Source organism: Thermobia domestica, chromosome 16 (assembly GCF_964235325.1).
Source record: "Thermobia domestica chromosome 16, izTheDome1.hap1.1, whole genome shotgun sequence".
Taxonomy (NCBI): Eukaryota; Metazoa; Arthropoda; class Insecta; order Zygentoma; family Lepismatidae; genus Thermobia; species Thermobia domestica.
Window position 1 is genome coordinate 71359128 of NC_137469.1, and position 144179 is coordinate 71503306.

The 144179-nt window shown below is 36.0% G+C and overlaps 2 protein-coding genes across 3 annotated transcripts; one reads left to right on the forward strand and one right to left on the reverse strand.

Annotated features, from left to right (window-relative positions):
• The first annotated feature begins 24732 nt into the window (after window positions 1–24732).
• Window positions 24733–28927, forward strand: LOC145672502 (glutamate receptor ionotropic, delta-1-like). Its single transcript, XM_081741664.1, has 2 exons — window positions 24733–25803; window positions 28733–28927. Exons 1-2 carry the CDS (start codon window positions 24733–24735, stop codon window positions 28925–28927), a joined length of 1266 nt encoding a protein of 421 aa, XP_081597790.1.
• An 11275-nt stretch (window positions 28928–40202) lies between these two features.
• On the reverse strand, window positions 40203–118584 carry LOC145673147 (aldehyde dehydrogenase, dimeric NADP-preferring-like). 2 transcript variants are annotated; one of them, XM_081742570.1, is made up of 12 exons: window positions 118443–118584; window positions 112543–112589; window positions 100071–100214; window positions 96508–96603; window positions 94384–94605; window positions 89032–89195; window positions 84540–84770; window positions 80237–80434; window positions 75049–75164; window positions 61317–61452; window positions 51847–52000; window positions 40203–48091 (listed from the first exon to the last, which is right to left on the reverse strand). In XM_081742570.1, the coding sequence occupies exons 2-12, from the start codon at window positions 112558–112560 to the stop codon at window positions 48050–48052; spliced, it is 1521 nt and encodes a 506-aa protein (XP_081598696.1). In that variant the 5' UTR covers window positions 112561–112589; window positions 118443–118584; the 3' UTR covers window positions 40203–48049. The 2 variants fall into 2 exon arrangements, with proteins under 2 accessions (XP_081598696.1, XP_081598697.1); XM_081742571.1 differs by lacking the exon at window positions 118443–118584 and adding an exon at window positions 118327–118406.
• Window positions 118585–144179: the final 25595 nt, after the last annotated feature.

The window sequence follows — 144179 nt, forward strand, 5'->3', positions numbered from 1 at the left end:
TTCAAGACTATTTGATGAAAATGAAGTCAGCATTGACGTCATTTTTGTCTTGAATTCAATAGTTTCGTTCAAGATATTTCGTTTCGGTTCTGTTCTAAACAACCCAATTCAAGAGCATCAGTAGTCAATCAGCGCCCGAGTTGACTGCACGAAAATACAAAATAACTACGTCGTGGGACAAAGTGGCAGTTTGGAATTAATATGTTCTTTATTAATCTTTTCCATGTTTTATGATATTCAAAGTGTGCATTATCAAAATAAACAAAATCAAATATCCATGCTGGAAGTTATTGGGACTAATATTCCTGATAATATACACGATATATGTACTTCTTATAATATATGCAATTATTTCATCGTAGTGTCTTAGAAGTTGTTTCTTAGGGTAAGGAATTTGTGTTCATGAGTGCACATTACCTTTACGAGAACTTTCCTGTACGGGTATACACGTCCAGACGTATACCGTAAAAAAAAACTTGTTACTAAAAGCGATAATGCTGATCTAATAGTCAGGACAGGAACATAGCAGTGGGTCCCGTGCGAGGGTGCGTCCATACGGAGTAGGCGCATCATCGATGAAAGGTATGTACATAAACGAGAATAGTTCAACACATTTGATATAACATTCAGATTTAACATTAATATTAACATTAACTCTACTATAGCCCTTGCAATGGGACACTAGTAACATTAAACTTACAGACGAAAATTATTAGTTTCCTATGTTGTGCAGAAATGCTACGACAGCGGAAATTAATATCTAACACAATCCTCTTTTATACGACTCACGCATTTTAATTGTAAAATTACGATTTTTTATGACCGATTAATCTTAACCAGTACTAAATATCGGCCAGGTTTGTGAAGAAAGTTTGATGCAGATACGGGCGGTAATCCAGCAACTAGAAAAACAATGTCATTGCTTTGTTTGGTTTTCTGTGTTTTCGGTGTGCCATAGTATAAATAACACCAAAGGGCACTCATTGCATTGTGTTGATTTACAATCTTTAAAAATTATTCGAGAAATTTTCTGGGGTGTGATTCTGTTATCCATACGCCATATGAAGAATAAAATTTTAAAAAGAACTTAGTACAGGGAACGATTTTATGCCTAAGCATCACTGTGCTATTTTAACATAAGCTAACCAAACCTACAATTGATGTAAAAGGGCCAAAATACTTAGTGAAAAATTGGTAGCTATGTTCAATTTCACCTGTCAAAGTTTTGAAAAAATTCCCAGCGAATGCCAGTCAACCATTTTTAGTAAGTACTAAATATTAACACGTACAAAAAAGAAGTAGTAGTATAGTTTGTTTATATTTGTCTGTCACTTGAAGGTCAAATGATCATGACATTGTGACAATTACGCTCAGACACTCAATTAATTGTTCATATATTCAAATTAAAAACATATTTATATAAAAATTCAACTTATTTTAAAAGTCAAGGAAAATTTTATTTTGTTTCATTTAGCAGCCAAGCGAACCTCTTTCATTTGTCCCAGGTAAAGAAGTTTCTCTGCTTTTCAGAAAAAAAAACATAAGACGGTAACCGCACTAATTGACCACCCACTTTTCTACCTCGCCAGTAAACGGTAATGGAATTTGCTATTGTTACTCCAGCCATACTGTCGCACTACCTAAGTACCTCGATATCGCAAATATCACGTCACAGACACACAGGAACCAAAATTTTTTATCTACAATCTTCGCAAGTGCTTATGAAACTCTTTAACATCACGTACTAGCCCAGAAGAGACGCTAGAAACCCAAGCCAAATTATCAACCGATTTTTGGGAAATGGTGTCACGAACTTAAAGCGGCGAATCAGAATCCGAAATTCAAAATTCACAAAGAGAAGAATGAAGCGTCTATTTTTTTTAAAAAAATAAGGAAAGCTGGGAGAACGCCTACACGGAAGAGAGGTTACTCTAAGTCGACACTTCATCGTGAAAACATCACCAACACACGATTCATAAGCATACGTCAACTCATATATACATATATATATATATATTTAAGTGTTTAAATTTCAGAAAAATGGCTAGCTAAAGACCCGTTAGCAGCCAGCTACTTAAACCACGCGTTATCCACAGCAACTTCGTCGTTACAAGATTATTTATACAAATATTTAAAACATCGACAGATAGACATAATTCTTATCATCTTACGGTAACGCTACATAATTGGTGATTTTGAAGTGAGTCTGTGATTCTATATACGTTGATTTCCCGCATAAAGTGCAGACAGGAAAAGTAGTGCGATGTATGGCGGATATATATATAAACTGTGCGAGTGAAATTTAAGTGCAGATGGATTTGATAAGTGGCGCATCGTTGCATTTCAACGACATGGAGATGAAGGACGGAGACACGGGTTCGATCCCCGATACTCGAGACAGATGCCTTGCCACAGGAAGACCCAGACGCTTCAGACAAACGAGGACCTCTTCTTCGGGAGTTGAATCCAGAGGACAGCGGGGTCTGAGAAGGGACATTAGGAAGCATTGTGACGGTCCGTTAAGTACAGTGCAGTTTTCTTCTGAAGTGTGGAAATATAAGCGGAAAGACTTATAAAGGTAGGACAAAATATTCTGTTATTTTCTTTATTGAAGAAGGACTATGGCCAATATTTCCGTGATTCGTGATCTCCATACTCACCTTTTCCTAGAAACTTCGGGACATTGTTTATTCATACGGAACTGTCCGTAAACATTTAGAGCATTTTTTTTTTGAAGAAGTAAACAAATAGCCTAATGCCTTGGTTGCATTTCCAAAATTAATTCACTGATATAGGAACTGTTAATTTCATTCTTGAATAAGTACCATAAAATTTTTGATTATTTTACTAGTGAAATTTGTATACATTGATTTGATCTTCAATCATGCATTTATTTGTAATCGTAATGTGTCAATATTTAGATCCTTGAAGCCGTCATTATAATCATTTATATGCAATCCAGTATTTATTTATATCAAGTATGGATTATTTCTCTTTTAAACATAAATCGCGTTTAAGATGTGTGAATGTAATGTAATTTCTGTTTTGAGTAAACTATGATTTAGCGTCAAAGTCTAGTTTTTCAAATTTTAACATTTGTATAGGTTGTGTTAGGGAAATATGTGTCAGAGCGGTAAACAGGCTTAATATGATTTTATTGTAACTTGTCAATTTTTATTATACTCATTCTTAAAAGAAACAATCAATATAAAGCTTCCAAAGACGTGCTATGTTGAGTAAGTTTCAGACAAATAAGTGTAAATACTCTTATCTCGTAATATCGTTAGAGTCTCATAAATAAGGTAAACAACTTAAGATACTCGAGTAAATCCCTTCGGAGGTACCTATCTGAGCAACGAACGCAGATAGGGTCCATAGCTATGGAGAAACGTGTATTCGCAAAATAAGGAATCAGTAAGAAAATCAGAAAGCGTCGACAATGTAATTATTTTGATCAATTGGCCAAATTATAATAATAGTAGTACTATATATATATATATATATATATATATATATATATATATATATATATATATATATATATATATATATATATATATATATATATATTTCTGTGTAGTGCATTTGAATATGAAATATTTGTGTAGTTAGTGTTGTGTAACGATTTTTATTGTGAATGGTATTATTTTCCAACTGATATAGTATGTGTACAAAGCTATGTTTTGTTTATGCAAATCTTTTAATATTGAAAATTCATTAGAGTTTATTAGAAACAGTGCACTAAATTTTCTCAAAAGCATACTATCGCTTCTAAACTATCTCTCCAGTGAGTCTTGCAAGCAACCTAAACCATTAATTCTTTCATTCCGCAATCCGATTCTTAAACTTATTTCCATTTCTTTTATTAATAAAAAAAGGTAGTAACTGTGGGCGAATTACTTAATAGTCGGTTATGTCTAGGGGGAAAACAATCAATCACTTTGCTTATTAGTATTCAGTTTAATAGAAATTTTTGTTTGTATAACTACGTCATGGTAATTAAAAAGAAACGAATATTGTCAGTTTAGTTGAGTAGAAATAGATTGTTGCTAAATTTTACAGTCAAGATTGAATAATTTGAATATTACGTTGTACAGTGAAGAATGTGTTAAGAGAAATCATATTATTTGGTCAAAACAGTCAAAAGTCTGATTCATTTTCAGTAAAGTCAATTAATTCATTTTTTTTTTTTTTTTTTTTTGTAAATCCAAATTAACTTTCTTGTTGATTTTTGTAGATATCACCTTATTTCTCGTTAAATTTATTAAAAGTCTATTTGACGTTAGAACCAAAGCATTTATGTGGTTATCATTTCAAAGATATGCCTATTTCTTTAACCGGTATTAGCATACCTAGAAGAACTGAAAAAGTTGAAATACGGTTACATTGACCATCAGAAATTTTTATCTAAATTAACTCATTTTTTTTAAACTTTAAATTAAACTTTCCTTGTTTGTTGCTTTTTAACTATTTTTGCTATCTCCACACACTTCGGTGACAGAGTGATAGTCAGTGTAGCCAACTGAACAAGCCATTAGCGAAAAATCTTTCTTTCAGCTTTGCAGCTTGTGAGATTTTTGCTCCGCATGTTTAAATCACTTAACTATTAACTACGCACCTGTTTTCCTAGCGCCTTGGAGACACCGTTATGGGGAAAACAGGATCGATTAGACATTAGGTCATCTTTCGTTGTATATATATCATTTTTTTTTAAATTCCAAACCATCTTAGCAAAACTGTATTTTTTTATCTTGGAGAACTGAAGTTCGAGCCCCGTGGAGTCAACTTCAATTCTCCAAACTCTCATTCATTTTTTTAATGTTATTTGTGTAATAGGCAGATAAGTTGCCACTCATCAATACCCTCATGACCTTTTCAAGTACAAGGTCAGGTATTCATTTTTCTGATGCATATTAGGCTCATCCGTGAGTGCCTTAATTATTCATTCTAGTTCAGATTAAATATGCAAATTAGAGATAAGGAATCGAATTCCGAAAACAATACGTTTCATATTCTTCGTCGCCCAAATACGTAAGATCTGCTTATTCGTAATATCACGCAGTAATTCTATTTGGCAGCCCGAGCAGAAATTTTCCTTTAATTATTAGTTATTTTCAATCGTTGCAAAACTTAGCGCCCGAGACAATAACATTATCATTACAAAACTTGGCTTCCAATACAGGAACCACAGTGTTACAAGAAATGGCTTCCCGAACAGGGACCCGAATGCGTAGTTAATCTTATTTGAGGGACCCGAATGCGTAGTTAATCTTATTTGAGGGGCCCGAATGCGTAGTTAATCTTATTTGAGGGACCCGAATGCGTAGTTAATCTTATTTGAGGGACCCGAATGCGTAGTTAATCTTATTTGAGGGACCCGAATGCGTAGTTAATCTTATTTGAAGGACCAACATGCGTAGTTAATTTTATTTCAGGACCGAAAAGCGTAGTAAGCTTTTTTTTTTAAAAAAAGTAGGAAATCTAGTTTGGAGAAGCATACATAGTAAATTTCGAACAGCGAACGAAAACAGTAATCAAGTCTATTCCGTAATACTAAAATTAAGAATGGGAAGCGTGATATGAAATTAGGTAACTTTGTATTCAAAGAATCATTATTTCGAGATTACCCGTAGGGAACGATTAAGCGTTCTACTCCCCCTCGCATCCAATTTTATTTCATTTCAGCACATGCGTAATAATAATAATAATAATAATAATAATAATAATAATAATAATAATAATAATAATAATAATAATAATAATAATAATAATTGTTCTTACCTCATGTTTGTTTGTTGGTTTGTTTGATTGGAAGAGAAAGGAGATACACCATTTTGTTTGTTTAAAGAAAAGAGAAGAAAAGAAGGAAAGAAGAAAACAAAAAGGTAATGCACCAGGTAAGCGACTAATATAAGTGAACATGCAAATTCTTGGCATATTGATGCATAAATTTAGCTAAGTGTGTTTCTAGTGAATAACATTAGTATTAACATAATTATATATTCATATATAGATATAGGTTTAGAATAGGTCAGATTTAATACTTTTATTTACACATGCATTTTATTACTTACATATTATTGTGTTTTAGACATGTTATCTGTTAATTAATACACTATTTGTATATACACATAAATATCCATATGAATATAGTAAAAAAAAGAAAAAAAACAAGAATGAACTAAGTTGTTGTGGAAAACGTGTGGTGATAAAGTAGCTTGGCATGCTACATTGATGAAATAGTAATATTTTTGCGTATTAAGGTGAACTTAGAGTACGAAATTTAGAGTGATTGACAGCATAGGTCAGACAATTAGAATTCATTTTAGACAAATTTTAATAAGAATTATTCTGACAATCTAGTTATTTAAGTCTACTTGCAGATGCCACAGTTGAGGCCATCTACCTTGAGGCAACGACCAAGAAACAGGATGTCTGCAATGGAAGAAGCACAACGTTGTCGCACGTGTGGACGTGACCTATGGGAACAGGATTTGGATCCCACGGATGAGGCTCGAAATTGTCCTGAATGTGGTGACCAGAGGAATACAAGTCCAGTTATGGAAAATGATGTCACTCAAGGAAGTAGAGACAACATTCAACAGCATCACAGGCCGAACAGCACTAATGGCGATTTTCAGGAATCTCTTCTATCAGCGTTACATGAGTTCATGAGACAACAAAAAGAAGAAAACAAGAAAAACGAAGAATTTAGAGAAGAACAGAAGAAGAAAAGTGAAGAACAAGATAGAAAACTTGACAAGCTCATGGAAAAACAAGACCATCTGGCACAAGACCGAGAAGAACAAGATAGAAAACTTGACCAGCTCATGGAAAAACAAGACCATTTGGCAGAAGACCTCTCGAGGAAACTACAGGAGCAAGCTAGGAGGCTGGACGAACACGAGAAGTCAAACACGGAAGCGCTGGAGGACTTCAAGCGCACAATCTCCCAAAGTCTGGAGGAACAGAGAGAGCGGCAGCACAGGCAGTTGCAGGAGACAGAAGAACGTCTCACGGCACAAGCTGGCCAAATGGAAGAGAGGATGGTCAGGCAAATGGAGGAAAGGCAGGGACAGGTCCTAGAAGATATGCAGCGCATGCGGATGGACTTGGAGACGCAGACCCAAGCACAAAGGATAGAGCTGCAGACAAGGATGGAGAATATTGAACATTCCATGACTGTACGACAAGAGGAGCTAATAGAGAGCCTCACTAATCAGAGCACCAGGATTGAGGAACTCCGGCAAATCCAAGATGTCGAACGGGAGAAAGCAGGAGCTATTCAGCAGACGGTGGACCAACTGACAGCATCCCTAACGGAGAAGATGTCCGAGTTGGTAGAAAGGAGAGTTGGGGAAGCAGTAAGAAACATACCTCAACCCGCCTTCTCAGGAATGGAACCACCTCGAAGGACTCCGACGCCTCCGGTTTCAAATCCAATTTTAGAAGACCTCAGTCAAGGGAATCAGGAGAGTGGAAGATCTGTGGACTCTCACGCTAGCTGCAGAAGTTTTCTTCGAGCTCCTAAAATAGATGAATTGCCATCGTTTGACCCGGACACGGATGTGGGACTGCCATCAACCTTCCTTGAGCGGTTGTTGGATGACTGCAGGCTATACGGAATAGCGCAGGAAGAACTTCTCCACATAATTCCACGTATCCTACGTGGAGCAGCAAAGATGTGGATAGACAATCACATCCAACAGTTCAGAACTTTTGAAGACTTCCGTCGTGCCTTTCTGAGGAATTTCCAAAGCGAAGCCATTATTCAGCGAAAGCTCACTCGCCTCAGAAACACACGCTATAGGGCTGATTCACGTAAGTCCCTGCGTGAATTCTTTTGGGAGCAAGTCAAGGCGTTCCGGGAACTAAGTCCTTCTATGTCAGAAGCGGAAGTTCTCTCAAACGTGAAGAACATGTTACCGTTACGTATCCAAAGGCAGCTCATCGGAGTTCAGCTGGAGGACACGGAGCAACTGTCAATGATCCTCTGGGACAGCGAAGAGCTGGACAGGATAGAGAGTTTCCAGAGAGACCGAAATGCCCAAAGGAATAACAGTGGTACGACAGGCCAACGGAGAGTACAGCATGTGCGTAGGCAGTCAACGGAGGAAACCGTATATAGGGACTCCGGAAATAGGAGACAACGGCACCATCCTTATCGAAGAGAGGACAATCGATTGCGCAACACTCACCAGCCATCACAGCGGACTGATGAAGACAGTTCCGGCAGCGAGAGAAGTACAGGAGCACCGACAAGAGGTCACGCACAGCACCGTTTCCGCCGCGATCAAAGAAACAGAGGAGACAGGCCAAGAAATGAAGAGAGACAAGTCCGACAAGTGACCACACATCGAGGGAACAGCTCGGAGCGAAGAGGTCACACCAGAGGAAACAATCGTGGGTCACGAGGGAGAGGTAGCAGTACACCAGACAGCATCAATGCTACCAACCCACTGGTCCTGCAGGCAGAGCAGCAGCAGGAAAACTAAAAATTGACCTGCAACGGTCCAGGTTCGAGTCGAGGCTACGTGACAGCTTGCTGGAAAACAGACTAAGATACACAATGGCATGAAAACTAATGGAAGCACAGAAATACAATGATTGTAGGCAAGAAGTAAAGAAAAATTGCAAGAAGATACTGCAAGAAAAGTATAAATCAAGAATAAAGTACTAGCGCGAAGAAAGAAAACTTAGCAGGAAACTGATGAAAGAAATATAAGAGAAGTTTGTTTATGGCATAGCTCAGTTGAATGTACTGCATCTCTTATCCAAGCGGCTAACCCTAGAAGATAAATACAAATAATAAGAAGATGAACTATATGGAAGCATAATGCCCAGAAATGAATTTGTTTACCAGCATTTGTTTTAACTTTATTTCAGATATCGGATGTGAGGCAATCAAAGTTACAGAGGAAGATTGGAAAAAGATGTTCACCAATGTGCGCAACCCAGCATTGAAACCGGCCCAGGAGATATAATTTTTGTTATGCACGAAGAAGTGCCTGTATACGGAGCAATCGGTAGAGATGGATTCCCGATTTGAGCTCTCTGAAGTGGAGTTTTGCGTTTAGAGCAGAGACTCAACGCACTCCTTCCCCTTGGTGATGATACCTGCGAAAACGCGCCGAGCCTAAGAATAGTGAGCTACGAGCTGTGAGCAGATGACAAATCCACCAAGATGTTTGCAAGTTCCCACAAGTGGATGTTCGCGACTTGGAACTTTGCCTTAATCATTTTACTCTCCTTATATTTTAAAGTTATGGTACTGAAGATGAATCATGGCCGAAGAATAAAAGCAAAAGTGCGAGCAGTGGCTTTGCCCTCGCACATGGAGGAATTGAAGCTCCATGCCACCCTCTGTAACCAATGTTCTCTTTCCCGATGATACAAGACGCTGAAGATTATTTAATATTGTTGTTTTGTTGTTTTGTTACCTAGGGCAGCCAGAACTTTGGAAGAAATAGAAGAAGTTGTATCCCGCGCAGAGAAATTAAAGAAGAACTCCAAGAGACAATTAAGAATAAGGTCATATTATTTAAAACATGCCTCATAAGCTTGTGTCCAGCAGCTTGAACTGACCACCAACTCAATACCTGAGACCTCTCATCTAGATTGAGATTATCTCTCTCAGCTTGCACGAAATTTTAACATCAGGGTTCGGATTTTTGGTGAATTTATAAATTTTCTTCAACATAGATTAGGGTTAGGATTTTCATGTATTTGTACTTTTTGTTAGAATTTGAACTTTTATATTTAGCAAATGTTACTTCTCCTTAGATGCAGCCGTGCCTCACTCTGTTGCAGCACTTGCTACATCTTGGGAGGGGGGTATTGTAACAATTACGCTCAGACACTCAATTAATTGTTCATATATTCAAATTAAAAACATATTTATATAAAAATTCAACTTATTTTAAAAGTCAAGGAAAATTTTATTTTGTTTCATTTAGCAGCCAAGCGAACCTCTTTCATTTGTCCCAGGTAAAGAAGTTTCTCTGCTTTTCAGAAAAAAAAACATAAGACGGTAACCGCACTAATTGACCACCCACTTTTCTACCTCGCCAGTAAACGGTAATGGAATTTGCCATTGTTACTCCAGCCATACTGTCGCACTACCTAAGTACCTCGATATCGCAAATATCACGTCACAGACACACAGGAACCAAAATTTTTTATCTACAATCTTCGCAAGTGCTTATGAAACTCTTTAACATCACGTACTAGCCCAGAAGAGACGCTAGAAACCCAAGCCAAATTATCAACCGATTTTTGGGAAATGGTGTCACGAACTTAAAGCGGCAAATCAGAATCCGAAATTCAAAATTCACAAAGAGAAGAATGAAGCGTCTATTTTTTTTAAAAAAATAAGGAAAGCTGGGAGAACGCCTACACGGAAGAGAGGTTACTCTAAGTCGACACTTCATCGTGAAAACATCACCAACACGCGATTCATAAGCATACGTCAACTCATATATACATATATATATATATATATATATATATATATATATATATATATATATATATATATATATATATATATATATATATATATATATATTTAAGTGTTTAAATTTCAGAAAAATGGCTAGCTAAAGACCCGTTAGCAGCCAGCTACTTAAACCACGCGTTATCCACAGCAACTTCGTCGTTACAAGATTATTTATACAAATATTTAAAACATCGACAGATAGACATAATTCTTATCATCTTACGGTAACGCTACATAATTGGTGATTTTGAAGTGAGTCTGTGATTCTATATACGTTGATTTCCCGCATAAAGTGCAAAGACAGGAAAAGTAGTGCGATGTATGGCGGATATATATATAAACTGTGCGAGTGAAATTTAAGTGCAGATGGATTTGATAAGTGGCGCATCGTTGCATTTCAACGACATGGAGATGAAGGACGGAGACACGGGTTCGATCCCCGATACTCGAGACAGATGCCTTGCCACAGGAAGACCCAGACGCTTCAGACAAACGAGGACCTCTTCTCCGGGAGTTGAATCCAGAGGAAAGCGGGGTCTGAGAAGGGACATTAGGAAGCATTGTGACGGTCCGTTAAGTACAGTGCAGTTTTCTTCTGAAGTGTGGAAATATAAGCGGAAAGACTTATAAAGGTAGGACAAAGTATTCTGTTATTTTCTTTATTGAAGAAGGACTATGGCCAATATTTCCGTGATTCGTGATCTCCATACTCACCTTTTCCTTGAAACTTCGGGACATTGTTTATTCATACGGAACTGTCCGTAAACATTTAGAGCATTTTTTTTGAAGAAGTAAACAAATAGCCTAATGCCTTGGTTGCATTTCCAAAATTAATTCACTGATATAGGAACTGTTAATTTCATTCTTGAATAAGTACCATAAATTTTTTGATTATTTTACTAGTGAAATTTGTATACATTGATTTGATCTTCAATCATGCATTTATTTGTAATCGTAATGTGTCAATATTTAGATCCTTGAAGCCGTCATTATAATCATTTATATGCAATCCAGTATTTATTTATATCAAGTATGGATTATTTCTCTTTTAAACATAAATCGCGTTTAAGATGTGTGAATGTAATGTAATTTCTGTTTTGAGTAAACTATGATTTAGCGTCAAAGTCTAGTTTTTCAAATTTTAACATTTGTATAGGTTGTGTTAGGGAAATATGTGTCAGAGCGGTAAACAGGCTTAATATGATTTTACTGTAACTTGTCAATTTTTATTATACTCATTCTTAAAAGAAACAATCAATATAAAGCTTCCAAAGACGTGCTATGTTGAGTAAGTTTCAGACAAATAAGTGTAAATACTCTTATCTCGTAATATCGTTAGAGTCTCATAAATAAGGTAAACAACTTAAGATACTCGAGTAAATCCCTTCGGAGGTACCTATCTGAGCAACGAACGCAGATAGGGTCCATAGCTATGGAGAAACGTGTATTCGCAAAATAAGGAATCAGTGAGAAAATCAGAAAGCGTCGACAATGTAATTATTTTGATCAATTGGCCAAATTATAATAATAGTAGTACTATATATATATATATATTTCTGTGTAGTGCATTTGAATATGAAATATTTGTGTAGTTAGTGTTGTGAATGGTATTATTTTCCAACTGATATAGTATGTGTACAAAGCTATGTTTTGTTTATGCAAATCTTTTAATATTGAAAATTCATTAGAGTTTATTAGAAACAGTGCACTAAATTTTCTCAAAAGCATACTATCGCTTCTAAACTATCTCTCCAGTGAGTCTTGCAAGCAACCTAAACCATTAATTCTTTCATTCCGCAATCCGATTCTTAAACTTATTTCCATTTCTTTTATTAATAAAAAAAGGTAGTAACTGTGGGCGAATTACTTAATAGTCGGTTATGTCTAGGGGGAAAACAATCAATCACTTTGCTTATTAGTATTCAGTTTAATAGAAATTTTTGTTTGTATAACTACGTCATGGTAATTAAAAAGAAACGAATATTGTCAGTTTAGTTGAGTAGAAATAGATTGTTGCTAAATTTTACAGTCAAGATTGAATAATTTGAATATTACGTTGTACAGTGAAGAATGTGTTAAGAGAAATCATATTATTTGGTCAAAACAGTCAAAAGTCTGATTCATTTTCAGTAAAGTCAATTAATTCATTTAATTTTTTTTTTTTTTTTTTTGTAAATCCAAATTAACTTTCTTGTGGATTTTTGTAGATATCACCTTATTTCTCGTTAAATTTATTAAAAGTCTATTTGACGTTAGAACCAAAGCATTTATGTGGTTATCATTTCAAAGATATGCCTATTTCTTTAACCGGTAATAGCATACCTAGAAGAACTGAAAAAGTTGAAATACGGTTACATTGACCATCAGAAATTTTTATCTAAATTAACTCATTTTTTTTAAACTTTAAATTAAACTTTCCTTGTTTGTTGCTTTTTAACTATTTTTGCTATCTCCACACACTTCGGTGACAGAGTGATAGTCAGTGTAGCCAACTGAACAAGCCATTAGCGAAAAATCTTTCTTTCAGCTTTGCAGCTTGTGAGATTTTTGCTCCGCATGTTTAAATCACTTAACTATTAACTACGCACCTGTTTTCCTAGCGCCTTGGAGACACCGTTATGGGGAAAACAGGATCGATTAGACATTAGGTCATCTTTCGTTGTATATATATCATTTTTTTTAAATTCCAAACCATCTTAGCAAAACTGTATTTTTTTTATCTTGGAGAACTGAAGTTCGAGCCCCGTGGAGTCAACTTCAATTCTCCAAACTCTCATTCATTTTTTTTAATGTTATTTGTGTAATAGGCAGATAAGTTGCCACTCATCAGTACCCTTCACTTTTCAAGTACAAGGTCAGGTATTCATTTTTCTGATGCATATTAGGCTCATCCGTGAGTGCCTTAATTATTCATTCTAGTTCAGATTAAATATGCAAATTAGAGATAAGGAATCGAATTCCGAAAACAATACGTTTCATATTCTTCGTCGCCCAAATACGTAAGATCTGCTTATTCGTAATATCACGCAGTAATTCTATTTGGCAGCCCGAGCAGAAATTTTCCTTTAATTATTAGTTATTTTCAATCGTTGCAAAACTTAGCGCCCGAGACAATAACATTATCATTACAAAACTTGGCTTCCAATACAGGAACCACAGTGTTACAACATTTCCTCCAGATATGACAGATGGCAGGATAAAAGAAACTGAATAAAAGTAAGAATAAGAATGCATGTCGAAACTAATTAATTATTTTGAATATAAACGAACCAATTACATATGCATCAACATTGAAATAAAATACTAAAAGAAACACACAATTACTAAAAAATATGCAAATTGCCAATAGATATACAAGTTGATACTTTACCCATACAATGCAATTATACTTAAATATTATTTTTCTTGACTTTGTTATTAGTGTTCTGGTGACTACTATTCAGAGACTTATCCATTATAGTGTTGAAGCTCTGAACGGAACGAAGTGAATGGGAAATAGAATTGGAATGATGGTTTGGTTTAATTTTTTTTGTATGTGCACTATTGTTTTTGTTTTGTCTAGTGATGAGCAAATGCAAGACCAAGACCAAGACCGGGGTGGTCTTGGTCTTGGTCTTGGTCTTGCACATCGAGTCTTGGTCTTGGTCTTGCACTGGAACCCTTGGTCTTGGTCTTGGTCTTGGTCTTGCACACCCAGTCTTGGTCTTGGTCTTGGTCTTGCAAGTCTTGCATTTAAGAAATCTCAAGCTATTCATAGATAAATTTTACTATAGATATAAGGGATAATAAACTCTACAATGCACCAATAGTAACGGAAATACAATATATGTTGCTAAACGTAATATAATTTAACTCCTGTAAGTATGATGATAGTGTACAACATAGGTGATGACCTTTATTTTTTTTAATGGGTGCCCACGCTCCACTACTTATAAGATATAATACCTAAATCTGTTTCGTAATTTTTTAACAGATGCAACACTCCTCTGGTTCCCAAACTGGGGAGGCTACCCCTGAGACGTATGAAAGAAAATCAGACGGCACAGATTATTGAAATACCATGAATTGCAAAATAATTTTTACACTCTAAAGGCGTCAGATGTTTCTTTTTAACCACGATTAGCTAATCCTTGTATTAAACAAACTTCCAATTAGATATTGAAACTTTGTTTTACTGATTCCAATATGTACTCTATGGGGCAGAAACATTCACATTATGCAAAAGCAATGAAAAAATTGCAGGCTTTCGATACATGGGCATGGAGAAAAAGAAGAGAATTAGCTGTGTTGAATGGTAAACGAATGAGAAGGTGTTAGAAATATTAGCAGTAGGAGCAAAAAAGAATTTTAAATATTGATAAGAGGAGGAAGAGGAACTGGTTAGGATATTGGCTGAGGAGAACTGTATTATGAGGGACGTGCTAGAGAGTATTGTGGAAGGAAAGAGAGGGAGGGAGCAAAGCAGACTAATAGAAGAAAGGTATTATAACAGAAAATTGCTACGTCAAGACGAAGATACTAGCTGAGGACCACCGAACATCGAACCATGTTAGTTGCAGCAAATAACCTGCCAATAATGGCAGAATAGCTATGATAATGATGATGATATGTTTAGCAATATTGACCAAAAAAAAAGAGAGAAAAAATTAAAATAATAATTATTATAATCAAACCTCTTAATATTTTAGAATATTTTGAGTGAAAACTGAAAACGATTCAACCGTCTATGTCTTTTGTGTAAACTCAATTTATATAAATACTGTTGACCTGTATTAGAAATACAAAATAACGGCATCAAACTCGAAGTTATTTGAAGTCTCACTTGTGAATATGGATTACTAGCATCAAGTATGATACCTACTTCGTTAGGTTAAACAACAAGAACAACAACAACTACAACTACTACTACTACTACTCAGGCCCGTATCCAGGGGGTCAAGGGAGGCCGCCCCCCGAAATTTTTACTAGCTCCTCCTAAAATTTTCACGGTAGGCTTAAAAGTGAACTATAATATGGTGATGAACTATAATGTGATTGGATCGGGGCCCCCTAAATTTTTGGGCTGGCTACGGGCTGCTACTACTACTACTATTACTACTACTACTACTACTACTACTACTACTACTACTACTACTACTACTACTACTACTACTACTACTACTACTACTACTACTACTACTACTACTACTAATAATAATAATAATAATAATAATAATAATAATAATATACTTCGTTAGTCAGTCAGCTTTTACTATTAGTAAAGCACTCTCTAATAGCGGTCATTTTCGATTATTTTTGTTTCTCGCCCCCCCTCCTCCCAAAGTTGCTGGGCTGAATTTGGATTTAAATGGCATCACAAGTGTCACTGTTCGTCTCAGAGATCCCGAAAACTATGGATTCGGCACTAATATCAGTCATTTTCAATGAACTTACATATCTCCTCCTCCCCCATGTTGCGAGGCACAGCATCGGAAGTGTCATTGTTCATCTCAATGACCTCGAAAACCATGAGTTCGACATTGATAATGGTCATTTTCGATCATTTTTATATATTTCGTTCTTCCCCCAAGTTGCGGTGTTGAATTTGCATTAAACCGGATCAGAAGTATCACTGTTCACCTTAGCGACGCCGAAAACTATGGACTCGACACTAATATTTGGTCATTTTTGATCACTATTATGTATCTCTCTCTCCCCCAAGTTAGAGGCTGAATTTGGCCGTAAACGGTATAGGAAATCTCAGTATTCTACTCAGCGACCTCGAAAACTATAGATTCGACACTAATATTTGTCATTTTCGATCATTTTTATATATCTCCCCTCCCCTCCGCCAAGGGGCTGAATTTTGATTTAAACAGCATAGCAAGTATCATTGTTTATCTCTGGGACCCCCAAAACTATAGATTCCATTTTAATATCGGTCATTTTCGATCATTTTTATATATCTTTCCTCTCCCTCTCCCCTAAACTGCACCGTCAAAGTGATATGAAAAAAACATCTCAGGTCCGATCGTCAACTATGTTGAAAATAAGATCGAGTTCGGTCGGGTGGGTCAAGAGTTATTAAATTTTATTTATTTTTGTTCCTTTTTCATCCATCTTCCCTCAAGCTCTACCGTCAAAGTGATTTGATAAAACCACTCCAAGTCCGAACCTCATCCGTGTTGAAAATTTGATTGAGATCGATCGACTGGTTTAAGAGTGATGAAGTCACAAAGACAGTCACTTTTTTTTTTTTTTTTTACATATATCTCCCTACTTCCCTCCCCTACGTTGCACCGTCAAAGTAAAATGATAAAAATCGCTCCAGGCCTGAACTTCATCTATGTCGGCTGTTTCAAAAGTTATAAAGTTTATATATATATATATATATATATATATATATATATATATATCCCCTTCCCCTCCTACTTCCCTAGGTTCTACCATCTAAGTGAAACAAATTCTTAAAAAAAAACTCCAGGAAAGAACCTCATACATGTTAAAAATTTGATTGAGATCGGTTTAAGAGTTATTAAGTCATAAACTTAGTCACTTTTATTTTTATTTATATTGATTTTTGTACATCTCCCCCTCCCCCTACATTGCTCCGCCAAAGTGAACTAACATATAACATTCCAGGCTTGAACCTCATCTGTGTTAAAAATTTGATCGAGATTGGTCGTTTGGTTCAAGTTATTAAGTTTTATTTATTATTTTATAACTCCCCCTTCTCCCCTTCCCTAAGTTTTACCGTCTAAGTGAAATGATGAAAACACTCCTAGGCCCAAACTCCATCTATGTTGAAAATGTGATCGAGATCGGTCCGGTGGTTCAAGAGATTAGGAGTCACAAAAATAGTTACTTTCAATTTTATAATATAGATTCATTGTTCTAATATAATGTTATATCGCTCAATCCTCGATGTGCCGTATACCTAAGGAGGCTGGAAGTTATATTGATAAACATCAACGTATAAGCATCCGCCCATGAAATCAAACTTGCGGTCACATGTACTAAGTTTTAGTCAGTGTCATAAAAACGTTATTTCGATGTTAATTTTATGAGCATACATTAAAGATTTCCAACGGATGCTTGAGTCTCGGAGCCAAGGCCATATCCATGAGGTCGATGTTGAACGGTATTACCGATGTTCAATACTATATTTCTCTTCAGTTTTGGAAGAAAAACACCACTAATATGTTTTGAAACGAAAACGAAATATCTAGTTAACGATTATGAATCGAGGCTAAGAGAGACAGTAATCATGAGAAATGAATGAAATGGTGGAATGAAGAAAGTAGGAGGAAACAGAAAAACTCCGAGAAAACCCACGCACACGGTGTTTGCCCACCAAACAGTTCCCATGGTGCAAGCTAGGATCCAACCAGGGACCCATATAACCACATATGACTGGTCTACAACCGGGCCGGTACTTGTGCAAGACTCTTGCGCAAGAGTCTTGGTCTTGGTCTTGGTCTTGCAGGTATGGTCTTGGTCTTGCACCCCTTGGTCTTGGTCTTGGTCTTGCATCGGGATTCCTGGTCTTGGTCTTGGTCTTGGTCTTGCATGCAAGACTCTTGCAAAAACTGCAAGACCAAGACTCTTGCGTTCATCACTAGTTTTGTCCAACTATTTCTGCTTCTAGGAAAGTTTTTTGACATTATGTTTTTGAGTTCAGAAGTCCAAATAATAATTTCTGGAAAATATTGTTGTTACACTGAAAAATATGAAATGTTAATTGCTGCTATTTTATTTTTTCTGTCCAGTTTCGGAAAATCCATCTAATATATTTCTACAACATATCATCACCAGAAGTTTTTTTTTTTTTTTTTTTTTTTTTTAATGTTTTGCTCAAAGCAATGAATATACATAGAGGTTAACTGGAGGTTATGTTGTTTTTCCGATTCGTCGTTGTGGAAAAGTTTGTTTTCCATTTCACAGAACTTTGATCACAGGTTACTGTCACTTTTGGCTATTTTGATTTTTTTTCTCATCTTCCGCGTACAAAAATACTTGCACTGAAAAGTATGATTTTAACTTTCAAAAAAAAAAAAAAAAAAAAAAAAAGCATTTCAAGTGGTTCTTTTGTTTTGATATGATGAAGACATATACAACCTCGATGTCATCACTCTTAAATATTGAATAAAATTATAGAAATTGCCTTTACCCGTCTTAAAAGCAGAATTTCTAAAATCGTTTGAACACGTGCCCACTTGTTTTTAATAAGGATTTTATATACAAAGTTTCATCTCCCTAAGCTGAAATATTCTATTTTTGGCATACCTTTTTAACCCTCTCTCCTCTATTAGGAAATGCATTTTAATAATTCATTTCTCGTTATGATAGGCGCCCTTTTCATTTATACAATACAGATATAGATTAATAGTATTGATGCTGTCCTATATGCATAAGTTTTTCATTGATATAAAGAATGAGTTATGTTTAATGTGATGAACAATACGTAATATCATTTTCCATGTTATCAAGTCAAGCTGTGAATTTTGGCTTTAAGATTTATCTTAAGTTGAATATATGTCACACTAGTAGCAATTTAAGCTTGAATGCTGAAACATTGTTCAGTTTCATTTCTCGAGAGATTTTCTTCCCTCTCTAGCCATTGTTTTATGAATAGCTTACAAAACACTGGTACCAAACCTTTCACACGCATAGTTTTTAACTCTTTTTCCCATATCTTTTTCTCAACTTTCTCAGATTTAGTTGAATATTTTTCTCAACACCTTTTTAGTATTGAAATTGTTTAAGTAATCACTCACCATTAGCTAACTTGAAAAACGCTTCTGATGAAACGGAAATTTTAAACTAAATATACACAATGTCATGTTCAGATTGCTCATGTTGGGAAAGTGTTTTTGCTGTTGATATCGTACACTCTTTCCTTTTTTTTTCTTTTCTACATCACGTCAGGCTCGAGTGTAATAACCGCCTGTAACTGTGATTTCACTGTAGTTCAGAAAAATCTTTTTTAGCAAAAGTATTGGGAAAAATAGAAGTCCATGTTTGAATGTTACTTTTTCTTTTACAGTTTTCCCATGTTTTAGAGTAAATATCTGTGAATAAAGTCTAAAGTTGAAAAAATCCCAATGCATAGGGGAAGGCGTTGTACCTGTGAACATTTTTAGAGTCTTCGAAATTTTGGTGCTTAATATTCAGCACATTTTTCCCCAATTTTTGTCGTACATTTGAAGTGTCATCTCTTTGCTATCAGATAGGATGATTTTTAAACGTGTTACATAATTACAATAAATTTTATAAGATAAAATAAGAACAAATCCATTTTGTTCGCAGGTACATTATGGTCGTGTACCATTGAACAGACCCTCTTGTACCTTTAAACAGTGATAATTACAATGTTTCTGCGGCAATAATATAAAAAGAAGCCACAAATATTAACAGTTATAAATTGCAATAAAAGATTTAGCTATAAAAAGCTCCCCAGAATTAAAATTTTATCAATTAAATTAAAAATTGAAGAGAAGTTCTAACAAAAACTTGTGAACAATAAAGTTGAGCATATACAACTCTTAACATTATGTTATATAATAAGCGAATATATAGAAACTACTTAAAATTATAATTAATAACTTTATATCATAACCTAACCTATATAAAATATATCAATTGTTTTGACTACTTACATTGTGTAGCTTTAAACAGTATTATTTATCATTCAAAGGTACACGATGCATTAATGTTCATAGGTACAAGAGGGTCACCATTACGAAAAAAAGTTCTCCACTAGCTTAAATATGAACAGAAGTTAAAACTAAAAATATTACTGTATTCACCAATGATTCTACCCCAAGTTTGGACAAATAAATATCACAAGTTGCGAAAACCGAAGAGCACAAAACTCAAAAGGTAAGTACAAAAAATCTTCGTTTTGGGGGTGAAAAAATTAAAAGGAAATTACTCGACACAACACTCCGTAAACAACAGCCAAACGCGTTTGTAGTGCTTTTTTTCATTTAATCTTTCAAATGAATTTTAATCACTGCACCTAGATAGCTCTGAATTCGAGAAAAGCACAGGTGTTCAAAGGTACAACGCCTTCCCCTACTAATAAAATGAAACTAAAATTGGTAGAAATATAATTTAATTTATAAACTGATTTCTGATATTATAGATATTTTAATAATTCCTTGATAATTGTTCGATTATTTGTGGCAAGTATGTGATAAACACTGCATGACCCATATCGTAATTTTTTATGTATCTTTTCTGTTATAATGCCCTGTGAAAAGACTTCAATTAACTGTTGAAGACGATAAAGTTTCCCATAAATACTTTGGGTATTTTATTGTAAAACTAATAAATTTTTGTGTATTGTTCTCTCCATTTTTTAAACTCTAACGAGGGAACCTATCCAAGTGTAACTCTGACTTCGAGTCGAGACTATGGCCGTTGGATACCTTGTCCCAAAAGAACATAACACGAAAAGGGATACATCCTCGATCCCAACCGTTGCGGAGATATAAGCGTGAAAAGTTAGAAATTGAGCTCCATGCTATACATTACAAAGTCAGATTCCGGGTCAGATTTTTCGGAAACGGTCAGGTAAGGAAACTCAGTGAATACATATCAAATTAGTGTGGGGAGCACAGCACCTTTTGAATTAAAAATTTGTTCCCGGGACACTCGCAGAGTTCCAGGCGGGGTCCAACTCAAAATTTACAAATTGAACAGGGGTTATGTAGCATATTGTATGAAAGCTATTGTTAAATAAAATAAAAGTCTCTCACAGAGTCGCACAACGGACCTTATCCAAGTATAAGTGTGACTTCGAATGACCAATGGACTATAGAATAACCATGACCATTGGATTTCGTGTCCTAGAAGAGAAAAGATACATTCTCAATCGCAACCGCCGTGGTGAGTGGGAAGGTCAAAAGGCAACGGTATATGCTTCGCGCATCGGAACCACAAATTCTCAGATTGCACTGTGAAATTTCTGTCGGGGGATTTGCTGAACCAGAAACATGATGGTAAAGACGAAAAGGAGTAACCTTGAAACTGACTCAATTTCTAACTTTTCACGTTTATATCTCCGCAACGGTTGTGATCGAGGATGTATCCCTTTTCGTGTTATGTTCTTTTGGGACAAGGTATCCAACGGCCATAGTCTCGACTCGAAGTCAGAGTTACACTTGGATAGGTTCCCTCGCAAGACCGAATTGATCTAATCTAATAACGTTTCTAAATTACATTGAATATGTTGATCCGAGAACGCAAAAACATAAGTTGCAAAACATTTACTAATAATTTATTTAATTTTTGTCAAGATTGTGACTTATTATCCTTGGAATTATCAGAAGATATAGGGGATTTACAAAACACACTTTCATTATTTGGATCCTTTTCACATATTTTTCAAGAACTGGCTAACTTTCTTTGATCTCTACATTCCTCTTCTGTTACAATATTGTTCCGAGGAGTTTTCATTTTTGGAAGATATTGCATATCACCATTCCCAGAATTAGTATATTATCATGATGATGAATTTTGAGAGTGCGATAGACTATTTATTTTTAACTTATTACTATTATTGAATTTGACATTAATTGTATCGGCATTTACATCCAAATGATTATTTTGGAATTGCACATATTTCTACGTCTCTTCTCTGGAGGCGAATCAATAATTTCTGGCGTAACTAGTGAGACCATGTCTTCATATGATACAATCTTAGCAAATGAAAGGGGGAATTAATTATTTTCCTTGGAATTGTAGCTATTTGAATTATAAAAAGTATTTGGTATTTTACCCCTTTAAATTTAAATACTGATTGCACCTTAACTTGTTGTTGCTTAACCATATTATCTGCATCATTACAGAAAATCTTGTACAGAGCCATGTTCATTTTTTGTTTTTTGTCATGTCCTCTCGGGACATTTTTTATCAATACGTGTATGAGCCATTCCACAATTAATACAATCAGGTGGATTAGTACAAGTTGTACTAGTGTGCTTGGAGCCACAATTTTTACAGACTATTATTTTTACAATATTTTGGATGTGTCTATATTTTATTCATTTCATACACATTTCCTAGCCGTATGGGAGGAATGTCTATATGAACTTGCATTCGTAAATAATATAGTTTAACTTCTTTCGGGAGATATGGAGAGTCAAATGTTAAAATGACTATTTTTTGTAGGAATTAAGTTTTCAGTATTTTCTCTCCTAAAAATTCTTCTTGCTGATAAAACCTGAACTTCACAATTAATTTCGTTTAAGAGGTCTTATACTGTAATATCAGGGTCCACATCCATTCTAATTCCCATAGGATACAATTAGTGATTTGGTATAAGTGCTTCCCATTTATTTTTTTAAATGCCATTAATTAAAAATTACTGGCTTCCTTTTCTCACTTAAATTGTATCTTTATGCGATTTCTTCCTATATTTGGTATCGATTCAATTCCTTCTATATTAATTAAAACTAGCTTTCTACTAAGCGACATTATATGCTTTTCCCTTATTTCTTTCTCTGATTCAACATACACTAAATAGCGGCCTAGATGACGTTGTTGATATAATTTTTTAAAATTCTGGTTAGAAATTTCAGACTTGGCTTCAGTATTGTAAGCATGCTTTACTTGATTTACTACATTCATCTCTGTTGTGCATTGACTACTAATCATTTTCTTGTTAAGAGAAGATTGATTTTTCTATTACCATACTGTTCTGATTTACTAGTGAAGAATTAGGTATTATTAATTATGGTAATAGTATACATGAGAACCCCCTGTCTTCCGTGCGCGAGGATACTTCATATTATATATTTATACGTTACCAAATTAAATCACTGCGTTGTCTTCATTATATGTGCTTAACATTTTATTTTTACTTTCTAGAATGAATTTTGTTGATTTCGATTCGAAAAATGTTAAATATTTTTAAATTTATATCATGATGCAGACCAAAATCCTTGTTGCATATAATGTAATGTGCTATAGCATATAAAGTACAAGGGCAAATAGGTACGTTCTTTTTTATTTTCGTATCAGTGGATAAGTAAATGAAAGTGGGTTTGTTACCCCCTTTCTAAGTTCGTAGATACTCAATGAATAATCCCTAAAAGTATGAGCGTCAAGCTTCTTCTGGAACTCAGACGGTCTTACGTATACTATATCCTTAATTACAACTTACTGTCCCATCTTTAAGTGCGTCATCTTGTTTAGAGCACAACACTAACACGGTTATCACTTCCACTGCCATTGACGAACTCCAACAGTTTATTTACAGTCACTCTCGACTAGTTCGAACCACACAGACTATTCACTGTAACACACTATTCAGTATAACATGTACTTTTTGGGAAAATCGAGAGAAACGAATTTTCATGGCGCTAATGAATTATGTTGTTCGTTACCAACAAAAGTTGATAGCTTTTATAGTGGTGCGACATTTTTATATAGGGCTACTGTAATTGTAAAGAAAAAAAATGTTAACAAGTAGATTATGTCTCTTGTTGTGTCTGTTGTGAATACTATTCATAATATTCTTTAACTTAACTAATGTTTGTTTTTCTATTAACAGGTTTCTTCATGCTGCATAAAACATCATGAATCATGAGATATTTATTCGTAGAGTTTTGCTTCTGCTTCATGTCTTCGTACAAAATACAGACACAAGGGAAACTACTTCCTCGCTTTTACCAGACATCAAGCTGCAAGAAACAAAGAATCGTTTTCACAACATTGGACTGCAAATTGTTACCAAATATTTTACTGATGGCAACGCTATTCTAGTGTTTATAGACGAAACTAGTGTAATATACGAAAATTCCAACTTCTTCACGAAGATTTTTAACTATCCAATAATTCTTTGTAACAAAAGATTATCTTCAGTGTCTATTATTTTTCCTCATTCAGTAGCAATATATATATTCATTGTTAACAGTTTGGAGATACTTCTAGAAGCAATTGCCAAATTAAAGACATTACCGGAGTGGAATCCTCGTAGTCGATTTATGATACTTCTTTACGATATGTCTTTATCATCTAAAAAACTAAAAGAAACATTCGAACTATTATTTCAAGAGCTTGTCTTAAACGTGATTTTTTTATCACCACAAATTCACAGTCTAAATAGATTTGATAATGTACTTGTTATATATACATATCGCCCCTTCAGAAGCACAGCATACGGACAATCAATACAGAAATATATTCTAGAAGATGGAAACTATAAAATCGATCATGAAATATGTTTCCCTGATAAGACGAAGGATATGGAAGGACATCTCGTCAGAGCTTCAACATTTACTTTCCCACCGCATGTTGTTTTGATCCCACCCGAAGGAGGAGAAGGAAGCCAAATGGCTGGAATTGAAGGTAACGTTCTCAACAATATAGCTGCAAAGATGAACCTTACTCTTGTAGGAAAACCTCCTAAAGACGACCAGAAATGGGGACGGCGACTAGAAAATGGAACTTATATAGGTCTACTAGGTGATGTGGTGTACAATCGTGCCGATATTGCTTTTGCAAATTATTTTGCCATTCCCAAATATCTAACAGATTTAGATATTTCGTTTATTATTAGCGTGCAATATATGATTCTAGCTGTTCCGAAAGCTTTGCGTATACCCGCTTGGATGAACATAATTCTGCCCTTTGATTACCAATTATGGATATGCGTGGTACTAGTAATAATAATGGTTTCTATCCTCATAATGAAGTTACAAAATTATTCCATATGTCACACTGAAAATAAAGCGTTTTTTCGCAATGGTACTCATTGGCTCTTGATATGGTCATCAATGCTGGGAATTTCGGTGCACAGATATCCAACATCATTTGCTCAAAGAACAATTTATATATGCTTCCTGTTTTACTCGTTAGTGATTTGTTCAGCATATGTTGGATCTCTTACAAGTTTTCTTACTGTTCCATCGTACTACAAAGATATAAACAGTCTACAGGAATTAATTCATTCAGCACTCTCCTTTGGAGGCCCTCCCAATATTAAAGAATTCTTTGAGGGCTTGACTGATAAAACGGAAAAGATAATGTTTACAAAGTGGTACAACACACTAGACATTGTAGGATCGCTGGAGAGAGTTGCTGTTAAAAGAGAATTTGCTTTTAGTTTAGATAAATCATCTATGGAATTTTTAATCTACGTAACATTTCCAAAGTTTGGTGGTAAAATGCATATAATGGAAGAACCCATTCTGACATTCCATGCTATAGTGTACCTCCAAAAAGGTTCATATCTTGAACCAAGGCTCAGCACAAATGTTCGAAGATTATTGGAAGGTGGTATCATACAACTGTGGCAGGAGAATGCAGTGGCTAATGTTCGATCAAAAGAAACGAATTCTAGATTAGTGAAGTTTTCTCTATCTCATGTTTCAGGTATATTCATTGTTCTGATATTTTGTACATGTTTCTCTGTTTTAATATTTCTAGCAGAATGCGTATATTTTAAAGTTATGAAAAATAATTTTCTTTGTAAATTTAGAGTTAGTATGTTGGCCACCATCGGTTCCATTGAAAAGTGGCCAACATACAGAAAATAAGTGTGATTGGTGCATTTTTAGAATAGTATTTCTAGTATTACTTGATTGAAAATTTTTAATAAGCAATGACACGACAGCTACTTTTAAATAATCTATATAGAGTAATCATAACAGTATACAATACTAGAAAAAAATAATCCAGTATGTTTAATCTGACAACTAGTCTGGTACACTGAATTATTCAGATTGAAAACAACAACACAAACAACCATAAAATAGAAACATATCTATGCAGTTTATTGAAATTAATATTATAGCACACTGAGTTATTCAGATTGAAAACAAGAAAAGCAAAATTATAAATTGAACAATTTATATGTAGTTTAGGTGACTTGTTCGCATTCTTTCTTTCTTTCTTTCTTTTTTCTTTTCGTTTTTTTTTTTTTTTTTTTTGCTTTCTTTTCAAATCCAGTGTGCTTTAATTCTGTTGTACAGACAAAACATATCATCTGCAAACTCATTCTAGACGTATTTCTTTTATTCTTTTTGCCTTGTTAATGAGCTACAAGTGTTTCGCTCGGAGCAAAAGATGTTTTGAGAAAATCTTAAGGGAATTCATATCTTGAAACCAACACTACTTTTCGACAAGCCGTCATGTGCCAATAGTTGACAATTGAGATGGTTAGCTTTAACCTTGAGAATTTCAAGGAATTACTAAAGCTTTCCCCTGATGAAAGAAGCCGATATAGCTAATGGATTTACCAAAACAGATAGGGTAGACGAATATATACTTACAACCATTTCTTGAATTCCTGTATGTGCTTTTCTTTATTCACATCATCCTTCACCACCGCTTTTTCAGGGTAGTATTCTGGTCATTGACCTCCAAGAACAAATCGTGCAAATCCATGCTTCTCTGTCCCCAGTCACCAATACAGAACATCTGCCTCTCATATGAGAATACGAAACAGTTAAGAAAAATAACAAAACGGTATTTTGCGTAGCCAAGATACGCAGGTAAATTTATTATCATCATAAGGTAAACATTGCTTCAATGCGGCCACTTCCAAGATAGACAGGTGGCCAACTTACAGAGTAATAATAACAAATGTCTTATGGGAAAATGCAGGTTCAAGACGAACCAGGCCAAGATAAGAAGGTGGCCAAGTTGACAGGTTTTACTGTATTTATAAAGATCGGTTTTCTACTTAACATAGTTCATAAGGTACAATTAGTCGACGTAAAATCCTATTTGTTCAACGTTTTAAAGTAAAGCAAAAATGCGATAAATCAAGATGGAATGTTTTGTATTTTTCACATAAACAACTATTCCCAACACAAACAACTGAGTTAAAATGTCTTATTACGCATGTATATTTCTATTGGAAGAGCATGTATCTCATAACCCGTAAGAATACTTTTTTTTGTATCTAAATTTTGCACAAGTTCAGAACGCAATGTTATACCAATTTCTCGTACAACACGATGTTTCCTTTCGTTTCTGTGCAGTCAAGTTGACCAAGACGGCGTATCACGAGTTGCGATTGCTTCACAGTTCTCATGTGCGTACTATACACATATGTTCTAACGAATTTTATATACAGATAGTTATCAAAATAATGAAAAAAAACTAGTTTGAAACATGTAAGAAGTGTGAAGTGGTAACACTGAGGATGCGTATGCAGCACCTTCCCGTTGTTAGTGATGTGTTATAGTCTAGGCTCTGTCCATAAGAGCTGTAGAAAAGTCGGGGATGACAGCAGATCTCTTCAGAACTTGTTAGAGGGTGATCAATTAATGAAAAAAATCGAAGGTAACACTTCCGCAACCGGGGCCTTCATTGTGAAATTCAATATCCAAAATGGCGCCCGCGCGCAAGTAACAAATTATATTTGAACTTAAATATCTTCTCACAGAAACAAGTTAGAAACTTCGTTTTTGTACCAAATTAAAGATAATTGACAGTAGAAGTAAGAAACCGGGATATATTGTTTACATGTTGCCGCCATATTTAAAAATAACGGTTATTTGGGCCAAAAATTAGTTTTTCTCGTTTCTCTTTTTTCATTTCATGACAAATAACTATGAAGTTATTAAAAATATGAAAACGCAGTCCAAACTAATTAAAGGAGCATAATCTTAGCTTTCTATCGTTACCAATATCTTTAGTAGATCTTTAAAAATGACGGAGCTATTTAAATTTAAGTGGCGCAGGGTGTAGTGTTTTTTGGACTGTTTAATAAATTACCGGAAAAACATTCACTACGCGCAAAACTTTCAAAGCTATTACTTTTCAACAAATTAAAATAGTCCATTCATTTTATCGATAAATTAATAAGGTAATAGGTTGCTGTGTGGTAGGAAATGAAATAATAATGTTATTGCATTTGTCAGATATTATTATTAACATGTTCGTTTATATAATATGTAGCTAATGTTGCAGACTCTAATGTGGACAGTGGAATAATAAAATTCCATAGTTGGCAGTAATATCCTAGACAATGACTATATAAAACCTGTTTGGCATCTCCCTATCCCGAAACACTTCTTCCTCTGCATCCGTATTAGACGTAAATGCCTGAATCATTTGCCAGAATCGTGACAAATCTTCAGGTAAAACAATGTCATCTTTCCAAGGGAGGGAAGATGTTATAGCTGCGGCTGAAATTCGCAAGGATGGTGTTCTGAAAAGACTTAAGGATCTCAGCGAAGTGCAAAATTTGTGTATTATTGTAATGACGCATTCTATATGTTATATTCAAACAAGAATGGGTTGTTACGGAAGAAAAAGAAAAGAGAACGTAGTGAAACTGAGGAGCTGGATCAACGTTCAATAAAATCTCAATCTGAACCAATGGCAAAGAAAATTAGAGTAGATATTCCAGTTCGACAATCACCATCTTCAAACAAGAAAACAAGAAATGTTTTATGTGTAGTATGTGGGAAAGAGAAACACAACTGAATTAAACAAAAGTACAGAATATGTGAATCAAATCGTGCAACTACATTTTTCTTCGCAACCATGTTCTTTAAGGATGACGGATTTACGAGAACTTGTGACTTGGAGGATGAATTACCTGTATTTTTCGGTGCAGATGTCTATTATCATAAGGCCTGTCTTGAGTACTATCTTTTGAAGTTCAATAAATATTCTCAGAAATCAGATAGCACAACTACCGAGTCTAAGAAAACTAATGAAAGTGCAGTGCTTAATAAAGTGGCGCCAATTATCGAGAAACTATTGGATGAGGGTGTGGATTGATATTGTCCGAAATTCGAGACTTCATTAATGGAAAAAGTGAACTGACTTTTAATAACAAGAAGTTAAACTTTGGAGAAAAAGTAAGGCTTTCCAAGCCTTCGAAAATAAATAAACCGATTCTAGGTTTCAACTCATTATTTAGTACCGCATAAGTAGCTGACAAACTGAGATCGATTAACATACTTACGAGTGCAGAGAAAGAAGTACGAACGGTTCTCATTCACACAAATTTCTGTATTGAAGAAGAATTTGGGGACAGTCAGCAACTTCATAACTCCTGGCCAACAACTAGAATTCCTCAACCTCTTTTGGATTTCCTAGCAGAAGTACTACAAGTGGGCAAGCTGAACATCATATCTGGGGCCCAAGCGAAGATCTACATACCACTGACGAAGACAGCGAAAATGATCTTGATCTTGAAGAATTTTCCGACCAACAAAATCTAAATTTTCAGAATCTATTGAAGTCAATCTTCCAGATTTTATTCTACAATATATATCGTAGTAGGAAAGCAACCCTCATGCATTTGATGGTGGCACATTCAATTCATGAGAAATGAAAAATCAGACAACTGATCTCAACTATGAATAAATTAAGTGTGTCACTTGGCTACAAAGATATCATGCAAGCACGAAGCAACCTCGCACAATATACTCTAAAGACCTGTTCCTCCACCTTGTCTTTTTCGAACCACTCTCAGGGTGATAGTTTCACGGTAGGAGCTATGGACAATTTCGACCAGGAAGACGTTACTCTGTCAGGAATCCATGATAGCCACGATACCGTCATGGTGCTTTTCCGGGAAGTGTCAACAAAATTCCCATCGAAACCGAGATTGTCGAAATCGGTATTAGCAAGACCTCCAGTCCAAGATCTGCGATTCTTGCTTCCATCTCAGCAATTGAAGAAATAAGAAAGGAAGGTACAACCTATATCGATTCAAAACACGCTGACAATTTCTCCCGAACTGTATGATTTGGACATCGATAATCTGCGTCAGAAAGAGTTTACTCAATACATAATGCATGCTGCATACGAGCTAGAAACTAAATAATCCACTCTAACGCGGGGTACTATGAATGCGATAATAACGGATTCAGATTTTTCCAAGAAACAAGTTGGCTTTCTTCCAGTACTGCCGTGTCCAGTGACGGAATATAATAGTGTATATACAGCAATGAAAAAACTTCCAGATCCTAATTATACACTTAAACCAATCTTCAATGCCTGTAGTATGTGACGAACGGGTGTATTACATTGCTGCCGAAATTCAACTTAGGAGCAATGAATTTTCAAACATTGTACTCATGCTAGGATCATTCCACATGACCTTCTTGTCTGCACAGGAAAGTACATTTCTGGTAGTGGTTTGGAGTCTCTTTTCATAGAAAATGTTTGGGTCCAAAGTAACCAAAAGTATTCTAAAGGGAACTATCTACGTTAGGGGAGTGAGAGGTATGTTTATGAATGCATGCAGATGTGTTTATGCTAAAGGGAAGGCTTTCCTGGAAGAAGAAGGTGAATATTATATCTGTCATCCAGCAGTTCGTGAACACTATGACTATTATGAAAGAAAGACAAGCTTAGCGTGCACTTACCAGTTCATGGGCTTGGTCATTAATTCAGATGAAATATCGAAGCTTTGCAGAACTTTTCAGAGAAACTCAGCTCAATCTCGGAGCAGGGCCGCTGCCTTGAAAAGTTTTTACATCTTTTATTTCTGTTGAAAAGCCTTATAAGAGCTGACCAAGAAGGATACTGGCCGCTGCATCTGTATATTTTACAGCAGTTGCTCCCGGTAATCATAGCATTCAATCGAATCAATTTCCTGTGGTGCGCGTCCCTCTATCTTGAACAGATTAGAAATTTGGAGACCCAACACCCGGAAATAAATGCTGAGTTCATAAATGGCCACTTCGTAGTCAGAAGAACGAACAATGTATTTAACACAGTTGGTGCTGATATGATACTTGAACAGATTATAAATAGATCGAAGAAATCATCGGAAGGAATTATGGGTCAGACGCGCAGAAAGAATTATATTACAGAGTGGGAACTGTCGTACCACGAAGTTCTTTCGACATGCCAAATCTTCAGTCAGATTCTTGGTATATCACAAACACACCATGAGTTTCTTGGTAATGTACTTGATGAAGTTCGTAACTCTGTTAACAGAATGGTAGAATTTTATGGAGCGCAGGGAAATCCCGTACAAAGTTCACAGTCCTGTGAAGTTGTACCATTTCACGTCGCATGAAGTTACACCAGATTCTAATGCAGAAGAAATCCCGACACGTAGCCATGAAGCTTATGTCGCATACCGAAACGAGCGATTTTTGTACAAAACAACTCCGTTGTCGAAGACCATTCACAGACGAATACTTCCACTGTTTCGTCAAGCAAATAAAGTAGTCTACTTTGTCTACTTTGCAAAAGTTGTTGGGACTGTCTGAGTACGTTTTCGAAGGACATTCATCAATGAATACAGCAATTATTGCTGAAGTTATGATTCAACTTCGTAAAACTCGAGTGAAAGGTTTACAAACATTTGCTGATCTGTTCGATGTATTCTTCAGGAGCGGCAGCAATGTTTAAACTCGCACCCGCAGGGATTTTATGTGACTATCTAATCAGCTCTGTCAAAAATGTGGAAAGACAGCAAAGGGAAACCGCCTCAGCTATACTACTAACTAATCTGTCATGTACACATTCCTACCGGTGCAAATGGAGAGAGTTTGGGCTTTCCCGAAAAACAAAATTGAAATTCAACATGTCTTAAAAGACTACCTTTGCACAAAAGCAAAGTTTATCATCTTTGCAATGCATCTGAGTGAATTACTGCTTGAAAATGGTGCAACTCCTGCTACATCTCACTGCTTCTTCAATTGTTCCAAAAATTACATGAGTGTTTCATGTTGGGTGTCAGTAATTTTACATTATGCTCTGAAAAGAAATATGTAAATATTATCTAAAGCACAGCTAAATCATATATTCGTAAAAATTTTGAAACTGTAGAAAACCTTAGTTAAACATTATTAGCTCTCACAAGCACACATTATATTACCATCAAATTAAAGTAAATTCTCATGACATCAAAGTCTGCAAAATAAAACAATATAATAATTATATTAGCTACATATTATATGAACGAACATGTTTGGCAAATGCAATAACATTATTATTTCATTTCCTACCACACAGCAACCTATTACCTTTAATTTATCGATAAAATGAATGGACTATTTTAATTTGTTGAAAAGTAATAGCTTTGAAAGTTTTGCGCGTAGTGAATGTTTTTCCGGTAATTTATTAAACAGTCCAAAAAACTACACCCTGCGCCACTTAAATTTAAATAGCTCCGTCATTTTTTAAGATCTACTAAAGATATTGGTAACGATAGAAAGCTAAGATTATGCTCCTTTAATTAGATTGGACTGTGTTTTCATATTTTTAATAACTTCATAGTTATTTGTCATGAAATGAAAAAAGAGAAACGAGAAAAACTAATTTTTGGCCCAAATAACCGTTATTTTTAAATATGGCGGCAACATGTAAACAATATATCCCGGTTTCTTACTTCTACTGTCAATTATCTTTAATTTGGTACAAAAACGAAGTTTCTAACTTGTTTCTGTGAGAAGATATTTAAGTTCAAATATAATTTGTTACTTGCGCGCGGGCGCCATTTTGGATATTGAATTTCACAATGAAGGCCCCGGTTGCGGAAATGTTACCTTCGATTTTTTTCATTAATTGATCACCCTCTAACAAGTTCTGAAGAGATCTGCTGTCATCCCCGACTTTTCTACAGCTCTTATGGACAGAGCCTGGATTATTAGGTAATAGTTTGTAGTACATAAGGCGTAGACCAGAGATATATGTTGAAGTGAGTTAGAAGCGGTAGTGATACAAAATGGGAGGAAATGGAAACGGGGTGATATTACGTGTCATTATAGTGAGTACTTTATGTTTTTGAAGACACTGTAAAAGCAACTATGGATATCCTTCGGGCGTCTATTAAAGTCACTACTATCCTGTTCTTCAGTACGAATTTTGGATTAGATCCGTAAACTGTTACTATTTAGAATATGTTTCTTTCACTATAATTATCAAACTTCGATTTGTGAGAATTGCAAACCAAGAAGAAATGACGGAAATGCATCTAAACTCACAGGATATGCGTATGACGTACGAGGTATTCCAATTTTCGGCCTGTTGTACAGCCCTCTCGATTCGATTTCGAAGTAGTATCGCGAAAGGCCTTTTATGCAGCACTGCAGTTTACGCAACGAACGCGTAAACGCCGCACAGTGAATTCTACCACCGGAATGAACAGCTATAGTCTTTTAGTAGCTAAACGTCCACTCTATATAAAACAGACCTGTGTTTCATACTGACATCACTCGTTCATGAAAAAGCACCTGTCGAAAGTGAATGATTGGCCGTCCTTGTAAAAATGCTTTTCGTGCGTGTGGGATATCACAGAATTGTTACTCGCAAGTATGTTGGTAGTTATGAGATATTAAATATTGGTATTATTGATTAGAACAATCACAATCCGCTAAGTTCAATCGCAGGCCTCTGAGGCACTTCATATGCGCACTTGGAGCATTATTACAGCACTCCATTCAGAGTCAATGTTTTGTCATATATTTGCAGACTTAAAAATTTCCTAGCAAGTTCAAGATTTCTTTTTTGTTTTAATATTTTCTGTGGTCAATGAATTAATGAGTTTTGTTAGAATTAACTGCTCCTACCTGCTACCTGCAAACAAAGCAAGCTTCAATGAGTCTAGGCAGCTGCGCAATACGCACAGAAACTAAAAGTCCCATTATTTCCTGTGGTGTTTGTGGCTGTTAGCATGATCAATGGTATTGTGGAGATATCAACTATATCCGTAACTCCTTTCCCAATAGGGACACTAAGTGAGGAGGTTGAGGAGTCTTGAAACAGTCTTCAGCAGGTATCGTGAGAAATGGTACCGAAAATTTTAGGGAAGATACGAATTTAGATTTGTTACAAATATTTTGACAGTCTGACACGATAATTTCATCGCTTAGACCCAGTATGCCCAAAAAGCATAAGAATATGCCAAACAAAATGTTTCAATTTTTAAATAGCCATTGCCAATCTCATGTTTGGGTACCAACGAGTTTTGAAAGTGATTCATTTCACAATCGAATTTTGTTTTTGTGACTTTTTCTGTACTTGATTGGACAACTCTATTTTTTGTTTCCAAATATAAGTATTGCGTGATAAGTTTCGTTCTTGTAAACGTTTCTTACACGGACTGACTTCTGGTTAACTTCATCCTTCGTGTTTATATACAAGTTATTTTTTCGTTGCTTTCCAGAAATATGTTTATTTTATTTATAATGACATCTTTACTCTGCAATTTTAATGAGAATAACATTACCACAAGTTCTGAATTATTTATTCTTTTTCATAACGACCCACGATGATATTTGTAAACCTAATTTTGAAAGCCCACCTATTAAAATGCCACTTTCTCTGCCTACATAGGCAACCCGCATTACTGTCAATAAACGGTAGATTATTGCACACATTGCGGCATAACAATCGGCAATAGCCTAACGAGCCTTTAAACATACCATATGGACAAAAAAACACGCTTTAAATACGTCCGCAAATAGTTTCGCTGCGTTTTCTCGTCATTCTCATTACTGTGCGCCGTCACAAGCGTGCTCAGTGCAGACAACTGTGTTTGTTGTCAAGTCTTGCTTCACATAATGATGACCGCATATGCATTAAATGATATAGTTGTGAGGATAATCTATCAGTTTGCATTGTCGTATTCCCATAGTGGCCGAACGGTAGGTGTTGGACGCCATTGGATACAACACGCAATCTTAACTCGTACACATTGAGAATAACCTCAAGACTGAGTGAAACCTACATCAGAAAGTTCTAGAGATGAAGGCCACACTCTTCCGTTACACAACTTTGGACACCAGATTTAAGCAGAACCATGCCCGGCTACGTTTCCCGGACTATGCAAGCCTTCATCGATGAACGATAGGTATCGCTGATTGTACATTGCAGGAATATATATATGTGTCGAATATATACTCCAGTAAAGTGTGGATGTCTTGTTGACTCACATACACTGTGCAGTCTTATTATACATATATATAAGAGGTGGGTGGCAAGGGTTTTTGAACAGGATTTTACGATCCGCAGCAAAGAACCTGCAACATGAGCATGTAAGTTTATTGTGAAATGATGAAGTCTTTTGCTCCAAAATAAGTGTGCAAGGGAGGACGCCAAGGTTTCTCCTGGTGTGATTCGTGCCACTTAGACGTTATGTTGATTCCCTGGGCTGTTAGGCATAGTTTCACAATAAACTTACATGCTTAAGTTGCAGGTTTTTTGCTGCAGACTACCACAACCATAGAGACGATTTCTCAAAATACATCCAACACTTGTTTTATTTGGTGTCACAAGGCTCTGTGATTTGAAGTTTAGCCCTCCTTTTCAGTACCAATATAGGAGACGTTGACTTACAGTTGAAGGTGGAATCCGAACCACAGTGATGTGTTTATTTTTTTAACCGGGAATTTTTAGACAAGCTGGGAGGGCTGCCATGAGGCTCTGATTGCAGTACATGGAAACTTCATGCTATGATAATTTATCAAGTTTAGAGGTATTATACAGTTGTTAAATTGTAATAATTTATGTATAGTCAGTTGTATAATTTCATTCATACAATGTTATATATTATCAATAATAGAGCTACCATTCATCCATGACTGCCCAAGAATTTCCGGCTTCTGGGAGAAAATAATAATGCATATGGACTTTTGGTTTAGTGGCGAGAGGTCCTATAGGTTGTAAGCACTGAGACACAAATACATTCTTCTTGAAAACCGGTATAGAATAGCCTATAGCATAAAATATTAGTTTCTTAATCCCTTCACGACCAAGGGACAGCTTTAGTCCATTTCTTAAGCTGTCCTAAAATTGTACTGGATAATTTAAAAATGCTTCAATTTCCGTGTGTTGGGTGTTAAAGACACAGAGAATATATACATGTAGATTGAATGTAAATTGCTCTGTCTATAATAGTTTTGAAAATCAGCCTCTGGTTTTGTATAATTCTTACCAGCCACTTATGGATTTATTAAGACGGATAACTCATTTTCTTTGCATAACGTCATTTATTATATATATATTTTTAAATGTACTGAATGGATGTCATCAAGGAAGTAACTTCGGCATCGCCGCCATAGTTGTACGCTTAATATTTCAGTTTTCCAAAATCACTTGAGTAAAAAGTGACAACCTTAATGAACAATACTAATTTATAATTTAAAATATAACGATTTTGGTTTTCTATCTTGGGTTTCTTTTGCATAATTCTTGACGTTTCAAAACCTGCTCTACCGCTTTCATCATTGTTCAACTAATAAACTAACTAACTAACTCTATGGCCTATGGAACCCGGAGGTTCAATGCCGCGTTCACAAAAGCTCTCCACTGACTTCTATCCTTAGCTAACTGCATCCAGTTTCTACTTTGTATTCCAATCTCTGCGAGATCCATCTTAATATTGTCCTCCCATCTGCGCCTAGGTCTTCCTAATAGTCGTTTTCCGATTGGTCTTCCAGTCAAGACTTTGAAAGCGTTTCTACTTTCATCCATTCTAGCTACATGACCCGCCCACCTAAGCCTCCTAGACTTGACGACCCTAACAATGCTGGGTAAACCATATAAATTATGTACTTCCTCGTTATGAAGTTTCCGCCTTTCCCCATTTCCGTTTCTCTTAGGTCCGAATATTCGTCTCAGGATCTTGTTCTCAAATACTTTCAGTCTATGTTCTCCCCTCAGAGTAAGTGACCACGTTTCGCAGCCATACAGAACAACAGGCACGATTATCGTTTTGTATATTTTAAGCTTCAAATTCCTCGACAGAATTCGCGACGACAAGAGATTTTGAACCGAATAGTAACACGAATTCCCTGCTTTTAGTCGACATTTAATTTCTCCATGAATATGATTTTCCTCTGTTAATATTGATCCTAGATATTTGAAACTATCCACTTTATCAAAAGTATTATTTAATATTTTAACGCATCCATAATTTGCTGTAATCCGGCCCCGACGCACTTCCATGTATTTAGTTTTCTCTGCATTTACTTCTAAATCCATGTCCCTGCAAGCGTTTAATAAGATCTCTGCATTTCTTTCTATTGTTCCCCTATCATCCCCTATTAAATTTACATCATCAGCATATGCCATAACCTGGTGAATACCGTTCAACTGTAGTCCCTGGTTGCTATCTTTGTTCAACTAATATAAAATAAATTTAAAATTAGCAATTAGACTGCTCTCTCGTAAGAGAACAGTTAGGTAACGTATATTTATTCGCGAGCTCTTGAGTTTTGATTCCCGGTGGAGAAAGTTTCTTTCGGTTTCAACCAGGGTTGGCAGATTTTTCAGAGGAAAAAGCGAAGACTTTAGCGATGTTTGGTATTCATACATGGCTTCACAGTAAAATGTGCCAGAAAAACTTAAAACTAGGGGGAAAAAACGTAAGAGCTGTCAACCCTAGTATCGTCCCAGCATGAGGCAATTGGAGAGAATTATGAATTCGGGCTTCGAAGTACAAAGCCAGAAATAACGTGTCACTGGTAACAGATGCATTGACCACGCAGCACCGATCTGACTATGCACTATTTGAACTGCCATAGTTTTTCGTGTGCTGCAGCGACAGGAAACTTAAACTTTGGTTGATATTAACAATTAGAACATTTGGAAACGCTGGACAGAAAGCTAAAACCATAATTTCTTACATTATAAACAATTGTGCAAACACTGCATTAGAAACCAAAACAATAACTTATTTGATCATTTTATGATTAAATCGTAATTGTGTGTATTTTTCACACAATCAGGATCGATTTAGTGGTTTTAGCTTCAGAATCTTCCATAAGCTATAAACAGATACATGCAGCGACGACGTATATTTGGAATGGCAATACTACTGCTACATTTCAGTGAATTTGATAGCACACATCATTTTGATAATTGTAATATTAAGTTGAAGAACAAGAAAATCTAGTTCCAAAGACGTTGTGAACTACTTCTGCTGTAGAAGTTTAAATTATATATTTTGTGTTGAGGTTGTTACAAAGAAACACATTTATTTCGTGACATACTTTATCATCTTCCTTACCCATGAAGGCTGGTCTGAAAAACCTGTTACACCTTTCTAATCGAGTGTTCGCACCGGGAATCGAACTCGGGATCGCTTGCACCAAAGGCAAGAGCTGCAAGATAATCTTTGGTATGTTGATATCACATTGCTTTTCCTTCCAAACTGAGTTCGAATAGCACCATACGAAAAAAAACACTGCTGAATTTGAGAAGAATGTTGGAACTAAGACTAACATTGTTAGCAAATTGGATTTAACAAATTATTTATGAGCCATAGCACGCAAGAACAAATGAAGAGCGAAGGTTAACTGTTCTGCTACATAAAAATTGCTAAGGCAATGAAATGAAATATAAAGTACGGAGCTTGGGAAAAAGTCATATAACCTACAGTGTGGCATTTCATCCATGAAAAAATGTGTAGGTAATTCAACGAGTTCAACACACTGTTCAGCGCACAATATCACGTGAGCTCATTGCTTTCTTTCGGACTCTCGCTTTAGTAAAAGGAAACTTAAGCAGGAAAAATAAAGTGATCAAATACAATTTCTTGCAAAATAATATGTAACTTTATTGCATATGTTAGTATACGTTCATAATTATAAGAAAATATTTTTTTTTCTCAAAAATATTTCTGTATCACACCTTGACAATCTTAACAAGACGTAAATACTGATTATACAAATAAAGATTCGACATATAATTAACAATTAGTCTCTTTGCTTTATAAGAGAAGAACAAATACTAGATCTTTACACTTGTGTCGATAATAAGTGATACACATTAAACCAAAACTGAGCAATTTACATATACAGGTGTACAGAATCTAAAATACGGACAAAATATGTAGTCTGTGACGTATTTTTCTATTGTTATTATTTGTTTTTGTATAAGTATCGTGCATTGGTTTCATGCGTGCATAATCGAAAACTGTTACTAAAAACCAAAACAACCACTTTATCAGAACTGCACGCTCTTGAGATAAAAAGTAAGAACATTCTTGTTCAAGTTAACCAGTCTATAGCATTTATTAGCAAATATACGTCATCATTAATTTGCATTATGGGAATAAGATGAAAATTTGTTTCACGACTATATGTTGTAAGAACAAATACTTAAACAGAAAGGTTCTGACGGTACATCACGTTTCAAGTTTCACTAATAGCAATTGATATACAATGCAGTGCATTCGTAATGTAACTATACCATACTATACACATGATTATATGTTATGAGACTGTATTCTGTGCACAAGTATTTTTTTTTTTTCTTCAAATATTGATAATCCTGCGTTGTATGAAGTCTCCTTTTGCGAATCAGTCAGTGTGGTGACCTTGAGATGAGAGTATGTATCTAGGTAGTTTGTTATTCATTATGTTCATCTCCTTTGAATGACTGAGACCGTCTTTTCGTGTGCGTTCAGAATTGTGTCAATTTTAGAACAACGAGTATTTCTCGTTAAATACGTCTTCCGTGAGCCTGACGAGCACACACAAAGAATACAGATGATAAGTTTCCTGTTAGATTTCTGCGTATGCCAGTTCCTAATCGAGAAATTTAAGAGACTTGATGGGTAAAGGACTACGTGCAAAGTAATAGATATCAGTACTGGATGACGAAAAAAAAACATCTCAATATCAGCCACCACAATACAATGGTTCCAAGTAGAAGTTGATGTTATGTACTGATTACTTGTGCATGATGGATGTACAGTTATTTTTCGAACTACTGTATTTATGTATAATGCATGTGGTGCAAAAATCCATTATTTATTTTGTCCACTTAAATATACACAAATAAGTACAAAATCCATGTGAAACCAGGATTTACAGCTTATAAGAATGATATACCAAAGTAATACAAGACTAGAGAAAGGAGAAAAATTTGTCGAAGCATGAAACATCTGATTTGGTTTGAACATACCTACGAACATAAAATGTTGTTGTACATGTACTTCTTCTTACACCAAATAACATATGGTGCGGAATAGGGGCGTATCCACGCTAAGGTCCATCGGATCCGGACCTCCCTCCCCCTCAAAAAAAAAAAAAAAAAAAAAAAAGTAACTCGACATACATTTGGACACTTTCTTAATTAAACTATACTTCTTTAGCAGAGAAATAATTTATGTTGACTGAAGGTTTGGCTTTACTTACCATCTGTATTATTTTTTTTCTAATGAAAACAATCTAGTTTTTATGATTTTTCGTGAAAATATGGGTGGCAGTATTTAAAAGTTACTTATTGTTTTTCTTCGCTGTAGAATAACATTCGTTCGATACTACATAAAAATAGTGCCTTGTATTATTGGAACTTCCACCAAACCTCGGACCACTCCCAACAAAAATTTCTGTGCGCGCGCCTGGTCCGGAAACATGAATAACGGAGAGTTTGTTGTTGAAGTTATAGGCTTTATGAGACCTGGATTTATAGTTTAAGGTGCAATTCGAATCACTGTAATGCGTTTAAATACTGTCCCGCGAGAATCGAAACCAGGATCCGTGTATCAAACGCGCGCACGTGCGCTAACCACTAGAATAGTTGAGAGGTTTGGTAGGAGGATGAAGTTCCTAATAAAGACGTGAAAAAAAAGAAAGAAAGAAAGAAAGAAATAATATAGGAAAAGGTCACGAGTGAAAAATGATGGAGAAGCCTCGCCCACATCCAGATCACATAATTTATGATAATTATGGTTCTTGGCATCAAGAAAAGCTTCTGAATATTTTGATGCTAGCTCTGAACGTTATTATTATTATTGACTTATCAATATGATATCCTCTACCAAGAACCAAATAGATTACAGATGTGCAGACAATTATTTTATGCGTATTTGTACTACTATTTCAATAATTAAAGAAGTGGGAAAGTTCCGAACTTTGGCCCTTAACGTGGAATCCGAATATATATTCCCACTGGGAACTGAACCCGTACAAAGGCGCAAGCTTCATTTAGCCACAAGGAGATAGGAATGTAAATATGAATTACCTTTTTGAAAGGCAAAAAGCGCTCTACATATCAGCACCCTTAAATATTATTGTTGACCGAGCTATTATTGTTTTTTATTAATTTTGAATGCTCTTTTAGGCACATGAAATTCTGAAAACTCTGTTATTCATAGCTTACATAATTTGTGTAGACGGAATCTTCTGGATTGGTACATACTATACAAAACACATATATGAGTACCTTTGCAATCTATAACACACCACTGATATTATTATTATCATTTGAAGAAAAGATACAAGTTACAACTAAACTAAGCATAGAACTGAAGAAAAAAATCTTCACCACAATGCAACAATTGATACTAAAATATTACTTTTCCGTTTGACGGAACAAACAAAACACTACACTAAAATCAAATGACACGAAAATACTTCTAGTAACAAACGTATTTTAAAAATTATGCATACAAATGTGAAACAAAGATTTTTTCTTTCTTCTTTTTGTGATGTCATGTTAAAGTAACAACTATGTATAAACTTACGAAAGAATACTTTCTACTCACAATTATCGGTTCTCTGGTCAAGGATCCTCAAATACAAAGGAGTAGCAAAAAACATTGAAGATTGATATTACGGTACTATATTGTCCATTGTTCATTGCTATCAAGCAAATACGAGCCCTATTACTACTACTAAACTTTCTAATATTTAGCACACTTTTTCCTGAGAACAAAATAAACAACATTCATATACGTCACACAAAGTTCGTTTTTAATCCCAATTTAATTTCGCATTCATCTGTTTCTTCAATAAAAAAGTAAGTGTAAAAATTAAAAATAAAAAAAAAAAAAAAAAAATAGTGGCATATACAATCTCTTCGGTAAAACTAATCTTTGTACCTATAGGTGTATTCATTTCATTCTTTTTAATTCCGCATATAAATGAAAGTATTTTAGTATTATGAGTTCAGATATAACATTGTAACTAAAAGCTTCTTTCTTTTTGTAACACTTACAAAAGGTGTATTTATGTTATGGATATAAATCCATGTCGACAGTTAATGTTTTTATATTGTATCAAATTGTAGGTTAAAAAAAAAAAAAAAAAAAAGGCGCGAACGTAAGTTCCACAATGCCTGTATCAAAGTGATATGTTTAATATTTGAATTATTATGAAAAGGATCTTCAGACTAATGCCGAATTGTTTTACTTAAAATGCATTGCATTAAAATGCATATCACAACTCAAGAGATCTCAAATAAAAATGTTTTAGAGTAGAAAACTTGTATTAAAGGTGAGTAAAAAACTCTGGTTTCTAGTGGAAGGCAATCTTTCCAGAATGTTTCAACTACAAACTTAAGAGAAGAAAGAACATAAAATAGGTGACAACATGAAAAATCGAAAAATTATTGTTGTTTGTTGAAGTTTAACGTCCTTTTTGAGCACCGAGGCTATCTGAAACGTAGACTTGCAATTTAAAGTGGAATCTAAACCATCGTAATGCGTTCAAATTTTAATGTCTACTACAGACAATCGAAACCAGGACCCTATGTATCCAAGGGGCACACACTAGCCACTAGACCAGCGGAGACAAGAAGGGGAAAAGGGAAGAAAGAAAGAAAGGAAAAAAAGTGAAATATGGGTATTAGATATTCAGTAATTTTCTTGTATTATAATATTGTATTGTGAATACTTCTTCACTTCTGTTTGGACAACTTAATGATGTCACTAAGAAATTTTTATAAAATCTCTTCTCGAAAATATATATAGTTTTTTTCTTGTAATTTCCCTAAATGTGTCGTTTTAGTATGTTTCTCATCTTTTTCAGCACGTATTTAATAATACTGTCACTGCACAAAATACTACCGCACTTTGCAACAACATAAATTTACCCAAGGAAGGGAAAAAAAAAATCGTGACAGAACTGACACTTAACATTTGATTTCGAACTTATGAAGGACTAATTACCACGCATCTTCCGCCTTTTGTGGAATATTAAATTTGGTCCTTTGTGTCAAAACAAAACACTCACTTGTAGGTTTAGCTCTAGCAGCAAACCAGATCCGCATGGTTGCCAAAAACTACGGCGCAAAGAACAATATCATTGATGCTCCTAAACTGGAATGTTTCGTGGTGGATGGATGAAATTTCCCATATAAGTTGCCAGTTTTTGCGATTTCTTTTCCTGTTCTTGAAAAAATTATTTTAAATATCCTACGAAATGGAGTTTTTCTTACGGACTGACGATGCTGATATAACTCTATGCTGAACAGCTGCACGTTCTTCTTTTAATATATTTCAATATAAATACACTTTGTAAAAGTAAACCATGGGCGGAGCTATGGGGGCATTGCCCCCAACTTTCTACCAAAAAATAAAAATGCCACTTATAAGATGGCCGCCTACCAAGACCGACTACCGAGGTCCGAGACCGCCCAAAAGGTCTGTCCCCCCCCGCCCTGCAGACAATTCCTAACTCCACCCATAATGTTAACATATTCAAAATGAATACTTTGAGCGTACAGGAATGTTGTCTAATCCGGTAGCCAACTATATGCCTTGATTCTAGACTGTTTTTTGCATTCCACTTTTTACTGACAATCCTATCCTTCATAATTAAAGACGATTTTTTAAAGAAAACGTATCAGAGTTGTAACTAAACTTCATGGATTACCTGGAGTTTAGCGTTTAGTTTTAACAACAAGCGCATATAAAAACTACTGCTTAGGCTGGACGCACACTAACCAGAAGACAGGGCAGCCGAGCAAAGGTGAACAATGTATATAATGGCACTGTGAGCAATGGTACTGTGAGGTACTGTGAGCAATGGAACAAAGTTTCGTACAGCATATTCATTCCAACATGTGCTAGGCAAAGGCCTCTCCAACGTTGTCATTGAGACACAATAGTAAATGCGCTCAAGGCTCTTCTCTCCTCTCTCTCTCTCTCTCTTTCTCTCTCGATTTGATTGTCCTATCTCTAGTCAATATACGGCCGGCTTTATAGTGTGTCCCGAACTACTCCTTAGGGTTTGTATTCGAGCCAGGTATCCCTGCTGAAAATCGAACTTACAACGGAACGTTGTATGTTTCGTTCGTAACCAGGGTAGCAGTGCTCAAGCACTAGCCACAAAACAGAAGAAAAAAGAAATGATGTAATATCTGTAGATTGATCTATATATTTTTTGTTTGTACCTTGCTATGGTGATATTAGCCGTTGTCAAGGAAATTTTTATGATATATAATTGTGCGAGTCGCCATGACAGTAAAATGTATAATTTTGAATTGTGATGTAAAAGAAGCTATTCTCACCAATGGAGCATTCTGAGAATTTGAGACTGGTATATGTTTCTTCAAGCTATCGTTAATATACGTAATAGCTAAAATATATGAAAATATATTTACGAACTGAGGCATCGTGTGGTTATAAACGAGAGACCACGCACGCGAAAGCTGCGCCCGTTAGGTTAGTGCCATTACAGGCGTAGCTACGCAGGACAAAACGAGGAAGGAAATCACTTACATATCCTATTTCCTTCTAGACAAAGAAGATATTTCAACATGACATCTTCTGTAATCGAGAATACTGCTATCACACCTCTGACGTTGGCATTTGATATCCAGTTAGAACTCAGAAGTATTACAAATAATGGTGTTTCTGTGTGTACTAAAATTACCTAAAGAACAAATTAAGCACCTTAAATTCACTTTTGACATCTTTTAGTTCTTTCAGAACGCAAAAACTTCTTGTAAAGAATAATAATGATAATAAGAAAACACGTATTAAAGCATACAAAACAAGAAATAAAATATAATTTGTGATGAAAAACAAATAAACACTTGTCAGAAAATATATAATCCATATGTAAACTTAAGACGAAACTCATTTTACTTCTGACAGATAACAATTAAAGCATAACTCTTAATCAATTTTCAATAGTAATTCTAGCACCTGTAATAAATGCTACAACACTATATTTTACACTATTTATTAAATCTACTATATACATATCTCAGTCTGTTCTGTGATGTATTCATTAAAAAAAAAGTCAATACACTAGATCTTTCCAAACAAATTATACTAAATATATATTTTGAATGTTAACAACTCTGACAGAGGATTTTGTGTGTCAGAATTCTTACTACAACGTTTTGATGATGATTTCACTTCCGAAATTAAGCTTTAAAAAGTATTTGTACAGAAAAATCGAAATCAATTTGATAAATCTCTTGGAACATATGTAGACTGAATATAAAACCCGTGCTAAGTTCCAAAAATGGAAAAGTTCGGTTTAATGTAAAAATGTGGCCTATGTGCCTACTCACTACTCAGTGAAAAACTGACTATCTAGTATTTACTAATCCCCAGAAGAATGCGTGTGCCTATATGTCAGTAACATCTGGGCTGTTTACTCAATATTTTCATTCTGGCACTTACCACGGATTTTATATTCACTCTACATATAAGAGACTACACAATAATTACGAGGTAATATCAAAATGTTTCGAGACTAGCTCTGTAACTCGCCAACAAATATCATCACAAAGTTGCACGCATACTCACAGGGAGCGAATACCTTAATGCAGCAGTAGGCTAAGAGTCACTGTCCTATGTACACTGGAGCTCTGTGACTGATGCTACTCTGATCAAGTACGTTAAGACGTCTAAGATTTCATCTTGGATATTAAGTTAGAACATAGAGCAAACGCTAAACTCTGCGTTAAGCTGCGGAAACATCACGATGACCTTCAACGAGCTCAACCTACAAAAATATCATTCGGAAACTTGTGCATGAGGATTGTCGCAGAATAATCCACAGCATTGCTGTCAAAGTTAGTGTCATACAGAACAGTGCAGGCAATTCTCACTTGTGACCTGAACACGTAGCGTCACTGATATTTTGCCACTACCAGACACAACAGTCTGACTTCTGCACCCACCGTACTAGCCAGACTTGGCTCCTGAGATGAAAATCCAGCTCAAAGGTCGCTATTCTGACACCACTGTGGAGATCCAGCAGGAATCGTGAAAGGAGCTTTACATGATTCTAGAGGACTTTGAAGGCATATTCCATAAGTGGGAAGTATGTTGTATTGCTATGCAAGTAGATACATAAACATTTTTCTGTAAACAGAACTAATCTTGCAAATTTTTGATAACCCTCGTACTAATGGCTTTAGACGAATCAATATGGGATATTTAAAAGAAAATAATAGTGAAAATTTTGATCTTTCTGTACACAAATATTTTTGACCTATTTGATAAATATAATTACTTCTCGAATGTTGTGAAAAAAATATTGAAACAAGTCTACAATCGTTAAAGATTGTCTGTAGAACTATATCTTGGCCCACTATATATTACTATTGTATAATTACTTGTAAAAAAATCATGTTTGCCATCTCTAGATCAAACAACACTAATCAGAAAATGTCAATATCGTAAATACTAATTATTAGTGCAAAAGAGCTATGGAACTATATAGTATAAACATTCTTTTATAAACAATTCGGCTAATTTTTCTATCTAAATACAATTTGACGCAGATATGACACCTATTACTCCCTGAGGTATTCGAGGGAACATATATTGATGGCATACTCTTCATACTACAATTGCGACACGAAATGTCTTTTCACAGCTCATGGATTAAATACATGTATATTGCCCACATTCTTATCAGTGCAACTGCTTGAATAGTCATCGACAAAAGTAAATAGTATTTTTCATATGTAAATTGTATATATAATATAATTTCTAATTGTTAGTAACTGTATCAGAGTTAAATAAACTAAACTGCATAAAAGAAAAGAAAGTTTTTTTTGTATTCATATACAGTAAACCATTGATTTAACAGACTAATTAAGGCGAAAGAGTATTGAAGTCGATTAAATCATGTATGAACAATATTTAAAATAGAGTATTACATTTAAAATTGTGATGTATTATATATATATATATATATATATATATATATATATATATATATATATATATATGAACTCCTTACAAGTGCCCGTTAGAAAGGTGAAAAAAGCCTCAATCTCATTTGATTTCCCGTTCAAAGTTGTTTCTTAATGATCAAAGATCTAAACTGCCTGCAATGTTTATAATAAACCAATAATTCCGGATCAAATTCTGCCAATTAAATGCGAACTCCGTTAATTGAAAAATAGATCCGTTAAATCAAGGGTTTACTGTAAACTGAATAACTTGCGGAGTAGTGCGATATTTTGGAATATTTCTTACTATAGTGAGAAACTTATCAGTTATATGTTTGTTGAAAGCACCACGATAAATCATCTTTAATACCGTTTCGTATGAGTCGCTTACTTTTATCATCTTTTACAATACAACTAAATAAATCTTAACCAATATACCTCTACAAATAACAAATAATAAAAAAATAACAAAAGATAAACGCAAAAATCACTGGGATACATAAAATATCTTACGATAATAATATTGCAATAACAAAATAATAGTACGTATTAATATATAGAACTGAAAACTACTGTTTTCTGAATGGCAAGATTCAATAACCCCACACTGTTTTTACTGATATTCCCTCTTAGCTAGCTTTTCTAGTTACCCTCAATGATCCTTAATATTCTTTTGTATCAACGTATATCGCAGTAATGTTATGACAATCATGGCCCACTTCAGATAATCACAACACAGTATGTGTAATACATTACACATTAGCGCATAAAGCCAGGTAGACGATCCTGAAAGCCTCCAGTCTAAAAGGGGGGAAAAAGTTAACAATATAAATGACAAAACATTCAAAGCATATTCTATTATTAACTTACCTAGTTATTCTATTGAAATACAGGGTGATTTTTATAGAACCGGTCTGACAAAATGAGCAATAATGTAGGATATACTACGTAAATATTAATGAAATTTGAGGAGTACACACCTTAGTTTGTAGTCATATATTCTGCGTAGCTAATCTATATTTTGCTTACAGCAGTTGTGGTGGGCGATGTTTTCCATGCTCATTCAACAGTGTTCATGTTGTTTTCAATTTATGTGCTAGCGTGTGAATCGTTGATTTTGGAAGACTTTTTCGACTCCGATCTTCCTGAATTCCATCTGCGTACCGGTAATCGATCCAGTCATCCAATGTGTGTGTTAAACTGCTGTTCCGAAATGTACTCCATGACTTATGTACGCACTGTTGCTATGCTTCGGGAATGCAGAGCTTATTGATCCATGATCTTCACCGCGTAAGTGTTGCCCCCTACTAATTGGACTGAACGCTATTCGACTCCGCAAGATCCAAGAATTAATGTTACTATTGCCAACTACTTCAAGCGGAAACCATGGAAGTATCAGATAATTCATGAGACCAGCTCTATAAGGATCACCCTGTATTACCGCAGTCTAAAGAAATTTGAACACTTACCTAATCAGAGATAAATATTTTGGACTTTTTTGTTGTTTAGGACTAAATGAGAGAAAATTACTTCATCGAAATAATTTACTTTATTACATAAAATTGCTCCTATCTTGTATACCGAACTTCAGTGAGTTTTGACATTTCAGAACTGTCACATCAACAGAAGTAAATAATTTCTTTCAGATATGATACACATTTTTGGTGTATAACTATTTTCCGTGTCATTCAGCGTTTACTTCATTATCCAACATAATTTTCATATAAGCATGGCTTTATTTAACTATGTACTCGCTGAAAAGGTTTTATATAGAAGAATGGGGTTTTATGGATGGTCTATGTATTAGTGACCGATGTAGTTGTAGAAGATACGCTGAGGAAGGACCCAGAAATGGTCTGAAACAGTTTGCTGCGATGATTCACAGATCGGGATGCAATGTAGGAACTATACTTTTTTTAATAATAAATATACACTCCATTGCCTCCATAAGCGAATATAAAAATAACGTATTCACATCTCTGTTTTTCGCACAAACCATCGTATTAATTTGATTACATTTGAAAAATGAAATGAAATCTTTGAGTTTTACGTCCCATGGTTATGCCGATTAGGCTAAAGGAGACGATAATTATGAGAAATGACTGAAATGGTGGAATGAAGAAAGTGGGAGGAAACGGGAGAACCCCAAGAAAACCCACGCATACAGTGTTTGTCCATCACAAAGTCCACTTGGCGCGAGCTCAGATCGAACCAGGGACCCCCATGCACCAGACGTGAACGCTCTACCACTGAGCCACCGCGGTCTTTGATTACATTTGAACACTACAGAGGATAAGTCAAGAAATGGTCGAAAATGAGTTAACAGCAGAATAATGTAGCCTAAAGGGTGTAGTTTGCATGGAATAAATCCCGCAGTAAGAAGAAAGTAAGTCACTAAGAAATTTAATGCTAAAATTTTTGCCTACAGAGGAAGAAGTAGGTAAGTCAGTGAAAAACAGGTCAATTGTGTAAAATCATAAACAACTGACTTACCTCTATTTTCCTCTTCATTTGTTATCTGTTGACAATTTCTTCGGTTAATCAAAATAGTATGGGGTACGATTTGTAAAGAAAGAGTTTAGAGGTGAGAGTAACTGTAATACTTGGAGCAAATTCTTTAAAAATAATCAAATAGAGTTATCACTAATCTTCTCATGGTATGTATAGCCCACTGGAGACGAGAAAGAACTGAGGAAACAGGGTAAAGAATGAAAAGAAGACCAACTCTCGTTATAGAATCTGGAGATGGAGAGTAGTTTATGGTTGGTCTTTCCATACGGAAGGGATGAAGTATTAAGGGTTGCCAACAAGGTGCAGTGAATTTACAATACACTGACCTTCAAAAATTTGCATGAGGAAATCATCAATCGAAAACAGCAATCGTATTTTCAAATAATGAGCTACTGGTTTTTGTATACACTGTTCCCTATTACTGTAATTCAGAAAAATAAATGGACATAGTAGTTGAAACAAACTGTTCTTGAAAAAATAAATAATTAGGTACATTAAATTTCATGCTACTGATTTCCAAGATGGCAAGCTTGAAGAGAAGAAGGCTAAATGAAACTCTCGAAGATATGCCTCGTTGTGGTAGGCCATCAGCCAACAATGAGGCCCAATTAAAGGGAGCTATCGAAGAGGAGTCAAGTTAAACATGCTAAGAACTAGAGCAAACATTCAACATATCTATTGAAAACATTCGCTTACACTTGCACAAACTCGGGAGAATATGGAGGCTTAGCAAGTGAGTACTCCAACAACGAATAAGCTTTAGAGGTTCAACATATGCATGCCGTTGCTGTCACGTCATAAAATGATCCCATTTTATCAACTGCATACTAACGTCTGATGAAAAATGGGTTGTTTGTAAGAATAGAAAGAGTCCTCAAAAGACCTTGCCCCTTTGAACTCTAACCATAACCTAACATTCACTAACAGAAGGCAATGGTGTGTATGGGGTGGACAATTGCTGGTGTTGTGTTCTTTCAACTTCAAAGGCACTTTTTAAACACAAGTTAGCGATCACCAATAGAAAAGGAGTTCTTTTCCACCAGGACAATGCCACACCACATACAGCAAAAGTGACCATGGAGATAATGAAACTAACTCTGCTGGGAAATTTTCTTATCCAATCTACTCCCCAGACATCATCTTACTGCTTTATCATAATAAAGCTACGTGGAAGCTTTGTGAACAGTTAAGTTTGTGGTTTTGTAATCCGCGGCCGTTCATACTGACTGGTTTACCTACTCATTGTATTTCTCGGTTCTACCAAGCGAATATGAAAATTTTGCTAAACTTATAATCAGATGTTTGTTCTAATCTAATTACTCGATGTGAAGGCACGAAATTCGCTACATGGAAGTTTTTTGCTACTTAACTGCATGAAAACAATATGAAGTATGCAGAAGCAGGGATTGTAAGCACAAATTTTGGGGACTGCTTTTATTTTTGGTTGGCATACAAAGATTATAATTGGCAAGTTCTTAGGATTTATATATAATGAATAGAGGAATAACCAACTTTATATCACACCAATTCCTTTATAGGCGCGAATTCAATAATATACAAAGAATGAAAAATGTACGACTCGACCAGGAGGGGAAGGAGGATGAAAAAATCTCTCTCCATAAAGAGATAAAAGTATCACTAGGGTTGTGTTTCTATGGGCGCATACTGCAAAATTTACTGCATGTCTATTTTTTTCCTCGAGTGGATATCATCCCCCTGCGAATAAACAGAGGAAAGAAAAAATTGAAATATAGCTTGCAACTGTTCTCTGTGGTGGTTCACTAGGTCATTGTCATTATTGCAAAGATATGTCATGCGGAAGGGATTTTCTGTCTACTGTAGAAAGTATATTCTGTGCCAAATAGTATTAATTGGCTTTCCTGTCCGTGTTCGCAAAAGAGAAGGTTCTGTTTCGTAATAATACAAGTATTTTGTCGGTACAAATAAATCTGTCAGTATTGTGGAGGTGTTCATTAAATTCGGTTTCACTGTACTAATATTACAAATATTTATACTTATGTAAGAACTGCGAAATGTTTACTTACCTTGGCAAGTGCTTTAAGCAAAAATACGGAAATAAATCCCAAGGCAAATATACACAAATGAGTGAGACACCTCATGCTTATAAAGCTCTTCCTCGTTTTCAACAGAATATTTAAGAAAGTTATTTTCTTATCAGCGTACGGTGGATACCTGAAACTAAATAAAGAAAAAAATCCTTTAATAAAACTAGATAAATACTCCTTTATGTAAATTGAATTTAATAATATAAAAATTAAAATGAGCTGCTAACAAAATATTCTGGCATACAGTGCAGCCTACTTATAACGAACTCGGAAATAGCGAATTATTGGATATTACGCACATAAATGAAATCCCCGTCATACTGTCTATTGAAAACATGAAAAAATTACCTATATTACGAACAATATTTTCCATAAAGACCGCTTGTAGCGAAGTTTTCAGAGCGGGATTATGTTTTATTTTCTTCTTCTCGTGGATAACTCTGTACCGCGAAACTGGTTTTCATAGCTGTTGTCGCTGTGCAAACCAGGCATGACTCACTCCTCTCCCTCCCACTTGGATGACAGCAGAAATCGCCCCGGGTGCAGATATTTCCGGTAACGCGCGTTCACCAGAGTTCAAAAGCGGAGAAGTGGAAAATGTGAAACAACTCGTGAGTTCCAAAGAAGCGATTCAAAGTTTGGAAAACTTGCAAGGCTATCTTGTCGAACACAGAAACAACGTGTCGGACAATGTATTTTGGGCATTTGAAGAAGTGAAAGCGGCGGTGCTACGAACAGCAACAACAGACACGGTTCGGAAGAAAATTACAGACTTCTTCAAGTGTGCTTGAACAGGTAGGAAGAACTGCAATATGTAAGATAGGCTAGATAACAACCCAATTATTAAAATTATCTCCATAATTCTGAAAAATACATGAGTTTGCTATAACGAAGTTCGGATATAAAGAACTCATTGTGTTGGTCCCTTGAAATTCGTTATAAGTGGGCTGCACTGTATATCAACGAACATAATTAACAGATAATCCTAATTTTATTTCACTTTAAAACTTCTGCAATATATCAGTCTCCACTAGTACTAATCACATAAATATTAACGCTTCATTCTGAGGGATGCTTTACTATTCGCTAATTCATTTAAGGAACCTGAAAAGGTTAATCCAAGGTCAACTTTATATTCTATACTGATTTTATGAGTTTAAATTAATAATTTTCTCTTCAACAGATAAAAAAGTAAATTAACGCCATCAAAAAGATTGAAACAACTTTCTTAGGACAGCAAGAGAACCTTCAAATTGTGAAAAACCCATAAGTTTCGTAACGTACTTTTTCAAGCTGCAAATTCAACACCGTTTCAGAAGTGAACATTTATCGGTAATTATTATTATTAATTTTCTTTCTCAGAAGGGTTAAACACGTAGGCAGATATGACATCAGTTAAGCAGCTAATACAGATCACTGATAAAGACATCAACGAATATCAAAACCGATTTTTAATTATCCTGATTTAAGATGAAATTATCTTTATTTGAGTTATTAATTAAATATTTTGAGTTAGTGTTTGGTAGTGGTGTCATCAATATTTCAGTCCTGCCTGAACTAAAAGTGTTTCCGGATTAAATGGGACTCACTTTTCAGGTTTTATTTATGCGATCATTCAATTCCATTTCGTGTATATTAGCCAGGTAGTCTAAACAATATTGAGTCTTTTGCGCACGAGATGGTGTAAATGAGAATATCAGTCGCAACGGGGCAGGTATAACGTCATTTGGCAGCTGTTACGTTAAGATACGCAAAAAGTGTTGGAATTCTTACAATCAGACGTAAGTTATTGTACTGTGAGGATGTGTGACCTTTCCACAAAACTGCGCTACATTTTATAATTTTATTTCGATAAAGGCGCAGATCCGTGATGAAATTTGTGATGTTTACAGCCAAGATACGATTCAAAAGCAACAGTCAAAAGATTGTTCAGTCGCTTTCGTTCTGGAAACTTTGATGTCCAAAATACTCTTCGCGGTAGGTGATCAATCACAGGAAAAGTGGATGATATTCTGGGAAAGTTGAGGAAGATCGGCATGTAAGCAGTCATGACATCGCCAGTGAGTCAAACATCCATCACCGAGCAGTAACAAATTATTCTGAGACAAATTCATATACGTATATATATAGACAGCTATATGGATATATACAGTATGTCCATAAAGTCTGGGTACATAGGGAATTCTAATAATTTGTTTTGTTTTTTCCAGATTGAATGATGGCTCTGTCTAAAGAAGAATGAGTCGAGTTGGTACTCTTAAGTGGACGAGAAGGATGGACGTATCGCAAAATTGCGGAAGAACTTAACTTTCGACAGCCTCATCGTCAACCGATTTCTTTCACTGCCGTCGGGAAATTAGTCCCAAATTTAAAGAAACAAGCAGTGTGTTGGACAAACCCCATTCCGGACGACTAGACTTCAGACGAAACGAAAGAGGCTGTCTTGGCTAAGGTTTATGCTAGCCCAAAGAAATCGCTTCGTCGGACATTCACGGAGTTGGGTGTTCCAAGATCAACCATCCACAAAATCCTGGTAAAGGAGAAGTTTCATCCGTACAAGTTACAGATATTGCATCACTTAAATGATGATGATCCCGATAGATGCATTCAGATGTCTGAATGGTTTGCAGATAAATTGGACGAAAATTCAATTTTACTAAATATTGTGCGTTATTCAGTGATGAAGCTGTGTTTTATGTCAATGGTGAAGTGAACAGACAAAATCGTCGATACTGGTCTCAAGGCAATCCACATTGGATGAGTCCATCTAAACAGTACAGCTGCCAAAAAGTGATGGTGAGGTGTGGTTTGTAAAAAGCTCATGTGCTAGGACCTTTCTTCTTTCATGAACATGTAACGGGTGAGACTTATCTGAGCATGCTGAGAGACAAATTGATGGCTCAAATTGAGCGTTAGGGTGAGGGACTCCAAAATGGTTTCAGGAGGATGGGGCCCCTTCCCATTTTGCTGCAGCTGTTAAAGATTGCTTGAATGACAATTTTCCTTACTGGATTGGGAGAAGAGGTCATGTGGAATGGCCCCCTCGTTCGCCAGATCTTTCTTCCCTTGATTTCTTTTTCTGGGGTATGCTGAAAGAGGAAGTTTACTCTCTCCTCTTATGAAGATTAGAAAATTAAACCACCTGACACAACACACTACCAGTCAATGTGCTGAAATCGACGGAAATTCAGAACTATTCCATCGAGTTCATCTTAATCTTGCAAAGCGCACCAAATTATGCATTGAACAGCATGGAAATCATGTTCAAAATATTATTCATTAATATTAAATTGACTAAAATGTGCTTTTTTCCATGTACCCCGACTTATTGGACCCTCGATCGATCGATAGCTAGCTAGCTAGATAGATAGATATACACATACAAGAGAGTAAATCAAAAACTAAAGGAAATTATGTTTTTGTAGGAATAAACAAAGACTGGATGTGACAGATATAAGCACGTATATATGCTTGGAGTGACATGAAAAATAGGAGTATCCATCACTCTCATTCAGTCGAGTGTTGCGGAGCAAACAGGTCACACGTATGAACACATCAGTATACGAATGCACCATAGAGGAACAGCGTCGTATTGCTGGAACATATTGTACTTTCTGCGGTCGGAAATAGTAAAACCACCAGATATTCACCGTCGGCTATTAGAGCAGGATAGAGCAAAGCATCATGGCTCAATGTATGAGTGGGTCGACCGCTTTAAAGCGGGACGCATAGAAGGAAACGGCAACGGGTAGATGCCAGTATTAAGAATGATAGAAGAATCATTACAGCACAAGTGGCGGAACACTTGAACTTCTGTTTCGGATCAACATGTGGAATAGTGCATGATGCATTTGGGTACCATAGGTTTCTGTGAGATGATACCGAAGGAAATCAAAGCTGAGCATCAGCAACAGCGCGTCGCAGAGGCTACTCAGTTTCTCTAACGCTATGAAGCGATTCCAGTATCTAATGCTATGGAACGAATCCCTTTCTCAATATCTACACCTTGCCGCGGTGGGTGCTCTTGCGTGTTCTAATGTTCTCAAGAGCTATGCCGGAGATAGCTTCGCTATCAGAGGGCTTCCCATGCCGGACGTCTTTAGGGGTAGGAGTCAGACGAAGAGAGATATGGTAGTGGGCAGCAGCTCTACCATTACCACACTGAGGCTTAAGATGACTGACATCGACAAGGCTCAGATGTGGACAAAAACAGGCAGGGACAGGATGTCCTCTATGGCTGTTTCACTGTGAGGTGGAAGGACCTGGGACACCACCACCTTACTCAGTCCCTAGAAAACAACATGGAAAGAGAAATAAGAGAACGTAATATTAGGGAATACGACACTATTCTTTCACAGAGGGTCGTCCTCGGCAGTGGAGGGAAACACAGCAGGGCCTCCTCGGCCGTCATCAAACAAAACCCTTGCAGGATAAGAACCTGGAATGTGCGATCGCTGCTACAGTGTGGAAAAAACTGGAAAACCTGAAGAAAGAAATGGAACGCATGAAGATAGATATCTTGGGAATTAGCGAAGTTAGATGGCCTAATGGAGGAAACATGTGGAGCGGGGACTTCAGAATGGTTTACTCAGGAGCTGTAAACGGTACAGCAGGAGTCGGTTTTGTCTTGAATAAGAAGATAGAACAGGAAGTTATAGGCAGCTGGAAATACAATGAAACGATAGTAATGTTGAAGATAGCAACCGAACCGAGGAATATGACGATAATCCAAGTATATATGCCTATATCAAGGTACACAGATGAGAAAGTAGAAGAAACCTATGAGCAAATAGTAGTAGTATTGATGAAAGCTGACGACCAGAATAATTTAATTATCATGGGTGACTGGAACGCAGTAGTCGGCGACGACAAAGAAGAGAATGTAACTGGGAATTTCGGCTTAGGAGAAAGGAATGCGAGAGGTACACGATTAATTGAGTTCTGCAAAAGCCATAATCTGACTGTAACAAACACTCTCTTCGAACAACCATTAAGAAGAAGATACACATGAACAAGACCAGTAGACAAAGAAAGATATCAAATAGACTATATACTAAGCATTTAGAAATCAAATGAAGAACAGTAAGAGTTACCCAGGAGCAGACATTGACTCAGACCATAATTTAGTTTTGATGAAGAGCGAACTCCGACTAAAGAGGAAACGAGTGGTAGCACCAAACAAAAGATGGAACACAATCAAGCTAAAAAGAGATGAAAACATGAAAAGGGAATTTGCAAATGTGACAAAGAGACATATAAGGTAGCTTTACCAGGTGATGACATTAACTCGAAATGGGAAGCCATGAAAGCAGGGATTACAAAAGCTGCCGACGAGCACATAGGAAGAGAAACGAGAACCCAATATAAACCCAGGATAACAGCAGAAGTATTGGAAATGATGGAGCAAAGAAGACAGTTCAAGATAACAAAGGGGAGGAATACAGAAGGTGCAGAAGTCACATCAACAGAGAAGTAAAGAAGGCCAGAGAAAACTGGATAAACAACTTGTGCATAGAAATTAAGGAAAATATAGTCAACGGCAATACAGAAACGGCATATAGAAAGGTTAGGAAACAGTTCGGTGAGAAAAAGAAACGCACAGACATTATCATAGACAAGAACAGAGCAACGCTAATAGAAGAGGAGTAGATAACAAGAAGATGGAAGGAATACATTGAAGAACTCTATAAAGGAGACAGTGAACGAAGATAAGATAGAAAAGGAAGAAGACGTCGATGAAAATGAATTAGGACCATCAATTTTACAGTGCGACTTTGATTATGTTTTGGGGAAAATGCAACATGGTAAAGCCCCAGGAATAGATCATATATGAACGGAAGTGATCAAGAATCTCGGAATAGCAACAAAGAAGAAACTATTTAATCTTATTAATGAAATGTACATCTCAGGAAAAATACCAAGAGACTTCGAGAAAAGCATATTGGTACCTATCCCGAAGAGGAAAGCGCACGGAAATGCGAAGAACACAGAACGTTAAGTTTGCTTTCCCATGAACCAAAAATATTGTGCAAAATTATCGCACAACGAATAGAAGGGAAAGTCGAAGAACGGTTATCGGAGGACCATTTTGGATTCAGGGGGAAAAGGGGAACAAGGGAAGCAATACTGAGTTTACGGTTGATCATGGAACAGCACATCAGAATAAACAAACCAACTGTAATAGCATTTGTAGATATAGTGGAAACTTTTAACAACGTAGATTGGAAATCATGTTCAGAGCGTTGAAGAATCTGAAAGTGGATTACAGAGACAGAAGAATAATATACCAACTTTATAGCAACCAAACGGCTGATATAGGAAGAGATCAGAAGGAAACAAGAATAAGTAAAGGTGTGAGGCAAGGATATGGACTTTCACCTCTCCTGATCAACGTCTATATACAAGAGGCTGTGTAAGAATTCTTTGATAAAAACGAGAAAGGCATAAAAGTAAATGGTCAGGTTTTCAGCACAATAAAGGTTGCTGATGACATAGCATTGATAGCGGAGAACGATGAGGACCTGCAGGAAGCACTTTCAAACTTGGACGACCAACTGGAAAAAACATGCAAATTGAAAATAAATACAAGAAAACCAAACTGATAAAGTGGACAAGAGCAGGACAGGAAGAGGCAAACGTACGGCTAGATGGAGAGAAAATCGAAGACGTTAAGACGTTCCCCTATTTAGGAAGTCTAATATCCTCGGACGGAAGAAATGAAAAAGGCGTAAGTTCCAGAATAGCGCAGGCTAAACAAGCATTCTATAGGAAAAGAGGACTACTAACATCAAGAAATGTGTCGCTGGACGTTCGTAAACGATTTATTAAGATATTGATATGGAGTGTGGCGCTTTACGGATCAGAGACGTGGACATTGAGAAAAGCTGAAATATCCAAGCTGGAAACATTTGAAACGTTGTGTTGGCGCAGAATGCTGCGCATATCATGGACCGAAAGGAAAAGGAATGAAGACATACTAAAGCAAGCTAATGAAGAATGACATATCATGAAGATAATAGAAAAAAGAAGAAACAGCATGCTTGGCCATCTTATTCGGCACTCCGATTGGATCACCGTGCTGATAGAGGGAAAAGCAGAAGGAAAACCAGGAAGAGGAAGACCAAGGATATAATATCTAGATGCAGTTACGAAGAAGAGGCCTTATCAAAGTATAAAACAGCTCTCCCAAGCGAGAGAAAAGTTTTAAAATTTCCATGTTGCCCACCAACCTATGGTTGAGGTGAACAAGAAGATGAAACGAATCGTACAATGACGAAACTTGGGTCTCAGTACGAACAGGTCTGTGCGCAAGATACTAAACAACAGTCGTCGTGTAGGAAGATGATGCTAACACTGTTTTGGAATGTGAAGGGACCAATCCACACGCAGTTAAACCCATACGGCGAAACTATGAATAGTGCAAGTTGCTGTGCGGTCCTACAAAACAAACTGAAATCTGCAATGCGTCAAAAGTGACGAAGACTGCTAAGGGGATGCTCGTACTCCACGATAATGCCAGGTCTCGTATAGCAATGCCAACATTAAACATGTGCGCCGGCTCGGTTTTAAGTTGCTTTCCCATCATCCATACAGCTCTGATCTGGTGCGATCGGATTGCCATATCCTCCGGCTCTTTGAAGGAGACGTTACGTGATCGTCGTTTCAATTCAGATGAGGTCCAGGAAGCGGTGCAGACGTGGCTTCATGAGCAATCATAAACCTTCTTCGTGAAAGGAATCCAGAAGCTCACTGCATGGTAATAAAAGTGCAATGACGTGCAGGAAACACGTGGAAAAGTAATATGTGTATTTCTCCTGGTGTGGAAATAAAGATGTGAAAATTGGCATTACTTTACTTTCTGATCTACCGTCCATATATATATATAAAACTGTATGTGGTTCGTGTTCGTGTTCGTGTAAGGGAACGACATTTATGACTGTATTATTTATGAGTGTCCTTGGTTCAAATCTTGTACGTCCCTGTTCGGGAAGACATCTATAACTGTATGTGGTTCGAGTCCTGCGGTTCCCTATGAGGACTTAGGCATTTATGATAGTCCGCGATTCGATCCTCTATATCCTAAACGTCTCCTTTAGGCTTTAATAGCGATTCGGAGATTTTATCAAAGCCGATCATATAACCACTGGACAGTACGGTCCAGAGTTCGGGTCAGAACATTCTGGGAAATTGACATAAAGGCTGATTCTAATCGTATTCTCAATGCCGATACAATTTAATAATGAGAGAATTATTATGTTGTATATGTACTAATTATTTATGCTGGAAAGAAAAAGTAGATTAAATTCTCTTAAACTATAAAACATAAATTTATATCATAATAATTATTTTGATAAAGAATATGCGAAATTTCACTTTTTCACTTTAATTAACAACACTGAAACTACACAAACACATATTAAATTACTTCGATTTGAATAACTGAATATAATAATGCAATTTTACACTTGGCCCAATTATTCTTATTACAATCGCGGAAGACGCGGTAGTCGCGAGCCACCGGTTGAACTTCACTACATCGTACGTTTTTTATTATTATTTCGCACTGTTACTTCTTACCCACTTTGATGAGGAAGAAAGATAATTTCTGGCGTTTCTCGGGGTTGGAGGGACGAAATCTCCTTACTTTCCATTTTAACTTCTTTCGGGTGGTCTTGAAGTTTCTCCATTGCGCAGCTATCTCCTTACGTCAAGACGACTTTATATGCAGCAACTACAAACGTTTAAGACTTCAATTTTTCTTTTTGAGGCAACATTTTCGTTATCATAGCATATTAATTACTAATGTAGTGTAACGCACTGTATACGTAGTATTTGTTACTATGTTCATTGCACAAATGACAATAATTAACTTCACTCGAAGTTAAACAGACTGAAAACTATAGGCTACTGAGATTTAAACGTAAATTGGCTTGTTGTTCGTCTGCCCGTCCATAGCTGACTGGCTGGCTCTTTCTTCCGTCTCCCATTTCTTCTATCAAGCAGAAATGCAACCTGTTGATGTCAGAGCTAAAAATAACTATGACAACCTATCGAAGGGAAAACGAGGTTTGACGAGGTATGCTTTCTATGCCGAATTTTAGCACCTTATTTGGAGAAACTAGAGGGTTTACCAAGACTTCCGTCGCAGACGCGACGCACATACACATATGCATATTCCTCTGTTTGCTAAGAGAAAATTCTTAAAGTGCTTTTATACGAGGTTCACTTAAAAAAATTCTTAAATAACATTCGATGAGTTGGACTATATGGTTACAATATATCGTAACTGAAGTTTATCAAGAACAAACTTTTACGAAAGATGATTGGATTGGATTGGATTGCTAGACTTTAACGCAGACGTCAGCAGCGAGCTACTTTTTCCCACCACAATATAAAATGGTAAGAATGTAATAATTTAGAATTTAGTAATTTATTAAAAGATTACTTACGCTCCCAGTGCTTCTCCAATGGGATTGAAATTTCTAATCAGCACTCCTTTCTTGTGAGTGAAAGTATTAAAACTATGGATGCCGTGATATGCGCCCATTCCACTCGGGCCTACACCTCCAAAAGGCAAATTCTCAACTGAAAGACATAATAATATGTAATTATGCAATGTCAAAAATATCTATATCTTAAAATGCTAGATTTATATGTTTGTGGACAAGAAACGTTTATATGTTTGTGACCAATCCTTTCGACAGTGAGTTCTCGGGAACCATAGGCTCTAAAAACTTTCCGTTTTCACTGATCGATTGCAAATTTTGTGTAGATACAAAGGAAAAATGAAATCTTTAAATTTTAGTCCCAAGCTTATGCCGGTTAGGCTAAAGGAGACGGTGAATATGAGAAATGAATGAAATGATGGAATGTAGAAAGTGAGAGGGAGTACCCCGAGAAAACCCACGAGCACAGTGTTTGTCCACCACAAAGTCCACACTGTGAGAGCTGGGATCAAACCAGGACCCCAAGCACCGGAGGTGAACGCTCTACCAATGAGCCATCACGCCCCCAAATTTTGTGTAGATTTTTCAGTTCTAATTGAATATTTAAGAAATGGCTGTTACTTCTTTATTACATTTTTCAAAGTAAAGCATCATATCCTACGATTTATACATTCCAACACCACATATTTATATATAGGGTTAGTATATCTCTCTGGCGTTTGTTTCATGGCCAAATGATAATGAAAAACTAAGGATAACCATTTCTCCAGTCTAAGATGAATCTTTATTGTTCGGAGTGTTTTATCCAATGAACACCATATATATCACTGACATTATAATTTGTCATTTGCGTGTGTATAATGCATTTGCTTATTATATGCTGCATGCAAGAAAGAAAACACTGATCATACATGAATTAGGAACTCCAATCGGAAGTAGACTCAAATCTTGCAAACGGTGCGAGATATTGAAAAAATAGTCGAAAAAATCTACCCTTGTCGATTTTTATCAAGACGTCTTTCATTTGGGTCTATAAAGGAACATGTACAGATATTGTGAAGAATGACAAAGAGATGCATGCTCATATGTGAATGATACTCTGTACAGAGAGCGCAGGTTCAGCTAATTATACCTAAAATTCTTAGTGTTCTCTTCAAACTGTGAAATTAGGCAAAGAAAATATATACATAAATACTATGCTTTTTTAAAAATAAGTAAGTAATGACAATACTTCTAGTTTCATCGATAAAAGAAAATGAATCGAATATTCATTATTCTTATGTTCGTGAAATTTTCTTTAAGACTTGAATTATAGTACAACGGTATTATCACTCAAAAATCTGACTGCTGAGCTGGAAACAATCCGAACAACAATCTTCTATTTGCCGGACAATAGAAGTTTTAATTAATTTAAGCCAACATAATATGATGTTTTTTCGTTCTCTCCTTTTCCCCCCCTCAACTTATTCTCTTCCTCCTGCCTCTGATCGTAAAAGCCAGTTCCGTTATACATTCGGAGTGGAAAAGACTGCCACAGAGAAACTGATGTGAGATGAAATCGGTTATTTCTTCCACTTATCATATATAACTGGTTCAGAAACTATTTGTCAAGGAAGAGTAATTATATCTCCATAAGAAAAGAGAGTAACCTTAAACGCCTACTTCGCTAACGCCTAATCGCTACTTCAATCTGAAAGTTTTTGGTGACATCTGTATTTGTTTTTCCCCCTGAAAGAAACGTTCAAAGGACACTATACGCTATCTCAGACTAGTTGATAGGAAAACAAGAAAACTCCCCTACTCTCCTCCTCTTTCTCGCCGCAAGAGGGGAAAGCAGGAATACCACCCCTGACAGGGAAGGAAACGTTTGAGACATTTATATCAGTATTGTTTAAAATCTAAATTTTCCACTCCACTACGCGCGCGCTTTTTGTCAATGTGAGGGAGTTTGCTATTCCGTTTAGCTACTCTTAACCCACCCATCATTCACAACTTCAATTAATATGGTTATTTTAAGAAAAGGATATAGCATTGTTTATGTATTTTATAGGACTAATAAATATTGATTTGACCATTTAAAAAAGTATAACAACAGTTATTTATAAACCGAATTTATGCTGATTCTTTTATTTGATGTTAGAATGGGGGAGAGAGCTATGAGGAATAGTTGACATATGTTCCCACTATAAAGAAAGAAACAAAAATAGTTGTATATTCGATTGGACATTGAATACGTGGAATATCGCTGTGAAGATAGTATGAATTTAGCGTGTGTGAACTCTATAGTGTGTGAAAATACTGTAGTGCTTGTATATAGTAGGGAGTGTATTAGTGGATGTATGTGTAATACATACAAAAATATATTTATTTATTTATTTGTAACGTGTTTTTAGTGTGCCTGTTAAGCAAGATTCTAGAATGTCTTCCAGTTCTGTGATAAACGCGGAAAAACTTTGAGAAGTGGTGAGAGGCGCTGCGTTTTGAATGTGTTTAATTCTTTGAGAGATCATCATCCTCATTTAAATGTAGAACAATTGGCCGACATGACTGCAAAACAGACAGGGGTGGGACAAGCAACTGTGTACAGAATCCGACGGAAGGCCAAATTTAATGAAAATAAACTGAAAAGTCCAAAAAAGACGCGCAAAAGCACTTCCCTGCTTGAAAAATACGACGATTTTACGAAGTCGGCTATTCGATCGAAGGTACATCAGTTCTTTTTCCGAAATGAGTTGCCAACGTTAGATAAAATTCTGTCAGCAATAAACACCGATGATGACCCTCCATTCTTCCAGTTATGAAATTTAAATACGTGTTGCGCAACAGGAAAGGTTTCATAGTTGATAGGGATGATATTGTGATCTGGAGGAGAAAGTATCTCCACTATCTTCATGGAAAACTGCAGGCCAGTAGCCAGTCCAAATATGTAAAGGGGGTCCGCTAGAATTTAGGGGGGGCGATCCAATCACATTATAGTTCATCAACATATTATTGTTCATTTTCAAATCTACAGTGAAAATTTACAGGAAGCCAGTAAAAATTTAGGGGAGGCCGGCCCCCTAGACCCCCTTTGATACGGGCCTGAAAAGAAGTCGACACACTTTTTAGTTTTCTTGTCATAGGTTGTTAAATTTTTGTTGCCATATGTTACGGAGGAATGGGGGCTCAGTGGTAAATTATTTACTTTCGGTCCGGTCCTTGATCATGTAAATTCGTGGCTAATGACATCGTGTCAGTGTGTTTTCTCGGGGTTCTCCCCTAGCTGCCACTTTCCTCTTCCATCAATACTTCCTTATCATTCATTTTCAATTATCATAGTCTCCTTTAATCTATATGGCATACGTGCGAGACGTTAACTAAATATGTCCTTTCATTTTTTTTCATGCATATGTTGGTGTATTAACAAAAAAGAAACCTTATAAAATCATCGTGCTGATGCAATAAATTGTGTACAAGGTCCAACCCTGCCATCAGTTGTAATGCGCACTCGAGTAGCAGACATAGTCCGGTATTACAACGCTTCTGCACACACCCCGCTTTTTGAATTAATGAGCATACTTAAATTGAGTTGACAGTTACTTATTAACCCGTTTTGGTTACTCTGTTTAATGTGTTAACAACCAAGAAGTACGTACACGTTTACCTGAGAGTTTCAATCCGTTATTTACACACTGTTTTTTTTAAATATCTACATGGCAGCGAATGGGGGTTTGTATTGCTAAAGAGAACAGCAACACAACTCCCCTCTTAAACTGTAGGCAGCTAGCAGGTGGGTGGTGGGGATAGAAGTTCCTATCAACTTGTCTGAGATAGACTTTAACTTCCGTCAAAATATCTAATACAATAAAACAAACAAACAAACAAACAAACAAACAAACAAACACACACACACACACACACATATATATATATATATATATATATATATATATATATATATATATATATATATATATATATATATATATATATATATATATATATATAGGGGTGGGACAAAAAATCTAAAAACACTTCATACAGGACACGTAAGTTTGGCCCTCCACTGTATAACACGTGTTGCGGTTACCGATCTTTTTTTGTTTTCAATGTGTCATGTGGACCTTCCTCTTCCGTCAGCAGTAACCAGTTCACCTGTGAGTCTTGTGGTGTGAAAGTGGTGCGGTAAGATGGGCGATCTGACAGACTTCCAAAGAGGCATGATTGTTGGTGCCCGTCTGGTTGGAGCTTCAGTGGCAACAGTGGCGGACATCGTGGGGGTATCGAAAGGAACTGTGTCTACTGTCGCGAGGGCATACACAATTCATGGAAAAACGACGTCTGCAAAGCATAACAGTAGTCGAAAAACAATCCTATCAGATAGGAACCGGAGGGCTCTAAAACGGATTGTAGCAGCTAAAAGGAAGACCACTGCAATGAAAATTACGTCTGAACTCAATTTCGGCCTAAAGAACCCGGTTTCATCGAAAATAGTGCGACAGGAACTTCATAAAATAAAAAATCATGGCAGGGCCGCTATTACCAAACTCCTGGTCATAGCAGTTAATGCGAAGAGGCGCATCCAGTGGTGCAAGGACCACAAGGCGTGGACTCATGAGCAGTGGAAACACGTAATGTGGTCCGATGAATCGACCTTCACCTTGTTTCCAACAACCGGTCGTGTTTACGCATGGAGAACACCGTCGCAGGCCTATGATACAAACTGTCTGCTCCCAAGTGTAAAGCATGGGGGTGGTTCTGTTACAGTATGGGCAGTGATATCGTGGTTTTCTGCAGGTACCATCATAGCCCTACATGGAATGATGAATGCTAAGGCGTATGAGGCCATTTTGGGGGATCAGGTTCTACCCATGGCCCAAATATTGTTCCTTGATGGTGATGGCATCTACCAAGATGATTTGGAACCCTGTCTCGCTGTAAAAACGGTGAAAACATGGTTTGAGAAGCATGACCAAGAATTATCACACCTCCCCTGGGTCCCACAATCACCAGATTTCAACATCATTGAGCCATTGTGGTCTGAGTTAGAAAGGCATGTTCGGTTTCATTACCCTCCAGCAGCATCCTTTAAGGAACTGGAGCATGTTTTGGAGGAACAATGGTACAAAATTCCACACACCACGATTCAGGAGCTGTATACGTCCATTCCACGTCGGATCCAAGCTGTTTTGGACTCAAAAGGAGGCCCCACACCATAGTCGGTGTGATTTTCACAGTTTTGCAAACGTTTTAGATTTTTTTGTCAAACCCCTGCATATATATATATATATATATATATATATATATATATATATATATATATATATATATATATATATATATATATATATATATACAGGGTGTCTATAAAGTCCTTTGCCACCCCTAAAACTAGGAAACGGTTAAATATATATAAAAACGAGAAAACACATATTGTATCATTTCAAAAGTACCACGTATTGAGGGAAACAAAGTTGCTCCAGGGTCTCTCGGAGGGTCCCAGACGGGGTCCAACTCAAAATTTTCAAATGGCAAGAGGGGGTCAAGTAGTATATCGTTTGAAAGCTATTTTCAAAAGAAAGACGATGGAATACGTTTCGATGCTCTATAGTAAACCTGTACAAAATTGCGGCAGGCCAAAATGTTATAACAGTTTGCATTGAAAAGTCTTTGGCCACCCCTAGAAATCTGAAATGGCTCAACAGATATCAAAACTGAAAAACACGTATTTCATCATTTCAAAAGTACCACGTATTGAGGGAAACAAAGTTGCCCCAGGGTGCCTTATAGGGTCCTAGACGGGTTGCAACACAAAAGTTGTAAATGGCCATTTCAAAGCAATTGTTAAAAGAAGGGAGATGGAACAAGTCTTGTGGGTATACTAACCCTGTGTGAAATGTTGGGGGACTGAAATTGTTAACACAACCTTTGTCCATGGTCACTTCTAGAAATCCAAAACGGTGAAATATATGCCAAAACGCTGAAACGTGTTGCATCAAAAGTACAACATTTCGAGTTTCAAATTATTTGTTCCAGCGTCCTTGCTGGGGCCTAGGAGAGATCCAACTACAGAGTTTGAAATTGGAGGAGCGGTCAAGTAGCAGATGACTTGAAAGTTATTGGTAAAAGAAAAAAAAAGTTGAAAGAAGTCTTGCGTGTATGCACCCAGCTCATGCGAAATAGCGTGCGCTTACTCTTACACAGAAAACAAACAAACCCAACTATCAATGTTCGGAAAAGTTGTGCCAATCGGGCCTTGGTTACGTGGTAGAGCATTACCTGCAAATTCCGGAGGTCCTGGATTCGCGCACTACGCTCGGGACATGTCAAAGTCCAGAGGTTTGCTTAGCCACACCAGGCAAGTTCCGAGATAGTACTATGCATCGGGCTTGACCGTCACATTTCTAACACCATTGTCGCATCCTTCTTCCGGCCTGAGCAACAGTTGCCCTAAATGCCATGAAAACACTAATCACACTGTCTCGCTGTTTGTTACAAAAAACAGTAGCGTTCTGTTCATATTGAGGCTATCTAGTGGGAATGACTTTCTCCATAAGTGCGCGTTTGTACGAGTTCGTTTGAGATCTCAAGTGTTTACAGATTGGTTGTTTGAACTGCACACGTCTCATGTAATAGATGCCGTAATGTTTAGCGCCGTAATAAGCGTATTTGCCATTTGACCCATTAGAGCATTTGATGTTTGGCCTTGCCAGCGACAGCTTTATACTTGTAAAGGTTGATGCTACAGTGATCATTACAGTTGTGCCGTGTTCGTAGTACTTATAAGATAGTGGAATTTAGCAGTATGTAGTGCCCTGGCAAAGCTCAATCGATGTAGGTGAAAACAGCTAATAATAGTGTGTTGTTTTCCCACGTTAGTCATCCTGTAACCGTACATAACGATTGTTAGGAGATGAGTGTGTGCATTTTAAGGCAGGCGGGTTAGGGCAAAGAGTATCTATTAAAAGGTACATACGGAATATTGATTCGGTTACTATGCAAAGAGCCTGAGAAAATAATTGATAGATGATTCTAGTTGGACATGGAAACTTAGGAAGACTGATTAGACTAATTGTTGTTATATTGACTACTGTGTTGATTCTATAGGATTAAAGAGTTAGGACGGAATCTAGAGAGTAATATTGTGTATTGTATGAGGAGATTGAAGTAAAATAAGGAAAACCCAAAGAATTGAAGTTAAACAAATAACAGCGGTACAGTGTTGCTGTTAGAATTTGAGTTTGTGTGTGTCTGAAGTGTAGTTAGATCGTTATAATGAATGATAATGAATAGGCACGTTCTGGTGAAGATAAAGTGGAAATACTCTTTTTGTTTGGAGAATATGCGCGTAACTATTGTGCCCCAGCAAGACGCTTTAATAAATTGTATCCTGAATGTCCCAATGTCAGTCATCAATATGTCTATCACCTTGTGCAAAAATTTCGAGAAACTCAAAGCGTTAAAGACAGACCACGCTCAGGAGTCACTGAAGTAATTGGAAGTATGGTTGTCAATCCTACTACTTCTATCAGAGAACTAAGCTTTGACACGCATATTCCACGAAGCTCAATAGATAAGGTCTTAAAAACTCTAAAGTTTCACTCTTACAAAATGCATATAAAGCATGAACTCGGAGATGCTGTCTTTGATCGGCGCATCGAATTTTGTGAAATCATGACTGAAGGAACTGCTGAAAATAGACAGTTTTTACACATTTGTTTTAGTGATGAAAGTACGTTTGCTCTGGATGGACGTGTCAATACACACAATGTTAGGTTTTGGGGGGATCAGAATCCGCATATACTCAGGGTAGGACATAGCCAAAGGCCCCAGAAAATCAATGTGTGGACAGGAATCTTGGGGAATTATATAGTTGGTCCTTTGTTTATTAATGAAACTTTAAGCGGCAATCTGTATCTACAAATTTTAAGGGATACAATAGATCCCTTAATAACAGATTTGGTAGAAAATACATAAGATGAGAACAGATTTTCTGAGTATGATGTAAGCGCTATTTGGTTCCATCAAGATGGATGTCCTGCACACTATTTTCAAGCAGTGCGTGAACATCTTAATACTACTTACTCCAACAGGTGGATAGGTCGTTGTGGTCCTACTGAATGGCCAGCAAGATCACCTGATTTATTTTCCAATGACTTTTTTGTGGGGGGTACCACAAATCCGTTGTATACAAAACAAAACCTGTAAGTGTAGAAGACTTAAAGCGAAGAATAACAGCAGCATGTAGGGATATTTCACCAGAAACCTTCGAGACGAATTTCATAATCGTCTTTTCTACTGCCAAGAGGTAAATGGGACTCACTTCGAGCATCATCTTCCATAAGGTATGTATAAAGCAAATTGTAGTAATACTAATAACAGTACTACTATTTGTAATAGGAATATTAGTAATAGCGTCAGTCGTAGTAGTAAGCACACTTCTACTTGAAATAGTATTGTCTCAATTAGTAATGCAGGCATGGCACCCAGTTAATTAAACCTTTCAAAAGATGTGACTGTTTACATATCTCTCAGTTCACCCAAGCCCCGTTCTTTCGGACACGGTTTGCATAGCAGTTCGGAACTTATATTATTTTCATTCTTTTACCAATAACTTTCAAACAATATGATACTTGATCCTTTTCCTATTCAGAAATTTTAAGTTGGACCCCACTTGGGAACCTGCAGAGACTCTGGGACAAATATTTGCACATCGAAAAGCTGTACTTTACAAATAAGAAAACACTCCTTTTAGCGTTTTGACATCTTATGTTTTTCGTTTCGGATCATTGGAAGTCACATAGACTTTTCGATGAAGACCGTGTTAACATTTTAATCTCCCGCCATTTTACGGAGGGTTGGTATTGAAACATAAGACATGTTCCATCTTTCTTCTTTTACCAATAGCTTTCAAACGATATACTACGGTACTTGACTCCCCTTGTCATTTGAAAATTTTGAGTTGGACCCCGTCTGGAACCCTTCGAGGCACCCTGGAGCAACTTGTTTCCCTCTATACCTGGTACTTTTGAAATGATGGCATACGTATTTTTCAGTTTGGTATCTGTTGAGCCATTTCAGATTTCTAGGGGTGGCCAAAGACTTTTCAATGCAAACTGTTATAACATTTTGACCTGCCGCCATTTTGTACAGGTTTACTATAGTGTCGAAACTTATTTCATCGTCTTTCTTTTGAAAATAGCTTTCAAACGATATACTACTTGACCCCTCTTGCCATTTGAAAATTTTGAGTTGGACTCCGTTTGGGACCCTGGGACAACTTTGTTTCCCTCAATATGTGGTACTTTTGAAATGATGAAATACGTGTTTTCTCGTTTTCACATATATTTCACAGTTTCCGAATTTTAGAGGTGGCAAAGGACTTTATGGTCACCCTGTATATATATATATAATGGAAGTGACTATGTTTGTGACTTATTAACTCCGGAACCACACGACCGATCTCGATCAAATTTTCGACATAGATGGGGTTCGGGCCTGGGGTAGTTTTTATCATTTCTCTTTGACGCTGCAACTTAAATGGAGGAAGGAGATATATAAAAATAATCGAAAATGACCGATATTTGTGTCGGATCCATAGTTTTTGGGGTCCCTAAGTTGATTGGTGACAGTTTTGTTGCCCTTTATGTCTAAAATGAAATGTATACTCCTCGAGCGCAGAACAGGTATTCTGCTAATAATAATAATAATAATAATAATAATAATAATAATAATAATAATAATAATAATAATAATAATAATAATAATAATAATAATAATAATAATAATAACAACAACAACAACAACAACAACAACAACAACAAATATTGACACACCGAACTATATTACTCATATCACCTTACTAAATGTAAATTGACACTCTCAGAATGTTTTACCATTAAACCATTATACGTAAAGGATTAAATTAAGTGACACATATTTAAAATTCTATTACTTCTTTACTCTTAAAATACATTTGATTAAAACATCCTTTTGAATGAAATAAAATAAGAAAACTGCGTAACATTTACCTGTATTATGCAACAGAGAATCATTTACAGTTATTCCTCCGCTGATAACACTATGAATCAGAAAATCTATTGCCTTCAGGTTGACTGAGATGTAAAAAGCAAGGCACTTATCTCTACACCAAGTGGAAGACAGATTGCAGTAGTAAACAGAACCATTAGCAAAACAGGACCAGAACCATTAGTAAGAAAATATTAAATAAATTTACAAATTTATAAAATGTGAAACATACAATCAAACATGCAAAGGAAAGGAAGAAAACAAGTTTGATTAACAATCACATCTACACATGCGTCAAAGAAATTATCTTTTTTAACATGCATTCTGTTATGCTCTTTCTTTCACCAGTGCTAAAATTATTCTCAGATAGGCAAGCTACGGTAGAAGTTGTGCCGAAGTCCAGTTACTGAAAAATGCGGAATAAAGTTAAAACCTTGCAACCTCACTCGGAAACTTAATATTAGGCAATATGATAATAAGAAAATTAAGTAACGGAAATCTCTTATACGTAATACTTTATTCTCTAACTTATACTGGCCTTTCCATTTCCGTCTGCCAGTAGCAACGGAAGCGCAAAGTTCTTCACTTTTCTGGCTCAGAGAAAGAAAATAAATTTTCTCCAAATACAGTCTTCGCGCTGCATTTCAATTAACTGTTTAGTTGATACGTTGATAACGTCTTTCTAACGAATATCTGTTAGAATCTTGAGAAATATAAAAATTGCTGTAAAAATCTACAAGTCCAGCGAAATCGGTTGTGACGAAACCAAGATAATTTGCTTTGTAGATTAAATTTTATTCGATTTAACATTTTTTAAAGAAACTCGTTATAGTATAATTAGTTTGATTTTGACATTTTAATGAAAAATTGTCGCCCCCTCCCACCCCCCAAAAAACACATAAGCACAATCTGAGCCCTAAAACCCACCTGCAGGCATCAAATTGCCTAATAATGTTGTACCAGCACTGAGAGTTTTATAGTCTCTACTAGGAATCGAATCCGAAATTAGGAGCCCTAAATGTACGCATCCTAAACATTCGATAATATGAAGCATCATCAATTCAACCTATACATGTTTTATTAATAAAGCTTACTCTTTGGTTTAAGCGTCTACAAGATCTAACCTTTGTAAATTTGATGGGTAGTGTCAATACATGCATCATATTATTCATTATACTCATAAAGGAAACCGGTTACAAGTGGTTTGCACTTGTAATCGAACCCGAGTTGTTCTAGTAGTAGCCATGTATTTTGAATTAGTATGCTATTGGAAAGACTGTGCCACTCTTACAACGGAACAGTGTGTATCATTAGTAAGGAAAAATAAAATTAAAAATGAATAAAAAACGAATAAATGTATAAAAAATAACGTAACACAAAATAAACTAAAGTTTAAAGGCTAGTAATAAAATAATCGAAGAAGTACATTAAATACTTAAAAATTTTAAATACATTCTTGCCATTAGAAATGTGCCTTTTCGATTGTGCGAATTATAAGAAAGCAATCAGAAAGCGTTCGTAAAGAAAATACACTTTATGCACTTACCTCACCGGAAATGAGATATTGAGAAGACAGGTATATAAAGCGGATTAAAAACATAGTAAGCAGATGGAAGGATAACATTCATCTTAAAATATGTACACTCTTTGTGAACGTGTGATATAGAAGGCAGCACCCTGCAGCATTCATAGTTTCTACAACAGACGCTTGAGTGAGCAGCCTTCAATGCTACAAATGGCGACATTTAGTGTGCAAAAACAGTGTGTATCATTAGTTTCCTCCATCTGCAACTGCATGATGCGGCACCTATCGATACTCATCGACAACTCGGGAAGTTTAAAGAAGGTTGAACGTGATGTGATAAGGATCCAAGCAGCCTCGACTGCGGACAAGCCGGACCGACAACATGACTGCGCAGTGGAGAAAATTATTATGAAGAACTGCTGATTAGGTGTGCGAGATATCGCCTTCAGACTTAGCATTTCCATGGGATCTGTTGAGAACATTCTGCATGAAGCGCTGAAAATTAGAAAAGTTTCTTCAAGATGGGTTCCCCGAATGCTGACTGTTGACCACAAGGCTACGCTGGTAGCAATGTGACAATCAATGTTAACACGTGATGACATCACGAATAGTGCTCTTTTTCGTCAACTGTCACAATGGCTGAGACATGGCTACCGCTTCTGAATTCTGAAACAAAATGTCAGTCATCACAATGGAGGCGCACAGCTTCCCAGCCTCCAAAGAAATTTCGGATTACAGCCAGTGCTTAGAAAGTGATGGTAGCCATGTTTTGGGACAGGGAAGCCATAATCTTCACTCATAGTTTGCTGGTTGGACTGGAGATTAGAGTCACTTTTAGCACCGAAGTTATACGAGACATGAATCTACAGCTTAACGTGGGATCCGAAACACATGAGCTCTTACTGAGGATCAAATCGGGATCTTCCGCACCATGAGGGAACTCGTTTTCCAGAGGGTACTACAGTGTCGGCTGCATCTTCGGACATATTTGAAGAAAAAGCTCATTCCAGTATTGCAAGTAAAACTGCCCCAGAAGAGTGCTCATGTGCTTTTCCGTCAAGAAAATATTCCTGGTTATTGATCAGTCCTAACTCAGAATTTTTATCGTAACAACTTTGAAGTGGTGTCTCACGGCTCCTACTCATCACACCTCTCTTCTAGCAATTTTTTGCAGTTTTTGAAGGGCATTCTTGGTGAACGTTCATTTTCCAGTAGAGTCATTCTCGCGTCAGAAATTTTCAGTGGTGAAATCACACTCCTACAGAAGCGTTCTTGGTGGCCGTCAACGATGCGAAAAATGTGTGTCTAAAGGGAGATTACATTGAGAAGTGACACAAGTTTCAATTTTGTGAGGTAAGTAAAAAAATGAAATGAAATCTTTGAGTTTTACGTCCCACGGCTATGCCGGTTAGGCTAAAGGAGACGGTGATGATGAGTAATGAATGAAATGGTGGAATGAAGAAAGTGGGAGGAAACGGGAGAACCCCGAGGAAACCCACGCACACGGTGTTTGTCCACCACAAAGTTCACTTGGCGGAGGCTGGGATCGAACCCGGAATCCCAAACACCAGAGGTGAACGCTCTACCACTGAGCCACCGCGGCCCCGTGAGGTAAGTAGTTCATAAAATAAAACACAGAACTCGAACGCTCCTCATACATAATTTGCTAATTCTCGGGGTTTCTACGAGCATATCTCTAGCACTATTTCTTCGAACATGTAATTAGAGAATGGAATAAGGATAATTTCATAGGATTAATTATATATGGCATTCCATATTATTCTAAAAACGTGAGTCTGGAAACAATTATAGTTTTGTGACATCACATATATGTTGTTTGCTTACAGAACATACTATCTAGAAATTAATGTGGCATTAGCATTGTTAATAAGTGTGCGTAATTATAACACTGACAATACACGCAGACAATAATGAGAAAAGGATTAGTTTTAGAAAGTGCTATGCATCATACCAAAGTACATGTAATTCTTGAAACTATTGTTATTTAACAATAAATAATTTATCTGTTGTTAATAACTAGAAAGGATTTATATTCGAATCCTCAATAAACTGCGACGTACTAACCTCCTTTAACCAACTTGCAAACTCTTTGATTCAGAAAAAAAAAGCAAAAGAATGTACTATAAAATACGTTACATGCTAAGCAGAACAGAGCTTTGAACAAGGATATATGTGACTCACCAGTTAAATGCACGATGGTGTCATTGATACAAACAGTACCACTTCTTGTATGTGATAAGGCTAAGTCTTGGATAGTTTTATCACTTGAAAATACGTATATCGTTAAAGGTGTTTCTCTACGAACAGAAGAAAAATACATACATATAAAAAGAAAATCCTTTGAAGAATGATTATAACATATTAAAGCACTGGCATACAACGAAGTCTTCTTATCTCTAGAAACAACTCGAACTTTTATAATAACGGCAGGTACTATTTAGTCACATATTGTACAATTGAGATTGATGATTAAAAAGTAAGATTTATTGTAGAGAACATCAGCGTTTTACAAAAAGATTTATTGTAGAGAACATTAGCGTTTTACAATCAACTACTCGCCAATGCTTCAGAGGAATTCACACCAGTGTTTGCACAGAACTAGTTCCAAGATATAAGTTTCTGGAATTAATTGATTTTATAGGAATAAAATGAAACGTGTTCCTCCTTTCTTTCGTTTGTTAAAAGTCAGTTTCCCTTTTCAATACTAAGACTATTCTCGGTGGGCCTACAGTTTAAGGTGGAAACCGAACCTCCGAAATGCGTTCAAATTTCAGTGTTCTCCCACCAAGAATAGAACCCGGGATCTCATTCCTTTCTTTTCTGGCGGGAAGACGACAAAGTTCATTTTTAAAGGAACGTTGACGAAAAATTTTTTGTCCTCTTTCGGAAGTACTCAAGGAACAGATATACCATGTCGATATTTTTGTTTATGGAAAATATTCCCTTTCAAAAGTGTGTAGTCTTCTCAGGATACTGACTTCTTTCTAATACAGGCATCACTGACTGAGTTAATTATGGGGAGTAGAAATATCTAGCCGATCTTGTAAACCCAAGTTGAGGGAAGGGTTTAGTTCTTGTTGGTGATCTGGATAAAACAGGGTGAGCTGAGATAAACCAGGGACCCCACGCACAAGAGATGAGAGTTCTACCACTGAGCTACCGCGACTCCATATCATAACAGTTTTTAAGATGTTATACTGAAATATCTTCGTAATTGACATATGAAACTTTTACATTCCGAAAGGTCTGATTTTCATTTTTCTTTTTTTTTTCTTTTTTTTTTTAAGTTTAGTGTCCCTTTCAGCAGCGAGGCTGTATGAGAGGTGGGCCTACAACTTAACGTGGAACCCGAAAAATATGAGCTGCTGCCAGGAATCGAAACCGAGTCCCCCACGCTCAGGACGCGTACGCTAACCGCTAAGCCAAGAGTGAGCTTCTACATTCAGAAAGGAATCAAGATTAAAATCTGATTTGGGAATTGTGGGCAGAAGATGAAATAACTTCAACATCTGCACAACCTTTAACAACAAAAGAAGTATCTAATATATGTACTATAAAAATTCATACAGAGTACCTATATTAGTTTATTTACTTCATTTTATACAATCTTTGATAACCCTTTATACTCACATTTAGACCTGACAATGATAACGGTGGAAATAACGAAAATTCGACAGTTTTAATTAAATTAACAACTTAGTATACCCGATATATATGCAAATTCATCTTTTTGTTTACTCAATAACAGATCGCTAACACATACCGGTAAACGTATGACAAATGTTACTACAAACATTCCTGTAAAAATTATTTACTTAAGCTCTTGCTTAAAAGAAAAAAAAATCAAATGTCACTCAGAAGGTAAAAAAGATACATTAAATTATTACTGTAAAATAAGAAGTAAATAATGGAATAAATTCACGAAATGTAACCCTCTATATTTCTTCTCGTATGCCGTAACTACCAGTTATTTCTTTCATTGGCCATTGTTTCGATATATCTCGCTCAAAATAAGTCTGTTGCAGTTAACATTGTATGGGAAAATCAAGTGCAACTCGTAGTGGCTAGAATAGAAGAGGAAGAAGATACGTACTAGGTTTCTTCTCTCTGTTTCAATCGCCCTTTCTTACTGAAAAAGAATGGGTCAAAATTTCTGTGTGGCTATCCCGCCAACTGAATATATGCGTAAAATGCCCACGTAGAACATGTGTTTCTTAGTGAGTTCAAAATATATAGTGTACATGTTATTTACCACAATTATGAGATGTGTGCTGCTGTTTAAAACTCTGATTTGTGCTTCGTATACATAAAGTTTAAGGGAGCTATATTTTTGCTCGCCCAATCACAAGTCATTCGACTGGTGAGAATACAAAAATATTTTACGTGTTAAACTCGCTTGGCGTGTATTGATTAAAAGAAAGCAAGAAAAAAAAAAAAAAAGTAGTTCGTGAAATCTGTTATAATCGCTAGACTCAAGTCATGGTTCATACTTGGAGAAGACAATGAAATTATTGTATGTGACAACTCCAAAATTGTTCTTCGCGTACCATGCCGTTCGCCGAGAATTTATTTACAGGGCATTAAAGCGAAACAAATATCACAAACGCTAGTATAACAAGTATGTTAATGATAAAGCACTTAATTGTTCTATGACGTGCTAATTTATTGTTCAACGTTGTCTTTTCCTATGCTATGTTAAAACGTTTGCAATGAACAATTAATGTTCTCATTTTGATATGATATTTATGTGATATTGATATTGAGGTACTTTCTTGTGTTTAATTACCAGCCCTTTTATGCATGTATCATTAGTGTTGTTTACACATATGATAAGCAATTGGTATGCGTTATCTATACATTATGGCAGTTCACTTCCACTGTTCAGTGACCGAAACACGATAGATATTTTTGGTGAATCAGCCTGAGTCGAGCAATCTTTTCTCGCTTGTCTTTATTTCCAAACTATGCATAAGATTGCTGTCAGTGAGCACTTCATCTGTGTCCACTGAATAGCTTCAAATTCTGTCTTCAATTTACTTTTTCTGGGGAAGTTTTAAGTATTTTTTATACGGAAGCTTTAATTAAAAGCCTTTTAAAAGAACATTCCTCATTCTCACGTATATATATATATATATATATATATATATATATACAGGGTTTGTCCGGGAAGTAATAGGACTGATTTTATTCCGCCATGACTGTACTTCGGAGCGTGCGCGCACCGACTGGATCCGGTAGAGGGCGTTCCTAGCTAACGAACGAGCGGCTGGTCAGTTGTCTCCGAGCACACGGAGAGTCAGGACAGGCTTTTTCGCGCGACGTGTTTCTGTGAGTGGTGCAAGCCGAAAATGCAGCGTTCGTTAGAGCAGAGGTACGCGATTAAATTCTGTGTTAAACTCGGTAAATCTGCGACAGAGACGTTTGATATGATCAAGCAGGCTTACCCAGATGATGCTTTAGCAAGAAGTGGTGTGTTTCGGTGGCACAAGGCCTTTTCGGAGGGCCGGGAAGAGGTCGCCGATGAAGACCGTGCTGGAAGACCTTCGACTTCGACAAACACCGACAATGTGACTCGTGTGCGCGAAGTTTTGAACTCAGACCGTCGACTAAGTATTCGTTTAATTGCCCAGATGTTAAATTTACCAAAAACTGTGGTTCATGAAATTGTGACGGAGCATTTGAACATGCGCAAGGTGTGCGCGAAGATTGTCCCAAAAGTGCTCACTGACGACCAGAAATTGCGGCGAGTGAAATAGTGCCAAGAAAATTTGAAAATGTGTGAAAGTGACCCCCAATTTTTGAATAACGTAATCACAGGTGACGAATCATGGATCTTTAAGTATGATCCCGAGACAAAGAGGCAATCTTCCGAGTGGCACACGCCGGCGTCTCCTCGCCCAAAAAAGGGAAGAATGAGCAAATCCAAAGTGAAAACGATGCTCATTGTCTTTTTTGACATCAAAGGCATCGTCCACCATGCATTTGTTCCACCTGGACAAACCGTCAACGCCAAGTTTTACGTGGAAGTGCTCAAGAGATTCAAACAAAGGGTCAATCGGGTCCGACCAGACATCGGAGCCGACTGGAAGCTGTACCACGACAACGCCCCGGCTCACACCGCCTTTCTTGTGAACAGCTACCTGACCAAGGCCGGCATCCCAACGCTTCCGCAGCCGCCCTACAGCCCAGATGTGCCCCCCCCGGACTTCTTTTTGTTTCCTCGCCTGAAACGCCCGATGAAAGGCAAGCATTATAAGACGACAGAGGGGATCCAAGCAACTTGCACCGCGGCTCTCAAGGCTATTCCGGAGAATGACTTCCGTGACGCCTTCAATGCTTGGAAATCGCGCTGGCAGCGCTGCATCGACGCAAGGAGCCTATTTTGAAAGTTTTTAAAGAATTGTAACGATTGGCTAAATAATTTTTTTTAAATCGACTCAGTCCTATTACTTTCCGGACAAACCCTGTATATATATATATATATATACACACGGTGTTAATGAACTATACCGACCAACTGTAAGAGACGATTCCTCATATCAAAATAAAGAGAAAAAGTTCATATGGACCTATGGTGAAAAGTGCATAGTTTCAGAGCTGGGCTGTCCAAAATCGCGAAAAAGCCAAATTTCAACAGGCCCTATTTCGAATTCCAGAAACTGGGCGCAACATCGTCCTGATTAACAACAAAGAAAGAAAAAAAAAAGTTCGCTTAGAAATATTTTTTCACTTGTTGATAAATAGATGGAAGGAATAAAACAAAACAAGTCTAGATAAACACAAAGGATGCCTTAAAAAAACTACATAGATGCTGTTACACGACCTTAACAATAATAGTTGTAGGCATACTCGAAACTTTTACACATTTCTACTATTATTCAATTAGTTTCTTGAATGATATTTACAACAGAGATCTAACTAGTGCCCACTGATTTAAGAGATTGATTAACAAATCAGTTACTACAAACTCAAATATAAAACATTTTATTTGTCTTCAGTAATCCAACTTCAAAAATTGGGCTTTTGTTTTAACATTTCGTAGCACGTAGTTAGTAACTTTAATCTAATGTTGCCAACAGCTCGAGCGGCTCAGCCCACGGCTCAAGCCTTCGGCTCACCCCAACCGAGCCAGCTCGAGTTGATGGCTCACCTGAGCTGAACCGAACCGAACCAATGGCTCATCGCAACCGAGTCGATGGCTCACCTGAGCCGAGCCGAGCCGGTTGACATCACTATTATATATATATATCATATCATCTTGTTGAAGAGGAGGTCAAAACCGGACTCTCTCTGTGTATGCCACTGCAATCCAACTTGAATTCTCAGAACACACTTTAACTACTGGAAAAAAAAATGTAATGTTTCTTACCGGCTATTGATAAACTGTATGGCTTCATATGCGTTTTCTACATTTAGTATGGGCAAAATTGGCCCGAATATTTCCTCTTGCATTATTGGATCGGAAGGTTTTACGTCCACTACTATTGTGGGTTCAATGAAACGCTCACTGGGATCACACCTACCACCAATGGCAATGTTTGAGCCTTTCAGAAGATTGACTAAACGTCTGAAAAACAAGATTACGATTTAAATATTTCACTCACTTCCATATTTTAAAGACAAAATGTTATGCGTAAACATCTACAATATCTGACAAACTACTCCATTTTTCTTCTTTCGACAGAAAAGGTTGTTTTCTTTTTTCAGATGTTCCTGTTTCTTACATATTTTAATTCTGCAAAACGTACTCACAAATTTACAACTTAGAAGCTAATTTGAAGTAACTTAGTCTATAAACTATACTTAAAAGTTTTTCAATGGTATTGAATTACTTGCATTTACACATAATTTATTCTTCTTCTTAGGTGCACCTAATAACTCATTGCTTTTTGCATTTAAAAAGTTATCATACATATTTTACAAAACCATTTTGCAATATCATTGTTCATACCACTTTTTGAATTTTGTACAGAGCGAAGTCATCCAATATATTTACGTTCTATTACCTTTCTTCTTTTTGTATTTACTTTAGCAGATCATATTTGTCACTTCATAACTGGAAATTATTTCATCTTTGGAGATTTTTGACTAGTGTTTCTTTCCTTTTAAATAAATTTCATGTATTCTAGTTGATAATAAATGGTAAATATAATTTAACAGCATTTTCTATTAGTAATCACAGCATGCCATTCCCTGTTCTCTAGCTAAAGATGAGGATTATTATTTTTATGTTTGTATTGTAACAGTCAAAAACACTGAGCCAAATTATTGTTTTCTTTAAATCAAATGGAAGAATAGTATATTCCTTTCTGGTGCTACATTGGTGATGTTAGTAGTGCATATAAGAACAGCTAGACATCAATAAGGAACGACAAGCAGGTTCTGCTATATAACTGATAATAAAAGTCCATATATACTAAGAATAAAACTAAGATTTCACTGAACTAAACTCAACTGTTTGATGTGTCATGAGATCAATACTTAGGCTCTTATTCCTATTCTTTCTGGGTCTCTCCAACTGAGTTCATTTTCTATTGGTGGCCTTTATGGAAAAATAAATAAATAAATAAACGAAATCTTTGAGTTTTACGTCCCACGGTTATGCCGGCTAGGCTACAGGAGACGGTGATGATGAGAAATGAATGAAATGGTTGAATGAAGAAAGTGGGAGGAAATGGGAGAACCGCAAGGCAACCCACGCACACGGTGTTTGTCCATCACAAAGTTCACTTGGCGCGAGCTGGGATAGAACCAGGGATCCCAAGTACCAGACATGAACGCTCTACGACTGAACCACTGCGGCCCCTTAGTGGCCTTTATTTATTAAGACAATCAAAAATGAAATGAAATCTTTGAGTTTTACGTCCCACGGTTATGCCGGTTAGGCTAAAGGAGACGGTGATGATGAGTAATGAATGAAATGGTGGAATGAAGAAAGTGGGAGGAAACGGGAGAACCCCGAGAAAACCCACGCACACGGTGTTTGTCCACCACAAAGTTCACTTGGCGAGAGCAGGGTTTGAACCCAAGACCCCAAGCACCAGAGGTGAACGCTCTACCAATGAGCCACCGCGGCCCCGTAAGACAATCAAGTAAGTATTGGGTACATACGAAAGTTCTACAAATTTTTGGTATGCAGATAGAAATGGGAACATCACGAATTGCGCATAATCACCACCGCAATCAATGATCCCTTGCTATTTTGCTCGTCGGAGATGAATTACACCATGATAAAAATCCTGAGGTCTGGAGTCAAAGAGCAGTACGGCTGTATTCTTAGTTTCCTTTTCAACAAAAATTTTCCAATCAAAGGAGTTCTGCAATGCGTGAAACTGAGTCTGTAAGAGAAAACATACGAGAAAAAAGTGGATAAGGTAAAACTACCCAACCAAAGTCTATTAATTCTTGAGATATGGTGACAGCAGCATGTGACGTGGTTCTTTTGATCACAATCAATCCGATTCTTTACAGTATAACGTGGGATTAATAATTTTATTACGATCCAGAACATTCTAATGAATTATTTATTTGACTTTTCACTCACACTTAACAATATCTGGCGATGAAGTTCTGGGTTTGGCGTCGATGGTGGCGGTTCAGAAACAATATATAGCCCCGTGACGCTTCATGTTCAAATACATAACTAACTTATCACCTATGACAATGCAAGGTAGAAACTGGTCATTCTTGTACCGGGAAAACAAGGAAATAGGTCGCGACCTGCGCCTCTCATCGATTTGCACTCAGCTCATGTGAAACAATCCAACGCTCAAACTTTGTTGCGAAACCCAGCGCACTGGACTATCTTTCGATCGTTGGTCTGTGTATTTTCGAAGTGTCTGCAAATTCACCAACGGCTGGCTTTAAGCTGTTTCTTATATCCAGGTCAAGATCCCCTTCGGAAAACATTTATGAAGTATACACCGTAGTTAATCTTGACAGCTTCTGTTTCCATTCCAGAATTTTCAAAACCAGAGGCAACATGTGCAATCGTTAACTTCATCTATTCCATGCATTTGTACTGCCTTTATTGAACTCAAAAAGTAAATAGCGTATGATGTTTTCCTTAATCGGTCTCCATTTCACCGTACACTACTATGTTCTTTAGATTTATCACTTGTTGCTGCTCTAAAGTTCCCGATTATATGACCACCGATTTACGGCAGCATCTGTAAGGTCAGTACCCCGCTAAACGGTGACCTAACAAAAACGATAACTCTGGCACGTACCCAGTATTTATATGTAGTAAAAATTTGTCAGAATTGTCAACTATCATAAGACATGTATTAAGGTTCAAATAAAATAAAGGTAAAGTTATAAAAGTCTCAGAAAAAAGAAAGAGAAGAAAACAACCCTGAAAACCAAAGTCAATGGTACTTGAAGATGAACGTCTAAAACGGCACACATTAGAAAATACTGGAGAGAGAAATACAAAGAGATATGCCAAATTATACAGATACAAGAATCTTAGGAATGATATAAAAAGAAGAAGAAAAAAAGATCAAGAGACTGCGATCTTGGCCAATAAAAAGTTTTTGGATCAGGGGCCACAAAAAAATTTTGAACGACGCCTAAATCGAGTTTTCGTATTTTCTACGGAATAAGCACATACTACTGAGTTAAATAACAGTTCGGGTTTGGCTACACTATATGTAGTTCTCCAGATATAGGGCCTACAAGAAAATTTTTGATTGAAATGTATTGGATCTTTTGATCCAAAAATATTGACAAAAAAAGCCCAGTGACAGTCAAGCAGAGAAAATTCGAGTGCCAATAAGTAAGCGTTCAGTTTCAAGAAAGAGAGACGTTCCCAGAATCTCACCATGCTTTATACGTGTACCGCGTACCTGGATATCGTAATCAGGGATTAACTGGGTAACAATTTTACCCATGTACTATTTTTATCCTTTTTTTTTTTTTTTTTCTACTTGCTTATGTACGTGTGTATAATGGTAAATTAAATGTAAAATAATGTAGGTTATGAAAAACAAAAACCAAGTCGATTATGATATTGCAAACATTACAAATAAGGTTAAAAACACCGCAGAGTATGAGATTATCTTATATTCACAAGTGGAAGAAGCTGACCTATATGAGAATTACAGCGTTCATGAAGAACGTTAACTCCTTTTCGTGTAGGCACACATCGAAAAACAATAATTAAAGACAGGTTTAGCTGGTCAACTAGTTTACAAGAGAATGGCTCACAATGCAGTGCAGTGTTAGAAAATGACAGATAATAAAGTATGCTCTTCAAAATCTACGTTCATCTTTCGTAGTCTGATCGACAAAGGCAGCAGGAGCGACTTTGGAAATTACTTCATAAGTAAATATTACGGCATAGTATAGGTAAGATATTCTGTTGTACTTTCGAAATAAAATACTGACAACCCTGTTCTGTTATTCAAATGCACAACACACGATACAAATTTTTTTATGACTTGCGCAGAACTTTTCACTTTACTTCGAGAAGAGATCTTTAAAATTTCTTACCTATATTGAAGTATTGATTGTTTTTAACATAATTTTCAGTCAAGAGAAATAAATATCCTACAAAATAAAAAAAATAAAAAATAAAAAATGAACTACAAAGCACTTATCAAACACTTAAGAAATGGTTCACTATTGGTAAAGAGACTTGGCCATAAAAATATTCTATTGAATAAACTTACTGATAATGTTTGTCAGAGACTATACGGCCAAGGTCAGGCGATGCCTTTGGATCGTCACCGTACCAATCCTTCAACAAAGTCTTCAGATGCTGTAAAAGAGTTTGTTCTACTTCTTTAGAACAGAGTACATAATCAGGAGCAATACAGGTTTGACCAGCATTCACGCATTTTCCCCATAAAAGACGGCGAGCTGTTTTAACCATATCCGTGCTGCTGTCAATGTATACAGGGCTGTAAAACATAAATAATAATAATAATAAAAACACACAAACATTAATAAATCAAAGCAAATAATTTTTACAAAATCTGATAAGCTTTTTCAAATTTGTTATAAGCATCTGAACAAAGATGAAAATAAAATAACTAACTCACCTTATTCAGTTATTAGTGAATATTTGGTAAATTCAGTGTATTTACTAACTAATATTGTCGGAAGTGAACAGAATCTTCTCTCTCTAAAACTAGGCTGGTTTGTTCGATTGTAGTTTAGCGTTCCTTTCAGTACCAAGATTACATGAGGCGTGGACCCACAGTTTAAAGGGAATCTGTAAACCACTGTAATGCGTTCAAGCTTCAAGGTCGCCCCACCAGGAATCGAACTCGAGAGTCCGTACATCGCGCGCTAGCCACTAGGAAAAATGAAAATGAAATGATATCTTTGAGTTTTACACCCCACGGTTATGCCGGTTAGGCTAAAGGAGATGGTGATGATGTGAAATGAATGAAATGATGGAATAAAGAAAGTGGGAAGAAACGGGAGAATCCCAACAAAACCCATGCATACGGTGTTTGTCCACCACAAAGCTCACTTGGCGCGTGCTAGGATCGAACCAAGAATCCCATGCACCAGAGGTTAAATCTCTACCACTAAGCCACCGCGGTCTCCCGCTAGTCACTAGAGTAGCGCAACTACAGGTGTATATTCAATTAATATATTGAACTTAATCAAATAGAAAGCAGTCCCGGGTTCGATTTCCAGTGAGGACAATCGGTCGAAAAAAATGAAAAAGCTTACATGCAAATGAAAAAGTGAAAAATGATGCATGCAGATTCGTAATTGACTCGCCATTTACCAGACGTATCGACTACTATTACAATGTTTTTCACTTACCGTTTTCTCCTCTACGAATCTTAAAAGCGTCTAGTGAATCGAAAGAGTGCGTTGCTCGTTATGGCCTTTCCTACATGGTGTTATATTGCTTAATGTTCGCAGTTTAGGGGATGTTTATCCCCTTCCTCCCCACGTTGATCGATATAAAAACCACGTATGTCCTACTTTTGATTCCTTTACTCACTACAAGACTTGCAGCCAAATCCGCATTGTGCGTTATTAGTTCTGGCCTTGCTAAAAGATGTCATATTGCCATATCTTCGTACTTTAGGGGATATTTATCCCCTTCATTCCCCACGTTGGCCGATATAAAACACACGTATGTCCTACTTTTGATTCCTTTATTCATTGCAGGAATTGCAAGTGCATTCCCATTGTACGTTGCCAGTTATGGCCTTGCTAAAATGTGTCATATTGCTCTATGCTCGCACTTTAGGGGGGGAGGTGTTTACTCCTTTCATTCCCCACGTTGGCCGATTAAAAAAAAAATAATAATAAATAAATAAATAAAAAGTTTGTCCTACTTTTGATTACTTTATTCACTCCAGGAGTTTCAAGGAAACCGGAATGTGACACTTGAAAATCCCTGCTTATGAGATAGTTCGAAACCGTATGACCGACAATGGTCACAAAATATCAAAATTCTATATACTTAGTTTCCTAGATATCTTTATTGGAAACAGTATTAAAACAATTCAGTTTTCTACGAAAGAATAGACGAGATATGGTATCCAGTTTAACATGTTTAAATAATTGTCTCGTGTTTTATCATTGTTTCGGAACAATGGCTTTTCGATGATAGTCATAAAAATTGTATATTAAATAGAAACGCTTGGAAACTCTAGAATTAGCTGCTTCGAAAATGATGAAACGTTTTTAATATTATAAGATAAATCTGATTGCAAGATAGTTCTACTCTGTTTGGCAACAATGAGCAGCTTCTAACAATGCTCACAAAAAATTTCGAAATTCCACATATCCTTTCCCCTAGATATCTTTGGTCGAAACAGTATTAAGAAATAAATAGTTTTCAATGAAAAAATGGGTGAGATATTGTACCCAGTGTAAAATGTGTATAGATAGTCCAATCTTGTGTTTCGTCATTGTCCTATTAAAATGAGTTTCTATAATACGCACGAAGGGCATACAATGATTACAAAGACTTTGAAAACTCTTGAATTAGTAGTTCTGAAAGTATTAGTTTAGTTAATTTATTTATTGTTAACAGACTGAGATAATTCAACTTCTTTTAGCAATAATGAACACCTTCTAACAATGATCACAAATTAACTATCGAAATTCAAAATATTACGTTCACTAGATATTTATACTAGGAATAATTTTATACAATTTCACTACTTTGTACGAGAATATGGGAGATATATTGAACCTCGTTTAAAATGTATATACGTAGTTTAGTCTTTGACATTCCCTTGTAACAATAGCTTTCCGATAATAGCTACGAAGCGTGTAAAATAAATATAAATGTTGGAAAATCGTTAATTTGTTGTTCTAAAATTAATCCAACTTTTATTATTATTATTATTTTATTTTTAACTAAGTCTGACTTGGATATAGTTAGACTCCCGTTGGCAGTAATAAGCACCTTCCAACACTGCTGACACGCAGACTATGGAAATTCTTTCCTAGGTATGTCTACTGGAAATAGTAGTAAAACTTTTCACAGCTTTCTACGAGAAAATGAGCAATGTACTGTATCCAGTTTAAAATTTGTATACATAGTTCCGTCTTGTGCTTTGTTGCTGTTTCGCAACAGTAGCTTCCGATAATTGCCAAGTGGAGTGTCTATTGAAAAGAAAAGCTTTAGTAATTCTTTAATTTGTCGTTCTGATAGTATTGAAAATTTCTTTTATCCTTCCTTTGGGCAGTAATGAGCAGCTTCCAATGGTCACAAGCAAAATATTGAAATTCCACATATTTAGTTCCATAAATATCTATTCTAGTAATAGTACTAAAAAGTTTCACCAGTTTCTACGAGAAAATTACATCTCATTTAGAACGTTTATACCTAATTCCGTCCTGTGTTCTGTAATCGTTTTGTAACAATGGCTTTTTGATTATAGCTATGAGGAGTGTATAATAATTAGAAACGCTTTGGAAACTCTTCAATTAATTGCCTGAAAGTAATGGAACTTTTTTTTTTTTTCATTGTAAACTAAGTCTGACTTTGAGATAGATAAGTTTGATCCCGTTTCGCAACAATGACCTACTTCTAAAAAGGATCACAAGCAAAATATTGACAGTCAATGTGTTCAGTTCCTTACATAGTGAGTTGTAGGTATGTTTAGTTGACTTCTGAATGAGAATAATCGAATTATACTTGAATGTTTCATAAACTATTATTGCCTCCAACAATGGCAGGATTAACAATATGGAAAGACAAATGCCATTCCCTAGATATCGTTCATTTGCTTAGTTGGTTTTGGCTGAATTCTTTAGTTGTTCGCTGTTTTTATAATTGCTTTTCAGTAACTTTTCCCATATAGTAACATTGGTGACAGTTAATGCCTTTCATGGAGCTAGAAAGAAACTATTTGAACGTCCACAATGACCTTAAATACATAAGATATGGCTACAAAAGATGTCGGGAAAGCGATTCACACATAATTCAACAACGTCAATATAATTCTCTATTCATTGCTTCTGTCAACTAACTAGCACTAATAGTAGGACTCTCATAAACAACTTCACCTCGTACGAGAGTCTCGTTACTGATTGTATCAACTGAATTATGGGAAGTACTACTGGTCTAGTCAAGTAGCTAGTGTCACTTGACTTAAGGGTCACATAGTATTTATGATGATATAGTGGTTTCAACAAGTATCCGACCTTACTTATTTTGGCGTAAAGGCGTGGTTTGATGCACGTGTATGATCCTACAGAGTGTCTATTAAAATTCCAAAATGAAATTTCGTGACTTTTTCGTGACCTTTTCTTTACCAAATCATAAAATTTCCTGACATTTTCAAGAGCGAATTTGGGTGCGAATTAGGGCGAAATTTCATCCATCCGATAGAAACGTACTTTGCTTGTGATTTGGTAGCGTCTAAAAAAGGCCACAGACATTTTTGATGGTGAATTTTGACGTTTTATAGAACAAAATTTTCTAATCTGTACTTATATCTGTACAGTTAAAAAAATCGTCACCCAAAAGCTAAAGTTTGTGACTTTTTCGTGACTTTCATGACCGTTTTCTGATTTCGTGACTTTCGTGACCGATAGACACCCTGTCCTATTGTGCACTCTTGTTTTCTTTTTCCAGTCTTTCAAGTCCTCCTTGGGAGAAATTGAAATCACCACGGTTTCTATCACAGAACCATACTAGGTTTCCAAATCGCTCTTTCAAAACAGTATACGCACCTCTTTCCTCCAAGTTCTAATGTGACAGGCGTAAGATATTTATTGGCAGCATTTCGAACGATTTTCCCAACGTGAGACGATCCAGTATAAAAAATATAGTCGAATTGTTCCTTCAAAAGCTCTGTTGTCTCCGGTGCACCACCCTCTACTACGTAAAAGCATTCCTGAAATTGTAAATATATATTTGAGTAAAAGCATACGACACACTGACGACAAATCTGATATTACTATACAAACAAGGAGTCATCATCATTATCTACGCTTTATTCTTATACAAAAAGAAGTATGTATTGTTGCACAGTACTTCTAATGAATAAATGTTATTGAATTGATATAAATTAAACCAAAAACTGCGTTTCTAAATTTCTACTACAGGTGAAACTTATCCATAATGAAAAGTACTCTTGGCAGAAATATTTGCTTAATGTAAAAATACTACAGTTCAAAGAATTTAAATAGATAGAATTCCTTATATAGGGTGTTTCAAAACAACACCGACAACGTTTGGGAGGTGATTCCTGACACTAAGATAAGACAAAAAGTATGCACCAACCAGGGTGCACAAATGCTTCCTTTCGGAGTTATAGCCTACCAAAAACATGAAAAAATAAACTTTAATTGTCTATAGCTCCAAAATTATGGAACCTATCGTAGGCGGGTCACTTCTTCACTTAGAAACTAATATATGCCCTATTCAAAAATCCATGTTTCAGAATCCTAAGGTACTCACGCAATAATTTTTACGGAGGGAGTTTGGCTACGGGCATATAATTTGAAGTACTCACCAATCACCTCTATAAAAAATGTTGCGGAAGTACCATAGGATTTTGAAACATGCATATTTGGATAGGGCACATAGTAGTTCCTAAGTGAACGCTTGATCCGACTACGGCAGGTCCCATAATATTGGAGCTATGGACTTTTTTTTTTTTTTTTTTTTTTTTTTTTTTTTTTTATGTTTTCGGCAACCTATAACCCCGAAAGGAAACATTTGTGCACCCTGGTTGGTTTATACTTTTTGTCTTATGTTGGTGTCAGGAACCACCTCCCAAACGTTGTCGGTGTTGTTTTGAAACATCCTGTGGATAAACTCCTGTTAAGAGCAACCAGTTCAATGCAGAAACTGAAATCATTGTCACTGTTGATAAAGAAAGAAAGAAAAGAAACATGAGCGCCATAACGAAGTAGTCTACTTCTTCGTAAAGAACTACTCTCATGCTACTGGTAACATATGCCATGCTTGGACAGATTTCTAATTGCATTTCTTACACTAACTAGAGGGCGCTGAAGCAATGGAATTATTTTTAATGACCTCGAATTTGGAATCTTTGAAGTACCGTTTATGTCAACGGTAAAAGCGCCACGCTTGGATACATTTATAATCGAGATTTTTGTACTAATTTGAGGCTCCTAAATCCAACGGAACAATATTTAAATATACCTTTTTATCGAATATGAAGAAAAGTGATCTTAAAGCTGGGTATAAACAAATATAAATATCCCAACTTTGAGGTCATTTTCCTCCTGACCTTGTGGACGGATATGTTTAAAAAGTTCCATTGGATTCAATATCCCTAAATTAGTACAAAAAGAGTAACCAGAAATATAAAAGGATAGAATAGGAAGATTAGAAGATGTGTAAAAACTGCTACCAATGAATACACCAGATCCAAATAATTACAATGATGTTGATCTTCACAATTATACACAAATATTATTAGATTTGACATAATATTTCAAAATAATAACCCCAAAACGAAAAAAAAAAAAAAATAAAATAAAATAAAATAAAAACAAAATCCAGTAGGAGTGAAAAATAAAATCAATTATAAAACTTACAAGGAAAATTTTTATAAGAGTATCTCCTAGAAAAGAAAATAGGACAAGGTATAAAATATTGTGAGTGTCCAAATTAATACATCTGGATGGATGATTTGGTCTAAATAATCTGTGATATTCAAACTAATAATAATAAGTAAAAATATCCCAATAGAAAATTAATTGATCGTTTAATTGTATTAGTTCGAGAATAATTATCCGGTAATGATAACAGTTATAATGAAAAAGTTAGTATTATGAATATGATTAGTTCGAAGTTAAATGAATTTGTTCCTAATGATTCTAAAGGATTTGGTTATTTAATAAAAATTATTAACATATTGCCACTAAGATATTTGACTAATCAAAAATATGGAAACGATTAATAAACGACATTACTAATAACTCATCATTTGAGATACATATTCCTGGATATAATTATTGCGGTCCGGGTAATAAGTTAATAGAAGATGAATCTTGTAAATCGATTAATAGCTAGATGAATCTTGTAAAGAAGATGATACTATTTATCATGAAAATAAAGATTTAAAAGCAAGACATAAAGTTGATAAAGATTTGGAAGATAAAGCATTTGAAAGTGTATTTGCATCAGAATCAAACTTAACTAAATAAAAGTTATACGTACTGTTATGAATGAAAAAAAAAAAAAAAAAAAAAAAAAAAACCTTGAGTTTGGGTTAGCATTTTTTAATATATACTAAATACAAACAAAATGAGACTCAATAATATAAATGTATTTGTTTCAAATGAATAGTTTAAAAACTAAAAATTGATAATATTCTTAAAGCTAAAGAAACTGAAAAGGAAGAAAAGAGCTATTAAGATTCATTATCAACTTCACAAATTAGAAAAATAAATAAAGAATTAAAAACAGGCGAGAAAGAATATTATGACGGTTTTGTGTTTGCAATTTCTATGATATTAGCTGTTATAGGTACAGTAGGTTCTACTGCTGCAGGATCTGCAGTGACTGATAAATCTGTTATATAGTAAAAAGAATAAGGAACAATTTGAAGAACAAAAAAGACATAATAAAGAAATGGAAGCTATTGCTCCTGCAAAAGTTAGTTCACGCATTAAAGAAAGTCAAAAAGCCCGAAGCTCTGACTAATAACAATGAATTATTATTATTAAAAACGAATTCTTGATGAGAATAAAAATAAATCATTATTTTTGATTGATAAATTACCACACAAAATGAATGTGGAATTGTAAATTTAAGTAACTCAAATAACATTGGAACTTATTAAATTTGTTATTGGAAGGGAGAAGTACTAAATATATATATTTGATTCGTTCGGCGGCACTCATCCTAAGAACCTTATCTATTCAGATTTCAAGATTTTTGAGTCGATATTCTAGTGTTGATGAGATGAGAATTGTAAAGAAAAGCACAGAATTTGACATAAGTATGTGGACCGATTGCACTGCATGAGTGATGCAAATTTCAGATTAATCCGTAAATGAATGTATTGTATTCGCAGTTGAATGTCTATAACCATTAGTTGGAACTAACTTTCAATAACTTTGCATGTACAAATATAATAACAATTTAATGTAGAAATCCTGAAAGCATATAATATAGTCAGAGTGTAAACGCTGAGGCAAGGAAATTAGAGATAATTTTTATTTCTCTTGGAATTTAACAAATGGAATACTGACAATTGCATGTAACACCGATTGCCAGCACGTAACACTGAAGTTGAAATTAAACAGGTCAACTGATAAATTTAGGACTGAAATCTTTCTTTTCTCTTTAAAATGCCGAAAGCACAAACTGTACAATAAAAGTTGAAGACAGAACTTGTCGGTATCTTACTATTCAATGTTTAACTGAACAAATGCATTGAAATTTGGGTATTCAGTATCTATTTAATACATAATAAAAAAAAATATTTAGGAAATGAAGTATAATAATACGGTTCATAACATTTGAGTACTTCTCGGATTTCTTATTTAGTTCGACAGTATTACGAAAATACGATTTAAAATAAATAACATAAAGAGTGAAAAAATGTCAGACTGGACCGAGACCTCTGGCATACAGTGTCGACGTGTTAACCACTAAACCAATCAGTTCGCTTCCCAGAACAGTCACTCAATCTCTCACTCTCGAGGTCGGTGCTCTCATCTTGGACCACGTGGGTTGTACCACAGACCCCTGTTATGATTGGACAATCCTGTCTGTGTCCATTTACCAAGCACCTTATGACGGTTGTGATTTCACATATACACTAATGAAAGGAGGAAACAACCGATTTTTTATATTACACACCAAATCCTCTATAGACGCGAATTCTAACGTAAAGAGTAAAAAAGTTATTGGCACGGTATGCCGGAGGTCCCGGGTTCGAGTCACGGTTCAGTCAGTCACTTTTTCACTCTTTACGTTAATGAGTCGCACCTATAGAAGATTTGGTGTATAATATAAAAATCGGTTCTTTCCTCCTTTCGTTAGTATATATATTTAAAATAAATATTTGTTTTTCAATTATCTCTAGTGTAGATAGGAAATACATACTTATATAGGAACTACATAATTTATACGGTTTACCCAACATTGTTAGGGTCGTCAAGTCTGGAAGGCTTAGGTGGGCAGGTCATGTAGCTAGAATGGAAGGACGTAGAAACGTTTTCAAAGTCTTGACTGGAAGACTAATCGGAAAACGACCATTAGGAAGACCTAGGCGCAGATGGGAGGACAATATTAAGATGGATCTCGCAGAGATTGGAATACAAAGTAGAAACTGGATGCAGTTAGCTAAGAATAGAAGTCAGTGGAGAGCTTTTGTGAACGCGGCGTTGAACCTCCGGGTTCCATAGGCCATAGAGTTAGTTAGTTAGTTAGTAGATAGGAAATACTTCCAATTTCTCTCACCCCACTCAATTGGTAACTCGTTTATACCTAGATGGGAAGAAAAATGGGTGGTTGAGTAAGATGTACCTATGAGTCGAATTCTATGTGCAACTTAGAGTTCAGAAGAATTCTATATGAAAGATGCAGAAGAAGGAATGCAAAACATTGCACTCAGTAACACGTACGGACATTTGCTATTACAAAATAATCAAGTCTTTCTTTCTCTTTGAACCCTAGCTTAAGAAAACTTTCTGATCAATTGCGATCTTCTCAATATGCAACATCAGTTTCCATTGGAAGAACAGCCAGTGAAATCAGCCGTCCTTTATTCACTGATGAGGATTGAAAGTCTAATTGCACCATAAAAAAACTACCTGGCCAGTTTTCGGAGATTTACAAAGGATTAGAAAAACCAAAGCCAGTCGTTTCGATGCCTTGCACAAGAGCACTGTTCACACCATCTTGAAACCGGCAATATTACAAGCATCTTGTGATCTTCAAAAGAATAATAACTAATAACAGATCTAAAATATAATAATAGCATCCAACACAAAATTTAAGAAGAATTATTTTAAAAATAACTAAATAATTTATAGTACTTAATTAAAATATAATTTATGCTTTATCATTTCTTTACAGTAATAAACAATACTAACCTGATCTAAGTACTTCGGAACAAGCTCAGCTATAAGTCGTGATGTTTCTGGAGATATTTCTGAAGGTTTAATAATGACACAATTACCCGCAGCAATGGCTCCTGCTACAGGCAAAAGAGTTAACTGTAGAGGGTAGTTCCATGCCCCTATAACCAACACTACACCATATGGATCATTGTAGACGCGAACGCTGTCAAATATCGTCACAATATTCGGGGGAAGCTGAAAGACAATAATATAGTTATATAAGTGGACATATAATATACTAGGGTCATATTTTAAATAACATCTGTTTGTAAATAACGTTCAAAATTTCGCATGTTCTGGAGAATAAGTGCACTTGCAGGCTACTGGCATTGCTTGCGCACAATCCGACGTCATTTGCACTCACGGTGTCAATTTGTACGCTTCGTAGTGTGAAATTAACGTTTAGAAAAATCGAGCTGTCTATCGACTGTGAAATATGGTCAGTCATCTGGTTCCTAACCGCAAGAAATATGACAGCTGCAAATATTCATCACCAAAAATATGAGGTGTATGGTGACAATGCAATGTATAAGAGTAAAGTGCAAAAATGTGCCAGACTGTTCAAGGAAGGTCAAGAAAACATTTATGACTTGAAACCTGAGAACTGGTCAAATCTTTTGGCAAGGAGAAATTCGATCGTCCACAACACAGCCTAGCAACTACCACCTCTTTTCGCCATCTGAAGACTTTCTTGGACGGCAAATGTTTAGATACTAATGAAAAAGTGAATACAACCATGAATCATAGGCTGCACAGTCCTACAAGGAGAGTATCAAAAAATTCGCTCGTTACAATAAATGTTTAAACTAGCAAGTGTGCCGGTGCTGTGCCATCAGTTGTAGCTCAGAATAATCTCTAAAAATACTCATAGAATAATGTAACAATAGGGGATGGAACTGATGCACAACACGGTACTTAACAACGAAATTATGATTGAATTTAAGTGAAATTTAAATGTTTCAATTTTGAAGATGACTAATAGGGAAAAGGTGTGAGAGAGAAATAGGTTATGATTGAAAAATAAAGGATGAGCACTAGTCTGATAGATCCATCGAGATTGACGTCGTCCTGGTCATCTGGAACGATGAAGGGTTTGCCGTGAAGGAACCTGGATGTTCTGGTAACAGCCAACAACTGGAACTCAATCCTGCTGGACTGCTAGGGGTGTCGAACTCTCTCCGTGATGCGTCTCTACAAATAATGCGTCTTTAGAATGTCCTCTTACATCTTCATTCCACTAATCTCAACTGACGAAAGTGTCTGCGGCGATGAACCGGCAGAATGGTATTCTTAGCTATGGAGCTGGTCGTCTTCCAATGGTGGGATCTGCTTGTCTCCGATGATCCTGCACCTTCCTCGACTTCGTGGCGAATACCCCTTGTTGTTGTGATCCCCGTAGTTTTGTCCAGCTCAAGAATGATGAGTTAAGCGTCCAAAGAATTGGGAAGTATCAGGCTATGCTTGAAGGTATGCGGAAGGGTAAGAAGGAAGCTAGTCGAGTTTATTAACAAAGATGTGTTTACAACAGGTGTCTGAAAAAGTACAATCCTGATCAAAGTTTTCTTTCAATGAGTTTTCAAGAGTTCATGTTTCTTTCGTTAATAATATAATTTAATAAAATAATCGAATTTAATGAATTAAATTAGAGTTTATACAATTATCTCATCATTACTTCATATCCAATACACAGTTACTTCACACAAGGAAATTACGTAGAAAACAAAGAAACGTATGTAAATTCACAAAATATCTTTTATTAACAATGATTACTTGTTTCCTCTCTATTGCAAAACGGACCTTACTTTACAAAAATCCTGTATAATGCTCAATTTTGTACATGTACATTCGCTGCACATCATATTTGGAAGAAGTGAAATCTCTTGCAAACTGTTGCAACGGAACGGACGGACGCATCCATCGACTCGACTTATTTCCAGCTGAGAAATACGACATGGTAATCAAGACATCATTACATATTATCATTACGAATTTCTTCTAACATTATGAAAACTCTTTCTAATCTACTCCATAGTGCGTTAACTTTATTCCGAATTATTATAAGCAAATAGAAACATTTGTAAAGAAATCCTAACTTACCGTTTCGGTCTTAATCCAATCTTTTATATTGTTGAGTGTTCCTCGAATGTCGTTTATGAGAAATTCAATTTCTGTGACAATAGCCTCTTGTTTGCTCTAAAACACAAGAATAATTATTCGTTACTGGATGACACATTGGATGAGTTATAACATTTATCTTAAAAGTTTTACGTTCACCAAAGCACAAGATGAATTATACCTGCGACTAACTGAAGATTTACAAGTCTCAAATCACAAGTCTAAAACTCCACATAATTTATTTTAAAACTGCGGGAGTATATAATCAACACTTACCTAAATTATACAATAAAGGTTAAGGAAGTACGATTTTTTTCTTTCTTTTTCGCTTGCCGCCAAAAGCATGGCAGTATCTTTTTAAGCCAGTATACTGTTTGTTATTTATATTACTTGAGATATAATTTCGCCCTCACGATAATGCGTAACCTTGAAAATCTTGTTCTCCCCAACACTTAAATCCTGACTACGCGCGTTAACCATTCGGTTAAAATTGGGCATAACATAAATAAATTAAAGTGAAAAAGGAAAACTCGCCCAGCTCTCTGATATTCAAAACATTTGGCAACCCTTAATTTCAAGTGAATAACGCATACATTTTCTGGCTCGTGATCTACAATTCGATCCAGGTAGGAGGACGTAACTCAGATGAAATCCCTAATAAATGGTTTGGATCTCACGTAAACAGTAGGTGTTTGGATCCTGTTTCATATAGCCCTAGTGCTAGATATTAACGGTGTTGGATAATACCTGCACCAACTTTGGATTTTAGCCCATTGATTTATACGGGGAATTATTTTAAATGTTTTCTTTGAAATGAACTGAAATTTTAATTGTGTGGTTTTACTGGTTTCGTCTTCAAATCTTACCTAAATGTTCCTCAATTCGTAAAAATTAACTTATCTTGGATATACAATAATTTTAATATTTAATGATCAAATTTAAATAATATAAAAACTTATAAATAATGCAAATTCATTCCGAACAACAAGGAATATTTAACTAGATGTTAAGAAGAAATTAGTACAGGGTGTTTCAAAATGAAGATCGGGATTTTAAGGCTTTGTAGTATTTATTAACAATCAACTTACAATTATAAATAATATATGAAACAATTTTGTACATATGCATGCGCATGCACTATATCCTCTATCTGTCGTTAGAAATAGCTAGTAGCGAAAATGGCGACTAGTTGCTGCATAACAATGAAGGTTTTTCTGGATCGTATCGTCTTCAGTGATCACCTAAGTAGCCATGTGATCACTCATAATGTTCACATCCGGGGGTTAGCAAATCCCCACGAGATGATACAGTTGAACGAGACTCCTCTACATTGAATACATTGAATGTATTTTGTGCTATATCCCGGCGGAAAGCTTATGGGCTTTGTTTCGCTTCGCCTCCACATTTACCAGATTTGCCATGCGATTTTTATCTTTGGGGATTCATAAAGGATCACGTGTATGTGCCTCCGCTATCAGATTGAAGCAGTTGTTGCAACAATTACTCCAAAGACACTGATCAAGGTTTGGGAAGAACTCGTATATTGACTCGATGTGTGACGTGTAACGAATGGTGCTCATATTGAACTCTTGTAGGGAAAACTGTTTGAGTTTCTATTTCATTTGATGTATTTTTTTTATAATTGTACGTTAAATGTAATAAACACTACAGGGCCTTCAAACCCAAATATTCATTTGAAACACCCTGTACAATCAATAAGTACTTAATTAAAATTCCAGTACATTACAAAGACAACAGAAAAATAATTTCCCATGTAAATCAATCGGCTAAATAATAAAGATTGATTTGAGTCTAGCGTCCCTTTCAGCAGTGAAGCTATATGAAACGTAGACCTACATCTTAACGTGAGATCTGATTCACATGAGCTCCTGCCAAGAAAAAGATTGTATAAGTACTCAACACAGTTTCAAAAAAGTACAAAGCTTCAATCAATAAAAAAAGGGGACTTCTGTCCTACAACAGTTTTTATTATATTTTCTTCAACGACAAATCTAATAAGTGACACGTTAATCTTATCTAGCAACTGGCCAACTTTCACCCATACCAACAATGAGTTTATCTTAAACAGAAACTCGGGCTGTCACGTTAAACTGTCTCTGTTTACATAACATTGTGAGCTAACGGATAATACTTGAAACGAGATATATTACTGTTACTATTTAATCTGGAAATTAGTGTAAATAGTTCAGGTCACACAGAAGTTATTTATTTACATTTCAATTTGTAATCACACCATAACTAACGACTGCAATAAATACATAGTATATACAAGAAGTTATTTACTTTCACACTACTACAGGATAGTACTACATTTCAGACCATTTTCTTCCAGCTCTCCTAAAGCTACGTCATACATCAGCACTCAGCCACCCTTCACGAAAAGAATTTATTAATTATTTCAAAGAAAAAATAATCTCCACTGAGATGTGTTAGTAGCTCCACTCCCCGAGTCACCTTTTACAATTTATTTGTCTCCACTGAGACTTAATAATACTCTTAATAACAATATCTCAAATCTATGGCGATTTCGCAATTCACTCTAACCTAACCTTACCACATAAGTACTGTATACACACAAGAAATTCTACCGGCTTTAAAAATTAATAAATAATTATTGATCAATTTTTGCATGAATAACGGTGATTGATGCTGACAGTATAATTTACATCGGTTTCAGACTGGTAATAGTTATAAAATAGTTCTGTTCTAATATTCTTTACGTCGAACTCTTCAACCAATTAAGAGCTGCTTTAATTTTTATCTTAGAATTATTCTCTTCTGGACCGAGTGGCAACATCTGTCCGAAGAGTACTTCATCAATTTGTGAATGGATTTCCAAACCATCAAATTTCCTCATCAGTAACTTTAAATGTTTAATTATAGCATTCACTGTCTTCTTTTCCTTTCTGAAGTTGAATGTACAGTCATAAACAATATTAAGAATAGGCTGGAGGTATAAGAAATGATTTGGTAGCAATGTATAAAGTTGCTCGACCACCAGGTTGTTCAGCTTCCAAAAGTTTTAGAAAGTTCAGTACTACAACATTGCCCCATAATTACCAAAATATTTGACATAGATAAAATTCAAATTTACCAGTTATTATTATTTAATCTGTAAATTAATATCAATAATTCAGGTCACATAGTAGTTATTTATTTATTTATTTATTTACACTTCAATTTGTAATCACACCATAACTAACGACTTCAATAAATCCATAATATATACAACACGAAATTATTTCCTTTCATAGTACTAACAGTACCAACAAGCTTACGTTAAATAATCCGGCCATCGATAATCCGGTTTCTTCAGTCTTTCGGCATATATTTCGGAGTAAATTTTATTAAATAATTTTTTGCCGACCCCCAAAACCTACTATCACACATAAACAACTATAGCGTAAAAGTGAACCATATACAAATAATTTGAAATATGACAGTTGATTAAATTTTCAATATCCATTACAGTATACTAGATCCCTGTTTCAACAATAGAAAATAAAACATTAATTTTACTGTACCTTGTGCAAGTCCTTGGCCAAAACTGCAACCATTTCTGTGGTATTCTCTTCATACATCTTCATTAACTGCTTCAGCTGATGTATGCGAAAGTCGATACTTCTAGTTTTGCCGCTGTTAAAAGCTTCGCGTGCACGTTGAACAATCTAAAATATTGAAGCAACATAAATATAGCATCCGAGAAATTAAAAACAGATCATATAAAACTCAAAATGTGGAAGAACGGGGACTGTGCCAGCGATCGAACCGAGTCTGTAGCTTACCGGGCTGGTATGTTAACACTACAGGTTGACGTTCAAAAATCTGGGAATCGATAATCCGGTTTCTTCAGTCTTCCGACATGGATTTCGGAGAGATTTTCAAATTTACCGCGTTCAAATCAAAATGGTGCGTCACTATTTTCTTAAGACACTGTCTATGTTTTAATGGTATGGTAGTTGATAATTAGCTCTTGAGTGTTGTTTGCACCTCGTACTGCAAGTTTGCTTTCATTTTATCATTTGTTTGCGCTGTATAGCCACATTAGTTGGACTAAAATTCTGTAGAACTGATTTATTTAGTTGTGGTGAACATTAAAATTTGCTTTTCATTTAGGGGTTTCTTTTCTTCTTGTAAGGGACTGTAAAGGTAGTCGCTTTCTATTAAATATATATACAGCATATACAACCACCAAAAATCTGGCACTCCTCTGGCCCGAAAGTGGCCGGATTCTTGAATGTCAACCTGTACATGAACCACTTAAGGAATTAAACTGACGCAAGTATCAACTTGGACTAAGCTTGGTTTATGTTTGTCATTTAATAATTGCCGACAATTCCAATACAGGGCGTCTACTAAAATTCCAAATTGAAGTTTCGTGACCTTTTATTTGTCAAACCATGAACTTTCGTAACATTCACAAGAGCAGATTAGACCGAATTTTCATGCATGCGATAGAAGTGTACTTTGCTTGCGATTCGGTAGCGTTTAAAGCTAAATTTCTCGACTTTCATGACTGTTTTCTGATTTCGTGACCGACAGACAGCCTGCAATGCGAATTCCCATCTTCGTTAGCGGCGTTTTCTTAAAGCATCGATTTGTCACCGTATAGTGCACTTCCACCAATCTGAAAAATTCTGAGTAATTAAAAAAAAAGTTCAGATATTTAAGAGCGCAACTTTCCTTACTGATACTAGCAATGTTTGATACTTGTATAAAATAACAATCGATGCCAAGAAATGTAATTAGAAAAATGAAATGAAATCTTTAAGTTTTACGTCCCACGGTTATGCCGATTAGGCTAAAGGAGACGGTGAAGATGAGAAATGAATGAAATGGTGGAATGAAGAAAGTGGGAGTAAACGGGAGAACCCCGAAAAAACCCACGAGCATGGTGTTTGTCCACCACAAAGTCCATACGGCGCGAGCTGGGATCGAACCAGGGACCCCAAGCACCGGAGATGAACGTTCTACCACTGAGCCACCGCGCCCCCTGAAATGTGATTAGAAGTTCAGTTGATGCTTTAACAAAACGCCTCTGAGAGAGGTGGAAGTTTCTACTGAAAATTTCAGCTGTTATTAAATACTAGACTATACCAAGGCTAGTCCACGCTAAATGTTACATTAACCAGTTTTTCCCTCTGTTAACTAAACATTTTCACTTTTGGGGTCGTTGTTCAGGCAATAAAAGCAATATCTAAGTGATATAATTTGAATGAACAACGAGCTCAACAATTAAAGTATGTGGCTGATTTTAGAAAGAAGTAACATAGTGGTTAATGTATTGGCACGGTAACCGAAGACCCAGGTTTGATAACCTACTTAGATATTTCCAATGTGAGTATCATTATTTCTTTAGCTGTAAGAAATTAGGTACTAAATAGGTTGTTTTTATTTCTGTACATGTATAACCAGATTAATTTCTCTTACATGCAAGAAAAAAAAAACAAAACAAAAAAAAAAAAACAAGAGAAATAAGAATGTAAGTAAATAAGTATGCCTCATGTTGCCACAAGGACTACATGAGAAGTGAACATACAGCTTAAAATGGGATTCGAAGAACGTAAGCTCTCACCAAGAATCAAATCCAGGTCTCCCGCGCCAAAGACAAGAACACTAACCATTTATCACGTGAGATCCCTCATAGTAACTTTATAGCCTTACTCTGCGAATACACTTTCTTCCTGGATCTAGATATTGATACAAAAAAGTAGGGTCTATTTCATAAGAGTAGGGTTTGGTGGACGAAGAGGTTAAGTGATAAAACTCAAAATGCTCTTTCAACTTATTACAGATATTTTAAGGAATTATATTAAACGTCGAATTTTCGCTATCTATCAGCAAATTCTATCAAACGTGATTCTTCAGTAGCGAGCATTTTAGTAACCTAGATTCAATGAATGTATTTAAATGAGAGTGGTCAGAATGTTTACGCGTCCTAGTAGCAAATTGTTAAACTACGAAGTTAATCGATTTTGTCTCTGAAAAGAATGTATCTTTTGCAAGTCAAACATGTGTAGAATTAAAAACAAAACAAAACAAAACAAAAAAAAAAAAAAAAAAAAAAAAAAGGAGTTAATCGGTTTGGCTTTTAAACGTCTCAAATATAGATATCTTGCAGCTTCAGAGAATATATTTTTGTTGTTCTTCAGTAGTTTGTGACGAGGGCGAAGGTATCAATGACGTTACTCCAATTTCTGTCCTAAGTACCAATGTCCGAATTTAATTTTGATGCCCTCATTCGAATGAAAAGTCTCATATGTCGGTCCCTCTACCAATGATGAGTACTTATTTATTTATTTATTTATTTATTTATTTTTTAAATCAATTTTTTTTTTTTATCAGTGTTATCCTTTGCTTCTTTCAGGTGATTTTAAATGCCTAATGTTGCGACATCGTTGTATTTGGCATCGTGAATATTCTTTCATTTTACATGTGTGTCTTTTTGTCATGCCTATATAAGTGTCTTGGTTGTATAAATCATTTTTATGTAGTGAATTCAGTTTTGTTCAATCTGCATCACGTGGTGTCTTGTTTTCTTTTATTTTACAACAAAAAGGTAAATACGTCCTGGAAGATATACACGAGATACGCAGAAAAAATGCACCATAGTTTACTTAGAACTCCATTTACTACACATATAACACCTTCATTTTGATGTAACATAACCCTTCATCAAGCGAACTCTACAACTGTATGAATGCTGTGTTATTTTATAACTTCCATACGACAGTTATGCGACTTGTATCTTTTATGAAATAGGCTCCAAATGAATGAAACATTCTTTAAAATCTATTTGCTATACAAAACAAGTTTTTTTTTTTTTCTCTGCATCGATAGTCAGCATGTTTTAAACAGTGGCTCACGATAAAGTTTTAAAAGAACGAAAAATATATATACACCTCACTTTTATTTCTGCGCCCTTATATTCACTATATTCACGTCGTTAGGTTAGAGTAGGCGAAGTATCCAGCTAATTATTGACAAATGAATTGGGATACTAATTATGGACAAGTGAATTGCGATTCTAAACGAAAGATATTCTACTTATATATATATATATACGTATAACGTATATATACGTATATAACGTATATATATATATATAAAACAGTTACTCTTATATATATATATATATATATATTTAAGAGTAACTGTTTTTTGGAAGTCACTGTATTTAGCATGACTGTAAAATTCAGAGAAGACTGTTGAGAACTCATCAATTTTCAAAGTAACACAGACTTAAAGAAACCTACCATCCCTTACGTTATAGTTCACAATGGCCTGCTAGACGGTCCACGTTAAACCGAGCGATGAAAGTACGCACCGACCTCAATGCCATTGCATCAGCCAATCTAAGCTAAGATTCAGTACCTCTTAACTGAAGTATTCCCCAATTGGTTCACTTTGCTGATTAACACAAGCGTAAATCCATGTCAAGTGGTCCAATTAATACTGCTCGACAACTTTTAAATTTTTTTTGATATGCAGTAACCTTACCATGTCGTTAATTTAAAACAGGAATTATTTTAATTGCAGTAACTTTAGGTTTCGAGTGGCAGCCATATTTGTTTTCGAAGATGCGCCATTTCGTGATGCTGTAAGGGGTTATCGAATCAAGTATCTCAGCCCCTAGTTGTTCTATCGATGTGGAACAAAAATCAAAACGGTCAGCAAATTGTAAGCTACAAGGTTATGTATTAGCCATTATCGTCCATGACGTATAGCAGGGTGAAATGTAGGTTTGAAACAGTAGGTCACTGACGTTAAAGTTCAGAGTTGAGTAGACAATTTTTGTAAGAAGGCAAATGATCAGAAAGTTGAGCTTTTCTGGATCAAGAGGTCTGATATAAAAGCGCACATTCATCAAGTGTCAACCTTTAGATTGCCCCCCCCCCCTTTTTTTTTTAAAAAAAAATAAAATTATGAAAATTCAGAAAACTTTAAAAAAACTGCCTACTGCACAGGTATATATCTCTGGTGGGGACCTGATAGAAATATACAATTCCTCCTCATAACAGGTCTGTATGATGTTATTATATACCAAAAATTAGGAGTTTCCAATTTGAGAACCAATTACGACACGCGAACGAACATAAGACGCACAAATATTGATCGCTGCAAAGGCATTTTTTTAACTGTAGAATCCACTACAAGGGAACAAAAATGATACTTTAATAAGGTCGTCATGCAAAGAAAGAGAAAAAGCTAAATATTCCGGTTTTCTCTACAAAAGTTCGTTTTTCTTATATATTAAAAAAAAAAAAAAAAAAAAAAACTCTATCCCAAAGAAGGCTAGCTTTTTTTACATCTCTAATTAGAAATAAGAAAAGTTGGTGTACAGCGCTTTAAATCTAAATTTAAGCATTCATAAAAATCAGGAATAACCTTTCAACAACATGCACTAAAAGTACGGATTTTAATATCTTAGAGGAAATTTTTACTTATGATTACTTACCTTTGCCGATGTCGAGCTTCCAAGCTTGCAAAAATTAAACAATTACGTTCTTATTCATTCACAACATTTTGTGTTCTAAGACAATGTTTTTTTTTTTAAAAAAATGGTCACCCACCTCCGAGAAATTTTCTGTACTCTTACCCATTGACGGAATTAAATTAAATGTTAAGTTTCTTTTCTTCGGTTCTTTCTGATGTTAAATGACATGTGGGTGGTCATTTTTTTCCGCACATTATCGTACATTTAAACTGGCAAAATTATCATTATTACAAATTCCTTATTACACATTATTTATACCATTATAAGCTCTGGACAACACACACATTTCTGTCCAGAATGTTTGTCATATGTCTTTTGAAATATCATATATGAAAATCACGAAAATAAACACACTGCTGAACAAGACTGCACTTATTTAATATAAGAACACATTTACACGTGACGTTTCGATCTTCTAGCCAAGATCTTCATCAGACGTACACTCTGATGAGGATCGTACGTCGGAGTGTACGTCTGGTGAAGATCTTGGCTAGAAGATCGAAACGTCACGTGTAAATGTGTTCTTATATTAAATAAGTGCAGTCTTGTTCAGCAGTGTGTTTATTTTTCTGATTTTATTTGCAAGACGTATGACTATGATTGTGTGTCAGTATGAAAATCACGATCGCTGTTTTGAAAGAAAATAGTATGGTGTTACCTAGTGTTGTAAAGGCCCGGAAAAAACCGGAAATTTTGGGTAAAAACCAGTTTTTTACCGTTTTTCCCCGAGCTTGGAAAAAAACGGAAATATTGGGTAAAATTGAAATTTTTGAATATTTTACTACATTATGCTTTTAAAATGAAAACTATTTTATATTTACTAGTTTACAGTATAGATCATTGAGTAGTTATGTTTATTCTATTAGAATAGGCAAATTTTGTGGCAGCAAATATATTTGTACCACTCCTTTAACGTTAGCACCGTGATAGTATGGAGTTATGACTACAAAAGATCCTAAAATATAATCCTAGTTAGATTAATTAATATAGACGCATTTAAATTATCTTAAGTAATCTTGTAAAGTTACCGTTTTATGGCAGGGAAGTGTTAAATAACAGGGTCAGAATCATTTTAGTTAATACCAGTATGTTAAAATCAAATATAGTATATATTTTATGGAGATACTTATTGTCCTTGTGTAAAATTTCCGGAAATTTTGAATCCATTAGAAAAAATCTTTTGTTCGGAAATATTGGCAAAACCCGAAAAATATAATTTAAGAACCATTTCTTCGCCTGATACTAATCTTATTTGCTGTAACGTGTCTCCAGCATATACACAACATATTTCGGTAGCAGGAAAACTACTTAAAGCAACAGGTTTTAATTTTACTTTTTAATTTTCTGATTTCTAGCAAAAATCCCTCTTTATTATTTGTATATTTTTCGAACAACTCAAAACAGAGAGGATATTATTTACATATACACACATACACCGGACAAGTGCGTAAATTTGAGCAGCGACAAATATATTAAAGAATTTAACATGTGAAACTTCCGTTCCTTATTATTAAAGACTAGCAGAATACCCGTTCTTCGTACGGGGAGAATACGTTTCATTTTGGGTATAAAGGGCACCAAAACTGTCATCAACGAACTTACGGACCCCAAAAACTATGAATTCGACACTAGTATCAGTCATTTTTATTTACTTTTACATGTCACTCTACCCTTTTAGGAGTAACTAATGGGGGCTGAATTTGGATTTAAACGGCATCGGAAATGTCACTGTTCATCTCAGCAACTTCGAAAACCATGAGTTCGACACTAAGATCCGTAATTTTCAATATATATCCACACTTCCTTCCTCCAAGTTGCACTTTTAAAGTGAAATGGTAAAATCCATTCCAGGCCAGAACCTCATCTATGTTGAAAATTTTTATCGAGATCAATTAGGTGGCTCAAGAGTTGTTAAGTTCCAAATATAGTCACTTTCATATTATTATACACCGTATGTAGATAAATTGTCGCATTAGAAAACAGGTATTTGTTTACATACAAAATTTTGTACATAAAGTTTATATTAAAGTCTGTATTTGAATATTAAATAATAGTAATTATATGTCTTACAACAAGTAATATTGTTAGTGCATGAGTATTAGTGAAATTTGCCTACTTCTCTTTCTTTTAAGAAGTAATGTGGTTAAAATTAACAAAGTTTCACCAGATCAAAGAGCACATTAAGAACTCAGTTTCATTCAAGAGCCCTATTTGTTGCAACAGAAACGCTTCATGATGGTAGATGTGTATGCAATTGTAAAATTTCTGTAATTAATGCACAACCAGGAGTAAACGACTTAAAGGCACATAAAGGAAATGAGAGCAGACTATTAATTTTCAAGAATAATTATAACTGTTTTATTTTCGAATGCTCCTTTTATATATATATATATATATATATATATATATATATATTCACAATATTGAAATTTCTCAATTTACATATTTCACGCCTTCGAAAAATAAAAGGTTCCATTACTAGTACAACTAACCTAATACAAAGATTTTTGTTTTTTCCCAAAAAAAAAAAAAAAAACTGTTTCCGGAAAAAAAAACTGTCTTTTACCAGCCGTTTCAAAATTTCCGGAAATTTTACAACACTAGTGTTACTAGAAATTTGCATATAAATATAGAACACACGTCAAACAATTCTTTTAAGAAAAAATTATAAAAAAGGAAAACATTTGCATTGTAGTGCTAGAAGGCAGCGTAAACAGATATATATTATATAGGGTGTTCGGGTTAAATTTGATACTTTGCATATTGTACATAAATATGTGGTGCCGGGGTGTCACAGTCTATTCTTCCGTTTTAGATGCATCTGTAGTGTCAAAGAAACTGCAATCGACAAGTAGAAGCCACCGGAATACTGGAAAAGTCACCTGCATCATGATAACTTGTGCCGGGTATCCAAATTCCGCGATCAAGACAGCTGCTCAATACTGCATGAACATCGTAAAAACGATATCAACATGAAATGCAGAGGTGCAACGGACTACGACGAAGCCCTTGCTGTTAGGAAAATACACAGACGACGTTCTGACTGCCGACGAAAACTGGAACTCATTCAACAATTGCAAGCGTCTACTATGAAGCTAGCTGTGAATTAAATCCTCCAACATCATCACTACAAAAGATATAAAGACCAATTCCTGATTGAAATGCCCAAGCACACCACCTATCAAAGTAATAAAACTCCCTGACAAAGTGAAACGTTCCACTGAATCAGAAATAATGTAGTTTTCTAATGAATGAATTAATAAATAATAAACTTGAATCAGGTCAACATACACAACCTTCCAGAACAACAAATGGCTTGCTTACAATTCATCGGACAGTCCTTATGTTATGTATACTAAAAATCCCCGAAATGTGATGATGTTTATTATGTTTGCATAAGTTACCAGTGAGGATGACATGATGACACCACATGTCTTTGAACAGGGACTCAGGCTTAATTCAAATAGTTATGTAGAGTTGTTGAACGGTCAAGCCCTGGGTGGAGAAAGAGGCTGCTGGAAGACCGTAAGTGAACAGCAAGATTCAACTACTTACCATACCACTGGGAAGAATCAGAAGTGGTTGACACTTTTTTCTTTTTTTAAATTTAAGATTTTACCGGTCCCAATATGTATTCCCCTAACTATCTTATGGACTATTATGTGTGGGGCGTGCTTGAAAAGTAGCCAACTCTACTGGCTGTAACACCTAGATCTAACTGATAAATTCTCTAACTGATATAACTGATTCGAGCGACGTTTGGGATTATCCATATACACCTACCGGATGTATGAAAAGTCCGGGGCTATACGCCAACTATATTATGACTAAAGATATGATAAACCATTAAGAGATTGAAGTTGTTGGAAATATGTGGTTTTCAATCTAAAATGCTGGAAGTTTTCCAGTTGCACCAGCCGTTTGGGCTCCATAGTCGAAAGGTGCTCTATGTTAAATGTAAAGGCAAGTAGACTGTTCGAACGGAACGTAATGGCAAGCAAAAATGTCATGAAGAATGTGCATTGTTAGGTGAGGGGAACCTAGAACAACCCAAATATGTTATCAATGCTATATTGTTGGTATGATGAGGGCCCAAGGGAACAGGCTGCTGAAATGACAACCTTGCTTTTTCATTTAACACAATACTAACGACGGTAGACCATACGCTCTTTCGCTCTACTTCATCAGAGAAAGGGGAAGAAGTATGAAGAAATGAAAAAGTTAACAATAAAACAGCTGTGAAGGGTTCAATTTGAACCCTATTAGAATCCTAAAGTATTTTCAGATTTATATGTTACCTTAGAAAATTTCATCACATCAATGTGATATATTTTCTCGAGAGAATGAATATTTTCATGTAGATGCAGAAGAGAGAACTATACAACACTATAACGAACAGGTTATATTTAGTATAAACAATCTTATCAATTTCTCTCTTCGCACTATTATAGCTAGTTGTTGCGCTCAAGCCACTGGCTCGCTATAAAATCATGCATAATTAAAAACTAAATATCCACTGGCGTGACAGCCCTTTGTGGCGCTGAGCCGCTTCAACGCGATGTGTTAGCGACCGGATGAACTACGTTCAGCCTAGCAACGAATAAGTAATCAGTGAGTTGCATCGTTCTATCTCTAACAGGCGTATCAGGACCTTTCTAGACCTAGTGATCGTTATGGAGGTCATTGTTGATAACGCTTAATGGACACCGATAATTGATACGCACCGGCCGGAATCGAACCCGGAACCACGCGGATGTGAGTCCAAAGCTCTAACCACTATACTACAGAGTCCCTTACCATACATAATTAAAAGCTCTGGTTCTTTACATTTCACTTTTTATTTATTTATTTTTTTGAATTTGTCTACCAGCCGCTATGCTCACTAACTACGCTCAAAAATTCATTCCAAACGGTTCACTCGTTTTACCATGATGGTGAAACAGACAAAGTCAATGTTATTTTTATATATGGAGAATAACGTAGAAAATTCCTGTCCCTTGGCTTACAAGCGGATTTTTCTAAAACACTGGTGCACGTGGCCATTATTTATAATAGGGAGGTGATGTAGGCCTACGAAGTTTTTATCTTTCGAGGTTCCTGAGACTTTATTTTTGGAATATTTAAAACCCTAGTAGTATACGCATTTTTATGAAAATGACATAAAAATTTGCTCGATCCAAGTGTTTTGTTCAAAAATTCATTTCAAACGATTCAGCTGCTTTCCCGTGATAACGAGACAGTCAACATCGATTAGAATGTCGCTGGGACACGTGTCCAATTATTTTTAATGAAAAGTTTATATATCAAGTTTTATTTTTCTAACTAAATTGAGAGGCTCTTGAAACTATTTTTGGCATAAATTTCGAACTCTTTCCCCCTTAGGATATACATTTTAGTCAAAGTGACATAATAAAATTTCAGTTTAAGGTGGGTACTACGTTTAAAATTCATTTCAAATTATTTAGCCCGTTATATATATATATATATAAACGTTTCAGTTACAGTAAAAAGGCTACGATATGTACAATTCTGAATTAAAAGCTGTGAGTATTGAATGTTAAATAGATACAAGCTTTCTCCTTAGGTCTCCTATACAATATGAAGCGATTAAATCAGTAAAAAAACTCATTAAATCCTAGCATCACACGGGCAAGTATTCACACTTTAAATTTTTGTACGTAAAATAACTTTGGTTTAGATCACAGATTTTAAAAAAATCATACGATTTAAATCACTTTGATTTAAACTAATCAACCCTTGTTGCCATCTCTCTTTACATTCTATTCAATAGCTATCGCCAAGCGGGACTGTCCTGAAGCGAAAGTAACGTGATGCTGCGCACGCTTGGTGTTCCTTGGTTAATTATTATAGTAATAAAATGCGGAAAATAATAATAAAAAAAGATTAAAATAAAAGTTCAAAAATGCATTGAAAAAAAGGGGCATGCGTTGATTAAAAAAAAAAAAAAAAAACCAAAACGCAGTTAAGAGTGTTTATTTAACGTTTTGTTCGCGAGACAAGCTAATTTGGGCATTTTAATAACAAAAACAAAAAATAAGATGCAGCACCTAAAATTCCTAGCTCCAATCCATTATGAAATAATTAAATTGAAAAAACAGTGGTTAAGTTGCAATTAAACCGTCACAAATACTGTAGAAATACACAAAATATTATGCTCAAATCTAACTGTGGTTACGGCCTTTGTCCTACTTTGAAATAATTGAAATGAAGCAATACAGCTTTTAAAGTTGGACTTAAATTGTAACTATAGTTCTAAATAGGCAAATTACTTGCAAGCTAGAGACATCTATTAGCGTCAGACAGGAAACCACAACCAATTGAAGGGTTTGGTACAAGAAGGAGCAGTTCCACTTTGTCCAGTATGTAGCAAATTAAAACAAAACGTTTTGGAGCTGCCTCGGTTTTCACGCAAACTCCTCCATCTGCCGCATTTCTTTGGAATAGCGGGTGGAGCTGCCTCATTCTTGTACCAAACGAAGCGCATTCTTCTTTTGTATGTGGTAGGGTGTGCAACTCAGTAGCGGCACAAAGTGGAGCTGCCTCCTTCTTGCACCCAACCCTTCAATTAGCGAACTCTATTAGCGTGACTGTTGTTATTAGGAATTAGCGCGACTACTTGTTATTAGGAATTAGTGTGATTGCTTATTAGGAATTAGCATAACTGCTTGTTATTAGGGATTAGCGTGATTGCTTGTTATCAGGAATTAACGTGACTGTTTATTAGGAATTAGTATGATTGCTTGTTATTTGGAATTAGCGTGACTGCTTATTATTAGGAATTAGTGATTGCATGTTATTAGGAATTAGCGTGATTGTTATTAGGAAGTAGCGCGACTGCTTGTTATTAGGAAATAGCGTGATTGCTTGTTATTAGGAATTAGCGTGAAGCGCTGAAACGTCTGCCGTTTATAAATAGGATTATTATTGTTAAGATAATAATTTCAAAATTTCTGCTCATTTTCTTAACAAGGAACTAATTGCGAAAATTATTATTCATATGACAGATGTGGTTACAGTTTGCTAAAGAGCCTGCCTTACTAAAAATAACACAAAATTTAATTTTTTTTTTTTTTTGCTTGTTTTTCAAAATTGAAAGAAAATAATGGAATGCAACTTACCACAATCACAGATAATGTTATTCTAGAACAGAAAATATGAACCTGAAGAATTTTCAGTGTTGCCATCCATAGAAATTACAGTGTTGCCAGTACTACATTTCCCCCAAAATCTAAGTTACGGCAGCGACTAGAGAAACAACTGCATTTGATTACTATCAGGTTGTCTTGGTATTCTGTGAACTACTTTTTAAATAACATTATTATTTAATTTTAATAACTGTATGTTAAAACTATTTTGTTTATTATAAACTAAATACAACTATTATTGACTTTTATTTACAACATAAAACATTCTTGTAGTTCTTAAGATATTCCCCCCAAAAAGGTACAATAATTTATACTTCATTTAAATATACTTACATCTGAAAATGACGCCATTTTGTGTATTTTCTTCTTTACTTAGGAACCTAGAATAAAATAAGAAATTAAAAAGAGTTTAGATACAACAGGCGAAAATGTGGTTATTTTATTGAGACAAAATCACATTTCTATATATTTATTATAATTGTGCACTACGTTATTGGACAGGTGGACAAAATGCACAACAGCAAACAGTGATTGTGTAAGAAAATGAGGCAATTTTTAAAGCTGGTTTAATAACTGAGATGAACTACTATCTACCCGGTATATATTCGAATCTAAGACGCACTCCCATTTCTAAACTTAAAAATTTCAGGTATAGAATGGGGTAGACAGACTTTAGTCAACTCCACTGTCGGAGCGGTTTTGAATGCGTTTCCAAGACTTACTCCCCATTTTATACCTGAAATTTTGGCAGAAAAAGTGCGTCTTAGATTCGAGTACATACGGTATGTGTGTTTTTTTAATACTAAATATATATATTAATAGAACTAGAATGAGTAACTTACTTTACCTCTAATCAGACGTAATCCTAACAGAATTCAATAACATACCAACTTGTGACATAATCATCTATCACCTCAACCTACACCAGTGTTTATTATTCTTTACTACATTGACCTCTTTGCTCCAAGTCTCCATACAGAACTTGCATTTTCTAATAAACAAATATAAACAGGTAACTCTCCTAGTTAAACAACTGAATCGCGAAATTACAGAAACACTTCGGTTGATTATTTCATTATCTGAACACTCTCCCTGGTCTACGTCAAAATTCATTTCTTCCTTTTCTTCTAAGTCAACTTAGCTGCAACAACTTATAATGCTCCATTAGTATAATTTAGTACACCATATTTCCTGTGGTGACTGGCTCATTGCTAAATCCCTTTATACTGTTTTTGTTCCTTTCTACCTCGTTCCAAATTTCTTTCTCCGTTTCCATTCCAGTTTTCTCAATTTACTGCTTCCGATTCCCTCTGTCCTCTTTTACTCCCACTTTATGCTCCCCTCTTACTTCTGTTTTCACTCTTCTTCTCCTTTTGGTTGATTTCGTCTTTTTGTCCTCTGTCACGGGCTATTCTTCTTCACTGCTATTACAGAACTCAACAAACTTATACCCAGATCTTTACTTCGAATATCCCTTCACTTTTTTCTTTTTTCCAGCTTTGTCAGTGTGCAGTTCCTTTAATTTGCCGATATCTATACACCCCGTAACTTTTTCTGTGATGGCACAGTGCCACTTCCTCCGTCAAGACCTGTTCTAACCTCATTAAAGATACAAAAAGTGTACTTCATCCGTGTGAGACGTTTTATAATCATCCTTATCCAATACGAATGCAATTGAATCTAATGTTAGTAAGTTAACCATATCCTGGACTCCTTGAATTCCCATAGCTCCCATAACTGGTTGAGTTCTGTCACTTTCTATATGTCTGATGGTCTTTTTTATTTTGTTGCTTAAGTAAAATGTTTTCCTACTGAACATCGGACGCACCGCTTGACCCAGGTTGGACACTTACTTTCGGGGTGAACTTTTCTACATCTCTTGCATGTCCAAGTAGGTAGTGCATGTTTGTAATTACTGTAAGTAGACTGTAATGGAAGTTGGAGAAAATGAACCTGATGATCTGTGTGATTAAGACATTTGCCTATGTTGCTTTCCCATCTCTATTCGATAGTTTTTGAGCTTGCATTTGCGGATATTTCGCACTGACCAAACCCACTGCCTGCCGAAATGTTAGCTTTTGTGCAGTTAGCATGTTTTCGAGCTGTTTCCTTACGAGCTCCAAATACAAATTGGTTTCCAAGGCATGTTCGAAGCAATCTCCCCAATTGCAATACGACGCTTGCTTTCTTCGGTTTAACACATGTGTCCTGTCTAATTTCTTACTTTTTTAATATTGTGGAAACAGAACCTTTCGGCAATATAATTTGTTTTCACACCAAAATTTAAAAGCATTAACTCCTTTATTTGTTCGAATTTCTTATCAAAGGATATATTTAGTACATAGTTTAGATTGCCATAAGCCTTTGGCTCTATCACCGAAAAATCCCTTTTCTATCTCATAGCAAGGAACATAATTTTCGAATATTTGTTGGAAAAGCTGCAAATATGATTATACTTTATCAATTTCAACATCGAAAGGTACCAGTGAAGAAGGAAGTCATGTTATTTCTCATACTTCTTCACTTCTGACTTTTGGAAGCATGAATTCACATTTAAACTGTATCAAGTCCTATTGGGGCATAATCAATTAAAATGTTATGTTAATTACGCATTAAGCCAACGATAGAAAAAAAGAGCCACAGTTCAATTCAATTTTACGGTAATTTACTTTATTCACCTTTAATCAGAGTTTGTCTAACATAATTCAATAACGTATTAACTTGTGGAACTAACCAATCATTTATCACGTCAACTTATACATTTATTTATTTTTCTTTACTCCAAATCTTCATATAGAACTGTCTCTTCTGTATCAACAAATATAAAAGAGAACTGTCTCTTACAACAACTGAGTCGTGCAATTGCAGAAACACTTTGGCAGATCATTTCATTCTTTCAACACCTATGAGACACGAGTTGAGGCTATCTCGTCTGATAAAAGTGTCCTCAAAGTGATGATCCTTGAACACTTACAAGACGAGAGTTGAGGCTATTTTATCTAATAAAAATGTCCTGAAAGTGACCCCTCAACATCTACGAGACGATAGTTGAGGCTATTTCATCTGGTAAAAGTGTCCTCAAAGTGATCCTTCAACACCTACGAGGCAAGAGTTGAAGCTATTTCGTCTAGTAAATATTTCCTTTAAAGAGATCTCTTGTATTGGAAAGTGTATCTGTTTATATTGGAAGAGGTCTACCTCATGTCTTCTCTCGGGCAACTCTGAGCCCCCACTAGTAATGTTTTCTTCGCGACGGCGCTTGGTTGATTATAGAGTTTAGCATTTCATTCAGCATCAAGGCTATATGAAACATGGCCGTATAAAATAACATGTGATCTGAACCACATGAGCTCCCACCGGGAATCGAACTCAAAGACTCACACTAACCATATAGGCACGAAGAATCTCTATTCATGAAAAGAAACTTAATACTAGTATTGGGACAGCAAAAACTTCACGTCCTGATTGACGTCTTTCTTTCATGTTGTTTTATGGGCAAGATTTTACTTTGTCTCGGACAGTGACTGCAACCGATCCATCTGACCCGGTTCCCGGAGCAGTTTAGGAATCACATTGAAGTTGCTCCAACCGATCGTGTCTTAATGTCATGTGGTATTTTCATGGAGTAAAGGTGGAACAAAACGAGCACTGCGGGGCTTCGCTTGCTGATGCTCGTTCAGCTGTGTTTCATAACGTAAGTAAATCACTTTAAAAAATCAATAAAGTTGTGTGTGAAAAGTGAACTATATACCACATGATAGCACCAAAGGCACGAGCAGTTCCAACAAGTGACTGAGGCAGAAACAGTTCCAAGAAGTGACTGAAACTATAAGAACCGATTGAAGTCACTGTCCGAGTCAAAGTAAAATCCTGCAGTTTTATGCTCTAATAAGAAAATTATAATAAAGTTTCGTGTGGAAAGTGGCCTACTCAAAGATCGGATGAAGTGTAAGTGCGACGAAGAAATACTAAATAAGTAGTGAAACTATGGATGAATTAATTTCATGTTGTAAAAGGGAAAAAAGGAACGTATATCGTGAGTACGAATAAGCAAGCATGCAATCGAAATTGTGCAGGGCACCCAGTGCGACAAAGAAAGAACATTCGACGGGAATTTCTCTCCTAAACTGTATAGTGCGTATGTTTCTATTGTAGATTCGAACATCGCCTAACCTTGCGTCGAGTGCTACTTGAACCATCCGCTCCCTCTGGCACGCACACTTCCAGGCACTCATGTGAAAAAAGCGTGAAAGGATACATCGTTAAAATGGAAAACAGGCATGGTATATTAGGCAATTAGTCTTTCTATATTTGCACGCATGAAATGAAATCTTTAAGTTTTACGTCCCACGTTTATGCCCGGTTAGGCTAAAGGAGATAATGATGAGAAATGAATGAAATAGTGAAATGAAGAAAGTGGGAGGAAAGGGGAGAACCTCGAGAAAACCCACAGACTGTGTTTGTCCACCACAAAGTTGACTTGGCGCGAGCTAGAATCGAACCAACGACCCCATGCACCAGAGGTAAACCCCCTACCACGGCCTCGTATTTGCATTAATATTCTTAAGCTGTACATAAATTATTTCTACATATAATGTATCCCTTTTATTTTAAGTAACAAATTTAAAGTGTAAAATTAGCAAATTTTGGCTAACAACTTGTCAATCTACATCAAACTTATTTTTACACAGTACTATTCCACCATAACGAATTTCAGCTATAAAATTCGCGAACTGTTCTTGTATTTTTAATTGGCATTGGAATTCTATCAACGTAGCCATTAAAACTGAATTATGACTTACGTAAACACTACAATGAATTCTCCAACTGCGCATCGATAAGTAAGACCGATTTAAAAGGGAATAGGGTTAGGTTAGTTTAGGTTTCGGGAAGTTGGAGCCTATTTTGTTAAAAAAATAATTGATCGCATTTATCATGTCTGTGTAAGGATACCACCTGGAATGGGCATTGTAAAGTTCACCCTATGACTATCTATATAGATATAAAAGCGTGCAGATTTACTGTACTGATTCACATATTTGTAAAGTTTACAAAACAAATTTGTTAAGAACATTTTAACAGACTAGGGTGTAAATAATCTAAATATGTTGTATTCTTACTTATGAAATGTGTATCTAAGTAGGAATACATTAATAAAAGTCTAACCTGTTAAGCATGGATTCGCCCATAAAATAAGCCACTAACCACACCTTACAAAATGAAGTAAAAGTATCTGAAGTTAGTGTGCTAACTCATGACGCCCAATCATAAAAGTGTTCGGGTGTTAAGGGATGCACATACCTGTGAAATTTATGTAAGTAATAAGGCGTTATGTTATGTCGGAACACAAACGTGCAAGCAATGAAAACTTATCGGGATATTATCTATAACGTCGTTAGTAACGTACAAATACATAATTCAACATGTTAGGTAAGTGTATTTATGTTATGCACTGTTTCGCGTTATCCTCGTTTCTGTATATCCACCATCGCTGACGTGCCTGCTTCCTGGTTTTTTAGTGGTAACATACTACAAGTTGGTTAGTGTCTTCTTCACAATAGTTCTTATTGTGTACCGGTGCACACACTGAAGCCCTCCTAAAGTGAACCTGCACGAGGGAATGCACGTCCACACCCCAAAAATTATTGTTTAAAATACAGAGAGTCGATTTACTGAAAAAGAAGTATATACACAATGAATTTACATATGAATCCGTACAATAAATCTGTACCTGTACAAGTACACGGGTTCAATATTATGTTGTATGTAAGAACTATGTATATCTTATCAGCATTACTACATCGAGCAATTTCAAACATTACTTAAGATTGTTATTGAAGAATTGAAGACACTACCCAACAAACCACAATTAGTAAGACAAAATACAAATTAAAAAAAAAAAAGTAAACAATCTTCAACTAGTTAATAAAAATATTAAAAAAAAAAAAAAAAAAAAAAAAGAATGGACGTACGATAACCAAGAAGGCTAACCGTTAAAACGACAAAATTCACTTTTGTTACACTAACAATCAGTTCTAATGACAGGAAAATTCATACAGTTAATCTTTTGCGGTTTCAAAGTTAAAATGCAATTTGACGGAAATTCTTTTTACGTACGTAACTGTGGAATCACATTCATAAACAATCTGCCGGAGTGATATACTGTATATACTTTTAAAATTCTAATCATGCGTGACAACTAAAAACAAACACAAAATAAAAAGTTTTTAAACCTGTAAAATATGTCTGTACTGCAAGATCAAATAGTTCGATGTTTACTTCGGCTATCACACCATGATCAAGCACTATTTGAAAACAAAATATCTTGAAGACCTTGTGCCTATCCTCCTCTCCGCACTTCGAGGACGAGTTTCACTTTCTTCAGTTCCAGTGTTGCTCCGCTCTTTCCAGAGATGTAAGTTTGTTGCTTTTCAACTTCGTTGGAAATAACAAGAACAATTGGAAATAATGCACTTAATCAAGCTAGTGGTTTTACCAGCCTCTGTTCAAATGGGTGGTCAAGAAGATTATGACTATCTGATGAGCTTCTGACAGTAGACGAGGGAGACCAGGGTTCGATTCCCGGCGAGATCTCATGTGATTCCGATCCCACGTTAAGTTGTATGTCTACGTAGGTCATAGCCTCGTTGTTGAAATGGACGTCAAACCCCAGTTCAATCAAAATCAATCTGATAGCCTACTGGAAAATAACTTTTCTTGAAGTTTTTTTTTTTCTCTATGTCGTTCTTTAAATGTGAGGACTCCTGAATACAGTGAGAGTGTTTATAGTACAGTTGGACTGGGGTTTGTCTTGAAGTCACAAGTAGGCCTATATTTACGATACTGGAATTACTCCTGAAATTTTCGGAAAATATCAACTTTCATTAGAAAAATGCTACTTGCGGACGACATTAATTTGTGATGGGTTTAGCTTTCATTTTATTTATTTATTTATACAATATAACCCAGCTTTACTGTTATGGCAAGCTTTTAATTTTAAAATAATATTTTAGCAGTTTTCTTTATGTCAGAGCGTGTCCGTGGGTTTTCTCAGGGTACTCCCGTTTCCTCCCACACTCTCATTCCACCGATTCTTCCATATTCATTCACTTGCCTTACTCACCCCTTATCCTAACAGGCATAATCATGTGATGTTAAACTGACAGATTTCATTTCATTCCATTGTTTTTCAGGGAGAATTTTAAGAATTGTGTTATCAACCATTAAACTTCACGTGATATGGCAACTCTGATTGCCAGGGGAGTTACTTTCACTGTAACTCGCCAATCGTCAGAAACAGAAACAGCCACTGCGGAAGTGTCCTTTCTTCCTTCATGACCTTCCGTAAACTTAAAAAAAAAATAATAATAATAAAAAAAACTTGCTGCAGTTTCAAATGCAGTTTCTCTGTCAACTAAAATTAGAAAACGTAATTATATGGAATTTCAGCTTGTAATTCTACAAAACTTTGGATTGCAATATGGCAGGAGTTTTCAAACTTTTTTGCAGTTGAGGCTCCCCTCAAACCACCAGTCTGAACGCGCCTCCACTGTCAAAAACGACATGTATCTCTAAAAGAAAGACTATCACTATGATAAACTTTGTTTCACTTATTAATCACTAATAGAAATATCCAGTCTTCAAAGTGGAAAAAAATGCAGAGGTGGTATGTTTTATTACAATTTTGACTCAACATACCAGCTATCTAAATATTAAAATACAGTAAGGGTATGTTGAATAAAATAGTGCATTTCTATTCACATAATGACTCGAAACCATGGGAGAGCTTCTCTGTAGTTGAGGGTGAGGGGAGCATGGAGATGCTTTGCTCCCCGCCCTCAGATTTCTGGGAAAATAAAAAATATCCCCTTATAGAGAATTATACACGAAAATGCTCAAAAACTGAGTTTTTATATGAACATTTTTTAAACAATTTCTCGCGGGACAACTCCTAACCCCATTCAAGTGAGGGGTATTCCCATGGGCGTCTCTGGCGGGGGATGGGGGACGCGTCCCCCCAATATTTTGAAATACGAAATATTCAATATTTTATTTTAATTTAATTTATTTAGATACTCACTAGCAGTTAGATCATTTCCTTTGATGTCCCCCCCCCCAAATTTTACATGCCAGAGACGCCAATGGGTATTCCAGACCCCTAGAAGGAAATTTGGCTTTCCATTGTGTTCTAGTTAGATAATCAAGAAATGCAGCGAAATTCATGTCATGAGGATTAACTTCCTGATAAATGAATTTATTGAGGAAGCATGTAAGAGAGTTGCTTTTAATTTTTTACTAAAAGCTCCATGTTGAAAATATTTAACTTCCGTTAAGTAAAAATATCAGATTGAATTATCTAAAAGCAATCGCCACAAAGATCTAAATATTATGGGTACACTCACACATCCAATCACTGCACACGTATTCACAGTGTTATCTAATTATTAGAAAGACGCAAAAATACTTATTAATATAAGTAACAGGTCTTTTGATTGTATAAACTATATTTTCACTCGTAAATATTGGATTCAGTTACGTATTTTTTTTATGACTGTAGGCACAACAAAAGAAGTCCCGACGAACTCATAACAGTACTTTCTTATTTCAGTTTAAACGAGTTGCCTCAATACCTTACTTTTTGTTTGGATTGGGCCCATGATTTATTCCTTTCTGTCATGGGACCCTTATCTGCAACCAATGCGACCAACACGAGTTCTTGCGTAGCCACCGATATGGTTCTTGCGTAGGAGCAAGGGGTGAACTTCCTTGTAGACACCTCATTTTATAAACAAAAGGTAGGAAAATATCAAAAATGTCTGTGTTGGTAACGTAGAAATTATTTCTAAGAAATTAAATCTTTAACGTGCAAAGCTATTTGTCAATTGCTATACATAAAACTGAATTTATTAAAGGTATATTAGCATCCACTTTCCAGTGACGGTATGTCTTGATCAGTGAAAAACCAGAGATGGTATGTCTTTATCACTGAAAAACCAGAGGCGGTATGGCATACCACCGCATACCGTCTCACTTCGACCACTGGAAATATCTCATTAACACAGGTGATTAGTGTTGCCACGAGACGAGACTTCGGGCTGTCTCATCCCGTCTCGTGCAAAGCATGTCTCGTCTCGAAAAAATGCGCTCGTCCCGTCTCGTCTCGTTTTGTCTCGTTTTGTCTCGTCTTGTCTCGTAAAAATATAGCAGCATACCATGGGAACGAAAGTAAAATGTAGCAGGCTGCACCATGCTAATCAAGATACAACTAACAAGGGAAGAGAGGGAGATTATATATCGAAGTGGAAGATGGTTTATATACCAATCGAAAGCACTAATGACGCCTATTACAAAACTGTAATAAAAATTTTCCGAATGCATATACTGTGCGAGTTATATGAATATAAAGGGTGTCCAGAAAATACATTTCCACCCCTTGAAATCGCAAACGATGAGACAGATGCCAAAACTGGAAAACACGTTTTTGATCATTATAAAAGTACAATGTATCAAAGCAAACATTGTTGTCCCAGGGCCACCCGCAGAGTCCCAGGCGGGATCCAACTCAAAAATTACAAAAGGTAAGGGGGTCAAGTAGTATATCGTTCGAAACTTCTTGGGAAATGAAAGAAGACGAACAAGTCCCAACTCTCTAAAATTACCCTGTGCAAAATGACGGCCGGTCAAACTGTCAGCAAAAACGTCATTGTAGAGTCTATGGCCACCAAAGAAAGAAAAAAAAACTGAAACGGTAAGACAGATGTCAAAAAAGAAAAAGATGTGTGTCATCTTTTCAAAAGTACAATGATTGAAAGTAAAAATGTTTGTCCCAGGGTCCTCCACAAGGTTCCAGACGTGGTCCTACTCAAAATTTTCTAATGGCAAATATGGTCAAATAAAGCTGTTGAGAAATAAAAGAACACGGAACAAGTCTCGATCCTCTAAAATTACCCGAATGTACATCTTCATTTCGATTTTCTGAGCACGTTCACTTTCCATTTTGCAATCGGCACTTGTTTTCATTCTGAGTCATTTGTACGTATTTACTCTTCCTGGTGCAAGGAATTCTTTCGTTTGAATCATTTTATAATTGATAAACCAGATAACGAGCATAAGTACCACTGTTGTGCAGTCATAAACGTAAATAAGTAGAGGTAAGAGTCTTTACTTCTGATGGCTCCAACCTCTACTTATTTATGTTCGTGGAAGTACATTATATATTAACTAGTCAGTTCTATACTCAAAGATGTCAAATGTTGTCGTTTCTTTTCTTTATGTCTTAATTTGCTTTTATTTTATTATTTTTTTCTTTATTTAGATATTATTGGGCTATTATATAGATATAGCTTATATTATTTAGATATTAAGAGCAGAATCTCACAGTAGGGGCATTTCCTTTCTTTCCGTTGAGTACAAGAATTAAAGTGAAAATAAACTAAAATCCGGTTACAGAAACAACAACTAAAATGCAAGATGTTTGCACAGTATTATCGTAGAGAGTCCATACTTGTTCTATCTGCTTTCATTTAATAACAGCTTTAAACGATGTGCTACTTGACCTCCCTTGCCATTTGAACAATTTGAACATGACACCGCCTGGGACATTGTGGAGGACCCTGAGACAAATATTTTTACTTCCAATCATTGTACTTTTGAAATGATGACACACATGTTTTCCTGTTTTGACATCTGCCTCACCGTTTCAGGATTTTTTGGGGGGTGGCCATCGACTTTACAATGACGTTTTTGCTGACAGTTTGCCCGCCCGCCATTTTGCACAAGGTAATTTTAGAGTATTGAGACTAGTTCCGTCTTCTTTAATTTCCCAAGAAGTTTCAAACGATATGCTACTTGACCCTCTTACCTTTTGTAATTTTTGAGTTGGACCCCGCCCAGTACACTGCGGGTGGCCTTGTGACAAGAATTTTTGCTTTGATACGTTGTAATTTTAAAATGATCAAACACATGTTTTCCAGCTTTGGCATCTCTCTTATCGTTTGCGATTTCAAGGGGTGGTAACGGATTATCTAAACACTCTATATATCCATATAACTCGCATAGTATATGCATTCGGAAAATTTTTATTACAGTTTTGTAATAGGCGTCATTAGTGCTTTCGATTGGTATATAAACCATCTTCCACTTCGATATATAATCTCCCTCTCTTCCCTTGTAAGGTACAAGTATTACCCAGAACACACAAGACAAGAAATGTCACGGTAGCTACACCGTGAAGCCTTCACCTCTGGTGTATGTGGTAGTCGGTTCGATCTTGGTTAGTGCCATGTGAGCTTTGTGGTGGACAAACATTGAATGTGTGTGGGAACCGCGGTGGCTCAGTGGTAGAGCGTTCACCTCTGGTGCTTGGGGTCTCGGGTTCGATCCCAGCCCCGCCAAGTGAACTTTGTGGTGGACAAACACCGTGTGCGTGGGTTTTCTCGGGGTTCTCCCGTTTCCTCCCACTTTCTTCATTCCACCATTTCATTCATTACTCATCATTGTCTCCTTTAGCCTAACCGGCATAACCGTGGGACGTAAAACTCAAAGATTTCATTTCATTTCGTTTCATTTTTCGAATGTGTGTGTTTTCTCGAAGTTGTTTAGTATCCTACCACTTTCTTCATTCCACTAATTTTCCCATCATCATCCATTCGGCCAAAGTTGCTAAAGGTCTTAAAAATAAACTCAAATAAGCTCACAAGGCAAGGACAAATAGTTTACAAGATAATATATCTCTGCTGTTAGTTGTCTGAGGCTTCTCGACCCTGGCTTCTTTTTTTACATTTTAAAACATTGAAATTTGTTTCACCAGTTCCAATACACGAATATATAGTAAATTGCTCATAGGTACGTCGAAGATGAAGATATATATACAGAGAGAGAGAGAGAGATGGAAAGATATATAGATAAATAGAGAGATAGATATGTGTGTACACTTTGATTTCATATATTCCAGCCTTTAGGTTTCACAGTGTTAACCCATAACAATCCAAAAACTACTTTCCATTTTAGCATATTTAGATTTGTTGCAATTATTATTTTTTTTAAAGCTCGGAACCAAATAATTTTATTGAGTAATGGAAAGTATTTGATTGAAATTTTATAAGTTACTGCACACTAAGCTCTACTTAAAGTGCCATAGTAATGGGAACTGAACGACACATCGGACGAAAGAATGCTTGGGGCCAGTCTTCACCTCCATGGTTCAAATCTGTTCCCATAACCGCGGGGTGTGTGCTACTATGTGGTGCTTGCCCCGTTTGTGTAACAAACTCATGACAGTACACCCAGATTAGCTAATGGCTAAAAAAAAAAAAAAAAAAAAAAGTTGATTTTTGGGTTGCCATTTTGGATTAAAGTTCCTTATATTGTCGGGATCTATTCGCAATCATACAACGTACATCTTCATACCAAGCCGAGCGGTCTGTCTGAAAAAAATAGAGAAAAGGATTTTAGTCTGAAAAAAATAGAGAGAATATCCTCCCCAGGATACTTTCATGGGAGTAAGGAATTAGTAAAAATATAGGATATACATTTTATAGCAGGTTTAAAAATATGGTTTGGGTATCCTATTTCTTTTCTGTTAATTATGTTCTTCAATGTTCGAATTTTGATCATTCTCATGATATTTTCTGCTTTCAACGGAGTTCCATGAATATTATACCAAATGTTCTTTACACTTATCAAGTTCGAGATTTTTTATGCGCCTGTAAGAAACAATTTCTGAAGATAATTCAGGTCCTAATGAATATTATTCACTAGGAAAGGGAAGTATTCCTCTCCTCTCAACATGGAAGCAGAGGGCAATTTCGCACTCTCGTCAGATCAAACATTTCCGCGTAACAAAATGAAGGTCCCCCTGTAAAACTTCTTTACCTAAAGTGTTATTATTAGTATCATAAATTTGCTGAAAGCAAACAATTTGAAGGGTTCGTCGATAATATCTTTGCTTCCTTTGTCGCCCGCCCGCCTTCCAAACGAAGAGGTGAATTTTACAACATGACTGCTGTATAATAAGCGAGCGATTGGTAAAATGGTAAAAGTGTGTTCTTATGTGTGTGTGTATGTGTGTGTGTGTGTGTGTGAGAGAGAGAGAGAGAGAGGAGACAAAATTTTAGTTGCAAGATGGCATACTTCAATTGCTGTTTTCGGTTCATATAGCAAAAAGAATACCGCCACCAGAGAATAATGACAAGTGTAGACCTTACCCAGTTTTCAAATTGAATAGATGGTGGTGGTAGTTCGGTTTCTTGACCTTGTAAAAATCTTCCCTGTCTTTGATTTTGTTTGTCATCATTCCAGCCAGAAATAAAAAAAAAATGAGAATTCCTCAGTTTACAGCAAGGGGAATTGGGGACAAGACATTAAGGATGATATTCCTGGAAGCTCATGTATCACAATTCTTTCATTCAATAGACAGAGGACACTTTTCTATGAAGGCTTTTCAACATGTTTTCTCACAAACGGGATTTTCCTTTTGCAATCTATATGACCACTGGCAATTTCAATCTTGGCCATTCCCGCCAGCGTTTTCATTCTCGAGACACGAGACGAGACGAGACATTTCACGAGACGTCCCGTCTTGTCTCGTTTTCGAGACGGGACAAGTAGTCTGTCTCGTCTCGTGGCAACACTACAGGTGATCTACATTGTACACACTCACTACACCTTTTAATGTTGCAACTCTTAATCGGTGGTTCTAGGTTTCAAACCTGAGGCCGGACACCTTGACTAAGATCTTGCAAATATATAAATAAATAAATCCAGTACGTAAACAAAACGTTTGGACCACAAAAAGTAGTTTAGTCAAGGGTTTTTGACAAAGAAGCAATGCCGACCAAGAATTTCTCGTTCTCTGTTTCCTTTTCGAAATGAAATGAAATCTGAGTTTTTTCCCCACAGTTATGCCGGTTAGGCTAAAGGAGACGGTGATTATGAGAAATGAATGAAATGGTGGAATGAAGAAAGTGAGAGGAAACGGGAGAACCCCGAAAAAACCCACGAGCACGGTGTTTCTTCATCACAAAATCCACACGGCGCGAGCTGGGATCGAACCAAGGTCCCCACCGGAGGTGAACGCTCTACCACTGAGCCACCGCGCCTCCACTTCTTTCCGTGTAACCTACTGCGTCAAAGATTTTCGTTTACAGGTATTTTCCAAACACGTACATCAGTCTCTACACGCTTTTTTGACTCTGCCAGAAAAAAAAAATAAATGCAGTTGGACTATAGGCAACTTCTTGTAGATCGAATATCTCTTCTCAAATTGACTTGTTATTATTAATTCGATCATTTAACTTACAATGATGTATTTCTCACCATTGTGTGTGCCTTTCTCAGGTTGGCTTGTGGACCCTTGGGACCTCATCAGGAAGTCGCAATCGGAAAGAGGGATTGCCACCGTCGACGGTGGCGGGCCGCCGGAGGCAGCCGATACCCGTCCGCTGCAGCACGACGATCTACTTGTTAAAAGTTGCCGACCTTTTACCGATTCGGCAAGCGGTCAAAAATCGTAAAATAAAATAAAATACCCTTTTCCGACCCTTTGCCGACTGTTGCCGAACGTCAGAGTCGGCAAAACAGTTGGAAAGACCTTCCGACCCTCTGCCGACTCCTTATGCCGGCCTCTTTTCGACGGTGGCGTCGGCGCATTTACTGCGCCTTTACGGCTGCTTTCCAACGGCGGCGCCGGCGCATTTAATGCTCATTTCCGGCTGTTTGCCGACTGCTCGACAAGGCAACTATTCGTTGCGGTCGAAAATCGCGCGTAAAGACGCCGGTGTCCGGCGCCGGCAAGCCGACCGCGGCATCTGGTCGGCATGGACATATTGTCCGACTATATAAGCGGCAGATTCCTGATGGCGGAGTCTGCGGGCCCCAGGTTGGAAAAGGCTGTTTTAGATCCTATTTCTTTAATCATTTATTACTTCCATCCTCTTTTCTCCAAGATACATAAACATGACACACTACAACTTTCATTTTATTTCATTAGGTTTATTTATTCATTAAAGTAGTTCCAGGTGTAATTGAGAAGACATTGTATACAGCGGCACAACTAGGCTAGTTTTTACCCGGGGCAAGAACTCACCTTAGCGTTCAACCTCCCCTGACTAATTAAACCAAAACGCTTCGTGGCTACACCAGATATTGGCATCACACAGTTATTCCCCTATTCCTGTTTTTCTTCAAGTGATAAAGTTTGATTTCAAAATTGCAATACATAATTTAATGTTTAGTACAAGATAAAACACCAAACTAATTAGTATTTGATTGTCAAATAATCTGATAATAGTATGCTTGAAATATTCTTACAGTCTTAACATAATTACAAATCACATTGTTTTTGGCTGCAAAGGTTTTTACAATGTTCTCAAAAGACAGGAGCTTTGAAGCTAACTTATGTTCTATGGATATTATCATAAGGTTGGTGAATCGTTGTTGTCCTGTTAAATTTTTGAGGTATTTTTTATGATCTCTAGATTCCTAAAACTCCTTTCCTTGCCTTACAGTAAAAAAAAAAAAAAAAAAAAAAAAAAAAAAGCCTAATTTTGCATCCCCAATCCGGCGTCCGAAGCACAAGCCCCGTTTGCCCCTAGTTACATCACGATTGTATACTGAAAACTTGGAAAGAAAGCAGGCCCTGCAGTAAATATAATGATAAATGGGGACGAAACTGGCTTCCCGCTGGTTTAGTAGTTAACGCATGCACCTTTGATGTATGGGATGCCGGTTCGATTTCCAGCAAGGGAGCATTGAACGTACTACGGGCATTCGTATTCCACCTTAAAACTGTAGGTCCACATCTTATATAGCCTCGGTGCTGAAAAAGAAATGCAAAACTGAAACAAATAACCACAAAGGAAACCGAGATGTAGATTTAGATAGATAAAAAAAGTCTTGACTGACTGATTGATCGAAGTCCAAATCACTTAAGCTAGAAACTTGAAATTTGAACATAGGATTTGTGATATAAGGTACCACTAAGGAAAAAAAATTGGAAATTTGACGCGGCAATTTTTGGAAATTTGACACACTTTCTGAAGGTGAACTTCATGGTACATTGGTTGGTGTTGCACATGATGAAGACCTAAAAAGAAGCTCAGACTATTCCAAAGTTTCTTGAATCATTTCATGAACGAAATTGTTTACATATGGTATATCCTAATTTGAAGAAAGTGCTAATTATATTTTTAACTATTCCAATAACTGTTGCCGAACTGAACAGAATATTTTCGAAGTTGGTGTTGATGAAAACTAAAATTCGATCAACGATGTGCAAGCGTGCTTGGAGGCCCTGTTACTGATGACAGTGGAAAGAAAATTTTGAACCGAACAGACAAAAAGAATTATCAACAAGTTTGAAGACCATTATTCTTAATAGACGTTACTGTCGTGAGATTTTCACGAAAATGTTTTGTGTGCAACACATGGAAAGACAAAATAAAGGTAGTTGACTGAAGACCAGTAGAATAGACCTTGCGAGGAAACCACTTTTAAAAAAAATATATATATTCTTATTCAGGTGCTGTGGAATTGAATCTCTGAATTCTGTTTTTCAATGACATTCCGTAAGACTACCTGTAGAAACTGTCGGATTCCCGCTCAAGTAAGTTTGTGATGGACAACATAGTGTCTGCGAGTTTTCTCGGGTACTCAGATTTCCTTCTACATTCTCATTCCGCCAGTTCTTCCATCACCATTCACTTGCCTTAATCATCCGTCTCCCTTAACCTAACGGGCATAATCATGACATGTTAAACTGGAAGATTTCATTTCATTTCATTTCCAGGATGAAAAAAGGGAGAATGTGGTACAAATCTTGATATTAGGATAAATAGTACTGCGTTTATATTTTTCGTATTATGATCTCTTTATAGGTCAGGTCATAGGTTTGGTTTTGTATGTACAGAGCATATTGGTATATAACTTTTCTCTTGGGGGCTTGGTGGCTCAGTGGTAGAGCGTTCACCTCCGGTGCTTGGAGTGCAAGAGTCACTTTATGCCTCTTGCTTGTATATATTTAAAATTTTAATATCGTGGATATACATATATATTATTAGTATTATTATATGTTTAATTATGATAATATAAGATGGGGATCCCAGGCCTGGGTAGCATTTAATTCGTGTATTCTGATTAGTCTGTAAGAATTATTATCAATATTATTATTGTATATATGTTTGTATATTCCATGTATTTTTTTTTTTTTTCCTTAGAGATTCTTAAAATTATTGACAAAAATCTTTCTTTCCTATTGCTAGTTTTAGAAACCAGTTTATTTCTGGATTTAGCCAGCCAGCTTTTCGAGAGGGGGGAGACCGCTTTCTCTCGGAGTATCAATGGATTGTTTGTACGGGAGGTCAAAGCGTCCCTTTTGGGTAGTTCCCTATAAATACGAGGAGGAGCTGTCCTCCTCATCTTCATTTTTGGCTAGACTTTACGTTCGACGCCTCGAAGATCACTTTTTCAGCTTTATGCTGGCTTTTTTGCCTTAGTGATGGCATTATAGGTTATGATAGGTTCCTTAGAAGTTTAGCACTTTTCGAGACTCAGATGAGTGATTCTGAGACAGGAAGTTTCACAGCTTTTTAAATGAGAGGCTGTATTCCTGGGTAAGATAGGTTTGGTAGGGCAGTCCCTGGTTAGGAATTTCTTTCTTTTCTGAATTATAAAGATTTAGTTAGAAGTTATTAAGTTAATATATGTGATTTTAATCCTACTCCTATTTTGGAAATTGGATTTTTCTTAGAGTTTTTCTTAGACTTTGTAAGCTCTCAGTTAAGTCTGGCTTCTACTTGAGGGCCAGCAGCAGGGCAATTTGGTATTTACGGATCCTATGGTTTTGGGTTCGATTCCCCTTATGAAGGCAGGTGTCGTGATCGGCCTGCTGGATAGAGTTTATAGGTCTTACTCTTAAGCGATAGAGATTATGGGCCTATATCGTTTTGTTAAACATTCAACAATTTACCCTGTTCCGAAGTGAGGGACATAATTATTTCCTACTTGAGGAAATATTGCCTTACCTTTAACCTTACCCACTCCTTGTAAACTGATTAGATTAGAATCCTTTATTTAGTAGTACTGCCTCTGACAGGTTTTACTACGAGTAGGTGTTAGGCCAGGTTTCTGAACAAGTGCCGAAGGATCCTTTGAAAATTAAGGGCTCACTGGAAGGCGTGTAAGTGAATGCAAAGAAGGTGAGTCCGCAGGCCCAAAGATTTAGAGTAACTTTAGTTGAATTAAGGTTTCATTTAACGTTCTTAAAGAGATAGCAGAGTAGGAGCTATATTTCGAATACGGGCTATAGTTTGGAATATAGTTTCCGAGAGCCAACTTGTGGACTCGATAACTCTTTTGCGAATTAGATTGATTCAAAGTTAAGCCCAAAGATTTTTTCTTTTATAAATAAAGCATAGAGGAAAGAATATAAGGCTTTTATTAACAGGATATGTTCCCGTATATAATTTTCATTGGATCAAATTTTATACCCCTAGACACGGCCAGAAACTGATATCCTCTGGGTTAATAGGATATTAGAATTTGTATAATATCTTCATTATACACCTTTTAAATATATGCAAGGGATTTGGAGCAGTTATTCTTGAGATTTTGAGTTAATTAATTGAGATTGTTTGTAAGACGGGTTGCCTAACATAATTACTATCTCCCGAGCGAGGTACGGTCAGTAACAGTAATTATTATTATTATTATTATTATTATTATTATTATTATTATAGTCCCCCTTCTTTTTTTAAAATATTTTTTCCTTGCAGGAGTCCCTGGTTCGATCCCAGCTCGCGCCGTGTGGACCTTGTGATGGACAAACATTGTGCTCGTGGGTTTTCTCGCGGTTATCCCGTTTCCTCCCACTTTCTTCATTTCACCATTTCACTCATCTCTCATCATGAGCGTCTCCTTTAGTCTAACCGGCATAACCGTGGGACATAAAACTAAAGATTTCATTTACAACCTTTCTCTTCATACCTATTCCGTCTATCAAAACGAAACTTGGTACATTAATTTCTTAACCCCTATAGTAATTTTCGAGATACATTTCGATTGTGTGCTTTCACCAGGGGCAGGGGCCACTCCCACTTTCTTCATTCCATTATTTCCTTCGTTTCTCATCATCACCGTCTCCTTTAGCCTAGCTGTCATAACCGTGAGACGTAAAACTTAAAGATTTCACTTCATTTTTTCATTAGGCTAAGGGAGACGAGTGATTAAGGCAAGTGAATGATGAAGGAAGAATTGGTCAAATGAAAATGTGGGAGGAAACGGGGGTGCCCCTAGAAAACCTGCGGACACGATGTTGTCCACCACAAACTTACTTGGACGGGAATCAAACCAGGGGCCACTTCAGAGGGGGCCAAAATTGATGAGATGGATTTTTGGAGGGAATTTTCCCGACATTATCCCGATTTTCCCTGTTCAGATACGTTATGGGCCCTAATACATAGCACCTCTGGAAAGCTTGTATCATGCTGAAGAGAATGAAGTATAAACAGGCCCGTATTTAGGTAAGGGCTATTCTGTGCTCGAGTACAGGGCGGCAGAATTTAGGGGGCGGCAAAATTTGTGATTTTTTTTAAAAAAATCACAATAAAGTAATATTTAAAACTAGCAACTCGCAGAGTCCCGCGCAAGCGCAAGAAAATATGTTCATGTATTTCATTCGCTCAAATTACAGTAAATACTAATTAACTAGCTTATCAAATTATTTTTAAAAAGTCATCCTTTCCCATCTCCACTCCAAGGGGTGAGGAAATCATGTAAACTGATACCGTTAAACTCAGCGACCTCGAAAACTATGAACTCAACACTAATATGTATCGTTTTCGATTACTTTTAAAATCTCGCCCCCACCTTGGGGAGTGAAGTATGACCTTGAAGTGGAATTGTTTTAAAACTGTCACTATTCATCTCAACGACCTCGAAAATTGTGAATTCAACTCTAATATAGGTCGTTTTCGGGGAAGGGGCGGCAAATTTTGTTCGAGGGGTGGCAAATTTTGTACGAGGGGCGGCCACAATATATACATACGGGCCTGACTATAAACCATGACTTTCTAACGAGCAATGTTGATGCAATAGCTATTTCACTACGAGCCCACGATTTTCTTTATACTAACAGAGTTAATAGGCCCCAGAGACTTACCCATTGTTCATGGCACCTAGCTTTTTTCTTTTTTTGGCATGAACATTTTTTTTATCGAATGGACTAGGTTTAATTCGGATGTCCGGATGACACTTTCATGTTTGTTCCTTGTAAGTAAGTGTATTTTCTGTCTATGAACAGTTATTTCTATTCTATCAATGTCCCTGGTTCCTTTTATTGCTTTTTGATGTCCCTATTTTTTAAAATAGTGACAGCGAGAATCCTTGCCCGATTCCTCCTAAAATTGCTGCTGCTTTTTCAATTTCAATTCTTCCTTTCTGTTCTCTGCAGACCGGTAACCAGCCCAAAAATGTAGGGGGGTACGGCTGAAGTTAGGGGGTCCCGATCCAACCATATAATAGTTCATTACCACATTATAGTTCATCTGCAAGCCGACCATGAAAATTTTGGGGGGCAGCGAAAATTTAGGGGGCCCGCCCCTAGATTCCCCTGGATACGGGCCTGGTTCTCTGTACTAGTTAAAATATATCTTGTACTATTTAAAATATATACCGTATTTGCCGGCGTATAAGACGCAGCGACGTATAAGACGCACCCCCTTTTTTGGAAACGATTTTCGAGAAAAATATAATATGTGAAAATTTTATTAATTTCCATTATTTTTTGTTCAAGCATTTGTTATATTTTGTTTTACTTTATTGTAAGTATTTTACTTTAATCATAAAATGTAAAAAGACAACACAAAATACATGCATTTATGACAAAAATACAAGAATATATTCCATGTACATTACATTCACCTAAATGGCTCGGACAGAAAGAAAAGAGAACAAAAAATAAATACAAGCGTACATGACAAAATACAAGAACATATTCTATGTACGTTACATTCACCTAAAAGCTTGGACAGAAAGATAATAAACTTGTTTTGTCACATTGGAAGGCGTCAGTCATCACTGTTACTGCTATCAGCAGAACTTGAAACTTCATCACTTGCCGTTTCACCAGAAGCAGAGCTACCACTGTCTTCATACAGTAAGTCGTCCCCAGAACCATCCATATCGTTACTGATTCCACATTTTTTAAATGATTTTATGACAGTTTCCTTTTTCACTTCATCCCATGATGCTTTCACCCATTCGCATATTTGTGAGATATTGGGTTTCTTTCTTCTTCCTGTGGGAGTGACTTCGAAGTCAGCAGACCTCATCCACGTATTCCATTTCTCTCTCATGAATCCCTTGAAAGGTTTGTTGATAGAAACATCTAAAGGTTGAAGCTGGCTTGTCAATCCTCCCGGTATTACGGCTATGTGCGTTTTCATATCATGCAGTTTCTTCTTGACAACCTCTGTTTTGTGGGCACGAAATTCATCCCAAACAAGTAAGGACGGTTTCCTTAAGAGTCCTCCAGGGCGCCTGGACCACACCTTCTCTATCCACATCTTAATTCCGTTTTCATCAATCCAACCCTTTTCATGAACGTGAATCACTACACCATTTGGTATTTGTTCTTTTGGTAATGTTTTTCTTTTAAATACCAAGAATGGCGTCAATTTTGTTCCATCTGCACAACATGATAACACAACAGTGTAACGAGTTTTTTCATGACCAGTGGTTTTCACAGTAACAGTTTTTTTGCCCTTTGAGTCCACTGTCTTATTTGAAGGTACATCAAATGTGAGAGGAACCTCATCCATGTTGACTATTTGCGAAAGTTAAAATTGTTTACGTTTTCTGATTTTTAAGACATATCTGTGAAACTGTACAATTTTGTCCTCATATTTATCTGGCATTCTCTATGCTATTTTAGTTTTTACACGCATAGAAAGGCGATTTTTTTTTTCATGAACTGGGAACACCATGAAGTTGAACCAGTGAAATCAGTGATACCTGTACGCTCTGCCATGGATTTTGCATTGTGGATTATCATCTTTGTAGACACTGCAATCCCGTCCTTCCTTTGGTCCTCAACACATTTTCTTACATCCTCTTCGAGTTGTGGCCATTTGAAGACTCCCCTGCGAAGATTATGTTTAGATCGCTTTGCTGCTGTAAGTTCATCTTCTTGTTTTCGCCAGGTGCGAATCAGCTTTTCTGTAGGAGGGGGGCCAAAATGACGTTCTGCGGCTCTATTCCCATTAGCTTTAGCATATTCTATAACCTGCAGCTTAAAAGCTATGTCGCAGCTGTGCCTCCGCGACATTTTAACAACTTGCCACGATAACGAAGATTAAAGAACTGAAGCAGAACACGATGCGAATCTTTCTTAGCCTTTGTTAGTCATCTATTCATAAACAATGCAAAACATAAAAACTGTGATTACAAGTACTAAATGAAAGAACACCGTCATCCTTTTAAAAGCAATGCGGTGAAACAACAATCGGCGGTTACAAAAGAACACGGACTGTTTGGTCTTTATTCAGCGGTTTACAAGAACCATGCCGACAAGTTTTGCATGCATATTCCTTTCGGAAAAAAACATGTTATCGGTATCTTTGAAATATTCAACCTTATGTCAGCACTTTCTTGAACCCTGATTTTAACAACACAAAGGAGAAGCAGAAGCAGTGAATTATAATGTCTTCGAATTACCGTTAGTTGCATAAGACGCACCGGCGTATAGGACGCACCCCAATTTTACCGACATTTTCCAGGGGAAAAAAGTGCGTCTTATACGCCGGCAAATACGGTAATTTATTCCTGATGATTTCAGAAGGTTTTTTTTTTTTTTTTTTTAAATTGCATATTATCAAATGCTTTATTCAACTTCAAAAACACTACGCAAGTTGATTTTTCTATTAGAATTATTTCTTCTATCAACCTTTTTTATGTATTTTAAATCAAAATTATTAAACTAATACTATTATAAGTATTCAGAATATTACAACAAAGTTAAGTACATTAACATCTAAGACAAGCAATATTTTCATGAAACGCAATAAATCTGTTGTATTGCAAAATCGGAAATGAAAAGAAAATAAGTTCAAACTATTCCAAGATATGCTGCGAAAAATATTTCTTCTTTTTCTTATTTTTTAAAAAAGTCATCGAATATAAAAACATAAAGTATAAAAAATAATAACTAAATGATTTCAGCAACTTTCTAACCACACGTACATCAAGAAGTAAGAGTTGTCGCGTTTAACATACTTGTTTTTAAATAATCATAATAAAACTGTGCAAACGAAAGTGGTTTTTCATCGTTATAGAAGCAAGATTACTTGAAAGGTGTCAAGTATCCTCAAGACAAAAATGATATGTTTAAAGAAGCGAACTGTGTCGTTCATATGTATCAGAGTGAAGAATGTGAGGAAATTACATTAACTACCCCCCATCACATAGGGCTCGTTTCATTCAGCAAACTTGATGTGCATTTGCTAATATGAAAAAGTATTTATTCTAGAAAGAGGTACGGGCCCGTGCACTAAACTTTCTCGCTCCAATTTCTCAAACTAAATCATGTTAAGCTGCTGATATTATTGAAACCTTTATTTACGAAAAATAAAAAATAAAAGCACAAGGATGTTTTTCGTTTCTTCGTCCGAAGAAAACCTATAAGTAAACTAATCTTTAAAGATAATTATATTAAGGAATAACTTGTTCCATATATGAAGATTATTAATGATTTTTTTTGTTTGTGTAATAACAAAATCGCATGAGTCGTATTTGATGAAAAAAAGCTTACTCCCAAGGATAAACTTTATGAATATTTTCATGAGAAGTAATCTACTAAATTTTATCGAGTTGTTAAACGAATATTTAACCACGAAATATTATAAATAAATCGCCTGAGTCGGTTTTGAGAAAGTTGTCCGAAAACAATTCACTCTAAAGAGTGAACTATCCCTTCTGGATTTTTCATGTGAAACAGTTTATTCCGTATGTCAGAGTTATTAATGAAATACATCGCCTGAGTCGTTGAGAAAACTCGTTCCCAGGAGTAATCTATTCCTCGTGAATTTATATTCAGAACAAATGTACTATGTTACATTGTCAGGTTATTTCTGATATATTTGTTTATGAATGTTAACAAAATCATCGGAGTTATATTGGAGAAAATAGACCGAAAAAATTCACTTCCAAGAGTAAATTATCCTTTTTTAATTTTTTAGGACAACACAGTTATGCCATATTATCAACTTATTAATGAAATATTTATTTACATATTATTAAAATCATCATAATCGTTTTCGAGAAAATCGTCCTAAAAATTTCTCCCTCTAAGAGTAAACTGTCACTTATGGATTTATTTTATGTGAAACAACTTATCTTATATCATAGAATTATTAACGAGACATTTATGAAATATACACAAAATAACCCTAGTCATTTTCGAGAAAATAGTCCCAAAAGCTCATCCTATGAATAAACCACCCCTTGTAGATTATTTTTCAGGCCAAATGAATTATCCAGTATTGTCAGGTTTTAGTGAAACATTTATTTACGAAATATGATCAAAATTGTCTGAGTCATTTTTGAGAAAAATCATCCCCAAGAGTAAACTTCCCATTCTGGATTTTTTCCAGAGAAATGAGATACCACAGTATAAGGTTGTTAATAAATAAAATAGAAGCGTTTTCACCCCATAAACTGCTAGCCTACTAAGGAAACTGACGGTCAAAGCCTGCTTTCCTTCGAAATTGGCACTCTGCTTCGCAAAGCTTGGCTTCAGTCCGGATTCGCTCTAGAAACTTCTGGCCTTCTCAGGAAACTGGTGGTCGAAGTTCCATTGTTCCCCTATTTGGTGAGTTGGAATAGACTAGGTAGGAGCAATCCTATGAATAGTGACTAGCTACCTCGTAACTCACCGGTAGAACAAATAGACACACATATCAACCTGAACATGTACAGCCACTCACAAAAGTATCTCCCCCCTAAGTGCTCTAATTACATTACTTGGGGTCCAGGTCATTTGCAGTTGTGAGAACGCCTAGACAGATGCAACCCAATTTACACGTAACTTTTCTCGTCACTGACAGCAGTTGGTAGACCTGAGTCACGTCTTTATGCAAGTAAAATTGTGAGCAGATGACGTACGAAACATTTCTTCATTCTGAGATCAATCTCTCTGGTTCAGAGCATGTTGTCCAATGAACATCATATGTTAATCTCAATATTGCTTTGTATGTAATGTATTATTTCATTATATACTGTATATTCAAAGAATTAAAAACTGATCACGCATGAATCAGAAAATGCTTGAAAGTAGACGAAATTATCAAATCCAGAACAAGTGCTGGAAATAAGTTTGTAAATCACTGTCTCTATTGAGAGACCCTCTCCAATTCTCCTTATTCCAACATGTTTTTCTTTCTAAGGAAGAGAAGATCTTGCTTGTCACACTGAGTATGCATTGAAATTTAAATTGAAACAGGAACACTTGAAAAAGTTTCACCATTGCAGGGATTCGAACCCGTGTCTATTGAGTAGAAGGTCAATACGCTAACCACTCACCTCCGCGCCACTTAATCTTCCACACAAACTAATACCTAGTTAAAATCATTTCTTGGCAAAATATAAAGAAGATACTCAAATATAACAAAACAAACAAATGTAAACAAAATATAAACAAGAAAATATAAGCAACTTGTGTGAGTGTCTTAATGACTTACTCGAGATTTCCTTGTTTAACTCAAAAACAAGTTATATAGACGTTCCTCAATGAGGAAAATATCACGAAATGTTCTTGAAGTTGAGGCTACGTCATCGGCAGAGCCGTAACGTTTTCGGGGCAGGGGGGAAACTGCACCCAGAGAAGCTCCCCGCCGTTCGAGGGAGCCCACTTTGAGACAAAATTTTCTTACTCCATATACGATACGAACATGAAATTAGAAATGAAGCATCAAATAGGGTCGCTACATTACATGAACAAAACAGCACACAAGAGGTAAATAGAACAAAAATTAGTCGTGGACCCATTTCAGTAAAAAAAAAAAAAAAGTCTAGGGGCTCTAGAAATAATATTTATTTGTATGGCTTTGAGATTTATCAATATTGTCCCCTTAATAATTTTGTCATGTATGGAATGGGCCCAGAGAGTAACTAACGGAACCGCAGACCTTGCCATGCGGGAGGGCCCACAGGCTCCGGAGGCCATAAAGATTAAGAGAAAGTTGGAAAAAGGGAGCCCAAGAATTAGAAAAACAACTTTTTCAAGGGTCCCAAATAAGCTTATTAATGCTTGTCCCCTAGAAAAAATTAAGTTATGGCTTCTGGTCATTGGTTGCAGAGATGATCCCGATTTACATTACATTTCGTCTTTACCATAACTTCTAACTTTCAAAGAAGAAAAGAAGACAGAAATTATTTTTACATTCTTTGAATTGTATCAACACGTGTAGAAATAGACAGTTCTATGTTTATATTAAATAACTACTAGTTCATTTTCTTATATTCATATGAGGAATTTGTGGCAAATTGAGCCGGTAGCACTAGCCGAGTGATCTCGGGCGTTCGGCTACTGATCATGAGGCGCAATCCACTGGGGGTTCGAATTCCTCTGAAGAGCAATTCCTCGGAATTTTAACTGTCCTCAGTATTTCTGTGTTCGTGTCCTTGTAGTGTTTGTAATACGTCGAAAGGACATGAGCTGCTACTGGCGAACAATAATCCGGCTGGGGTGATTTGTTTAAAAAAATGTGAAAGCAGGAAACTCCCATTGCAGCTACCTGGGTTCAAATCCCGTCGTGGCAATTATTAATTTTTTTGAATGAGAAGATAATGTTTATGTAATTGGTATTGTAATTATGCTATTCCTTTATTATTATTATTATTATTATTATTATTATTATTATTATTATTATTATTATTATTATTATTATTATTATTATTATCACAGAAGGAAAGAAAAGTAACATAGTCAAAGGTATTCATAGGAACCAAAAAGATATAAAGTATGTCAGATGTTTCTTAGGTTTACACATGAACGTAATAATATTATTACGTTTATGCATTTACAGATAAAATTATCATGTTATGACTAGAAGAAATGGAATATAAATATATGTTAGTTGGTAACAGTAATGCATTTTCTTTCGCCCTTCCTCTAGGTAGAAAGGTGAGGCGATATCTTAAATAGGATCATTCCCGTGACTAGCTTTGTAAGTTCGATCACTATTTGTAATTTGTACACAGCTAGGAACAATTCCTTGGAACTGATTTTTGTCCCATACTGCAGCAGCAAGGACGTGTTTAGCCCTTATGAATTGATCAATTCTTGTCCAAAATCGTTACTTTCCAGACAGTTACGAATGAAGTTGATACGGATTATGTAATTTTGTGTTGTTGGCATTTCATCTGTGAAGGAAGTATTCTCAACTCTTAGACCCAGAAAAATTGAATATTTTTCATGTTAGTATACATCAGAAGTATCAGTATTGCAAATTATAAAAATATGCTGAATTGCCACAGCCGGAATCAAACTCGCGTCTCCAACACTATGAAACTAACGCTTAAGTCACTACTCTAAGACATCACTGCTCTGGGAGAAAGAAAAAATGGAGCTGCAGTGAATGAGTAATTACACATTTTTACGATTCCAGGGTAATAATGCTGAAACTTTCTGATTTCAGTCACGATAAAATACTAAAGTATTGTGCAGAAAGAATAGTCCAGAGAAGTCAAGTTTAAATTGAAAACTCATATGTACGTAGGCGCTACCGTATGCTCTCGCCTCGGGCCTTGATTTTTCACGGCACGGCACTGTACAAATACTTATATTGATTGGAATCTGGTGTTTCAGGGCACTGGATTATTTTTAAAAGTTAACTAATTTAACAAACCTTCCTCAGTACCTTGTTTCCTATTGTTACGCGTTTTACTCACTTTTATAGCTTTTCCACTAACCCTTTAAGAACAGGGACAAAAACATAGAAACATTGAAGACAGTAAAAATTACAAACACTATTCGCGTGTTTTTCCCTTGCCTGAAATAAAACAATAAAATATGGTGAACGTGCCATTTTTGGTCTTGCGTCTTCTATGTAGTGTCAAATCCAGAGTAGAATGGGTCAGTGGGTCAAGTGGATCGAGTTTTCTGAGTGGGTTAGTGGGTCATGGGTCAACAGCATGTGACCCATCGTCCACCGTGACCCAATGCGACCCACCAACCATCGCCATCCACTCTGACCCACCAACCTACTCTGCTCACTGCATTTAGACAGCATCTTCTGAACAGCATATTTTTTTATCCTTGACCCTAGCCACAGGAACTAAAAACACGTTTCTGATTGGTTGCAGCTTCCGATTGTCCAAACCTTCTCATGTATGTATTGTGTAATATAGTAGTGATAAAAGAAAATTGTCACTTTGTTGGAATTGAAGAAGAAGAAAATTGAAGAAGCAGTTGAGGTTAAATTTACATCATGGCTTTCAAGGTGGAACAACACGAGTCCTGCGGGGCTTCTAACCCACTTCTCCTCCTTCTACTACTACTACTTCTTATACTGTGGATTCGTATAGCAAAACTGCACACGTAACGTAATCATTTTTGAGTATTATTTTCATCTTATTTTAATGAAAAAAGTGTTTTGAAAATTTTAAAAATAAAATATAAAAAAACTTTCCTTGGCCCGGGTTTGAACCCACACCAAAAGCAATTATAATTACTAGCCAATTGCGCTAGTACTTTCGGTCACGAAGACCGCCAGTAACAGACACTTCATTTTTGCTATATTTCTACTACGTGGTGAGAAACGTATAATTCCAACTTACCAGAACCGCGTATTTAGCTCCTATGAGTAGGGTTGTGCGTGATTTAAAAATATACTTCTGAACACTGGTGAATTTGTCTACGTTTTACTTTCAAGGCCTCCATTTCCCTTTTTCATTTGTTACTGTTTAGTTACCTGAGTTGACTATCTCTAAGCGAAAAAAACTTGAGGCATTTTTGGATATTGATATTTGTAATTGTAATAATAGCAATAGGACGTATACTACTATTTGGCTTTCGAGAAACAGACTGTGAGTTTTAGAGGAGCTAACTACTGAAAACAATACATTTTTGAACCACTGTAATACATAAATTATTATATAAAAATAAATGTAACTATGTGTGCCTAATCGTCACGGCTAAATTGCAGTCAAATAAAATGGATTTAGGTATATAGTTAGGCCTTAATCCAAACTGTGATGTTATCATATTGCGTTCATTATAATAATAACCTAAGGGAAAGTGGGTATAAGAATATTTGCGAAAAAAAAATGAGTATCTCAGAAGCCGTTAAACTTACGGAGCTGAAATTCAGTATGTTAACTTTTTATTGAAAATGAACAGAACATCTCCTAGCATTTTTTTAACATTCTCCTTTATGAGGAGGGGTGCACTTTCTACATATGGTAAATAGATAGAGAGTTAGTTTGTAAAATTTATCGAAAACGTTCGATATTAGTTGAGAAACAAGTTGTGAAAGAAGAAATACAGCCGGGTTCGATTCCCGGCGGGAGCTCATGTGGTTCGGATTCAAGTTAATCCGTACTTCATGCCGTAAGCGTCGGTGGACTACCGATGGGCAACTAGCGATATCTCGCCAAAAATTGACGCCAGTGACGACCCGCGGTGGCCCCTCTTCCGTTTTGAAAATTATACCATCAGCGGCCCACCACTGGCAGAGACACGACAAAACGCCAATGAACCCCAAACTAGGTTAAATCGCCTATATGCGTGATTTGTTTACATAAGGGAGAGTTTGAAAAACACTAAAAAGAAGTTTTAAAAAGTGTCCCGGAGTGGGCGCGAACCACCAACCTTTGCATTACTAGGCTCGTCCTTGAGGTATTTTTAATTTGGCTAATCAGAGTGCTCCTGTAACCATATATATTCAACGATAACGGTTTGAGATCATATAAAGTCCGTTCGCCACGTAATTTTATAACACAATGATGCGCGTCTATTTATTTTATTTCATGGTTCTCCCATATTCACTTTCAAATGATCGACTACAGTTGTCATCTAAATTCATAGAATTATACGCATAATAATAATAATAATAATAATAATAATAATAATAATAATAATAATAATAATACACAACAATACCATCCAATAAAAAATACGTTACACCGGGATTCGAACCCGGGTCACTGAAATGGCAGTTCTCGGCTTTCACACTTTGCCATCAATTCCTTATACAAAGATGATAAAATAAACTAGTAGTTATGTTAGATAAACATAGCACACACTATTTCTACATGTGTTGATGCAATTCAAAAGATGCGAAAATAATGTCTGCCGGTTTTTCTTCTTTAGAAATTAGAAGTTACGGTGAGGAAGAATTGCAGTAATGTAAATCGGGATCAGTTAAAAACGATTAGGTAGCCTCATTTTGAAGAACGTTTCGTGATATTTTCCTCATTGACGAAGTCTATATCACTTGTTTTTGAGTCAAAGAAGGAAACCTCGAGTAAGTCATGGTGACACTCTTAAGGAACGTCTCCTTATACGAGTATTTTGTGTATAGTGTTACATGCAATGCTTTTAACTAGCTAACAGTTTAGATGGAAGATGAAGTGATGCGGTAGGTAAGTGGTTATTTCATTTAACTTCGGGTTCAAATTCGGCGGACCCGAGTTCAAATCCCGAAACTTTTTCAAATGTTTCAATTTCAATAATACTTAGTGTGACAAGAAACATCTTCTCTCCTCCAGAAAGAAAATTGTGTTGGAATGGAATTGGAGAAGGTCTCTCAATGGAGGCAATCATTTACAAACTTATTTCCAACAGTTGTTCTAGATTTGATAATTTTAGCTACTTTCAAGCATTTCCTGATAAATGCGTGGTCAGTATTTTTATTTCTCTAAACATACAGTATATAAAGAAATAATGCATTACATACACTGCAATATTGAGATTAACATATGGTGTTCTTTGGAAAACACGATCCGAACCATAGAGATTCATCTTAGAATGGAGAACTGTTTCGTTAGTGACCTACTTTACAATTTTACCTGAATAAACACCTGGATCACGTCTACCAACAGCTGTCAGTGCCGAGGAAAGTTACATGTAAGTTGGGTTGCATCTGTCTAGGCGTTCTCATATTTGCAAATGACCTGGACCCCAAGTAATGGAATTAGAGCACTTAGGGGGGAGATACTTTTGTGATCGGGTGTACTAGAATTGACTCGAGTCATCTCAGTCTAGTGAAAGTTTTTCCTTTGTTTGTGCACGTTTGATTGGAGCTCGCTTATCCAGTAAGTTGTTATTTTCATTGACATTTTTAACACTATACCCAGCTCGTAGATTTTGTATAATTAATGAAACTAATACACGCAACCATTCTGCAAAGAATTAGACTCTAGTTTAGTTCAGATATAAATTAACATGATTGACTATCAAGTCTTAAATCAGGAAACGAATACCTGCCGAAGCCAGAGCTAATCTGTAAAACTAAGATCTTCCAGATTGGTTAGTAGCTGAGTTCCTGTTCCAGATTATAACTTTGCCGCTCGAGTTATAGTTTGTAGTTTGCAGAAACTTTGCTAATCAATTGTCAAAAGAATTTTGGTTCATCACTAAACTGTTTTGTGTGGGTGCCGGTCTAAGCAAATTCATACGGCCGGCCCGCCACAGAAGTGTACTTTGTCACATGGTCCATTATATTTTATGTGTAGTTAAATGTAATTGAATGAGAATAGCAGGTGGCCTTATTTAAATACAGCTATAGTGTTAGTGTGAGTGCAGATTAACTTCGCCCATTCTTGGAAGAATGGCATATTTGCAATATACCTGGTTTAACTTTGAATAAGGATTGCAAGGTATAATAGTATGAATAATGTAAAATACACACAGAGCAGTGGTTATAATTGGAAATGTGTGTGATAGGAAATAACTTATTTTGTTATTTCAAGAAGTT

What these genes read in the sequence shown, in the direction of transcription:
- LOC145672502 (XM_081741664.1), top strand. Translation starts at nt 24,733, where the DNA reads ATGGAAGGACATCTCGTCAGAGCTTCAACATTTACTTTCCCACCGCAT. An exon ending in AGGAGAATGCAGTGGCTAAT is followed by an intron (nt 25,804 to 28,732) that starts GTTCGATCAAAA and finishes TATTCAAACAAG; the next exon opens with AATGGGTTGTTACGGAAGAA.
- LOC145673147 (XM_081742570.1), bottom strand. An exon ending in CACCATCGTGCATTTAACTG is followed by an intron (nt 61,453 to 75,048) that starts GTGAGTCACATA and finishes TATGTCTTTCAG; the next exon opens with TTGAGAATTTGCCTTTTGGA. An exon ending in ATTGGAGAAGCACTGGGAGC is followed by an intron (nt 52,001 to 61,316) that starts GTAAGTAATCTT and finishes TTCTTTATTTAG; the next exon opens with TTTCAGGTATCCACCGTACG.